The following is a 144,179-nucleotide window of genomic DNA, read 5'->3' as shown; positions in this document are numbered from 1 at the left end:
TTTCTCTTCGTTTTGGAATATGAATGTCCAAGAGTTGAGTAAAAATATGCATAAAATATTCAAATGACAAATTCACATCATTTGAGTCAAAAATAGACGACCAGTCTGTCCTGTCTAAACTAGCACCCAGACTGGCTACATTTTCATGTGTAATTCTTCGTCTAAATAAAGAACTAGATTTATTATCAATGATATCATTTAAAAAGAAACTAGTCGAAATGGGGAAGTGATCTGTAATATCTGAAAGTAATATAAGAGAATCAGGAGACGGCAGAATATTAGAAAAAATATTATCAATAAGGGAGGCGGATTCATTAACTATACGCGTGGGCTTAGATATCAAAGGTAAGAAAGAAGCAGATAGAAATATTTCCATAAAATCTTGTGAGATTGTATTTTGTTTCAGTAAATCTATATTAAAATCTCCCATTATGAAACATTTTTTATGAATAAAAACTGGATCCTTCATTAGATTCGCAAAATATTCCAAAAATGATTTCATATTCGCACTGGGTGGTCTATACATTACACCTATGATTATATTTCTACTGCCAGGGACTGTAATTTCAATGAAAAGAGATTCAATAACTTCAGTCATACAGTTGAGCTCTTCACGAACTATATAATCATACTTTTGTGAAACATATAAAGCAACGCCCCCACCCGCCCTAATTTGCCTGTTATTAACTACAAAATCATATCCGTCGAGGGCGAAAGGAAGACTTAAATCATTGGAAAGCCAGGTTTCGGTTAAACCTATTATCGAAAATTTTTTCCTGATGGGATCATCTAAAAGTAACCTCAGTTCTTCAAAATGTTTATTAATACTCCTAATATTAAGATGTATGAGTGAAAAAATGGTGTGATCATATTCCTTGACAACATTATTAAACTGGTTGAGAGTAAGATATTCCGAAGATGGGCTTTGCAATTGGTTTTCTATATCAAAGTCATAATGAAATTCTTTCGACGATGTATTAAAACTATCTGAAACACAATTATCGAAAAACATATTATTTTGATCAATATTTACTTCTCTTTCTGCCAAAGAAGGTCCTACCGTATCGAAAAAATCATCATCAGTAATTGAATTGAATGCAGTGTCTATTGGATTGTGTAGTACAGGGTGAGCGTGATTGCCATTGCTTGTGTCCACGAGGGCACCTGTCGAGTGCAGCACAGGGGATTTTGACATCTAGAATGTCTGTGATGTACGAGACTAAAAAGAAAGAAAATGCTACATCTTAGTTGGAAACAGAGTCAATGTAACATTAATCCCATACACGAGGTACCACATATATTACAGAATAACGTATTAACAATTATCAAAGAGCGTCTTCAGCCTTGCTCTACTATATAATAGGAATTAGAATACACCAGTTAAGAAATCAGGTTACAGAAGGAAAAAGAAAAAAAATAAACTAGGTAAAATGTCCCTTGACATTTATGAGTATTACATTAACCATTTTCAGAGAGTGATAGAAAAAAAAAGAGGAAAAAAATAAAACACCTCTCCTATACCAGATGCAGACATCTTGAATTGAATGATTTACATTCACAAATTTATGTACATGGGATGACATAGATACAACACTGGTTGAATGCGAATGGGTGAATGCCCACCATTGTATGGTCACAGCGCGAACGGTCAATAACCACCAGCATGGCGCCCCCTGCCACGCCCCGCCGATGAGGCAAGGGATCGCCAAGCAGTACCTCAATGAAGGCGCCAACAAACAACCACGTGACGGGGAGGCGCCATGCTTCGGACTGCAATATACAATGAAACAATAGAACGCAATCATCACCTGTGTATTACACTTGGGTGTCACAAATATAGCATATTCAGCTTTGTGTACACAGTATAAACGCGCAGATGAAGGAATGAGAAAAAGTGAGTTAATTGTATAGGGAAACGTAGGTCAGTAACCACCAGCATGGTGCCCTCTGCCACGCCCCGCCGATGAGGCAGGAGACCGCCAAGCAGTACCTCAATAAAGGCGCCAACAAACAACCACGTGACAGGGAGGCGCCACGCTTCGGACTGCATTAATGAAACAATAGAACACAATCATTACCTATGTATTACACCTAGGTGTCACAAGTACCATAATATGCAGCTCTGTGTACACCGTATAAACACGTATGTTTTAAATCATCCTACTATCCTGTTATAAAACGTCATGTTACGAAATTTTGACTCCCGCTTACCTCTAGTGATAAGGACAGACAATGTCCAATTTACCATGAGCGTCTGTGAAATTTCATACTGAGTTAAAGAAATGCACTGGTATGTATGATATTTACAGTCATCACCTGTGAATTACACTTTGGTGTCACTATAGAAGCGTAAACAGCTTTGTGTACAGTAAAACGCGGTCATGGGTGATACAATTCAAGAAGAAATTTCAGACTGGCATTATAAAGAATTGACCCAATATAACACAGACATTAAGGCATGTGTTTTTCAATCCAAAGGGAAGTTACAGACTGTAAATCATAAAGAATGTACATTATTCCTGCATAAACATAACAAATGAGTAAAACAATGACCCTTTAATATCGCCCATTGAGAACGACAAGGGCGCTAAGCTGTCACAAAACTCATAGTGTTCAAGACAACCCAACGCCCCACCCACTCCCAACAGACGATAAATCAATTAAACACTTTTATATTATTTATAGTTTGTGTTTAAATTCATTACTCAACTCTCTACCATCATACTATTTCACATACAGATGAAGGAATAAAAAAAAAATAAAAACATTAAAGGGCTTCATAACTTGTGGTATTAAGGGTGGTTCGCTCAGTTGAGTGAAGAACAACAACGCAAATGTATTAATCAAATGAGGTTCATCTTAGCAAGTGAGCGTGGTTTGAGCTCGAGTCTAAGCACACACCTAAAAATGATATTCTAACAGGGAGAATGGGAAAAAAGAATTACCTACTAAGTCTTATTTTCCGTGGACAAACTCTGTGTGCAGCTGACCTGCCCGTTTTCGTAGGCAAACTCTTTATCATATGCTGACAACTGCTTTGTGTTTGGAATGTATTAGCGCTGACTTTGCCCATGAAAAGTAGGCAAAATCTGCGCCAACACACATACAAGTTACAACGTAACATAATACTGATTGAATGTTTTATATATCCTACTTTCCTATCAATAACATCATATTACAAATTTTAAATACCGGTTATTTCTTGTATTAAAGGAAAAACAATGTCCAATGTCCAATCTACTATCAGCATCCATAAAATTTCGTACTGAGGTGAGGGCATGCATTGGTATGTATGACATACACAGTCATCATGCCTATTACACCTGGGTGTCACAAGTAGCATAAACATCAGCTTGGTGCACAATTCAATCCATGGAGAAATTACAGACTGACATCATGAAGAATTCACAGACAATTTACAGACTGTTAATCGTAGGGAATTTACACAGTATAACACAGCATTGAGCATTTTGGTCCATGTGTCAATTTCAAAACTGAAAATCTCTGTTCAACCATTTTATGTTTCAAATAAGTTGAAAGGATGAGAAAAAAAAACAACAATTGAGTACGGGAAAATATGGGCTTCCAAATCTTTGGCAGACTATCATAATAAATCATTGATAAGTCAACCTTAATACAGAGCGGTCGTACATTCATAACACGTCTGAGAAGAAATTAGTCTCAACGTGAGAAAATCAAATGAAAAGGAAAAAAATATATATTCTTCGTAACTTTGCAATATTGAGAGTGGCTCGTTCAGTTTGAATGAACAGCAACACAGGAATATTAATCAAAATAAGCTTTATCTTAGCATAATAGCATCATATTACAATTCTTTTTTTTTTTTTTTTTTTCAAGTACCGGTTATCTCTTGTAATCAGTAGAAACAATAACCAATCTACCATTAACATCCATGAAATTACGTACTGAGGTGATGAAGCGTTCCACCAGTATGTGTGACGTGCACAGTCACCACATGTGTATTACACTACCTTGGGTGTCACAATGTAGCATAAACAGTTTTGTGTACACAGTGCAAACACAGTCATGAGCAATTCAATCCATGGAGAAAGGCTGACTGACATCACGAGGAATTTACACAGTATAACACCATAATGTTTCACATACAGGTGAAGGTATGAAAAAAAGGAGGAGAACTTAATTGAGTATGGGGAAATAACTTGCGATATTGAGAGCGGCTCGGTCAGAGCGTAGTTTGAACTCGAGTCTAAGCACACACCTGAAAATGATATCCAAACAGGAAAAGAAAAAAAAAAGGAGTTACATACTTGTTTTCCGTGGGCAAACTCTGTGTGCAGCTGCCTTGCCCGTTTTCATGGGCAAACTCTGTGTATATGCAGGTAATTGCTTTTTGTTGTGAATGTTTAAGCGCTGACTTTGATCATGAACAGTAGGCAAAAATCTGTGCCAAAACACACACCAGTTACAACGTAACATGATACTGATTGAATGTTTTAAAATATCCTACTATCATGACTATCCTGATGATAGGATCATGTTACAAATTTAGAATACCGGTTATCTCTTGTAAGTACACATCAGAAAAGGAAATTAATCTCGACGTGAGTTAATCAAATGAAAAGAAAAAAAAAACTAGAGACTTCATAACTTGCAATATTGAGAGAGGCTCGTTCAGTTTGACAGAACAACAACACATGTATATCAATCAAATGAGCTTCATCTTTAATAGCAAATGAGCGTGGATTGAAGTCTAATCTAAGCACACGTTTGTAAATGATATTCTAGCAGGAAAGAGAAAGAAAAAAGTTATATACTTATTTCCCGTGGGCAAACTCTGTGTGCAGCTACTTTGCCCGTTTACATGGGCAAGCCCATTATCATAATGTTGATACAACATAGTACTGATTGAATGTTTTAAAATATCCTACTATCCTATTAACAACATTATGTTGAATATTTTTTAAAATACCGGTTATCTCTTGTAGTCAGTCGAAACGATATCCAATCTACCATTAGCATCCATGAAATTTCGTACTGAGTTGATGAAGCCTTCCACTGGTATGTGTGACGTACCCAGTCACCACATGTGTATATTACACTTGGGTGTCACAATGTAGCATAAACAGTTTTGTGTACACAGTGCAAACACGGTCATGGGCAATTCAATCCATGGATAAAGGCTGACTGACATCACGAGGAATTTACACAGTATAACACCATAATGTTTCACATACAGGTGAAGGTATGAAAAAAAAGAAAAGAACTTAATTGAGTATGGGAAAATAACTTGCGATATTGAGAGCGGCTCGGTCAGAGCGTAGTTTGAACTCGAGTCTAAGCACACACCTGAATATGATATCCAAACAGGAAAAGAAAAAAGGAGTTACATACTTGTTTTCTGTGGGCAAATTCTGTGTGCAGCTGCTTTGCCCGTTTTCATGGGCAATTTCTTTATCATATGCAGGTAACTGCTTTTGTTGTGAATGTTTAAGCGCTGACTTTGATCATGAAAAGTAGGCAAAAATCTGTGCCAAAACACACACCAGTTACAACGTAACATGATACTGATTGAATGTTTTAAAATATCCTACTTTGTTTATCCTAGTAATAGGATCATGTTACACAAATTTTGAATACCGATTATCTCTTGTAAATACACATCTAGAAAGGAAATTAATCTCGACGTGTGTTAATCAATGAAAAGAAAAAAAATAGAGACTTCATAACTTGCAATATTGAGAGTGGCTCGTTCAGTTTGACAGAGCAACAACACAGGTATATTAATCCAATGAGCTTCTTCTTAGCAACTATATGTAAGCGTAGTTTGAAGTCTAATCTGAGCACACGTTTGTAAATGATGTTTTAGCAGGAAGGGGAAAGAAAAGAGTTATATACTTATTTCCCATGGGCAAACTCTGTGTGCAGCTGCTTTGCCCGTCTTCATGGGCAAGCCCATTATCATAATATTGATAAATGCTTTACTTTAATGTATGTATTAGCGCCGGGTTTATGCCCATGAAAAGTGGGCAAACCATTCGCCAACACACACACGGTCACAACGTGGTACTGATTGAATGTTTTAAAATATCCTACTACAGTCCTTCCACTGGTATGTGTGACGTACCCAGTCACCACATGTGTATATTACACTTGGGTGTCACAATGTAGCATTGTAAACAGATTTGTGTACACAGTGCAAACACGGTCATGGGTGATTAAATCCATGGAGAAAGGCTGACTGACTTCACGAGGGATTTACACAGTGTAACACCATAATGTTTTACATACAGGTGAAGGGATGAAGAAAGAAAAAAAGGAATAAAAGAGACTCAATTGAGTACGGGAAAATATCTTGCGGCTCGGTCAGTTTGAATGAAAAACAACACGGGTATATCAATCAGATGAGCTGTATAGCAAGTGAGCGTATAGATTGAACTCGAGTCTAAGCTCACACTTGAAAATGATAATTCTAACAGGAAAAAGAAAAAAAAAAGAAAAAAGAAGTTACCTATTTATTTTCTGTGGGCAAATTTTGTGTGCAGTTTCTTTGTGTGATTTTCATAGGCAAACTCTCAGTCAACTGCTTTATGCTAGGTATGAATTAAGGCTGAATTTGCCCTTGAAAACGGGCAAACTCTACACCAACACATTCACACACAAGTTACATCGTAACATGATACTGATGAATGTTTTAAAACATCCTACTGTCCTATTATTAAACATCATATTACAAAATTTAAACACCGGTTATCTCTTATGATAAGGACAAATAATGTCCAATCTACTATCGCCATCTTATGAAATTTCGTACTGAGGTGGAGATATATACTGGTATGTATGAAAATAACATGCATAATTGAAAACGTACCATTTCTGTTACCTTACTGAATTCTAAACAATAATTATTAACTTGCCTAAAGCTCGTCTAGTGTTGATGAATGAGTTTCCTATTCTGAATCTGTCCAGGTGGTCCATGGCGCACGCTGATTTCCATCTCTGCTGAATTCTCTGGTTTGGAGTGTCATCTTTGCCCCGACTAATCGGAGTCTTGTAGCAACTTTTTGATCCCGGCGTAGTTTATAAGCAATGGATGCCAGATGACCCCTCTCCCTCTTAAGAGCCGGCGGAAGATCGGTCCGAATGGTGACTCGGGCGAAGTCGCGTACCGCGAGGTTGGTCATGACAACGGTCCGCCAGGATGGCTGAGAGGCTCCAGGAACATCGTTTTGGGCACCTAGGGTCGTCGATTCGTCGGTGGAGTCCATGGCCTCGTTGGATTGAGCGCCGGTATCAGCACTGGGTGCGGTGGAAGTCGTGGGTGTAGGGATTGACAGTTCAGCTGGTATACGGCCTTCACTATGAGTTATGTTGGCTTGTCGGGGACGGCTTTCGAAGGCATTGAGGAGGCGGTCACGGTCGGTCATTTTGACGAAACGAATGATGATTGGATCGAGCACGTTTTCGCGTGCACCAGCCGACTGTGGTCCTCGTCGTTTGAATGACGCCGGTAGCCTGTGAGCGTTTGCTATCTGAATTTTTGCTGCCTCCTCTTGTGGAAAATTCAGAAAATGACAGAGCAGATCCTGAACTACAGCGAAAATGTTTTCATTCCTATTTTCGGGTACTCCATATACAAGAAGGTTTTGTTTTCTTTCATGAATCTCCAGGAGAGTTAATTTGGTGTCCAGTTCCTCCTTTTCTTTCTTAATTTTCTCGTAGATTTCAGGAATGGCCTTGTTTTCAACCTCCGCTATCTTATCAGTTGCGAACGTTACACTGGTCTCCAAATCTGTTACAGTTTTCTTAGTTGCGGCTAGCTCTTTCTTGATGGTGTTCAGTTCTGTAATAACGTAATCAAGCTTGGTTGTTGTCCCCGCCGAACGAGTTCGAGCAGGGGACTATGAAACGGGCTCCGTACGTGTGTGTGTCCGTGTGTCCGTCCGTCCGTCCGTCCGTGTGTCCGTGTGTCCGTCCGTGTGTCCGTGTGTGCGTCCGTGTGTGATCAAAATCTTCAATTTGCTACTTCTCTGTCATTTATGAGCCAATTTTGATTCTGTTTGCTTTATATGATAGCACTACATGGGAGCTTTGAAACTTCTACACAGAATTTCAGTCGTGACCTTTGACCTTGACCTTTGACCTATATTGTACATTTTGCTACAAAATGCTACTCCTTCGCCATTTCTAACCCGATTTCGATTCCGTTTGCTTTATGTGATGGCACTAGGTGAGGGCTTCAAAACTTCTACACAGAATTTTGACCTTTGACTTCTTTGACCTTTGACCTTGATTTTTTGACCTATATTGTACATTTTGCTACAAAATGCTACTCCTTCGCCATTTCTAACCCGATTTCGATTCCGTTTGCTTTATGTGATGGCACTAGGTGAGGGCTTCAAAACTTCTACACAGAATTTTGACCTTTGACTTCTTTGACCTTTGACCTTGATTTTTGACCTATATTGTACATTTTGCTACGAAATGCTACTCCTTCGCCATTTTTAACCCGATTTCGATTCCGTTTGCTTTATATGATGGCACTAGTTGAGGGCTTCAAAACTTCTACACAGAATTTTGACCTTTGACTTCTTTGACCTTTGACCTTGATTTTTGACCTATATTGTGCATTTTGCTACAGAATGCTACTCCTTCGCCATTTCTAACCCGATTTCGATTCCGTTTGCTTTATGTGATAGCACTAGGTGAGGGCTTCAAAACTTCTACACAGAATTTTGACCTTTGTCTTCTTTGACCTTTGACCTTGATTTTTGACCTATATTGTACATTGGCTACAAAATGCTACTCCTTCGCCATTTCTAACCCAATTTCGATTCCATTTGCTTTATGTGATGGCACTAGGTGAGGGCTTCAAAACTTCTACACAGAATTTTGACCTTTGACTTCTTTGACCTTTGACCTTGATTTTTTACCTATATTGCACATTTTGTTACAAAATGCTACTTCCGGTGGGGACATATGTTACGCACCGCGTAATTTCTACTTTTCCTTGTTACCTGAGTTGAAAGTCCGGTGAACATGTCTTTTAGCTCCGCAATACCCGCCATGTAGGTAGACGTAGATCGGTCAGCATTTGGCGGGGTCAATTGTCCGGGGCTTATCACATGCTCGGATTCCCGGGAAGTGGTGGAGGAAGATGGGTGCCGCGGAGGCTTTCCACTTGAAGTCGATGCAGAATTCAGTGACATTGTACTCGAGTTTGAAGGTTTCCTGTTGAGTTTTCTGGTGTCAGGTTGATATCGGAGGTTGTAGCCACTTTTTCCAAAACTCATGACTTGAAATTTCACTTAGGGTCAAGTGTGTATTCCACGCATAACTGTGTAGTCCAAGAGCTGGCTAAGACATACGTCTTTACTCTACGAGAGCATCGAACCGAAATTTATGCAAGTGTGTGCAGGCTAAGGTGTCATGTGTGATTGTACAGCTCTTGTATCTGGGTGCGTGACGTGTAATATGATGGATGACCTAACGTCTGACAAGTTTTCATGTGGATTGTCCTGGCAGAGATCTAAACCTGCCACTCATCCTGAGCAAAGAGAGGCGACTTACTCTCGAAGTTTTCCCACAATGACGTCAAGAAATCCAAAGGCACAAGAAATTCTGCCTACGTTGAAATAGGACAGTAATATGAAAATGAGTCGAGTGGCATTCCAAATTTAGTAACATGCAAACTTATTAGCTCTGACCTTGACATGAATGTAATGTGCACACTTACATCTCCTTTCATTAGTGACCTGTACTCTATAGTCATGAATCTGCATGTAAACACTGGGAAAAATCCTTATGAAGTATTGATGCATGAAAATTAGACATTCAAAAGTTTACTATGGTGTATACAGTATTCTATGTGTGATATGAATTATTTCAACCCATTCAGACATTTGGGGATTTGACGACGCAGCAGTGAATGCACTACGTGACATGAAACCCTCCAACAATGTGGACCTCCTCAAGAAGTACCGCATCCTGCTCAACAACTTCTCCGAGTCCAGCTCTGACAACTCATCGGAATTTGAGGAGACGATATCATTGGATGATGAGGTGAGTTCAAAAGAGATTTTTCATTTCAAAGATTTTTTCTCCTACTCTCAAATGCACAAGTCTGAAGGGTCACTGAACTATCCACTGACTTTAACCCTAATCAGGCTGGGGGGGCGGAATCCGCCCCCCCTCGATGTTTCGCGCAATATCTTCGCAGCGCGATAAGCTCCCGCCGCGATGTTTCATGACTTTTTTCTTTCAAGTATCGCGCAACTTTTGAGACCAAAATTGTTGCGCCCGCGCGTACCGTTTTGACGCGACGCCCGTTCGAAAAAAATTTGTCAACCCCAAAATTGCTCCAAAACGTGATTTTGTGTACAAATCCAATGCAAATTGTGTTTTTTCAATTAATTCACATAAAAATTCATATCTTGACTTAGAATGGACGAAATTAATTTATTTCAGCATGATAAAGCTTCGAAAAATGTCTGTGACAAATTTTGGCCAAAAAACAAACAAAAACAAAAGGTCGAAAAACAATGAAATACATAAGAAATTCAAAAAAACAAGGAAATACATAAGAAATTTATTTCGATACAGATTTTTTTTTATCCTATGTCTCAGGAGAATGATACAAGAAACATTTTTAAAAAGAAATTAGCTTAATTAGAGCATTAATAAGTGATTTAGTGCCCAAAACTGATTTTATGCACAAATTACAATAATTAATTGATATAAAATATAAGAAAAATTTTTCGGAGAACGCAACCATACATTTTGATAGTATACGTCGCGAGCGTCGCGTGTGCTGATTTTCGGCGCGATCACGCGTTCCATAGGCGAGATCTGAAGGGGGGGGGGGCGGAATCCTGGTACTTGACTCGTAGTGATTTATTTTTATGCCTCCGCCACGAAGTGGTGCCGGAGGCATTATGTTTTCGGGTTGTTCGTCCGTCCGTCCGTCCGTCCTTCCGTCCGTCGTAGCGTCCGTCCGTAATGAATTTTGTAGACAAGGTAACTATCAAAACCTCTTGAGGTATCCTAGTGAAACTTGGCATGTATATGTATTAGGGGGTGAAGTTGTGCCTATCAACTTTTGGGTGCACATGCTCAAGGTCAAAGGTCAAAAGGTCAAGGTCAAATACCTAAAATGTCACTATTTCCACCATATCTATTGAATGCCAGGAGAGATTTTCTTGAAACTTAGTGTATACATGTATTACCCAATTAAGATTCTCTGGTGAAAGTTTGGGTTATGAGGTCAAAGGTCAAAGGTCAAAAGGTCAGGGTCAAATACATAAAATTTCACTATTTCCACCATATCTATTGAATGCCTGAAGATATTTTCTTGAAACTTAGTGTATACATGTATTACCCAATTAAGATTCTCTGGTGAAAGTTTGGGTTATGAGGTCAAAGGTCAAAGGTCAAAAGGTCAGGGTCAAATACATAAAATTTCACTATTTCCACCATATCTATTCAATGCCTGAAGATATTTTCTTGAAACTTAGTGTATACATGTATTACCCAATTAAGATTCTCTGGTGAAAGTTTGGGTCATGAGGTCAAAGGTCAAAGGTCAAAAGGTCAAGTAAAAATATTAAAACTTCTTTGTTTTCTCCGTACCTTGGAAAATTGTTCCAGGTATCTTCATGGAACATAGTATATACATGTACTGACTGGAAGTGATTATCTAGAGAATGTAGGGTTCATGGGGTCAAAGGTCAGGGGTCAAAGGTCAAGTGCAACACTTCAAAATTTTGCTATTTCCCTCATATTTATGCAATGCCAGAAGGGGTATTTTTTTTTACACTTGGTGTATGCATGTGTAACCTAATAGAAATTCTCTGGAAAGTTTTTTATGCCTCCGCCACGTAGTGGTGCCGGAGGCATTATGTTTTCGGGTTGTCCGTCCGTCCGTCCGTACGTCCGTACGTACGTCCGTACGTCCGTACGTCCGTACGTCCGTCCGCTTTCGTTTACGCGATAACTTGAGTAATATTTACTGGAATTTTACCAAACTAGGTCCAAGTATGAAGTATGATGGGGCAATGATTTGATTAGATTTTAGGTGAAATCGGCAAAAGGTCAAAGGTCAAAGGTCAAGGTCATATCATGAAATTTATCCGTTTACGCGATAACTCTAGACTGTATGGAGCAAATTTCACCAAACTTTGTTGGAGGATGATGTATGATGGGACAATTACTTGATTAGTTTTTCAGTGAAATCGGACAGAGGTCAAAGGTCAAAGATCAAGGTCAAATCCTAAAATTTATCTGTTTACGTGATAACTCAAAACTGGATGAAGCACCTTTCACCAAACTTGGTCCAAGGATGATGTATGATGGGACAATTAGTTGAGTAGATTTTAGTGACATTGACAAGAGGTCAAAGGTCAAAAGGTCAAGGTCAAATGCTAAAAATGTTGCTATTTCCCCCATATCTATGCAATGCCCGCAGTTATTTTCTTGAAACTTAGTGTAGACATGTACTACTGCATAAAGATTCTCCAGAGAGAGTTTCATGTCATAAGGTCAAAGGTCAAAAGGTCAAAGGTTAGGTGAAAATGTTGCAATATCACATTTCTCACAAATGGTTCAATGTATCTTCATGGAACTTGGTACATATGCATGTACTGACTGGCAGGGATTATCTAGGGAATTTAGGGGTCATGGGTCAATAGTCGGGGGTCAAAGGTCAAGGTCAACTCCTCAAAATGTTACTATTTCCCTCATTTACTAGTATATGCAATAATTGCAGTATTAGTTTTAAAATTTAATATATTTACATGTATTACTTAATGGAGATTCTCTTGGAAGTTTCCAGCCAGAAGGTTAAAGGTCAAAGGTTAAGGGTCAAAGGTTAGGTTTGAATGAAAAAAAAGATATATTTTGTACTGTACACTCTTTCTTCATACCTTGAAAATTATACTCAATGCATAAACTTATAATAAGGTCGGTCAGAAGTCAAGTAAAAGTTTTCAATTCCCCAAATATGTGTACCTGTACTCTTTAATAGACAATTATAGCAAACCCAGTTCATGGAAAGTGAACATTCAAGATATTTCTGATAAACCTGTTATTTCGATATTTTGCCAGTTATGTGAAACTGTCATCACACATTGTGAAGACATTGTACTATACACCTATTGGGAGAATCATGCATTATGGCGGAGGCATCAGTCGCCGTAGCGACATTTCTAGTTTTTTCTTCTTTTTTCTTGCCTCAAAGGTCAAAAGGTCAAAGATCAAGTGAAAGTGCTGAACTAACTTTTTCCTCCATATCTCGGAAGTGGCTCATGTTTTGAAACTAAGTACATATTATGCATGTTCTACCTGAAAGTGATTATCTTATGAATTTTAGGGTCAAAGGCCAGATGATAATGGTAACAATTTACATTCAATTCAGAAATTGCACTTTTTCTCCATACCGGTACCTTGAAAATTACTCAATGCATAAATGTATGAATGGGTCAAAGTCAAGTTAAAGTCCTTAAATCCCCAAATACATGCTCTCCTATTCATCCAATTAAACCTCGGTCAAGGAAGGTGAACATCGAACACATTTGTGACAAACTTGTCATTTCAATATTTTGCCAATTTTGTGAAAATGTAATCACACATTGTCCACATGTACTATCTAGACCTATTGGGAAAATCATGCATTATGGCGGAGGCATACCAGTCGCCAAAGCGACATTTCTAGTTCTATGCATAGTGTACAAACAGCCTGCACAATGTCCTTGGCACCCATGCATGTAACCTCTATTCTATTTCTTCAGTCAGTCAAATAGTGTTTCCAAATTGTGCAGGCATTCTTTCCTGTGCAAGCTGTGCAATGACCATTGCATATCAATGTGCAGTTCAGTACTCAGCATTTAACATATTTATACTGGTTTATATGTTCATTACTGACAATTGTGGTATGTTGCATAACAGAGTATTTAGTGAAACTTACCAAAGGGAACTGGACAATGCGTACTCTGAATCCACAAATTTCCTGTCTTGCATGCATAAATCGGTGAATGCTCTCCACATTGTGTGATAGGAATACTGCTAGCTGCTAGAGATCAGTTTCCTTGACACAGGAAAAAGACTTTGATCACCAAGAATGTACAGTCGTGGTGCATTAAGCATTGTATTAGAGTTATGAGGGTTGTGGTTTCTGTGACAGGCAATGTATATTGTGTCAGTGTCACATGCAGGATAGTCAAGCTGTGAGGTAAATCCAGAGATAGGGAAAACTGCAGAGTTCAGGCTATTATTTCTTTGGATTCATCTCTCTCTCTCTCTCTCTCTCTCTCTCTCCCCCCCCCCCCCCCCCCCTGGTGCTTTCTTTTTGTGACATGCATATTTCACTATTAACCACAAGACCGCTCTGCTTCACAATTTACTGCATTATACTTTCTCCTTCAAACTTGACAGCTAGTTTCGGTACATTCCCTGTCCTTTGCCAAAATTTTAAAATCCCCCTTATAAACCATCAGAAGAGTCGTTAAGATGCCGGGTTGGTTTGAGGTAACAGCATCCCCACACGATGCATCCTGCTTAAGCTTAAGTTTTGCGCTTTTATACTAGCTTGCACTTCCTCCTATGTGCACTGGGCCGTAACAAAATAAACTTTCATGCCTTGTTGATGATGAAAGAGAAGAGATGGGATTGAATTTTGCTTCTTTTTGGCTTGAATATTTATGACATACAGTGTATGTAATGTGGAGAGATTTCCTATTCATTACATATTTTGATTTGATATGTTTGTTTGTTGGTTGGTTTTCATCTTTTTTTCTTCCTTTATTTTCTTGTTCAAAGAGAGAATACCACCTGTGGGTCTGATTCATGAAGTTTTGAAACTCTTAAATTAGGATTGAAATCAGCCATAACATTGGATAGTGTGATTGAATGCTGGACCAAAGCAATGAGTGTAACCATGGAGGGGGGGAGGGGGGGGGGGGGGTGGATAAGGGATGACATGTTAGTGTTAGGTTTTCTATTATTTGTTTGCTAGTTTGTTTCTGAAGCTACAACTGTCATTGAATGTTTGAGATATTGCTCTCATATCAAAGTTAGTCATCAAATTGAATATTCTAAGGGCAAAACACACATGTTGACACTGCAGCAGTGCTAGCATAATTTTTGTTTTTGATGCTATATTTGGTTTGTACCATTACAGAGTGGTAAATTGATTATTAATAATAATTATTATTTTTTTTAATTCACAACTCAGGATTCATTAGAACTCAGGTAGGTTTGTCTTATCTTAGTCCTTGGCCCTAGGTGAAGTAGGACACTTTTCTCTGGCTAATTGATAACTATAGTACGAGCAGTCAAGTGCTTTTAAATGGTCTCATTTTAACTTCCTTTAACCCTATTCTAACTGGGCTATTTGAGACCAAGTTTTTACTGGGGGGGTTCAATTTGACCCCCCCCCTCCCCCTTCAGATCTCGGCCGCTGATCGCGCGATCGCTGCGAAATTTTGCCTGAAGATAGAGCTGGATGTCATCTACAAGATTACATGGTCATACAATAGAAAAATATTGCCTTTCTATTTTTAATAAATTAATTATGCAAATCTGTGCATGAAATCATATTTTCACCTATAACTCCATTAAAAAGACTGGAGGATTGCTAAGTTGTTGTGTCAGAATTCCTCAAAGCACATCAATCAAATTTCGTGTAAAAAAATAGCACAATCAAAATCAATTTCTTTTGTTTTCTATTGTTTTGTTAATTTCTTATATATTTTACTGTTTCTTCGACCTTTTGTTTTCTATTGTTTTTTAGCCAAAATTTGTTGCAGGCACTTTTTCAGGCTTATCTACACTAGAATTGATTGATTTCAATGGTTAAAAGTTGAAATAATCCTATTTATATCAATTTAATCAAAAAACCCAATTTGCATTGGATTTGCACACGATATCATGAATTTGAGCTGTTTTGGGGTTCACATGCATATGCAAAACATTATGTAACATCAGAACGGTGTACCCGGACGTCGCAAATTTGGTCTCAAAATATGCGGGAGACTTCAATGAAAAAAGTTGTTGGGCAAAATCTTTGCGCGTTGCGAAATCGTGGCGCGAAACGTCAAGGGGGGAGGTCAATCTGACCCCCCCCCCCCCCCCCCCCCCCCCCAGTTAGAATAGGGTTAAAGAGTGCATGATACATATTGCATACAGTGACAGTTGATGAGGAAAAGGTGCTCATTTTTTCCTTGTCTCTCTCCAAACAGACTGACTCAGTGACCAACCGGGTAGCCGGCTTCATCTGCAAGAATGTCCTCTCAGGACACAGCAGCTGCGTCACGAGCATGTTCCTTGTCGGACGGGAGCATGGATTCCGTACCACCTTCCTGGTGAGGGCGATAGTCATCTAGACCTCATCACAGTTTGGGGCAACCAAACATATCATTTTAAATATGGCAGATGTGGGGAGAGCAAATATACATGGCAGCCACATTCTCATGACAAATAGAATAGCCTTTCCTTTGGCGTGCCATGGGGGCTTTGTTTCGGGGATAAGACGGTTTGGATTTGGACAGGACACCACTTGACTGATTTCCTGACAATCAATGCAAAGAATGTGATTTTCACCCAAATTTAAGTTGCAAGATCTTGTCACACCAGCGGTATTATGTCAACTTTTTTGAAGGGATGAGGAAGTGTAGTAGTACTTATTTAGAAAAAAAAAAATGCATAAAAGACGATTAAAGGGATTTTCACATTCTGTTTTACGATTTAAATTCTTTGAAATGCATCAAAAGAGAATTGCTCTTTCAGAAAATATAACCCCCCCCCCTCCCCTTTTTCCTCACTTTTAAAAATTGTTTAGCCCTCACAAAATCAGGTCATGCGACTGTTGGTTTTGTGATACAAGGTCACGTGAAGAGTGAAGTGACAATGAATTAAAGCTATTTGCATAATTCAAATGATGCCGATTCAAAAGCAATATTCACAAAAGTGACTTGCTGATACATTTCTTAGCTTGTCTTGGCAACCATGGTGCATTTAAAGGGAATGTCTAAAGCAAGGACACTTGAATTCGTGATTTGTTTCTTTCCAACCTGGAGGCATGTTTATTTGTTTTTGTCTTCCCTTTTCTCTCACTTTTGTGAGATTAAATTCAGCACATTATAAAGAATAACAAAAACAGAAATATGAAACAGGCTAATAAGTGTCTGCGTTGTGTGATGTAAAATCTTGGCAAAAATGAGAGGTTTATTGATAAATTAATTCTTATTGTGTTTTTTCTGTGTATTAGGTAACCTCAGGCTGGGACAGAAGAATATGCATCTGGGATTTGGAATCAGGAAAGTAAGTATTGTCAATAACTTGTGAAGAAAGCCATGGAACAAGAACAAAATAATCATTACCAACCAAACTTTGCCACAGAATGGACAATAGAAAGTCAAAATGGACCAAAAAAAGTAAAGCAAAATGCAGAAGAAGAAGCAGAAGAAGAGAGAGAGAGAGAGAGAGAGAGAAGAAGGATATTGAGGGAACACTCTTGTAGTACCAGGAGGGGGAAAATATCAGGAAGTGAAGTACAGTTGTAGTGAGATAGAGAGAGAGAAAAAAAAAATGTCAACTACATTATTCTGAGTTTTCAAGAATGTGTCTTGCAAGCTTTGGTACTGAGCAACTCTGCACACTAGCACTGGTTCCGACGGTCCCTGACCATAAAAATCATTGCTGAACCAGTAACTTTTTCTTGAATGGACCAGTTAATAAAGGAAAAACTGGGCACCTTAAATGGTCCGACGGACAGGTCTGACCAGTAGAAAAATGGGTTAGTGTGCAGCCTCATTCTAAGGATGTTTGTTGCCATTATTTCCTTATTGCAGATGGTCCTACTCAAGAAATGCATGACAAACAGCAATGATGAAATTAATTAACATATTTCATATGAATAATGATCTGCAGCTGAACATTGCTTTTTTTTGTGTGTGTTACACGCATAATAAGTTTCTTTGTAATATATCTTTCCCCATGAGGAATATAATTTTGGTAGATTATAAGGGATGTAGTCATGATACACAAAACATTGGCTATAATCATATGATTATGATGATGAAGAAGATAGTGGTAAAGATATTTGATGATGATAGTAATATGACAGTAATATGACGATGAAAGCTGTTATTATGGTTTTTGATAATGTTGTATGCACAGTAAAAGCTCAACGGTTCCAACAGTCATAGGAATCCATATGGTGCAATGCTGCCAAGTCTTCCTGACTCTTTGAGGGCTTCCTGAAAACAGCATCATCTCTTCTTGCCTCATAAAGAGAAATTCATTTAGAAATCTCCCTTATTCAGGAATCATTTTGCCCATTGAGATGCATGCATGACACAAGTATCTCCCTGATTGCTGTTTAGATCTCCCTGCTTTTAATGGGTGAATGTTGGCAGTACTTTTTTATCATACGTCTTCTGTACTCTTGCCCTCTCATCGCAGACTGGTGGATCGCTTCAGGAATGTGTCTGAGGATGGCTTCGACATTGAGGAGCTGGCGTGTGATGGGATCATTATTGACATGGATTATAGCCACAGACGGTAAGGAACGTAATCATCTTTAATGTGAGAGCTATACCTTTAACATGTGTATTAAAGCTGATTATATTTTATGTTTTGTTGTTGTTTGTTGTTCATAATTTTGTAATGCTGTAAAGGTTGGGATTTTTTTTTCTTTGGAAGTTTTTATTATTATAGGGTGAATTCAGGAAAGATGATATTTGATCTTTCCTAAAAATGTGTGGAATTTGTGCATTGGCGAGCTTGTTGAGCATTTGAAGCAGAGAAATACATTGTACATCATCCAAAATCAGACACCATCAGAAACATTTGAAACAATGAAATAATGAGTCCAACATGGATAATCTATCTTTATGTGCATGCCCACTATTTTTTTTTCCCTCATCGCTGGTACTGAAACGATGAAAAATGTATATGCATATTCATGCTGAAAAGGGCAATTTTTCAATCAATTTCAGCAGTTTCCTGTTTTTTCGGATATTTGGTCACAGAGAGACGATTACATTTCCATTCTTATCACGTGTTGTCTTCATCAGTGATGTAATCACTACCAATGCAACCTTCGCGCATGTCATGTGCTTAACTTCATTTTGCATTTGGTTCCAGCACTTTGTATCACCAGTCAAAATATTCTGATGTTTGTAACCTCCTTCTCCACACCAAGGAATGAGTTTGCCTGTGCCTCTGGAGACAAGATGGCGTATATTCGTCACTTCAGCGAGAAGGGTCACGAGATGACCCTGAGGAACACGCTGCAAGGTCACGAGGGTGAAGTCACGCAGGTCAAGTGGAGCAACTTTGGCGACAATTGGATCACAGCGTCAGAAGACGGAACTATCAGACTGTGGGTGAGTTGTCACACTGCGTCTCCCATGCCCTTTTAGCATATCAGGGCAATTACCCTCCCTCCCCCCCCCCCCCCCTCCTCCCGGCGAAATACTGGTAAAGTTTAGGATTAGAGTAAAGATTAGGTTTAGGGTTGGGTTTAGGGTTAAAGTTTGGTAGAGTTTGGGTTAGGGTGAGGTTTGCGTTCAGGATTTAGAATTAGGGTTAGGGTCAGGGGATTGGTCCGGGGTAATTGCCCAGGGGGTATTTGCCCTAGACCCCCTTGTAGTTTTTAACAAACTTTTCTTATACAAGTCATCTCTACTAGTTAGTGTGTAACACAGTTTACTGCTCAGATAGTACAGAAACCATGTGTGGCGTCACATGTTCAGGTGCAGGAAAACTTCATGTGACTTTACTGACTTTAATCAAGATATCATTACAAATTCATCATCATGGCAATTGCCTACCCCACCCCCCCCCCCTAAAAAAAAAGAAAAATAATGACGATAATGAAATTAAAACACTGTACTGTAAAAGTGGATATTTTCGCGCCACTAATTTTTTGCGCTCAGCCTGGTAAGAAAAGTTTTGCGTGCTTTTAATTCCATGGAATCAAGGCAGTAGGTACTGGAACATATGGCGCGCAAAAACGTTTGCATGCTTTTATTTTCACCCTAGTTTCTGCTTGTGCAAAATGCGGGAAAATATCAACACACACGAAAATTTCCACTTTTACAGTAATTTGCAAAAACAAAATTCCACAATCTATGAAATACAGATCTTGCACACAGCATTTCCATTTCTTGCTTCCTTTCCTCTTTGTCTTACCTCAGAGTGGAGATGGGATGTCCTGTGAACAGGTCATCAACGCCCACGGCCCGGTGTCAGCCATCTGTCTGGACAATGTCTCAGAGTGTATCGTGGCAGGAGTCCACAGCGTCATCAAGTGAGTCTCAAGCTTGTTCTCTTTTACCTTCACTTGTCTTATGTTGTTTCTTCTTCTGCTGCGTTGTCTTCTGTTCTGTCAATGTTACTGTATGTAGTTCAAAGTCTGCTTTAACCCGCCGAAAATGGTTTGATTTTGCTACAACATGCATTTCCCATAGACACCTGCCTGAGTATACTCGGGACTCGTCCTCAACAAGCATTCAAACTTGTCCATAGCAACACCCAGAAACATCTCCTCCAACTCTCATGAAGGATTTTTCTTTGTTTGGTTGTTATTACTCTTGTTGGTGTGTATGTGTGTTCCCCCTTTTCACAGAAATCAAGTGCAATTTTAACCCGTTACGGACGGGCTGATTTTCATAAAACACGCCTTTCCCATAGACACCTGCCTGAGTATTATCATTAATCGGTTTCAACGAGTTAATAGTCTTAATATGCCAAAGTCCAGTTGCATGAAAATGGATATTTGTGTTATTACAGTTTTTGCATAATGATTTTTGTAAAGATTACAAGTGATATGTTTGTGAGTATAATAAAAATGATGATGTTCATTGAGGGTAGCCTTTTACTTGTCCCTTTAGGTGATGACGATACAATGAGCTTTTTCATGGCTAACAACTAAAGGCCACCGCATATTTTACAACTTTCAGTCACATGACTGGCCGACTTTGGATCTGAAATAGATTATAATATCATCAGAATAATCACACTTGTTTATTTCAGATCCAAAGTCAGTCTTGCTACTGAAAGTCATAAAGTGTGCAGTAGCCTTTACAAGAAATTTCAATTTCATTGCTGCTGGTAACTGAGAATGTCATCGTCATCTCATGTTTTATCATTTTAATTTGAGTTTTCATACATAGAGAGAATGACATGCAGCTCTTAACCTGTTGAAGACGGCTTGATTTTGCTACAACACGCATTTCCCATAGACACCTGCCCGAGTATACTCGGGACTCATCCTCAACGGGTTGAAAACAAATCATACAATACCACATAATTGCAACCATTATCATTATGGCACAACTGTGTTAATTGAGCTACAACTTAAACACCAATCCCCCCCCCCCCCCCTAATTTGCTTTAATGTCATCACTCTTATCACATTTATCCATGCACGAATGACAGAGTGTACAATCCGAAGAAGAACAAATTGTTGCAGACCAACTACGGGCACACTGACTCCATCAGATGCATTATACATGTACCAGAGAGGAACCAGGTGAGGCCTACCTCTTATCACTGTTCTAGCGCTAGTGTCATTTGTATGTCATTGCAGACAATATTTGTGTACATTAGTAGATCCGATATAAGATTACTAAATGTATGTGATAATTTCTTGCTTGCTTGTACAGTGTACATGCAAAGATGTACTATGCACATTTTGTAGTCAAATAGGTGATGAAGAATCTAAGTGAGTCATGAGAATTTTTCAAATTTGTGTGTACAATGTATTACATAATCCATACAAAATTAGCTTATTCCTGGTTAGTTTAGTGGTAGAAATCGCCATCTGACATGGTAAATTTTTAAAGATCTTGATAGGTTAAACATAAAACACATTTACATATATCTCCTTTCACTAATAAAAAAATATTTTAATATGAAGGGGGGATGGAAAATTAACAAAAAAGGAATGTAATTTTAACACATTTCTTTCGAGACGAAAGGAAAGGAGACATTGCACCATCTTTGCAGTAATGTGTATAAAATAAGAGAAGCTGTGTTCAGTCAGTGTTCTGTTTAATTACTGAAATGCCATTTTATGTCTGTACATACAGGTACATATGTATGTGTTTGTGTGTGTGTTGGGGGAGTGGATGGCTTGGATGTATTGATAATTCTGAGGTTTCTTGATAACAGTCAAGTATCCTTGTAAAGCAACAAGCTAAATTTTTTGCTCCATTTGTTCACTTTTCTCCACAGTACATCTCAGGCTCGTGGGACGGGACGCTGCGGGTGTGGAATGCCTACCGGGTGGCTACTCGGAGGAAGCGACTGGCTCGTATGGAGGAAAAGAGAGAGAGTGTGGCCAACCTCCACGACACCAACCAGCCAAACTATCTGGTGGATGAGGAAGACAGCTAGGGAAGGGATGCAAGATTCACACGATGCTGCACAGCCGTGACTCTCTGCAACATCCCCTTTCCCAAAGACGAGAAGAAACCATCTCTCTCTGTGTAGCCAAAAAACTGATTCCTGTGTTGCATTTGCCCCATGAAAAGAGTTCTTCTGCACACAATATGTGCTATAAGAATTTCCACAGAGTCACTGTCTGGGTACAGACTAGTCTGAAATGTGGTGTATAGTCAATACAGTACAACAAACTTTCAGGGGGGGGGGGGTGCAAAGATACACCCCACAAGGCTATAACTAACCCCTGCTACCCCTGTACTGTGTATAGGTCCCCACAGGTACTTCTGATTATACCTGATCACTATCATTCGTTGTGTTGGACCAAAACCCAACCAAACCAAGCAGACTTACCACGGGTAAACACGTGAAGGAAAACTGTGAGAAGGAAGGAGACGAACTGCATAGACCAAAGCAACCAGAAGTGTACTTGAAAATTTGACATTTTTTGTGTGCATTTTCATGGACTGTTGCATATCACACTATATGCACCCTTGTATTAGCCCTCTTTTTCTGGACAACAGAGAACATTTTCATAACTGACTCCAAAAACCTTGAGAAAATGATTTTTATGCCGTCCTACTGCTTTTGAGTATAGTATGATAAAGGAATCACACTGTGATTTTCTGTGTACATTTTGCACTTGGTAGTTTCTTGCAAACCTTGTATGTGCATTTTCTTGGATGTTTCTTTTTTTTTCTGTTTAACCTGTTTTTTTTTTGTCTGCAATTTGTTGCTTAACACAAACTTTCATCCTATTTTATAGAAATGATGCTATTTTTGCTTTCTATGTGCCATTTCTGATGCTTGCTGATATCAAAAAAGAAACAATTTCTTTCTAGGTTGTTGTTCATAAAACTGTAAATGCTGTCCATTTTTCAGGATTCTTTCTTTTGGACCAGCAAGGCTAGGACATAATGAAATGGCAATGAAAAAGAAAAGAGAAGAAAAGAGAAGAAAAGAAAAGAAAAAACAAAACAAAACAAAACAGCTGCAAGCTTACTGACACAACAACTGATGAATAACCTTGTAAGGATCTGAAGACACTGTTTTCAGATACTGTTTGAACAAAAGTAAATCTTCTAGTTGTTGTTTTGTTTTAAATTGTTTGGTCTTTTGCTTTTGATATTTTATTCTTTTCCTTTGAAATGTGATATATCAAGATTATTTTAGTACACCATTTGCTCCTTTCTTTGCGTGGATCATATAGATGTCCACAGAGCCATTTTACTCAGTTTCATAAAGCTTGTGTCTGCATAAATGTAAGCTTAACCAACCACAGAATTGATGAATTTCATATCATAAACCAGGGGTGGGAGAGCACTTGCATAAATAAAGTCTGGGAAAATAAAAATGAAACTAATGAAAAAAGAAAAAGGAAGAAAAAATATCCGTCTGAAGAGTAATTGTGGACTAGTTTACGAATTTGAATTGAGAATTCAGCAATTGAAAAGAAAACAAAAGTCTGAAAATTGGGTTCTGGGCAGAGTAAAAAAGTCTGAAATCAGACTAGACTCTAAACTCTCACATCCCTGATTAGCTGTCATGACATTGCAATGCTGCCACATTGATCCTGTGTTCTGTCTGATCTGTGAATTGCTAACCATTTATACCATAATCAGCTTATTTCATTATACATTTGTATACATCAGTATTGCTTGTACAGTGAAAATGATTCAACTCAAAATATTTGAACATGAATAGAGCTTCCAGTTACTGGTACTCAGATTCATACACTATGTATGTTCATATATACATACGTACCTCTGTATGTGCTGTGCACATACATTGATTATTTTGTATGTGTATGTGTACAATGGTTGTATTATTCTGGAGCAAAGAATGGTATAGCTGCAGCTACTTGTACATGCATGCTCCTAATGAAACTTGTATTACAAAGACACTGTTTATATTTTTCTAATTCCAATTTATATCAAACCATTTTTTTTTAGCCTCAAGCTAAATTGTAACCATCGCCTGTATGACCAGGGATATCTTCTACACGTATTTGAAACATTAATTTCACTGCACATAATTCTTTCCTTCTTTTTCATCAAGAATAGACACCACCTGCTCATGAGCAAACCCACTTTCATTATTTCTTTCCCATCATTTTCCTCACACTACATAGATGTGAATGTATTATCATAGAGAACACACTGTATCTTACTGCTGCATGCAATTCTAAAGAAATGGTAACTTGAATGGAGATGTTTTATGCACAGATTTTTTTTTTTTTTTTTTGTCTTGTGTTTTTTTTGAAGCAAGTATAATCTGTACCTCATACCTCATAGGGACAAGAAACACCGCCTAGGCCTATTTCACCGCACATTTTTTTTTTCCACTTCTGCTGAAAAAGTAGATTTGAGTACGGTGTACATAGATACGTTAGCTCATTTCAGTATGAATGAACATGAAGTGTTTGCATTATCTGTATTCCCTGTATAGCAACTCTTTTATCACCTTGCCAAAGTATCTCATTTATGGCACTCAAGTGTTCTGGTGGAGGGATTCTTCATCTGTTATCTGTGTGTGACTGTCTCTTTAATCTGTAGGTTTCAAATAAAATTGAAATGAATTATAAGGTGTCTTGCTGAAAGTATATTTTATGATATATCATATCCCAGGATACAATGTACAATATATTAAATGTTTAGGACATGTATGGATTGTATTTATAGTGTGACAGTATTGAATTTGAGTACTACCTGAAACTTATGAACTATATTTGTAAAATGTTTTACTCAGAGTAATTGTCTATGAAAGATGTTGTATTATGGTCCCTTGCATTCCTACTATCTAATGCAAACATGCAAAATAAATTCTGTTTGATATACAATTGCATTCATCAGTACATCTGTTGATGGTGTGTTATTTCAACTCCACATATAGACAAAGAAACAAACATACAAGCATCTATTAGAGCCCTCTATAGAGATTAGTATTGAATGACATAAGCAAATCAAAAATGTTATCAAGAATGTACATTTCCTTGATTCTGCTCAGTGTAGATATTCATTGTTTATATCTACACTTGTACATCTGCCTCTAAATGTGACCGTGCACCTCAAAACGAACATAAAGTCGCACACACTGATTTTGCGTGAGGACTGAAAATAAGTGAAATGGGTCAACCTAGCCGAACTTGACTTTTTCATATTTTCTGAAAGAGCGGGTCTTCTTTTACATTATGCTAAAATTTGGTATCATAAAACGGGCAGGAAAGTGTGTTTTTTCATCAGTTTATCTCGAATATTTTTGGTAGAATAGTGTGATTAGGTGTGTCTTTAGAATCCCTTTTTCATTTCTGAAAAACCTTGTCCACAGTCTTCACTTTCAGCTCTAATAACTTTCGAAAGGATAGTGCTACTGCTTTGAAAGTTAGCATTAATTATGGACAGAATGTGTTAATGAGGCATGCTTAATTTCAGTTAAATCTGATAATCCCTTCTTTGTTTTAACTCTGGTGGCTTCCTGTTTTTTTTTGTCCCATTCATCGCACAGCCAGCACAGTTTGGTAAAGATTAAGCGCTTGAATAGACACTGTACTTTAGAGCCTCTTTTCTCAGTTCACACTTTTTCCTGAATTTGTGCTTTCTTTCCAATATTTAGATAGGTTAGGAGAGTTCATTTGATTTGAGTTATACATCATTTTAAAGCTTAAAGTCTGCTCTTTCAGAATATGGTCTTAACTAAAAATTCATGTCTGGCGACTTTTTGTTTGTTTTGAGGTGCAGGGTCACAAATGCTGGTAGAAACTAATCCTCCAAACAAAGTCAAGAAGACATAAATACTATGGGCACCTTCCATTTTAGTCTACAGCCAATTTATCCATGAATAATAATGTGCGAGTGGTGTTGGTGTAATCATTATGAGACCAAGTTTTATGATTACCCTCTTTTCATCCATGCATTTTAAAAGAGGCCATATCGGGACTCTGGCAATTACAGCTTTGGTTTTCTTTCGAAAACCTTCATTTCACACAGAAATACTGGTGTAAGGAATGACCTACATGTACTTTATATGCCATATATTTTGCGAGGTTTTCATTTTTGTACATTTCAGAAGTCGGATGCTATTCGAGGATTTAACTACAGAGGAAAAATGTTAACTCTGATCCCATCATGAATGTGACATGCAAGCAGATATTTGTCTGTAGATTACTTGTGCTCCACTAGTGCAAATTTAACCACTCACTAATTTGTGGAAAAGTCCTGTTTTGAGAAAAAATATATACTCGCTAAATATAATATATATTATGGCGTAAACAGTATTGTTCAATGATTTCGTAAAACATTCAGACAAAATCATGATGAAACCAATGTGAAACGTTCTTTGTTCTTGTCACAAAACCAGTGAACATTTATTCAGCATTGCAAGCATGGCCCATGTTCCAACTCATTCACAGCAAAGTAAATGGTACAAAGGTGACATGAATAGTTGAATTTCCTCAGGAATGATCCCCCTCATAACAATCATTTCAACGTGTACATTTTATTTCCAAGCATGCTAAAAGATGACTATGATGCAAGGGAAATCCCCCCCACCCCAAGTTTGGGTTTCACTCTCCTCAACAATTATTGGTTGAAACTTTTTGTAGTCTGAGCAGCTGCCATTGCATAGACAGTAAACATACTGTCATCTGATGACATGGGAACAGCATTAATCTTACTGGAACACACCACTTTCAAGATGACGCAAAACATCCATCCAGCTTTGCGTACATGTTGGAAATTGGGTGCACTACTACACTGGAGATAACTGATCCATGCACTTTTGGTTGTATAGGCTATATTTTTTTCCAGCATACTAAACAGTTGTGAAGATTTGCCACTTTGCAGAATGAAGAACATCGTCAGAAGAGGTAGCTTGCTACACATTTGGTTAACAAATTTCAATTAAATGCTGTGTCTTTTATCAACACTGGACGGCTCATACATGTACAACGTGTATAAATTGACATCTCCAAAATATGGTGGCAGATATTGTATGAATCAACACACTCCCCTGCATGTTGAAATTGTTCAATCTTCCACTGCACTATAAAAAAAGCACTGTGCTCAAAGGTAAGGTAGTTCACACTTCTGTTATGGACGGAAACCAAGTACTTTACATTTATAGTAAACTTATAGGTATGTACAGCCAAGTAATAACACATTTGAATTCAATATTACACTGCATAAGTCAAATTTATTCTGATTTCCTTTGGGTTTATGTTTGTCCTGTGTTCAACAATTGCATATTTCTCAAGTTGGAATGCTCTCACAGATACATTCATACACAAATTTACATACATTGTATGCTGTATGTACACAAAAATTGACATACACTTGTTACATTGAAAGATGATAATGATCCATATTTACAATATGTCTCCCCATTTTATGCATGCACACAAGATTACTATACAATTCAATGAATAATATACACATGTACAGTATACTGTACATTGGAAGTTTGACAGTCAGTTTATCACGTATACGGTGTGTACATGTAGTGTATCTCTGAAGTGGAATATAAAAGAAAGGTTTATTTATATCTAAGAGGTGTGTAAAATGCAATGAAACACCAAGCAATACCGACATGATGCACGCTTGTATTATGATTCAGTTGACAAAACATACATTGTATGCTTTTATGGAGGGAACCAAGTGTAGGTTACCAGAAAAAGAAAAAAAAAAGCAGGGGAAGTCATTAACAGAAAAGGTCACTGTCATGGTCACCCTTTTTCTATTTTCTAGAGGAAAACTCTGCAGTCTGTTATCCTCATTGCAATTATTGTACCTATTAAGCATACGTTTTAAAGCACTGACTTCACACATTTCTAAAATGGATGGTAAAAATGTTACATGCATTATATTGAGCTTCACATCAAGTCATGCAAAGTTGGGAAGATTCCAGACCATTTCAAAAACAAAGCAAATAATGACAAACCCTACAATGCATATCAAAATTCACTCAAGCTCAGAGCTGGCACACATTTTTACGATGACATTTTTAATTAGTTTAACTTGTATTGAACAAAATAATTACAGACGCTGAGGATTTCTAATTAAGAAACTGCACAGGATTCTTGTCCACTTCAGAAATAGTAATGAAACCATAAATTCTCATATACAATCTGACGAAAATATATACATATTCATTGAGAAATTGGATTAAAATACAAAAAATTACCTCTGTCAATGCATTTGATTTAGTAGGCAGGGTCGTCCTTGTTGAAGATGCTTCCAGAGGCTTGGCTGATCGTCAGTTGTCCGCTCCTTCTCCCCTGCCGACTCTCCCTTTCTTGGCCACTCTCCTGTCCCTGGCTGCTCTGTCTGCCGTGGCTAGCAGCTGACTTGGCCTCCTCCGCTCGCTTCTTGCTGCTCTCGTCATCGCTGTCCTGCCCCGTAATCGTGGCGATGGCTTGCTCAAAGAAGTTCAAGGATTCTTTGGAGCCATGGTGATCCTTCTTGTCCCCCTTGGGGGAGCCTGGTGACCCACTCCGATGTTCAGAATCATCAGAGGACGTCCTCTCCTTCCCCTTATCATCATCACTTTCCTTCTTGGATTTAACAGATGATGCGGACCTGATGGATCTCCTGCTGCCACTGCTGCCTGGTCTTCCAGATTTCCTGGAGCCTGCATCACTGGGCGGCCTTGGCACGAGGTCTTTGGATTCTTCACCGCCAGGGGAAACTTTCCCATTGGACCTGTTTGATTCTGCGGAGGATGCACGGTCCTTATCTGGTTCTGGCTTGGGGCGGGATCTTGTTGAGGCACCACTCCCACCTCTCTTTGAGCCTTTGTCGGATCCATAGATCCCTTCAGCTACCTTGAAGCTCTTCTTTGATGCAGTGTCTTCATCCTTCGACTTTTGTGATAATCTCTTAGACTGAAGACTTGTTCTTGACCCCATGGGGCTCTTCCCTTCCTTGATATTGTCAGTGGCTTTACTCCCAGTGGCATATGGAGAGTTCTTGTCGGACTCAGTAGGGCTGGCCTTGCCATTTACATGGCTCTGCCTTGATTGAGCACTGCCATGTGACTCGGCACTGTGATGTGACTTCACACTGTGATGTGACTTCACACTGTGATGTGACTTCACACTGTGATGTGACTTCGCACTATGGCGAGACTGGACACTCTGCCTTGACTGTGCACTCTTGCGAGATTCTTTATCATAGTCATCATCGCCTTCGTCGTCCGCCTCTTTCTCCTTCTCCTGGACATCTTCATCCTCGTCCACATCTTTTTGTTCATCCCCATTCTGCAAAGAAGCGCTGGATGCCCTTGAGTCTGAGTGGTGTGAGCTCCTGGTGGAAGAACGTTCTGAGGCAGCCTCAAACCCATCGTCATAGTCACCTTCATCCCCTGCATCATTGTTTGCATTTTCATTGTCGGCTTCCTCCTCATCCTCCTCGTCTGGATAAGCATTCTGATTGTCGTTGAGAGCACCAGCCAGGTTGCGGTAGTCAAAAGTCGACTTCAGGTGCCGTTTCCTCTCAATCTCCATGGACCTTGCTGTCAGGAGCAGCTCAGCCGCTTCCTCCTCTTCCTCCTCTTTTATCTTCCCCGTTCCGTCTCCTCCAGCACCATCCTCCATCTCCTCAGCAACCGGCTCCTGCTTCAGAGGTTGCTTCGGCTTCTCCTCCTCCTCTTCCACTTCCTCGATGGTGACCCTCTTTTCTGAACGGACAGACTGCCTGCTGTTGGTTGGACGACTCACCGCCGAGTGACGGGAACCCGAGCTTATCCTCAAGCCTGTCGCACTGCCCGGTTTGCTACCAAGGGAACGTCTGGATGCCTGGGAGGGTGGTCCTCTCTCGCTACCGCCTTCCTCGTTGGCGATGCTGGCCTTAGTTTCCTCCAGTGTTCGGGTAGAGGGCGGCATTGATGGCTGAGGCCACTTCCTCGTTTCATTCTCTGGTGCCTCTGCAAAATCCATGACAACCAAAGATTATTAGAAATATGCCACATTCTATATCAAGACACAGCATGCAGAACATATCAACGTTGGCACAAAATATATCCTAAAAAGTGTCGGTTGAGAAGCAATCAAGCAAAATACTGAAAAGCCAGCATCCCTCAGAAAACAGCAAAAAAAAGCAAACCAATGACTAAACAACAACATAGCATACTGAAATAAAATCATCTGATCAACCATGGGTACATTCTTTTGTGTTGGCTGAAATTACAGTGTACATACCAGAACACCACTGATATTGGAGCTGTACAAAAAGAAGAATCCCTTGACATTTTACTTTTCTAAAGTTAGCGACATGGCAATCATACTGTGCCTTAAACTCACCTGGATCCAGAATGAGGGCAGCTCCAGACATGGTCCACTGCTCAACAGGAAGGGGGCAGGCTAGGTCCAGGGTGAATGCACACACCTGTTTTTGGAAAAGAGAGGAGAGCGTATGTCATGGAATGTTACATTCTCCAACAATTCACAGCACACATGTACTCCTAGTCTACTATTAGAAATCCATCCATGAGGGTAAATTGTAATTTTACAGGTAAAGAAACGTCAGCTGCTATAAAAATATTATCTTATTTTAGAAAGCAGCTACATTTTTCACGTTTTGATCCTGCCAAATCTGTGAGGCACTTGATCATGCGGACTAGCAAGATTACATGACTTCTAGCCACATCATTTCTTCTCTTCATTGTATACTCGTGTAATCCTTGCACAAATATGATTAATAATAGTTACTCAACTTTTCCTTTACGCAATGAAACAGCAACCAAGCTTTAGTTGCTGTTTTGGGGGGTATTTTCTTTTTCTTTTCTTTTTTACTGCTAGGTCTCTATGATAAAACTCATACAGTAACATTACACTAACATTTAGAATCAAAAGGTAGCATGCTTCTTCAAAAACAATTATACAAAATCCCTTGAACCCTAACCATCACTAGATCACATCCAAAGTATTGGTAAGTGGAGTCTGGATTGAAGCCCCTCACTTCCAACCTTTGTGACATCATTTCTGTTTTCTGAACTTTTCATTGTGATCAAGCGGCATATAATCAATATTCAAGACTGTGCTCCGTTTGTCATCTGAGAAGCAGATTTTACTTGGCAGAATGACCTGCCTGGAGGCAGGAAATGGCCACTTTAGAAGGAAATCATCACTTGAGGAAATGGAAAAGACATAAAAGAGAGAATAAATGTTCTCCATTATCGGAGAAATACAATGTATTCTCGAGGTCCGACATCTGGGTATTTAGCAGCTACTGGAGTGAAAACAAACGCATGATCGGCATATTTTCGAGACAGTTACAGAAACTAAGAATTTACATGCAAATCCAGTAGGAAACACTGCTTGCTAGTCAGTCACCACATAAAATGCAAGCTAAGCATGTGGGGAACCGAAGAGCTATAAATGTTTTCATTGTACTGTCAGTAGCATTTGGCAATCTATCAATCAGTTTGGGTGGGTTTGTACATTTGAACAAAATATGCAAAGTTGGTACGCCGTCCACCAAGTCGGGCGTGCAAAAATGCACATAAAGAGTTACAACGCTCGGTTGAGAATACAGGCTGCAGCTGTACAATAGGATGAGAACTAAAAAGTTGCCTCCCACCTGTCTAGACTGGTTGAGGAAGACAGGGCATCGGTAAACACCAAGCTTGGGTTGTTCGGTGTCCGTGTCCTCGCCATCAACCTTGACAGGCTCTGCAGCGGGCGGTTCTTGCTGGTCATTTTCGTTGACCACTTCTGCCTCGTCTTTCATGGCTTCCTCATCGGGTAGGAGCGGCCTAATGTAGATGCTGGGCATTACTGACAGCGTTGGCCTGAGTAGGAAAGAAGATGTAGTTATTTATAGTGTTACAGACTGTGTGGTCTGACAGGGGGACTATAGTTCAAACTACTGCTGAAGTACTTTTCATAACAATTTAACAAATTGAATTTCAGACTAAAGGCATGTAAACACATTTGGCAAGATGACAAGCTGAAGACATACAAATCCTGTTAGGAATCTCTATATTCCAGAATGCTTACATTCTCCGAGAAATGTCACTAAGGTTGTAATATGTATCGTCTTAACCATTTGTCAATATGTATGAATCTATACATCTGCAGACTCCATACAAGCAAGAACTTATTGCATATACACCTGTATATCTAAATCCATTGCACATATTGCTTTTATACATGCACCTTGGGTATCTTATATCACAATCCTGTACTCCACTAACATAGTAACATGGTACAATTCTTTAACCAACGACTACATTTCTCTATGTGAGTGCCAATCAAGAAAACATTCTTCCATCACAAGGGAACATACTTGGCTGCTGCCAGACAGCATTTCTCCACATCCCAAGAGGCTCCATCCAGGTAGACATCTCTGAGGTACATACCGCCATGGTGGACGATATCAAAGCTATCCTCCTCCATTGACTTGGACACACTGCTGGTGATGTCCACCTACAATCACAGGATTTAATTGTAGTCTCAATCTTCAATTCAATCTTTGAATAGACCCACGATGTACATACAGTGTAGAGAACTTTCAAGGGAAGTTAATGTTACAGATCACTAGAGAAATATACACTTACATTAGATGGAAACCAAAATGTAACAGACCTGTCTATTACACAAACAATTTTATCAGGTATGTATGTAACATATCACATGTTAGTCTGTACGTGTGGTGACATCTTACAGACTGGCTTTCTCATCTCGACTATCAACTTGAAGGTGTGCTTACATCAATGACAGCTTGGTACTCTCTGGCCTGAAGGGAGATTCCAAAATAACTTCAATCCACATTGAATTTAATTCTCATTATGCCATAACACTTTTATCTGCACAATATAATCCACTGTTCATGAAGGAAGGGAAATATAAAAAGCTGGAAAGGCATTTTGCATCCAAATTTCACACCCACAGCTGAATAACTACTTTACATGCCACTGTGAACACTGTGACAACAACATGATCATTCTGCTGCAGGTATCATGCATCGTTGCAATGTATTCAGCTGTACTAATGCATTGGCGGAAAGGGGGAACTTACGTCTGTCAGGAGACAACCAGCGAGGGCAGCCTTCTCCTGCCGGAGGGACGTGATGATTGCCGTAGGGTTCACCAGACCTCCCATCCAGATTGTCATGAGGTGGCCCCGGGGCTCGTCTGGGATTGGCGTGTCGTTGGGTTGGGGGGCAGAGCGGGGCACTTTCCTCTCCTTGATCCATTTCTGCATCTGCGTGTGACGTCTCTTCAGATCTATAGTCACATTCAAACAAAATTTCCCTCACAGTAAGGCTAGTAATGAACACTTCTAAGGAAATATGAACATTCTAGAAATGACTCATCCTACTAGTTAAAACAAACGAACAAACTAAAAAAATGAATAAACAAATAAATCTATTCATGTGTGTACATTGTAGGTATGCATGTCAGCTTCAATGTATGCACATTCAGTTTGCATTAGATAAGTGTAAATGAGCGAGGAGACGGGAGATATATGAAAATACACATGGATGCTGCATTAGGACGACACCACTGTACGACAGCTGTGTATATGCATTACACAGGGCACCAAATCGCCCGTTGAAAATGAGAAGAACGTTAAATGGTATCGAACACTGATGGCTTTAGCGGCAACTGAATGCCCTTCTTATTCTCACCAGACGAAATGATAATTTGGCATATAGGCTTAGAAAGGAAAAGGGAGCAATGGATGAAATAGCAACAATGCTAACAACAATAAGAAACTTACGAGTGACCCATGAGATGATGGTATGCCCACAGGGCTGCCTGTTTGGATGCACCCAGGTGGCAGGGACCATACCCTGCTGTAAGGCCATGGCCAGACTCCTGAGGGCAGGCTCCATGGCATACTGGCCTTGGAGGAGGCAGCACTCCAGGGCATAGAGGGACTGACGCACGTGGCACAGCAGGGAGTTGAACCAGTGACACTCCTGTGGAAGACAAAACACCAGTAAATACACTGCTACGAAAGTCATGTAAACTCTGCATGTTGGCAAGCTTTTGACATCTTACACCAAACACTGCAATATGCTTTAGACTTTTGAGAGTAGTGCTTGAAATTAAGGTTTGAAGATGTGATAAAGATTACAGTACAGGATTGAAGAAAACACTTTAGTAACACACTGTAAGTTGGACACTGAACCTTACTGCAACTTTGTCTTGAACTTTAAAAAGGGTCAGCAGTATCCATGGCGTAGTGGCTGATACTCTGACAGACAGCAAATCCTGCCAACAGATTACACTGCGAAGCAAAATGCTTTAACCGTCATGCCCCTCATAAACCATGTGCATGAGAAAAATGAGTTCAGTACTCACATTCTCAGACCTCATAATGAACAATAAGGATGATTTGGCAAAAGAGAGGGGAAGAAAGAGCAATGCCCATAGGAGTGTGTAGCAAAGTTATCATGAAAAATAGGAAACTCTTTATATTGAAACAATAGCTGGGAAAGGTCAAATTTTGATTCTGTCCTCTCAATTCAAAATGGTTTGGAGGTCTTCATTCTGTGTAGAACATAAAGGCACAAATTGCTACAACCTAACATCAAAGTCTTGCATATAATGTACCTGCATCAGCACAAAGCCAATGCTCTGGGGCATCTCCACACTAGCAGCACTTAGCAGACTCATGAGGGATTGTGTGTGGTAGGGGAAGGTGTACTTGGGGGCATCGTTGACGATGTGGACGGGGAGTTCACCGAGGTCGACGATGGAGGGAAGCCTCTCCGTGATGGAGTCGACAGCATTGGCGATCTTGGTGGAGTCGAACGGCGGGTGAATCTCAACAGAGGGAGCCTTTGGTCCAGAGTGCTGGAGCTCGTACAGATTGTCCAAGTAGGACAGGAAGTCCAGACCACTGTAATGGAAAGAGAAGTATGATCAAGATATTTATGTGTTTACCAACTCATCATAACACTACTGCAGATGAACTATTTTGACAGTGCTCTCATTTTCACAAATCAACAATTGCGCGTGCGTGTAAGTGCGTGTGTGTTTGTGAGAGAGAGGGAGGAGGAAGACGTGAATAGAATGTGAGGAAAAGAAGTAACTGCATGGGTCCCTGTTATTCAGTTTATGTTTGTTCGTCACCTGCAGTGTGTTGAATGTAGTGAATGTAAAAGATTTTATAATGAATAATGTTGTAAATGATGTGAACTGTTATCTTTATAATAGTGATGAATAATTTTACAATTGTATGCATTTTCTTATTTAATGAAATTTGTATTGTAGTATTATGTCTTTGTGAACAAATGTTGCAATTCAGCCTTTTGGTTGCGAGAACATGTTATTCAATAAACCATATTAACCAACCAACCAACAAACCAATCAACAGAAACTTGTGAAATTACACATTCGGCAAAGAATGATACCAAAGTCTATGAAATTAATGCTTTAAAAATTGTCTTCAAAAGGGAAAGTCACTGCATTTTTCATCCCAAAAGAAAATAATATTTATAATTACTTTCATTTATATTCATTTTGCACGCTGTCAGTGTCCTTTTGGATCACAAAATCCAATCATGTCTTATAAGTCTCACATTGCAAAAACTACAAGCAGTTGCTCACACACCTTGCTTTGTTAACCAGCTTCTTCACTCCATCATCCATGCCCATGGCCTCGGTGGTATTCGCTGCCTCTCCCCACTTCTCCCCCAGCCAGGTGGCATAGTCACTAGGGTCTACATTGGCAGGAGGGGTCGGCACGGCGACGGAGCCAAGGACCAGCTGACCTCCACTGCGGCTGGTAGCGGCCAAGATGTGGCTGACCACAGTGGAGAGGTAGAAGTGGTCCCAGTGGTCGGTCAGCATGTTTCCATACACGACCTACAAAGAGCACAAAGCACAAAGCCTGCTATCAAAATGGCTCCTCTCAAAGTATGTTATCAAATTGCTTTCTTCGCTTTTCAAACTAGTAACAAGTAGGGTGAGATGCATCATCAGTTAATCTACATACAGTCATGTAGTGTAAACATACTACACATTGTCGCTGGGGTGACAAGACCTTGTATCTGCAATTTCGGTGAAAATGAATCTTTATTTTTTTTTTATCAATGGTCAAATAATGGGTTAAGTGATGTCATGTTCAAATCCCTACTGTCTTACTCCAAAAATGAAGCCACCACGGCATGTCAAAGGCCGCCATGTTTTTTACTCTCCTGAACATTTGACATTTTGTAGATATGAGGTCTTGTCGCCCCAGCAACGATACTGCTTCCCATTCAATCCAGTCAAACTCTGGATAGCTTACGACGATCTACACATTAATGTTTACGACGTATTCAATGAACAAACTATTTATACGTTTGTGTTTAATGCATGTTTGCGCATTTCATCAGTAAATAGAAAAATAAAAATCATAAACATTCTAAAAACTTGCAAGCCTTTGCCATGATAGTTGGCCCTAGACTGATTTCTCACCTCAGTAATGAGAAGACAAAGCTCTTCCAGGGCCCCACTTGGGGCTTGACCCCCTGCTTCCATGAACTTTGACCCCAGAATGACCTCCATAGAGTGGTTGACCTGTACACTGCTGAAGGCCTGGTACTGGGAGAGTCCCCTGGCGCCGTAGGTCTGCCGAGTCAAAAGCACCGCGTGGACGACGCACGCCCCGTAGGCCACGCCTCTCACTGAGGTGCTCTGTTCAGACACAGTCTGCCAGTGTGATGAGTTCACTGACTGGAGAGCAGCTATGGTGGCTGTAAAGGTAAGAATAGAGAAGAGAAATTGAAGCGGAATACGGAAGTATGGGAGGACACAGGGGCTTTGTCTTTTTTTTCCCTTTTCCCAATGTGTAGCTTATCTACAACATCTAATTTCAGAGATAAAATCAACATAAAGAACTTCTTATCACAGTTGTGGTTCAGCTACAATGTACATTTTGTATTACAATAATGATATCACAACAAGATGATTCTATGACAGTAATGTTTGTATTATTCATGGCAGGATATTTCCGGGCTGTGCACAACTGTAAAATGCCCTATGGTGCAAGAACTAGGGGTCCTTTTGTTATTATTTGATATTAGTAGATGCACAAGACTGTAGGCTCAAAATTTATGAAAGGCCAAGGCAGCTTTTTTTGTCTCTCTTTTTGGTTCGGAAATAGTCACTGAAAAAAAAAAAAAACAACAACAACAAAAAAAAACACTGTGGCAGGGGGAATCCGTCCCAGCTATTTTATGGTGAAGTTACTTACCTGTTTTCAGCATGTCATCCTTGCTCTGGGTGACAACGGGAATGCTTGCCGTCCCGTTGGTCCCGCTGAGGACACTGCCAGCCGCCTGGCCCTCCTCTCCCTCCAGGAGATGGGAGCCTACCATGTCCCAGGAGACGATGCGGACACACTGGAGGAGCTCCTCAGGGAGATTGGACGAGGGCTCAGTGGTCAGCCAGATACAGGCCCGGGACTGACCATCGCTGGAGATCGGACTGAGGCCGAGTGGACCTGGAATAATGTGGGGGTGGATAGCATGAAGTATTGACATCAAGGCTAAGTGAGGTATACTTTGGTTTCAGGGGTCGGCAGTTTTCAAAGTCTAATTCCATTCTTCTCTCTGTTTGAATGCCTTTGTCTAATTTCTTTGCTATTCAACTAAATATACACCAAGCACAGGTAAATGTTACAAAAAGTAAATCTTCCTGTGTTCTTCTTGTGCAGAACAAAGTTTGTTTTGTTCTATTTGCTGGTTGTTGTTTTTTTTTCTCTAGGTTATCTAGCACAGTATTAACAAAACAATATTCAATCTGCATGATGCAAAGAGTAGGATCTGAAGCCTAAATCACAAAGTCTCTTGGTGTACCATGTTTTTACCTCCCTTCCAGCTCTCATGACATATACATTGTAGCATACCACAGCTATAAACAAAATTACAGTGAAGAAAAGTAACCATTAATGCCAACAGAAAATCAAAGTGCTACCCATTAGTACAGCCAGCCAATGCATAAAGATGGTACCAAGTACACTTCATTTAAACAGCTCTAAACAGGCCATAGTTTGGAATGGCAACTTAGTGGAGTTTCACAGTGACTTCACAAAAACATGTCTATACTGGTATTGGCAATCATATGCTGTATTCTAATTTGAATTTTGTTGTTTTTTTTCCTTTTAATGTGTTTAAAACACCGGTATTAAATGTTATCACATCATTGTCATTATCATTTTTTATTGGTAAGGGTACAGTACTTAAAGCATGAGATGTACATGTAGTTTTATGTATCAAGCACCCAGCTATGTTGCAGACTGATGTTAAAGTGCTGTTTGAACAGCCAGCTTTCTGTCTGTCTCTAATCCCTACAAGTCTCACCTCCAGTGTTTCCAACCCGTATCAGCTGGCCCCTCAGGTTGGCAAGGAAGAGTTTGGAGGCCAGATGGAGGTCTTCAATGACCAGCCAGCCATCCCTGTCAATGGTGCCATCAATGGCTACCTCCACCTGCTGCTCTGTACCCTCATTGATGGCTATCCTCTCAAAGGGGATGCTCTTCTTCTACAGGGTTACAAGAAAATCAAAGAGATAAAATCAAACATGAATATACTACTACTACTACAATTAGTAACATTCTACTACTATTTTGACAGACACACCCGGGATCCACTGCACAGTGTCTTGTGAAATACATCTTTCTATCAGCAGTGTTGCATTTCATTTCTCCTTCCAGAAAGAAACTTGTACATCTGTCCAGATAGAGGAAGAAAACCTTTATACTAAGTTGCTTGCATTGCACAAGAACCAGGAATGTACATCAGGAAAATTTAATGCCATGAGGAACTTGTGATCATCCTTTTCCTATCTCACTTGATTTACTGCTATGCAAACACGGGTTATCCCTTTCAGTTGTACTGTAAATTCAAGTGCAAATGTCATTATAATCATTTCCATTACAATCTACAATGATAACATTTCTTCTATTGCCTTGTGAAGGTGAAGAGAGTACAAAGCTACAGAAAATCAATAGCTTAAAAATCACAGAGATATTTCTGCATAGATTCTAACAAAATTCTAGCATGTTGAATGAGATTTTTAAATTGTAATCAACACTTACCCCAGCGTATGTCTCTAAGATCTCCACAGGTCTGTCAGTAGACTTGAGCTCGCTGGGGAGACGCTTGTTGCCAGCAGCCGGGGACGGCGGCATGAGGACCACGATGCCAAGGCAACGGGAGGCGGAGCCTATGATGCTGCCTAGAGACGAGGGGAGGGGCTTGACGCAGGTCAGATGCCGCTGGACGTAGCGGGAGGCAGCTGCAGGGAAGCGGTCTGGCCGCAGCAGGCGGAGGAGGATGAGCTGGTGGAACTCGTTGAGACCCCCGAGGTCTGGAGAGCTCTGGACCGACGTCTGACCTCTTTCATCAACTGGACGCTCCTCACCTAGGTTGAACAGAGGAACATAACACATTATTCATCATGCATCTCATGAAAATTCTTAGTATAAGTGCCTACTTCATCATCCATCATCACTTCATCAATGAAGTGACAAAAAGGCAGCACAAATGGTTCGGCCATGTTGTTCGGATGCCAGAGAACCGATTGCCTCCGAGGGCATACAGGAACAACTTTGACACTCCCAGACCATCTGGACAACCCCATTGCGTTGGAGTGACCAGATTAGAAGTAGGATGATACAGGACGCTGAGGAACTGGCCAGGGATAGAGGCATATGGAGGAGGGTTACCCGAGGGAGCGCAAGGGGACACCACGTCCTGTGCCATTAAGTCAAGTAAGTCAATAAGTGCCTAAATTGAAGAGTCATTACAAAATTCAATTACTTGATGTGCAATCCTGTCCTGAAGTAGAACCAAAGTCCAACCTGAATTATCCATACAAAAGAATTCAAATTGTCGCTTTATTTTCTCCTTGAAGATGAAAACAAAGTTTAGATCACCTGTTGCATTTTCACTTGCTGAAGCCTATGTACATTCTCAAGATGCAGTCAAGCCTGTTTATAACAGCCACCCAAGGGAGAGAGAGAGAGAGAAAAAAATGCTGTTATAGACAGGTGGTTGTTAAAGACACATTTCATAGAATGCTTTTTCTCTCGAAGGGTATTATTTTTAATGGTCGTATATGGCAGGTGACCACTTTAGACAGCTGGCTGCTATGACAGGTGTGACTGTCTTTTGTAATGGACTGTTTGTTGTTGTTGTTCATTTTCTGTGTTTCATATGATGATATCCCCTTGCCATCTTTGGCTCTAGCATTGATTCTTATCTCACCTGCTGAAGTGACCGGTCTGAGGGGCAGTGAGAGTCGCTCCGGCTCGGATGAGTTGTACCACACCTCCCATTCTTCTGGCATCTCGGCCACCTGGACACAGAGAGAGTCCAGGGCCCCAGGCAAGACCGAGATGGCCAAGACGTCCTCCCACTTGTCAGCAGGAAGGAAGGGAGGGGGCGGGGCATCACAGCCAAAGTCTAGTAGGCTCAGCTCCATGTTGCCGAGCCCTGGGTTGCCTAGGTAACAGAGGAGAGGACACCGATGCACAGTGTTAAGCATCATCTTTATTGATTCATAATTTTTCTTCTGCTCCCATGAGAAGCAAGTACATGTACATCAAGGTATTACTGAAGTCGTGTAGTACTTCATGTGTATATGAACATGTTAGTGTACAAGCAGCACAATGAGAATATTATACTCTGTTTAGCAAAAAAAAAAATACTTCTGTCAAATGATAGTACACAATGAAGCCAAAATTCATGAGTATTACAACATGTCATACTGAATTACACCGTAATCTGACTTGCTACTCAAACACACTCACATCTGCAAACAAGGACATGGTATGCAATTGAATGTTTTTTACATTATCAGGCAAAATCAATAGGATTTATTGTTTCTGCATGTTCCAATGATGAGAGCTACGATTTTGTAGCTAACAGTTAAATGCAAATTCACACAAATGTAGTAAAGAAACCTTGTAACATACTCTACCAAAATGTTGATGCCTACGAAATGGTTCGATATCAACTTGTACATGTATATGACAAGAAGTGGATAGCATAATTATGTTTGACTCAATCGAATATGTTGTATTTACAGAATTAAGGTCTTGTGGGAGACACACAGACAAACAGACTATAGTAACCAGACACTGCAGACTGTGAGACAGACAGAACAAAGACAGACAGGTGTCAGATAGACAGCTGATAGACAGACAGACAGACAAGACAGACAGAGAGACAGGTGGGACAACAGACAGACATAATTACAATTATAGTATATTATATCTATGTAGTGAGAGTTACAATTTCTTGTCAAAAGTAAAGTAAATCCTGCAAGTATGCAACAGATACACAAGTCATGCATTATTCACCTTTTTCTAATGAAATGTTATGATATGATTGTGCTGTGACATTTTGAGCAGCTGTTGTAGCTTAGCAGGTAAGAATATTGAGGATCCCAGCTCAAATCCCCAAAAGCAACCATTGTTCCCCTGGGGGAGGTAAATTTTCCTCAATACCTAGTCCTTGGAATAGAGGGGGCTTTCAGCCATCACTCCTGGGGTTGCTCACAAGTGTTCATTGCGTTCATAATTAAACAAATCATAATTTCAAATTCTTATGATATGGAAATACAATGAACCTCATTGGACCCGACCAAAAAGCAAACTGAATGACTGCAATTAAAAACTGACATAAACATTGTCAAACAGTTTTTATCAATGAAAGGATGAAAACCAGGTTGTGTTGAGTATGGTTTTTAATAATAAAATGGTACTGTAGCTAAAAGATTTCTAAATAAATTCATGTGTTATCTTGCAAATGTGGCTACTACATGAGGAATACATATAACATAGATAACATTGATAGGACTGGAAATGAGTTCTGTGGTCCCACCTGTTCTGTTTATTGGTAGAGAAGTCCTACTACCAATAAGACACCGTAGCGCTACACCCCTACTATAGGGCAGGGAACCTTGGGAATCGAGGCGGAGTGCAGAGTAGAAGAACACAGCAAGAAAACAGGGAAATTAGGAATGCAAACATGAAAACAGGAAGAGAGAAGGATAACCAACAAAGTTAGAAAAAGACAGTTGTGTTAAAGGTGCTAAACATGTCCTCAATTCTCTCGAAGTTCAAGGGTGAGAATAAAGTCAACAAACAGTGTTCAAGTAAAAAGAATTACAAGGGAAAAAGTGATTTCATGCAATCTTCAAAATCATGACACTGTGAGGCAAGTAAAGTGAACAAGTGTGTCAAAAGAGAATTAGGCTGACATGCACACTTCAAACAGGACACTGGTTTAAAAGCACTCAAGTCAACAGGTCAAAATCATGATTTCTGATTAATATTTTCATGATCTCATTTAGCCATGACGAAAAGAAAAACACTAAAACACTCCACGGGACTTTGTGCAAAACACTCAAAACATTATTCAAACAAACTACAGTATGCAAACAAAAAAGTAATAAAGAAGACTACAGAATGTTCACACTCAAAGAAGAGAACTACACATTCATTGTACTAGTAGTGTACTTTCAGACACTTCTACGCATGTGAACAGACTGCACTCAAAGTAAGGGGTGCTTCAGGTAAGGTGCAATGGTTACTCACGAGTCTCTCAAGAGATTTCTTACCTTGGAGCAGGAGGGCCAGTTCCTCCTCAGAGAAGATGTTTGTAGTCTCATACTGGATGTTGATGCAGAGGAGTGTGGCGAAGAGGAGACGATGTTCATCATACAGACTCCTGAATGATGAGAGAGAAAGATAGACAAGATAGAGAGAAAGATAGAGAAGCACACATTAAGGGCAAAGAGAGAGAAGTGGAAACAAGTGATTAATTTTTAATCTGTCAACAAAAATTCAGCATCAAAATCAAATCAATAACACCTGCATATATGGTATAGCCCTCCCCCCTCGAAAAAAAAAAAAAAGAACACATACAATTCACATACATTCACTTTTTCAGCTTTATATGAAGGTGAGTAATCCTCAATTGTGAACTATAAAGGGGCTATTCAGCAGCAATTAGGTCACAAGAAACACCTTAGATGAAATGGAACAACAAAAATATGTGGAAGAAGTATACTCTTGCCCTTCTCATCCACCCGCCTATACAATTAACACAAGCCCCCCCCCCCCCCCCCCCCCCCCCCAATAAAAAAGACAAAAACATAAAAATAAAAACATCCAACAAAATGGTGCACAATGAAATGCAAACAGAAACTTACTGTCTAGTGTTCTGGAAGACTGTCTGTGTGAGGCAGTCTACCAGCTGCTTGACCTGATTAGCTGACAGGTTGTTGTACTCCATGCCATTTGTGGGGAAGGTGGGGACATCAGGTACAACAATGTCTGGTGCTGTGGTCCGGGGTGTACCCTCCTCTTCTTCCTCATCTTGTTCAGTACCATCTGAGATTATATACATTATAAAAAAGAAACATAAACAAGTAAAAACAGTGAATTCATATTGAAGACATTCTTGCTTATTTTCATTGCAACTGTTTGACAGAGTGCCCTGCATCAATGTAGATAATCATGTTGACGTAGGCAATTTGTTATTAATCAGTTGCAGTGAATTCATACATCATACAGAGAAACTAATGATGAACATCAGTGACATCCTGGTATGCAACTATGTTATGATAAATATGAAACTACAAACACAGTATATTGTACACTATGGTGCAATCATGTACCTCCATAGTTTAATCCTACTAGTAACTAATAACCTGTTGAGGACGAGCTGATTTTGCTTTAACTCACAGTTCCCATAGACACCTGCTACAGTATACTCAGGATTAGTCTTCAATAGGTTAACCTGCCAAGCTTTTTAATCACCACTCACTATAATCCATCCCAACATAACCTACAATGTAGTTGTATACAGTATTTAGTAAGCCCACTCAGGTGTAACAATGTACCCTGGATAGTCAAACAGGGAGGCCACTGTGCCACAATAGGGGTTAGGGGGATTACAGTGTAGGTAATCTCTATTCATTGGCAAAAAGTTTCTAGTCATTTGTGCTAATAAGTAAAGAAAGCACCCCAGCATGTGTGCCAATCAGAGAACAAAGCAGTCAGGGTTGAGGATTAATCACACTCAAGTGAAGTACACAGTAGCTTGAAACAGTTTAAAATCTAGTTGTCCTGGGTTGACCTTGCAAACTTTAGACATGACAATATGCCCATCTCAGAGGAAACAGTATGCATTTAATATGAAGTTGTATGCACACAAGATTAAAGTAACTGGTATAGTGTGGCATAACTGAACTGAATTTGCAACCTGTTATTGGTGCTGCTACCAGTTACATATCAGGCTAATACATCTGGTGAATTTGCCCATGCTCAGTAATCTGACTCTGACATGACGACAATGCATTTAAAACTGCATACAGCTCTGTAAGTAAAATCATGAATCATTATGGCAGCATCAGTTTGCATAAACAGGCAAAGTTATTCTTACACACATGTACCCCTTATCTGTATATTCCTTTTCATTCCTTTATAATCAAAGTGGTTGTTTCAAAGAACAAGAATCACACAGTGTCAGCATTCAAACACAAAACAAATATCACTCACCTTCTTTTCCTGAGCTGCCCTCTTGTGGCTGGTCTGAGGAAGGTTCCTCGGTGACTGTCACCTTGCGCTCTGACATGCGAGTGGAGGCACTCCCCAGTCTGGGTGGAGGAACGACCTTCCCGTGGTGTGGATCATCTTCATCATCACTTCCATTTCCAGTCTGTGGAGAGAAAAGATGTTAATTAGTTATCTTAAAAAATATGAATCTGAATCATAATCACAACCAAATAAAACTTCACATTGCAGAGTATTGTCCAATTCATAAACTTGCAAGGACAAAATACTCTTAGATTCCATGCTGTTTGGTAACCAGACATACCATGAAGACTGTCCCTACATCATTCCGAGATATGGAATCTCACAAGCGTTTCTTTTGATACACTGTACCTTTATTTCTTTATTTATCATACAATCGCTATTTTTATTTCCTGTTCTTTTCTTGCTACAGATTCAACCATATAAAGGGCCTAGCAAGTACGTACGAAATATGTTTGGCTAGTTTGGCAGACTGGTTGTAAAAGTTCTGCTCAAGTGCTCAAGTCTGTTGCCTGGATACTGCCCTAGTTCAGTGCATATACATATAACTGGAACTTAGAGTAAATGCAAATCTATTTCTGAAATATGGCTCAGGATTTAAATGGAATGGGAACAATTCAAATAGAACTAGAGAATATCAAAGCAGTGAATACAGTGTAAGAGGAGATAGAGAAAGAAATGTTGCCATGGCAACTGCTTCCTCCCCTACTCACATCATCCCAGCCCTCCTCTACCGCCACTTCCTGGGGCAGGTCCTCCCCGACGGCCTGGTCAAACATCCAGAGGAAGAGTGGTAGGGCCAGGCGGTACTCCCGCTGCACCCCCTGCAAGCTCTGCACCACGGAGTAGAGCATGGCGCCCCGCTTGGACACCGGCCGCAGCTGGTCCCGGATGTTCTCCAGCCGGTCCAGGACAGCCTCGGCCTCCTGGAGACGGGCGAAGACAGCCTCCTTGTGGTCCACGATGGAGTTGACGTACTCGGTGTGGGAGGTGATCTCCTGGGAGGATACTTCCCCCTCCAACACCTGAAGGAGTTTGTCCTCCAGGGCCTAGAACAAGGTTGATGCAGAAGATAAATTTCCTCCATACTTCAGTTTCTCACTTTCTTTTCTGTGTTGAGACTTTCATTAATTCAACCATTGAACTTTACTCTAATCATGCTTCATTCTTTTGAACTAAAAGACCATGCCTGATAATCAATACCTTTCACTCTAGATTTGCAACTTTCAAAATCAGGATGTTTCAAAAAGTACATTTTATGTAATACACTGGGACTCTGAGGTATAATATATATTTTAATGACCCTATGTACAAAATCATCAAAGAGTGCAAATATTACTAGATCTACCAAAAATATCAAACATAGTTTTCCTCCAGCAAGATTTATGTCATGTTGCTTACTCTAGGAAAATAACAGAGAGCAGCTAACAGCCCTCTTATTGAATTCAACATGCCATGAAAATAACCATAAAGGCAAAAGGCATGAATGATTAATAAACAACAAACCTATAACTCTAAGAAATGGAATGCAAAATAAAGTGTGAAATTAAGCTGTCATCATAGCAGCAGGCATTACATTCAAACTATCAAAAAATTGGCAATCTTATAAATTGCAACCAAATGGCCCGCCCATTAGAAATTAGACAAAGAAGCTGCACCAACCTTGAGGGTCTGTTTGTGTTGCTGGATGGCCCGCAGGACCCTCTTCTTCTCCAGATAGAGGTGTGGCATGACACGCCCAAAGGCGCGGTCCAGGAGGTCCTCTCTCAGCATCTCGGGGGAGGCGTTGTAGTTGACCAGCGTGGTGGCCGAGGCGGTCCGGGCGCTCAGGTCAGGAAACATGCAGGTGGTGGCCAGGGTCACACGGAAGTTCTCGTGACCCAGCAGACGGCGGCCGCAGTACTTGATGAGGCGGGCGTCTGTCAGGTTTTTAATGGGAGGAGAGAGGCTTTGCTGATTATTTCAAAAATTAAATTTCTGAAAATAAAGTGCTCATGATGACACATACAATGTACATAACGTAGCTCTTCACAAGTTTACACATATGCCTTTCTCAGCTCCGAAAAGGGTTTTCCATAAGAGATACATGTACAAGTTGTATAAGTAAAAACTAGTCATAGTCACATTGTTATTTCTTTTCTTTATTTTCTTTTTGCTTTTGTTCTTCATAAGTATTCGTTTTTTCCTTATCAATTTCACAATTTGAAGAAGAATGAACTCTATATTGAAAAGTCAGAGCAGCACAAATGTGAAAACATACAGGGCTGTTTAGTTTCGTACCTGTCTACAACAGCCAAAAGAAATCTTACAGCTACAGGTACATCAAGAGAGCCAAAGACACATCAAGAAGGTGAGAGGAGAGAAGTCTTCAAGGTACTCTGACATGGAGCAAGGAGCAATATCTTTTAATAGATATTTGAGAGGGGGATGGGCCGGGAGGGGAACTTTTTACACTCTTTTGTCAAATCATAACACAATAAGTTCAGAAAAGATTGCTGACTTATAATGTACCTCCACTGCCACCTTCCTCCGTTCCATGGTTAGCATGGTGAATGAGTGGTGCTGACATAGAGTCTACACACTCCTCGCTATTCATCATCAACAGAGGGCGTCCTCCAAGAATGGCCTTCTCAATGCGCACCACAATGGATGGGTCAAACCTTGAAACATAAATCATAAGGATACATTGTTTTATTATGGTGGAAAAATCATTAGTAAGACTGCTGTGCCCCAAGATATATTGCAGAGTTTAAAGACAGTGGAATATTACAAAAATAACATTTTAGTTTCTGTATCTTTTTTGGCTCATCTTTTTTTTTTTTTTTTACGTAATGAAAAAAAAAAACCAAGGATTTATGCAAAGAGAGATGAATGGATAGCAACATGAAATGACTATGAAATGCCATGTTAACCTCACACAAAACTTCAAAAACACTAATCTTGAAGTATTTTTTCCCCTTTTTTGATACCTTGTCAGGTGATTGATTTCTTGGACAAATTATTCATTAATCCGTTGAGGGCGTCCGGATATTTTTTCGAATGAGGTGGTCACAGACTTTTTCGCAAGATGTTGTTTTTGCGAATTGACACCTACGCCAATTTTAATGTACTATTACTCTAACGTCTGGCGACATTTTCGTGTGTTGTTAAATTCGCGATCCAACTGTGATTCGAGATATTTGCGAAAATTAAACCCTCACAAAAATAACAGCTTACACAGTATAAAGCCATCAATGATAGTCTTTTGTCTACCTGACACTAAAGACACAAGCATACAACATGTATACCGTTTAATACAGCGTACACTGGAAAGAGACATGCAGATACAGGTGAAATAAAACACACAACAAAAGTCTCACTGGTGAACAGCAAACTGTATCATAAAACATGCATCGCAGAATGCTGAAGCGAATAACGCTAACATGAAATACAACAGTCACAGCAATAATGAATGCAATCAAATCCCCACCCATCCCCTTTTAAAATGAAAAAAAAAATATCTTATCACAAATGTAATTTACTTTTCTTAATGACATATCATGCATAAATATAGCCTAGGAGAAAAGGAGAAGGAACGGAAAAAATTATTTTCTGAAGATTTGGGCCAAACTGCATTTCAGGTACGATCTACAGAACAGTACAAACCACATAAGACTTTTACTCCAAACATGTAAAGACCTACCCAAGTTTATTTTCCACATGACTATGTGTGCATGGATAGTAATGAAAACAATGGGGATAAGGGAGAATGATCAGTTCAGCAACAATAAAATAAAAAGTCAGGTTAGCAGAAACAAGAAAATGATATACAAGCTGTAATGAAGTTCCATCAAGTACAAAACAAAGCGACATTTCATAAATGTTTTGAACTGTATGAGAAAAGAAAAAAATGCATGCATTATATATAACATGTCAATACAGAGGCAGTACATAATGTGAAAATGATGCACAATGCGTAATGTACATTACTGACTTATATTAGGTTTTATAGTAGCTATAATTAGTATCAGCTTAGACAGGAAGAAAGGCAATTGCTGGTAAATATAGGCCTACTTATTGCAAAATGGATGTCAACTATGTTAATTTAAGTTAATTAATTCCTCTCATTTGTTCCAATCATATTCATTCTCCTGTCTTTCCCAGGTCATCAACTTTGTAGTACAAAACTTTCATTCACAAAATAGCTTTGAGAATGTCAATAGAGTATTCATGTACTACTACAAGTTTCTTCTCCCCAAACTGCCATTTAAGATATTTAAGGACTTAAGTCTTTTACATTGTATAAACCAATGTAAAAGGGAGACTTCCCTTCAAAATCATACCAACACTAAATTGACATGAAGTTACATTTCAAAAGAGGGGAGGGGATTGATCCATTACAAATAAATAGCCAACATGTCTATGAAAACATAAGACAAGAAAGTGTAACTTGTAAAACAGATACAAACCTGGGACAAGACACAGCATTTCAAATACAAATGTACTGTGGTGATCATACAACAGCACTTTGTGTGTTCATATCTAATGGTGATGGCTATAAAGTGTGTGTGCTGCAGTACAAAGCAGTCAAAATATTCAAGTGTCAATGGTGATGGGGGGGGGGGGGAGAATAGAAATTTAAGCAGTGCCAAGTGCCTAACATGGAACCGAATATACATTAGCATAATGTGTATGCACACAACTACAACGCCAAGTGTAGAGAATGGATTAAGTTAATCATGAAGTGTAAAAGTTAAAAGTTACAAAACAAATGAAAGTGCATTTGTTTGTTTAGGTGAAGAGTAAGATGAACTTGAAAAGTTTTGTTTGTTGTTTATTTTTTCCTCATCGTCCCTTTTGTTCTTACAATATATCTTATCATCTAGTAAGTAATTAATGCATCTGCCAGTAGAAATCACAGATATTCAACATACTGGCAGTGTAAGAGTACATGCAAAAATGAAATGAAGAAAAAAAGAAACAGGCGAAGAGATGATCATTTTGGAGTGGTAAAACAAAGTACAAGTATGCCTAACATTTCTGGGCACTGTTATAAAGTGTATTCATTACACACTAATGTATGCTTGACACCATGTCACAATAATATTGCCTACATTTTCTGCACAGAGTTCAACCATGAAATCAACCAGGCAATCAATATCATGCAGCAAACAATTAAATCATCATGCAACGCTTACTTCTTTTTTTAATTGAGTCTGACAGTATCAAACTTTCAAACTGCTAACAGAGAGCGAAAGTGATATAGTGTTTCAAAAAGGTGTTCAGTGCAGCTGTGTACTGTGCATGTTTGCCTACAATTCAGTCAGTGTAGTAATCACAGAATGATGTGTCAAACAGAACTACAGGAGCTGTTCACAGTGAATGTGGGTGCAGAAATCCTGTCCACACTTAAGTTTCCACAGCAGCTAATGCAGGTGAGCTCCTCAATATTGCAGTGATATAATATATGGCATGGAATTAGGAAGGGCTGGTTTATGGACTAGCCTAAAATCATGATAAAACCATAAACTGATGGTGACTGTTTGGCGTAACATTTGGATTAGACATCTACTCAAAGATATCAGTTGATTTGTTCAGTTTGCCTATATGTAACCTGAGAAATAAATAATGATGATGACAATTGCTACATGTACTTGAGTCTGTCAGAACATGTTATGGACTAGCCTTGCAAAGGTGTCTGAAGATAGCAGAGATGTGTTTGATACATGCATATAACTGTGCTATGTGCATTTCACAATGTGAATGGCATGATCATAATTAGCATACATGCTTGCTAATGAAATCCCAGTACAGTTCATGCCAAGTTACTGTGCTGCTACACTGTGGGATAGCCTAACAGCTGCTCATAAAGGCCCAAGATATCACAATATCACCAATACCTACTGTACTTTCAGTGCACAATTTGCATGCAAGTTGTAAAAACAGTATCACAGAATCACTATCAATAGCCATAATATGCCAGCTTTCATTTCATTTTCAAAGCACAGAGCAACAAATATATGTTTTGATTTGACGCTGATGAAGTCCACATCACTTTGTTTCTTGATGAATGGTTTTATGAGAGTTTCTGTGAAGGTGGTTTTGGATGGCTTTCCATGTAATTTTTAACAAACTGTAAATGGTATGAATCACATAAAGAAATTTCTCACTAGGGACGATTTGCAAAAAATAATATATTAATTCTCTTCTGTTTTTTCACAATTCAGGGCTTATAGGAGTCATAGTGTCTATGTTTAATCTGGAGCTTACCATACTTTTGCATGGACACAAATGTATGTGGTTCAAGCAGTATGCATTTAAAATGAAGGTGTCATTAAACTGAGTCTTCAAGACACATGAGTGACATGAAACGGAGGTGTAGTGAGTGATTCCTGACTTGAATGTGGCAATATGAAATGTATGTTTTACCATCATTATCGGTTTGTAAATCCTCCAACTCACTACATCAATTCATTACCTACAAGAATTCTTCAGTAACAGTGCAACAGTCTGAGGGAGAAAAATACTGCGTGGAGGCTGTCATGCAATGCAGAGCTCTAGATATCTTGTAACATGCCACGCAGTGTGACTAGGTGAGTGCAAAGCTAGGGGGAAAGTGTAACTGCAGTCTATTGTAATGGGGTGTGTATATGTGCTTCAAAGAGAACATGCAAGTCCATGCAGGGAAGAATCTTACAATTCAAACGTGTCTTTTGAATAGACATGAATTTGCTGGTGACGCCTACAAAACAAAATAGGGGGAAAGATGACATAATCACATGTGAATGTGAGGATAATATCAGAGAGTTAACACATAACAGCTAAAACAATTTCCAAATTAATGCATGCATTACAGAAATCAGGACAAAGTAATGGCCAGTCAAAATACCACATCTCCTAAATATCAAATTCTCCAACACAGCCCACAACATACAGTTTCACATCCAAATTAACTGACAAAAAAAAAAAAATAGATAAACAAATGTATGAATTACAATCACAAGTCAAAATTAAAATACAAACAGACATATTTTAGTTTCCCCAAGACAGTCAAAACAAAAGAAATGACAACATCTGTTAGATTCTAACATAAAAATGAATAAATGGAAAATATAATTAAAGTTCAATCTGAGTTAAATAGCACAAAAGTTTCAATTTTTCATTGAATTTGCATGTATTTCGTATACTAAAAACTCTGTTTAAGTCTTAGCTTTGAATCATAGTGTTAAGTTTCATTAAAGTACATCCAGCATCTAAATATGAAAATGTAAAAAAAAAAAAATAATTAATTAAAAAAAATATTCTTAAAACGAAGGCATAATACTAAAAAGTCTAGTATGCAGGTACAAAAACCTCTCTAGCATATTAACAAACATTTTCAGAGTTAAAGGAATGCAGTCTTTACTTACCATCTGCAGTATGAATTAATCCATATGAGGTGAAAACGATGAGAGAACAGTTGATATGGTGGGTGAACCAGATAAGATGGAGAATGAGAAAAAAGAAACATCACATGATTAAAGGACAAGTTCACCTTCATATACATAAGGATTGAGAGAATGCAACAATATTAATAGAACACATCAGTGAAAGTTTGAGGAAAATTGGACGATCCGTTCAAAAGTTATGAATATTTTAAGTATCTGCGCAGTCACTGCTGGAAGAGAAGACTACTACAGTGTATGATGTCACATGCGTACAACTATATAAGGAAAATAAAAAGAGAATTTCACAAAACTTTACTTTTTGAATAAAGTGCACATTTCTTCCACTTGCTACTGACGTATGTTAAGGGTAATATTATTTCCCCTGCCTTCTGAAAGAGAGAAGTCAAGTGTTCTTTTGTTATGCGAGAAAAATGGAAATTTGTTGAATTTCCTTTTTTCTTTCTTTATATCGTTGTACTCATGTAACATCACAAGCTATAGTAGTCTTTTCATCCAGCCTTGACTGAGCAGAAACTTCAAAATTTCATAACTTTTGAATGGATTGTCCGATTTTGCTCAAACTCTCACTGATGTGTTCTACTATTAATATTGCTGCATTCACTCAACCCACATGTCTATGAAGGTGAACTTGTCCTTTAAGGCAATGCCCATACACCAAAATGACTTGGTATGCATGTATTGAAAAAAAAAAATACATCTGATCATAGGAATGACATTCAGGCACTCAATACACATGTGTACATGTATATCAATGGGACCATACTTTCAGGTAAGGGCATAATTTCTTTTCTTTGCTCAACAGTATTGTGTATTTCTATGAAAGTACAATGTTTCAAGCTTCCTCCTGATAAATATTATGACCTGTAATAAAAAAACAACAACAAACACTTCGACAGTACACTGTCAACTGTCCTAGAGATGGAACATCTTCAATGGTCATGTGATGTTTTATCTTTAAATGGGTGTCAGTGAGGTAAGACATACCGTTTCGAATTGTGATGCAGCACCTGTTCATCTTGACCATGGTTCACCATTTTGACTACACTTTTATTAAGGATATTCTATGATTCATATCAATGGGAATGAAGGCTCTAAGAAGGGACTAGCATCTTTCTAACCTGGAGTGCATGTCAATGTTGACCAGTCTGTGTTGGTAGATCATCCTCCTGAGCCAACGCACACCCTCCATGTCAGGGTCAATCAGGTACGGAGGTCGCTGCCATGACGACTTCTGGATGGCAAGATTCTCCATCTGCCGCAGACTCAGACCTGCAGGGAATGAGGAGGACGAAAGTGGTGAATAAGAAAGAATCTTCTAACTGGGTATAATTCCCTGACTGGCATCAGAGCAATCAGTAACTAGATTTCTTCCTGATAAGCTCAGATGACATGAAGTTGTCAATAAATATTATAGAACAGCTAGAGAGAATCCTGCAAACTCATTGGTTGAAAGCCACGTATCAATGTTTACTGGCAGTACACTTAATCACTGCATCAATAATTACTGACGCCTCGTTTCAGTATGAAGCGCCATATAAATGCAATTATAATTATTATTATTATAATTATCTATGGCAAGCCAAAAGGAGAGACTTGCAAATTGTCACTTGGGCAAAATTTGCCACCATGCTGTAAAACAAATGATGTACATTGTATGTGTCTTGTCATACATCAGAAGGAATTGTGTGCATACGGTAACTATGGAATTTAGCCTAAACCAACTTGGCTTTGTCTCTTGGGTCAAGCATTCCATAGCTACCTTATGCACACAATTCAGACTGACACACTCAGACGCGTGCATCAATTGTACATTGTTCAGAGGCATGAGAACAAAAAAAAAAATGTACCTTTCATCCACCAGTCATGCACACAGTCCTCTCCGACAAGTAACTTGATCAGTGACTGGACGTAGCGCTGATACTCAGACGCTCCAATCTGGGGGAAGGCGTCCACAGAGTAGGCGTGTTGACTCTCAGCAATCCCACTCATTGCTGTGAACCCTCTCTGGGGTACGTCATCACCCGCTGCTGGTTGGTCATTTTGTGGAGGGTCCTGGGCTTCTGTAGGTCACACAAAGAATATCAGAGAAGTGATTATCAGAATTTCATGCAGCGACAATGCATCTCCATGTTCAGGGTAAATATCATTTGCTGTTAAAAATGTATGTATTTTTTATTTTTTGTTCTCAATTTGAAACAGTATCTTATAAATGCAATAAAAAGAAACAAACAGGCTACTTAGTGTACACATGTATCTATGACTCTTTCCAGCAATCACTCATTATTTTACGGTCATCACAAACTGCCACTTTGGATAGGACAATAATTCATATGGTTTTCCCACTCTAAGAGGGTGAAAGGTGAATTTGAATACAATTTTCAAAGAGCAACAAGACAGCTTGAACATTAATTAATGCTTAAAAGGATAGAAAGCATTTAACACCTACTTCATAGATGTGAATTATCTAAAATGAGCCATCTTAGGGTTAAAGGTACACCTTACAAGGTACAACACGTCTAGTGACTAAGCTCGGATGGCTGTAAACACTTAAACTCTTGAAATTTCATGACACATTGGTTCAAACGAACACAAAAACAAAGGGCGATATTGGCCTTAAGTTGACCTGTTGAAGACTAGTCCCAAGTATTGACCGATTCTGTGACGCGCTATGTGTATTTTTAGCATAGGCGCAGCCATAGTGGGTGTATCAGCAGACCCCCCCTCCACACTCCCCCACCCCTCTCCCTACATTAGCACGCGCGCAGAATGAAAAACTGCTTTAGCCAATGGGCGTCTCGTACTGAGTGCGCGAATGCTTGCTTAGTGCGCGAACCTTTGTTACAAGTGCGTGATAAACATGTTGCCCCGGGGTGGGGGAGAGCAGGGGGGGTCGCTGATATACCCACTATGGCTGCGCCCTGTGCCGTAAAATGTCTGCTGCCCTCAACGAACCCGAATCGGTCAGTACTAGGGCAGGTGTCTGTGAGAAATGTGTGGTGTAGCAAAATCAGCCCATCATTAATGGTTAATGTAGCAACACACACATATACTATCTAGTAAATGACCATGCACTGAGTTGAGAGAGAAATGAACAAACCTTGAGTTTGGGCAAGTAGGGCATCCATCTCCTCTTCTTTCTCCTTCATTTCCTGGCTCTTCTCTTCTGTCAATCCCACACCTTCCTCTCCTTCTTCTTGTCCTTCACCTTCTCCTTCTATCTCTCCCTTTTCCTGCCCTCCCTCGCCCTCCTCACGTTCTGTCTGTCCCTCCATCCCGCTCCCTTCTCTATTCGTCTCCTCCATTTCTCCCTTCTCTCCATCCCCCTCTTCCTGGTTCTCTTCATCCTCGTCTTGGCCGAGGTCCAGTGGTGGTACGGCACTCTCAAACATCTCGGTGTTGGCCCTGGTCTTAGGTGAGGTGTGTATGGCCCACTCAACTATCCAACCTATGGACAGTGCACAAAGCAGGAGCAGATTGCTTTTTTACTCAGACTGAACTATTCTCAGTCGATCACCTGAATTAAGACTGTCACATAGATCATTATGAGTGCAATTAACAGTTTGAAATCTCAAGTAATTTCACAAAATATTACCCATATCAAGCAACACAATATGAATATACATGCACAAATGTTGCATCTTCAAACCTCATTTTATGATTTATACACCCAAATGTACACATCTATAGATACCTACATGTAGGTGTATGCTACATTGTATTTTATATCAGCTGTGTGCATCATACAGTACAGTACAGTCCCCAACATGTTAGATTGTCATTGTTTTTTTCTTTTCTTCCTGTTTTCGAGGGGGGGGGGGGGATGCACAGCAATCACTTTTAGAAATCTACAAACTTCACAAGAATTTATTCCTCACGTGGGGGTTACGAGTTACTTTGGAGGTAATCAAATTCTAATATCTGATTAGGGCAAAAACATGTAAGCGGGGTAACTTTCTACATCTTACTACTGTGCTCATGATTTGCAAGTCATGCCTCATTTGCCTTATTTCTGTATGACACCAATTCTGGAGTGCTACCCTTGGTTCTGCTTTTACCTTTCATGGGATCTATGGCATCTATCACCAGGGGGACTCCCCTCTCCTGGAGGCACAGTGGCCAGTGGACGGTCAGCACTGACCGGCGGAACTTGGGGTCGTACGGCCCCAGGTAGGTAGCGAAGGCGGCTGCCATGGCCACGGCGCCCGAGATGGCAAACTCCCGCTGGGGCAGGGACTGGCAGATCTGGATGCAGTGCTGGTGCTCCATGGCCAGGATCTGATGAAAATGAATGTGGAGAGACAGTATCATGGAGATGACACTAATGATGTTTACAATAAGCTCTGTATGCGCCATATTTGCACAATCGATGCAGTCATCAGCATGCCAAGTTAACACATTCTGCTGAAACACACAAACCCGTCCAAACAGATTCTTGATAAATTGCCAAATGTCTAGTGCAGTTGCAGCATTTTTTCACGATTCCATTCCTGTCACATGTAGCATAAATTTTATGTGATGATTGAAAATTAGAGTGTGTTCCCGACTGAATTTGCAAGTAGCTTCTACCAGGTTTCTGCCACCGTTTTGTGTGCAAAAGTCATGCCTCTACAATAAGTAGCTACTGAACATTTGAAAGAAAAATAATGTCATATAATTTACATTAAAGCAAAGCTTGACCTTTTCTCTACAACTTTGCTCATTGTATGTCCACAGTAACAAAAACCCATTCAAAGATTTGACCACGTTGCCATCCCACAACAATATGGCACAGAGGGGTTTTCACCATGACACATACGTAAAAATAAGTTGACCCTTACTTGTGCTTTGTTAGCTGGAGTGTATACTTTCTGCATCAATACATACAGTCAGGTGTATGGAAATTAATTGTTGATGAACAGAGATTATAGAGTGCACACTATAGAGTGTATACTTTCTTCTCGAGTACAGACAGGTGTCTGTAAACTGAATGTCAGTGACCAGAGGTCACCTAATCCTTTAATCCCTATTGTGTCAACATGGCCATGCTGGTAACCTGAGGCACACAATTGCTACACCTGAGTGGGCTTTATACTAACTATACAACTAGGTTTAAGGTTTGGAGGGATTACTGAAAGATGACCAAAAGGCTGGGCGGGTCAAGCTTAGTGCCTGGATACATACAGGGTAAATGGTTGTTCAATGGCTTCTGAGTGCATCATTATGATAGCAATGAATTTTGTGCATTGAGACCCTTAACTGCTTAACTCATCTTGTCAAGACTAAATCATATGAGTGCTGGATGTCCAGTAACAATTAGCACACAGTAGTTCTGACTTGTTTGTCTTGGAATTTGTATAAATATGTTCTGAGCATAATTGTTGAGCACATGCAGTGATATACATTTCATGATTATATTTCACATTTATATTTATATTTTCAGTTTTCAGTTTCTTTAGTCTTTGATATGTGGATTGCCAGTGTCAATCTGGTGGAAAGTATGAAATGTCAAAAACAAAAACACATGAACAGTTTGGCTTGTGGCATTTCTAATCATCAGTAGATAAAAAGACATTCAAAAAAGGATGTGCTATCTCACATGTCTGAATTTGTTGGCCGTGTCCAGCTGCTTGGTCATCTTTCTGGACAGATCCTCCTGGTCATTCTTATCCACAGTGGCACTCTCAAAGCTTAGGGCCAGGTCCAGTAGTCTTTCTTCAAGCGCCTGTATCAGAATAGAAAATTGAATCAAATGGTCATCAGGGTAGAAGCTCATGCACATACAATGGTATACAATGTATGTTGAATACAGATGTAACTGCTGGAATAGCAGAATCCAATTACACCTTCAATGGAAATACTTCAAGTTATATGGTAAATTAGCAGTTTAACATAGTTAGAATACCATCCTACTTTCCGCCTTTCCTCATCATTGTTAGAACTGTTTTTGAGGGCCTTGCCTTAAGTGATATTTAGGCATTGCCAGGTATCAAATTAGCAACACACAAATTATACACAGGTATTAATTCATTCAGCAACATAATTCACTTCAATGTTCTGATCAAAAAGTGCCTTGTCTGTGGCAATTCCAGTGCTTGCTCGAGGTTACACATATGCCTGCATGACTTTAGCAAGCAAGCAACTAGATACAAATTGTAGCTGAACTGTACCTTCTTCTTGTTCTCCAGCATGGAGAGCTTGTGTTCGGCCTCCTCAATGGCTGCCCTCGTCTCCTCCACCTTACTGTGCAGCGGCTTCACCTTGGAGATCATCAGGCGGTGATACCTGTCACCATTACAAGGCAAAGACCAAATAAAAACACTTCAAATACAAGTCTACTTTCTTTGACGGAGACCTACAAGGACACACTAACAGCAGCACAATGAAAGGGGAATCATGTACATTTTAGCATCGTAGTATACATTTTATACATGCAGGTACTCTTATTCCAAAGATACATATTTAGTATTTTGGCATCCATCTAACAAAGTTGTTTTCTGTATGTATCAAAACAGTGAAGAAGAAACCCTCTCCAGCTTTTGATAAAATCCCATCATATCACTGGCTGTCAATGTATCTGAGTATACCTGAATGAAGGGTTGGCAATATTCAGATACATGTAAGATCGGACTGGTACATGATGTGCATTTGGAATATGGACAGAAAACAAAAAGATATTGTTTGTAATGAAAAGGTTGATGATCACAACAAAACGGAAGGGAGATAAGATAGTATGGAGAAAGATTGTAGTCTGCTCTGCTCACCTGCACACACCCCTGACCCAGTTACAGAGGGAGGCAGCGGCTGCATTGTTGTTCTTCCTCATCATGTTCTTGGCCTGGAAGGAGGACTTCTTGAGGTAGGGCTCCACCAGGTTGAGGGTGGACTCAGGCAGCTCTGAGTCATCAAAGGCACTCAGCTCCTCTATAAATCTGAGCAGGAGATTGAGAAACATACATTCAGTCTATCCTCAACAAAGTTTCAAGACATCAGAGAACAGCTTCTCCATAATTTTTTGGAAGATTAAAGTATCAAAAATAGCATCACTGGCTTCCATTTGAAGTTAAGTTTCATCCATGATACATATTTATTTGTTGATAAACATAAGTATTGTAGGTATGACTAATTACCACCAGACCTGAAATCAATATACAGTGTATTCATGGATCAATATGTGAGAGTTATTATCATGGGACACGATCCTGTTATACCTTGATATCTGCACACTGTATACATTGTAGTTCAGAATGTCTGAATTGCAGTTACTATAGAGTCTTGCTTTCTATTACTTCAAACACTATTTTAAGCATTTCTACATCCATATTTGAATAATTTTGCACAAATTTTCATTCTCACCTCTCGATGTTTGCCATCTGCCGCTTGGCTCCTTTACTCCATGTCAGGTCAGATGATGGTGATTTTACTGAAATGAAATAACACAGATAAAACCAGTCGGAGATCATACAGGCTATGTACAATCATCTTTCTCTGACGAACAAGAATTTGCACATTTTGTCATTTCTGAGCAATTTCAGTACAGTAATCCCTCTCCATATTTGAATATGCAAATCAAAGGGACATACATGTATGAGTATACACTCTACATGTACCAACATGTAAGATTACAGACATGCAATACATTTGTACCATACAGCCTTTCTGAATAAAACACATTTCAAAACAGCATTATCCTGGCTGACGAATCTTGAAGGCACCTGATGAGAAATACATTTTGTAGTATTGGTATTTAGATATGCTGTTAAGAATACTCTGAAAAGGAGTAGAAAACTTACAGATCATGATGATGGCTGCCATGAGGTCTTCGATGTCGACATCTGGTTTCTGCATGGCTCTCAGCTCACCCAGGCTGGTCACGTCCAGCGTCTGCACCACTTTCTTGGTGTCTGCTACCACGGCAACCGTCTTGTACACTGCCCTCTCGTGGGCAAGGGTGTATCTAGGTAGAGCCTGATTGGGGGATGGATGGGAGATACACTATCAAGTATTGAAAGAGTCTTATGTAAAACAGATTATCATGTGGGCTTGATGGACATGTTCCCCTTTGGTAAGGGCTGGGATATGCGACAGTTTGCAGCACACCATATTATACTTGTATGAACTCTTTCCAGTCTCTCTGCATGGTATTTACACAATGGATAGAATTTCAAACAAGGGGATGTGAGAAGATCAATACAGTGAAGGAAAATGGCATAGAGAGCATCAAATGACTTACAACAATGTCACTACAATTGCAATCATGACTTAGAAATAGACTATGTTGTCTAATTGAAGGTGATGACTGATCAGGTGTTTTTTTCTCAGCCATAGATGCACCACAAACAATTACAGATTACCCCTTCTTCTTGTCCATTCAGACAAGCAATGATGATGACTCACTAGGAGTTGATATGAACAGATATGCTGTCAGTGTCATTTACTGCGGTCATCTTGCTAAGATCACATGTCCTACGCACCTGTTTCAGTTTCAGGATGCTGTCCATCTGCTTCTGGACAATCTTGACCTGCTGACCGGCGATGGCCTTGTCTTGACCAATCTGGGACAGCAGCTTGATGGTTCCCTGTCAAGAAAATAAAACAGAGATATAAAATCATTTTCTGAACCTCAATCATATAATTTGTTAACCCTTTGAGGACGAGTCCCGAGTGTTCTCAGGCAAGTGTCTACAGGAAATGCGTATTGTAGCAAAATCAGCCTGTCCTCAGCGGGTAAAGATTAAATAACATGGATGTAAAATACATAGGGCTCTCAAACAATTCAAGACGTTCACATCAATGGCAGTTTCATGACCACAAGAGGTAAGGATTATGGAGTGATATTCATTGACGTATGTGACTTACAAGACCAATATAAAGGTGATACTACCCGGGTAATACAACCGTCAAATGTGATTTCATTTGAAGATGGCAATGACAACAAATATCTATAGGAGGCTGAAATGTTGTGATCCAGCACTAGTGTGCACGTTACACCATTAGTACTTTTGCAGCAGCACAACAAAAGGCAAACTAATACAATTTCGATGTCTTGACTATTCACTCACATGTTGGTTGGAGTATCTTCTCGTCCCTGCCCATAATCATTCTTTACATTATGTACATCTCCCCATCAGTTTGTACGAAGATAGAAGCTGCAATGCATATCCCAACATAACAGTGTCTCATATAATTGTACGGTGGGAGTTTACTCACGTCTTTTCTCTCTTCAAGAACAACCAGTTCATGTTCCAGTTGTTTCTGCAGCCGACTAGCCAGTTTGTTTTCCCTGTTGATGTGCTGGAGAGCCTTGGTGACTGTCAGGTGCTCCTCATGGATCCTGGACTGGCGCAGCTTGTACATAGACAGAAACCTTGGAGGTGGGAGATAGTGAGGAGGGTAAGAGTCAGTGAGAATGATTGACTGATATTCTGACCATCAAAAATGATATTGCACTTACAACCCGTGTAAGACATAATAACTGGAAAAAAAAAATCAATATCTGGATTTCCACAGAACAACAGAGAATGTGATGTCCCACACACCCAATACACAAAATTTGACCAATGTTATAATAAAATTGCGTAGATTAAACGTGTCTACAGTTATGGTTTATTGAGAAAAATAGCGATATCTCCTTATATTTCAGGCTTGATTCGTGTGTAGTACAATGTACTTTAAATAGTTTTGATTTACAAACTTTTGGTGAGATGGATCTTTATAGTTCCAGACTTTTGAAAGGGATAGCATACTAATCAAATAAATTAACACAAAACTTTCGACATCCCAATTTTTACAGGACAAGTACATGTACAGTATCATGAGGAAAAACAAAAAAGTGATATCTCCGATACTCACATGAGCCTTGATGGAAAATAATTACTATAAATGTACATATATGTCCTCATGTAATAAACAAAATAAAGTGAAGGACAAAACTTACCTTTCCACAAACTTTTCGTAGGTGGTGTTGGTGAGGTGCTTGTACCTCCCTGGTCCCTTCTCCTCCCCATCCAGCTGCCTGATAGAGAGGTGCATTGTGGCTAGCAGGTGGGCTAGGTTCTCCTGCTGGATGTGGTTCATCCCCTCTGTACCTGTAATGTGAAATGGCAGAGGATCAGATTAATGTTTGAGCCTTCAATATTGACTTTAAAAGCATTGCCACCAAATTTGACTTAGAACATGGCACGTTCATGTGTATACTCAGCCTTGAGTCACTCACAGTGTTAACTTCATCACTATTTTTTTTTTTTTTTTTTTGGTTTCCATTTTAATTCTGTCATCAATGGTAAAAGCTGCACAAAAGCACAAGAGATACGATCGATTGTGATTTATTTTATTTAAGATAATCAGACACAGAAAGTGCAAATATTGTCATATTTTCACATCTGGTGAAGAGCCAATTTCTCCTAAATCATGTTTCTTATTTGCACAATATGCATTCATATAGGGCAGTTGCTGAATACTGTACAAAAGCTATTAATAGAACAAAAGAATTAGAAAACATAAATGTGCACAGCATTGGCTTTGCACAGATAATTCAGTACATTACAGGTGGGTTTGGGTGCTTAGCAAGTACAAACCTTCCAAGTATGCCAAGGCATGATCCACAAGTTTTTCCCTGGTCCAGTGCTGATACCAGTGACAGTTAAGGTGCTCTGTCAGGGCGGGGTACTCTCTGCACCGCCGCTGGAACCTGTGTCCAGTGTCTGCTGAGATGAGCACCACCCTGAAGTTGTTGCGCACAGTTCTGCAGTGAAAATATAATATTGCATAAATTTAGACCGTTCATGGACAAGATTATATTTCAATTTCTACTTTTTAGAGAGCTTCAGGCTACGTTATTTACTGTAAAGTGTGATATTGCAGGATCTCGCTCGGCTTTAAATAACAACATTTTACTTTGTCTAATTCTGTGCCTTTCTCACGATACAAAATTTATACTTCAAAATATTTACACTTCAATGTTGTTATCATTTCACAAAGTACCAATTTTATCTCTATATCTACATGAAATATTTTGATGTGAAATTTAAAACAGAGTTTAGGGTTCTTCTTATTATATTGACTTTAGTGCCTTCATCTCCCTGGTCACAAAATGGTTGCACTTCAGCACAACAATCACCTAACACAAAGAAAAAGATTCCTCAACCCTTTTTGTGTAAGGCACAACTTGTCCAGGTGCCCAGCTTTTTTCATCAGCATTTAATGATCCATTCAAATTTGACCTACATGTAAAGCAAGCAAATCCACTCAGGTGTAGCAATGCACCTCAGTCCACTATAGGGGGATTAGGAAATTTCTATTCATTGGCAAATGTTTTCCACATATCTGCACTCATCTGTGAAGTGTTAAAGCTCTCATTAAGGTGTGCCAGTCAGTGAATAAAGCACACTAAAGCTTTATCCAGATGCTGCCGCATTAACTCCAGATTCAAAGGCTCTGTTAAAATGACGCTTAAGGCACATCTCACTTCACAAACATATTGAGACCTCCCAAATTCTCTGAGTGAAAAAATAGGGATGATTTGGCTCAAAAGTAGGAAAGAAAGAGCAGTTCCCAAAGAAGTGTGTCACTGACTTATCAAAAAAGATAGGAAACTCACATTGAAACAAATGCTGGGTAAGATCAAAATTCAGATTCTTTCCTCCAAATTCAGAATGGTTGGGAAGTCTGCATATTCTTTGATCTTCGTTTGCTGGTACAACTTGCATGAAAACAAAAATGACAACTCAATGCTCAAAAATACAACTTTGCTTACCTTTTTAGTACAACTTACTTTAAAAATATATTCTTCGATCCATGTTATACAGAAAGCAAAATATATTGGCACAACTCACTTGAGGAAGAAGTTCCAAGCTGTCTCCCTGGTGTAGGTGAGACCGGCTGCTGTGACCTCAGTGCGGATGGAGTTGATGATGGTAGTCTGCTCCTCACTGGAGAAGAGATGAGTGATGGCTCCAGTCACTACAAACTCTTCAACGTAGACCAGGAAGTCCTCCTCCAACAGGTCTTCTTCTGTTAGTAGCAGCAGGAGCTTCTCTCCCTGTACAAAAGACAAATAACACATTTCATACACAAATGGTCACTATACCTGCATGGTAATAATGCATTGCTATTTGATCCCCTTACACCAGTTTGCATATACCACACTAGATAATTGCAAATCTGCCTAAGTCATATTACATTATTACAGAAAGAAAACAAAATAACACAGCGCATAACCATGGCTTAAAGACACATTATGCCACAGTTTCTCTCATAAAGAAAACATAATAAGGAACTTAAACAATATATTTACTACTTTTGTATTCATGCAAAACTCTTTAAGACTTCTGGTATCAATCTGGTACACTTGTATCTGATATAATTCAACATCATTGCTGTTGACAGACAATCTTTCAGTAAATTGTTATTATCCACTAACAGGGCAATCACCCATTCAATGTAAATATTTTTGCATTGATAAGCAAGCAGAGGACTCATTTAATGAAGCCTGAATAATAATTACATGATATTCGAAAGAGAGCAAAATGTGTTTAGGGCACCTATTCAGGGTCACAATTTCAAAACGGCACACATATACATTGTATGAACAAACAGAAAATTTAATCATGGCAACAACATATTTGTTGCTGACCTTAACACCAGCCTTAGAGTAGGCCGTGACGAGGTCTGCCTTGAACTGGTCCACCTTGTAGCTCCTGGATGAGGCGGCTGGAGCAGAGCTGATCTCAAAGACGTTGAAGCCGCACAGGCTGGCTGCTAGTCGGGCAAAGAGGTTGCTGAGGCCCGGGTTGCCATCGGCAACAAGCAGGGCGTGGCCCACCTCGTGGGGCGACATGATGGTACGGGCCAGACGACACACCCTCTGGATGGTTTCCTGACAGAGGCAAATTTGAAGGGACAAGTTTGGATATGAACTCCAACTCTTTTTAATAAGAAAGTGCATGATGGTGGTTGCATTTGGTGAGGCACTGAGAAACTCTCACATTGTAACAAGATCAAGTTTCTGTCTTTCATGGATATCATCTTAATTTGTACATTAAAGCAAAATTAACATTTTAAGTACTTTAATTAAACACTGAGAAGTGATCAAAAATGCATGAAATACCCAGAGTCATCACAGTATAACTTGATAATTTCTAACCAAAGTCAGGTGACTTTATTTGGCATGACAGTATCTTTTCCTAAAAGTTAAAACAGAAGTAGAGTGTGTTTCCAACCACAAACAATCCTCCATTCAAAAGAACACTTTATAATGACTACCCTTCATAAGAGGACATGAAGTGTGCGGCTGAAAACAATTCCTTGACCTACAGTATACTGACAACAGGTGCACTGCTGATCAAGACTGGCAGAGCAAGGGAGAAAAGCAGCAGTTAGCAGGACCGGTTTTAGGGCAACTGCCCCCTGGACAATTACCCAGGACTCTTTCCCTGACCCCAACTCTAATCCTAATCCTGAAACTGAACCTAATCCTGACTTTAGCTCTTACCCTAAACCTAACCCTTATCTCTACTCTTAGGTTATCACATACTAGTATTTAGTCAGAGGGTAATTGTCCTCAGGAGGTAATTGCCCTGATACGAGCCAGAACCTTAGCCTCGGTCCTGTTGCTTAAAACTACATTTATGGTTAACTTGCAATTAATAGTAACTCTGCAAATCAGTGGTAACCATCAGTGATATCTTGGCTTTGAATGGGCATGAAATAGTGTTACCATGGTAGTTATCATTGGTTTCTGAAAGTTGATGACAGGTAGTTTTATGTAACAGGGACAGGTGGTCTTTCCTACCTTGTACAGGGTGAGTTTGATCTTTGGGTGTCCCTTGTTGTACTCCTCCACTGCATCTTGCAGGAGGCGCTGGACCCGTCCAACCTCCGAGCATGGCTGGTACTGGTCCGTATTCTCATAGTCCCCTGCCCCGCCCGCTGTGCTGCTGGTGGCCTGAGATGACCGGTAGCCGCCGGCCGTCACGATGCCGGAATCCTGCTGGACCAGGTTGCTGAAGAGGGGCTGCTCTGGGGAGATGGTCAGCTGCAGCTGTGGGAAAGGAGGATTCCACAAAGAGTGTCAGCACATACCTCATTTGCAATGGGACTTTTTACTTTCTTTTACGGGTATTATAGGAAACATTAGCAGCAGCTATGTCAGGATAATATGAGATGATTCATAGGCCAAAGCAAAAATTGGTAAAGTGTATCTCATCATTTACTTTCAAGTACATAAGTGAACTGACTTTGCTGTCATGAATGCACTGCTTCTATTACTGCTAAGTGATAACGTGGGAATGGAATGCTAAAAGAACACATATTGTTTCTATATTTGTGACACATAAGCAAGTGAAGAAATTTTATGAAAAGATATGTCTAATCCACTTCTGCATACCTCATTTGATTCCTACACTCTATGATAGACACAAGTACTAATAGAACCATTTCACGGATATTTCAGACATATTTGCATGACTGGATTCACAGTCTATTCAATTAAAAATACTAAAAGTGATTCATCATCAAAGTCTACATCAATTTTGCATCTTAACCAGTGCATACTTGCTTTAACAGGCGAGCAATACAAAGTAAAATGCACATTATGTATGCAGAACTCTACACATTTCATCTACATAATATTATGTTTGACCTTTAGCACCCAATCTCTCACTGAAGGACTAAAATGTCAAGTCACAAACTCAGCTCAGAGAATGAATATCACAACAAATCAAGTCATCCCACCACCATGAAAACTTTGCTCACTAATCTCAGAAGAAAAATGCAATGGCATCTTCACCAACTGGTTATGTCACACAATCATTTTGCTGACACTGAATAGAACAAAATAGTATACTCTCTATATGGCTATATATGTACGCGTTGAAGATTAGGCATAAACAGGTATGTTGCATTTTCCAACAAATAGATATGTTTCCATCGAGTACAAAATAACAAGTTAAATCATGCTATAGTCTACCACAAACAAAGCCAATGCACACAAATTTCCATATGGTATGTTGAGGATGTACACACTGTAGCTGTGTTATAATACACCAAAGTCACAATACCATGTCATGGAATTGACCAAGAAAGCTACTGTTCAAGATATGCACCTAGAGATGAGAGTGCACCATTCTGTTCAAATGAACTAATACATATCATCCATCATCAAAGAAACATATCGTCGCTGGGATGACTAGACCTTGTATCTGCAATTTTGGTGAAAATGACTTTTTTGACTAATGGTCAAATAATGGGTTAATGTGATGTCCTGTCCAAATCCCAACTGTCTTACTCCAAAAATGAAGCCACCACTGCATGTCAAAAGAAAGGCTATCCCATTCGCCACAGTGCTTTGGCTGCCATGTTTTTTGGCTCTCCTGAACATTTGACATTTGGTAGATATGAGGTCTTGTCGCCCCAGGGACGATATAATTTACATTTAGGGTGAATACTTTGGTTCAGATGCCTGCATGAGTAAGGAAAGAAGTCCTTTGCTCAAAATGTAATCTTTGTACACAGAAAGGGCAGGACAAACATGGCTATAATTATTCAAAAAGAGGACTGGATTGAAACATAAAATCAGTTACAAACAATAAAAACATAACACCAATTGAAATACAAAAAAAAAATGAGGATAGTTCTTCAGCTTGCTCCACAGACACTATTTTTTTTAAATATTAGCCCAAGAAATAGTTTCCACATGATCACAGCACATCAAACAATAAATTGCAGTCATGACTGCACACAGCACACAGCTTCCTACCACTTTGTCTCCTTTCATGAATGCTCTGGCATTTCGACCGGGGCTGTACGCCTCAGACTAGCAGGATGCAAGGTTAGGGCAATGGTGGTTAGTGAGAGATAAATGAGATTTAACAAGAAACTAGAAATGTCGCTATGGCGACTGGTATGCCTCCGCCATAATGCATGATTCTCCTAATGGGTCTATAGTACATGTGGACAATGTGTGATTACATTTTAACAAAATTGGCAAAATATCAAAATGACATGTTTGTCACAAATGTATTGAATGTTTACCTTCCTTGACCTACACGTGTATGTTTAATTGGATGAATTGGAGGAGAGCATGTATTTGGGGATTTAAGAACTTTAACTTGACTTTGACCCTTTCATAAGTTTATGCACCGAGTAATTTTCAAGGTACCATGTATGGAGAAAAAGTGCAATTTCTGTATTGAACAGTAAATTGTTATCATTTTCATCTGGCCTTTGATTTATAAGAGAATCACTGTCAGGCAGAACATACATAAATATGTACTAAGTTTCAAGATAACTTGAGCCACTTCCGAGATATGGAGAAAGAAGTAAGTTCAGCACTTTCACTTTGACCTTTTGACCTTTGACCTTCTTGGCAAAAAAAAAAAAAATCCCAGATAATTTCTATTGGGTTATACATGCATACATCAAGTTAAACAAAATAATCCTGCTGGCATTGCATAAATATAAGGAAAATAGTAAAATTTTGAAGTATTGCCTTGACCTTTGACCCCTGACCTTTGACCCAATGAACCCTGAATTCCCTAGATAACCACTGCCAGTCAGTACATGCATATATACTATGTTTCATGAAGATACCTTGAACAATTTCCAAGATACAGAGAAAAAAGTAAAATTTTAACACTTTACTTGACCTTTTGACCTTTGACCTTTTGACCTCATGACCCCAAACTTTCACCAGAGAATCTTAATTGGGTAATACATGTATACACTAAGTTTCAAGAAAATATCTTTAGGCATTGCATAGATATGGGGGAAATAGTGAAATTTTAATCATTTGAACTTGACCTTTTGACCTTTGACCTTGAGCATGTGCACCCAAAAGTTGATAGGCACAACTTCACCCCCTAATACACATACATGCCAAGTTTCATTAGGATACCTCAAAAGGTTTTGGTAGTTACCCTGTCCACAAAATTCATTACGGACGGACGGAAGGACGGACGGACGGACGGACGGACAACCCGAAAACATAATGCCTCCGGCACCACTTCGTGGCGGAGGCATAAAAACTGTGCATGCAAAATATAACACGACGTTTACACTTCACAAATTGGGTATTTGTGTATATAGTACCTACATGTAGTACTGACAGCTACAATGTACCTATCAATAATGAACTGGTACTATGTTCAGAATACTCTAGTGCATTTTGAAATGATAGACACGCCACGTAAGCTTGCTCCTGAATATCGGTGGGTGGTTTGGACATTTTGATTTCACAAACATGCAGTGGATGAGTCAGTGTATAGATAATGCAATAAAAACAGTGGGCAAATGATGTACAGTAGACATGTCATTAGAGGAAAAAACAGAATTGAAGTTGTGATGTGAATGTAATAATGCCATAAACAAACTGTGGTGGTGATGTGTTCACGCATGGTTACATGCTATATATACTGGGGTGCTTGATGAATTTATGAAGTGTATTGTAGACATGGGATGAATAGTGTGCAATTTATATGAAGTCTGTGAATTCTATGATAAATCATGCATTGCTACAGAAACTGAGGAGATGTAACTCATCATTTGACCTTGACTAAAGTGTGTGAAACTAAGACTGATTATGATGAAAGTGAAGATACATGTATCATGCAAGTGGAAATATCAAATGTATGAACAGCTGGAGGCGGTGGGGGACTGGATGATTATTGATCAGCTACTGAGTTTAATTTCACCATGTGCTGTCAGCTTGCTCCATTGAGGGACATGCATATTACAGCAGTAATTGTGAATTGCTACATATGCAGTTATGCTTTTCATGGCTATTTGATTGTTTGCTTGTTATGTTTGTTTAATTTTTTCCCCTTTTTTTACAGCTTTTTAGATTACAAGAGCTGCATTATGTGTAACTGCAACTTGCAATAACAAGCATTGAAAATCTCTTTAGCAAATGATGCTGACATAAGTGCAAAGCTTGCCACATTCTTTTAAGTCCCCCCCCCTCACAAAACCTAAATCAACCAATTAAACATGCAACCAAAAACATAATAATGATAATAATAATAAGATAGAGCATGATCATTTCAAATGATGGCAACAGAGTATACGTGTGTACACACTTAGCCTTGATTACACTTCACTGTCAACTGAAACTCTTGTATAGGCACATTTTGATTTGAACTCAATCACATAAATTTGTTTGATAGGTGAAATTACATGCATGGAATTTACAAGGGGATTGCATGCAAACTATGCTATTACAGCAGGAATACACCAGAGTGAGAATTCCAGAGTCACAGCAAAGAGGAATTGGGACTCCTTACCGGTTCCTCAGCAGTGAACTCTTTGCGGGCAGCCGTGTAGAAGGCCAGGCTGTATCGGTCAAAGTCCACAGGACTGACCAGCCGCTGACCATAGACCCACTCACACTCATGCCGCCAGAGCAACAGAAGGTTGTCGGTATTGGTGCCTGGTCTCAGGGAGAGACAAGTGTTCCTGTTTGAAAAGAATAATGAATTAGAGGATTTCTCATGAACTAAATCCAATTAAAAAGAAAAGATACATCCGTCCAATGTTTGAACATCAAGTATTGTCCTGGTCAAGTAGTACTATCTTATAAAACAGAACATTTTTAGTCTCTTCCTGTTCAAAAACCTCTGCTTTGAGCATGGTTCTTTTATCAGGTAGAATAAAAAAACAAACAAACAAACAAACAAACAAACAAACAAACAAACAAACTGAATTACTTTCTACTATCAGGATTTTAAGCACAATACAAAAAATATACAAAAAGAGATCGACAAATGAATACAGTAAGGCGGTCCTTTTGATATAAAGATGTGAGAAAGGAGGAATGGAGTAATAAAGTGCCAGACAAACTGACCAGTGAGTTGTATTTCAGCTAAGAAAGGATCTACAAGGGAGTAAGGAGACTTACTGGAAGAGCCTCCTCATATCTCGGAGAGAAAAGATGTAGTGGCAGCGTTCAGCCGTTGCTAGGAACATGGACCGCATCCTCTCTTGGACCTCGATGGTGACGTTGACTACCATGGAGATGAGGGCTCGCATCTTTTCCTCCTCCTTGTCAATCAAGTGCTGCTTCTGGTTATAAAAACAATCAACATTATCAGGTTAAATAACCAAATTACTCCAGGGAGTATAAACATATGGAACAGATTATACTCTAAATAATTTATCAATTGAGGTATAAACCTAAGTTAATCTATGCCAGTAAAAAGAGATACCAAGAAAAATTCATAAAGTCCAGCATTGGGTCTGAAGGATAACAATTTCTCTGACTAAATAACAATTTAATCGTCTACTTTGGTCACAACACAATGATGTGCGTACATGAGTAGTACACTGCAGAAAATTAATTCAGTACATTGACATAAATAAAGACTGTTCTATAATCAATATGCCTAGGTACTGTATATATTTATAATGCAAAAGTCCATGGCAGATCTTGAGCTTTGATAAATATATCTCTAATATGTTTTTCTCTACTTTTGCAGTTCGTAGATACATAAACACAGTGACATACATTGTAGCTGCTTGAATGGGTTACCTTTAAGTGAGAACGAAGGCAAGATACATGTAAATGGATACTGGTACAACACATGTTTTATGGGGTTAATCGAGCTTTGATGAATATACTGGCATCTATTTGTTTTTTCTTTACTTCACTTTTGCAGTTACTTGTAGTGGATACATAGAGAGACTCCACAAAATATAGAGACATACAGTCAGATGTAAGTGACATATTACTGCTTGCGGCACCTGTTAGTAAGGAGCTATTTTCAATGGCAACTGGTGAAAGAAGGGTTAACCTACCTTGTGGTCCTTGCCAGCACTGGAGGAGGTTGTGGCTGGGGTTAGGAAGTGGGTGTGGAGGAGGGTGGTGAAGATGTAGTGGACCTGAGAATTCCTGGAGGGACACAGAACAAATGACGTGAAGGTGAGTATACAGGCGACAGATCTCATTAATTCATACATTGTCATCTGGATCATGTAAACCACATTCAATCAGCTTTATATCAGTTATGAAAAGGGTAAGTTGACAATTTATTGCCTTGTACCCCATCATATCTCACAAGCAGAAAAAAAGAGTGAAAGCTACTAAGTGTGTACATAACAGAGAATCACTTGATATCTTTTGGATATTGTTTCAAGAAAATATATGTGCACTTGGGGTAGGAAAGGTTGACTTTGACTTGACTCGATCCTGATTTTTAGCTCTTTGCTGTAGGTGTGCTAGGTTTTGGGGTAGGCATTGGGCAGCTGATATGTTTAGATGCCATACTTGAACAGAACAAATTAAATAAAAAAGCAGACTAACAAAAAACAAGAAATATGACAGACAAACGATCTCTATTAGACTTGATATAACAAATGCAGGCATATCTGCAGTTTAGAAATATGTTGAAGCCCCACTTACTTGGGATAAGGCATGCCAAGAACAGCAAAATGTCTGACAAGACGAGGATTTAGGCTGGGCACACTGGCAGGGGTCATGGGGTTAACCGTGGTGACATAAGTCACATTCTTCACCTCCCGCATGCGGTGGGTATCAGGCTCATAGAAGCCTCCGGAGTCCAGGTGCTGGCGGACCATGGCTGGGGCTGACTGGTGGTGGAACTGGTCAACCTAGGATGGAGGTCAAATGGAAATTAAGAAGGTGAGACATTTGCCAAACAGAGAACATTATTTTTCCAACAAAATTCAAAATAATTCAAGACATTCTGTGATGGCAAGCGAGCTACAATTGAGGTGCCATCATGTGCTTGGTATGCGTTGCCAATATCGTTGTTATTTTTCAACACATTTTGATTGATAATTGTGAGGTGTTTTATTGATTGCGTTGATGGGACATAAAATTGTATAAACTTTGTAGCACGCACTATAACACTGTTCATTCAGACTGCAGATTTGTTCATAGTTTTTTGCCTCAAGGAGTAAACTGAATGAAATAATACATGTAACTGGCCTGAATTACCTAGCAGACTGAATTGAATGCTCAAACTTCTCATAACAGCAAACCTGTGAACATTCCACTGTTTGTATACTAGTGTTGAAAAGGCCTTTAGGAGTTTCGCCTAAAGAAGAAAAATAATAAAGACTTACAAAGGAGAGGTTGAGGTCGTCCACGAGACACATGAGTTTCTTGTTGCCCTTGGGTACATAGGTACGGCCATGGCGCCACTCTAGCCTCTCTTCAAGCCGCTGCCACAGCACACGACTGGTGGTGAACCTGCATGAGGAATCAATTGATGGTCACTTATATGAAGATATCAGAGAGATAAGCTATTGATACATGGTAGTCGACCTACCTTGATTCAATGTCAGCCCAGTACAGATGCTACACATATTTATTGCTGTTTCCTTCAAAACACTCCTAAAATAAAGAGTAATGATAAAGAAGTAACAAGACAATTATGATAGCAAATACCTCATAAAAAAAAACATAATATATAAATAGATAAACACCTCTTTGAGGGGTATTGTTATCATCATCAACAATATGTCCATCATACTTTGATATCTGTACTTACAATATCTCAAAAGCAGAATTGCAATACATAGTTGCAGTGGCAGTAGAAAAAATAGTGTAAGTGTGAGTGTGGATTACAAATTATATATTTTGGTCACAGCATAGAAGTTACTTCTTTTCTCAAAAAGTCATATCAAGCCACAGAGATGAAATCAGACGAGAATTTAGGATAGGAAGGGATACCTGTTGGCTGTGATGGTGAGAGAGAGAACCTCAGCCACTTCTCCCGAGCACACTGTGCGGATGCGATCATTGATGATGGAAGTCTTCCCACACCCAGCCTCACCCACCAGCATCACTGGTTTGCCAGCATCGGACAACAGGCCCAGCAGGTAGGAGATTTGCTGTATACAAAAGAAAAACGCAGAAATACATAAATAAGCCAATCCTGCATTATCATTGACAGCAATTATAAAAATCAATGGACTTGCATTCAATATCCATCTTCACAACACAATAAGGTTGATACTGTAGATTTACAAGGCAGTAATGGTGCTCATGACGGAATGGTACCAGTCGATGGCACCTAAAGGGCATGGCTGGTCTTGAACAGGTTCAATAACAAGGGCATCTAGCCAGACCACTTTACATACCTGACATAAAATTAGAGAAACAAAACTTCTTCTTTTTTTTTTATATAGATTGGCACAAGAATAACAAAGTGAAAAAAAAAAGAGAAACAGAAACATTGAAAACAAAACATATCTTACAAGATTAAAATGTTAAATAAAAATGGTTGCATTAATTCATTACTGTTGCACCAAGAGAGAGTTTAGATGGAGGATTTGACTTGTCTTAGAGGTAAACCTTCTTACCTCAGTTGTAACAGTGTGCACGAAAGCATCCAGTGGGATGCCCTCGTGTGGTGGCATGCTGTAAGGAGGGACGGCTTCTCCCCAGCTCACCATCTCCTGGCTCTCACCATCCACAAAGTAGTCAAACACCTTGAGGTAAAAATGCAAATGGAACAGAGTTGGTTATAATAAAAGGCAGGTGCTGCTTTGAAAAGTTCATATTCATACCATTTAGAATATGAAAATTATAGTTAAGCTTTACAGGGAAATGTACTGTACTGTATTCCATAATTCCCAAAGTGTATTAGGTAAATGTAAGAAAAAAACGCCTAGCACGTATTACAATACTTGAAGGTTAAATGTAATTTGTACACTGTATATATGTTTTGTATACTAGATGAGGTACCCGTATGGTATCTAAATCAAATGGTCAGTGTGAAGTGACCTCTCAATATAAGTTCTACACCCACACTGGAACAAATCAACTGAATATTATATGATCTGTTATTTTCACATACAGATATGAATATGTAGGTCACAGACATTTTTGTGAGATGTTCTCGCGGATTGACGCCGAGAATGTAGTACACTGTAAGTGCGTGGTGACACTTTTGCAAGTTGCAAAATTCTCTATCAAACATTGGTTCACAAAATTCGTGAAAATTAAACCCTTGAACACATGTCAGCTGACAAAGTAGTTTCAGTGTCTTATTCTCACCTCTCCTTCTTCGGGGTAAACAGCGCGATCCTCAAATGTAGAGCGCCACCAGTGGCTGAAGGTGGAGCGGTGCTTCTCCTCCAGTGTCCCACCAAATGCCCAGACAGCAGCGAAGCTGATGTAGCGTTCATACTGCTCGTCAGTCAGGTCTGCATTGTGGGCAATGATGGCCTGGGAAGCAAGACAATATTATATATTTTATTACAACCCACATTACCTATACAGAGCTTAATTACTGATTGGCACATCTGCTGCACTTTACTGATTGGCACAGATATCTGAAAACTAACTGCTAACAGACAGAGGAATTATAACTAATCCCCTGATCCCAATTTTTCAAATATGGTATTCTTGTGGACTGAGGAACATTGGGGAACATTGTCAGGGCTGAGTGGGCCAGCTAACTTTATACAATCAGCTAACCCTTTGAGCATGGCTGATTTTGCTACAGCACGCATTTCCCACACACACTTGCCCAGTTTATACTCGGGACCCGTCCTCAATGAGTTAAAGGTTTGGAGGATTGACTGTATGCTGGAGTAAAAGACAAAGGTACGGCAACTTCTAATCCAAGTTCCTGGCAACAAAAGAACATTATCATATTGTAATTGCAGAAAGAGAACAATCTCCTTCACACCCTAACCCAACTGTAGTGTACAACGAACATAATGTCAGCTGGTCTTACATCAAGGATGCTGCAGAAGGTGAGGACCATATTGCTCTCACTGGTGTCCAGGATGCGTTTCATCTTTGGTCTCGTCCGCTGCTTGCTGGTCGTCATGACAGCCGGTCTGGTGCAGAGGTCCAGGTACTCCATGGTGGGACCCAGGTACCGGTCAGTCAGTGCCTTCAGGATGTCCTGCTCCTTCTCGGGACGGCCGTCGATCCAGGCGGTCAGGAGGAGGGGCCAGTCGACATCGGATCGGTCCATGGAGAGGACACCGACGCGGGAGATTAGGCCTGGATTCAGCTCTGTGATGCTCTCAATCTGTGACAAACAGACACATTAAAACATTAAGCAATACAAGGACAAGTAGAATAATATCACAATATTCTTTCATTGAACCTTCATTTGTCATTGGCATACATTCATCCGCAGCATAGACTAGAGAAGGTGGAATCAGATTGGTCTGTGCCTCCTTGAAAAGTGATGTCTATAGGATAAATTGAACAGAAAAACTTGTTACACTTCCAGAATGCTATGAATGTACTGTATTCAGGTAACTTCTCAAAAATACACTGTACCATCATAAATGTAAATGGCAAGGTTGATGATTGGCTTGAAAAATATATGACTATTCTGGTATAGTGTATGTCAGAATGACATTTCTGATGTTCTATCTTTCTGTTTTGTTTTATTTTTTCCTAAGATACCAGTAATATCTAAAGCCCGCCGCACACTACACAATTTTGCCCCGATTCACCGGTCTTAAGACCTTAAGACTAGAAGTGTGACGTCACAGTCTTGCCAGTTTCCAGTCGTACGACTGGGTCTTAGCGCCAGTCGTAGAGATTTGGCATGTTGAATTTCTACGACTGGTCGTAGGCTTTCAGCCATTCACAATGCAGTAAAATGCAAGCGCATGCAGTGCGCACTGCGCGCTTTACAGTCGGGTCTTATAGTGTGCGGTGTCCGGTCGTACGACTGGTCTTTAGACCCAGCTTGGCTTAAGACTTTAAGACCAGTCTGATCGTGTAGTGTGCGGTGGCCTTTACACAGTTCCTCAAAGACGTTTTGAACTATACTACTATTTCAACAAGTATTGCACTGATAAATGAAAGAAAGATATTATTCAAACAAATTTTCATTTATAGAGGGAGACAAACTGAAGAAACTCAAACCTATTGCACTGATGTTCAACTTTTATTTCCTAGCTTCTGACACGCACATTAATGTTACATACTAAACCCTCATATTCTTATACATACATACAACTGTACATACCTCCCAGAAAATGGACAGATTCTCTGGAATGTGCACTCGCTCATTGTTGGCGAGAACCAACATCCCCTGATGGTCAAACAAGGAACCAAAGATCTCCATCTGGACAGAATTGATCTGTAGACAGGAAACACAAGACAGTGGACAAAGAAGTTGGTATAACTCATAAATGGTATGGTTTGATTTGAATAGACTAGATTTGATTTGTATTTGATTTTTAATATACAATGTACAATTCTGAAAGAAAAATCGAATGAACACTCATGAATATCTACAGACCACTGTGACATGAAAGACATTATGAAGCACATACGATTCCTAAAAAAAAAAAAAAAAAAATCAGAAACATTCGCCAAAAAAACAAAAACATTCATGAAAATTTTTAGGAATTGGAGCCAATGGGCTTTTTTGCTGCATGAAACTTTCACGAATTGTCGACCATAAAAAAATTACATGTACACTACTTGTACTAAAATACATAGAGTTGTTGACCTTTTCGCATACTTTGGTTTATTTTCATGAATCGCGGCTCTTTGCAAAATGCAGGAAAGTCTCATACATGCAAAATTTGTTGGTTTTACAGTAGTTGATTGTTGCCTACCTCTCCATCAAGATGTAGTGCCTTCATGAGAGGTTTGCTCTGATTAGGGTCAGCCATGGGAACCAGGCACAGCTTACGGAGGAGGGCTATGAAGAGCCCATCACGCCACTCCCTGTAAGGTGTCGACAAAGAGTAGAACAAAATTTGAACTGAAATAGCCAAGGATATACTCATGTGTCTCTTCTATTAATTTGTGACCTTGTTATAGCAATATTTGACCTTATTATAGCGAAAGAATGATACGTACTGTGTATGAAAAGTACTGCCAAACGACTGCATTTGAAATAATGTGCAGCATATCCTCACTGTAAATATTTCAGTCACCAAGATGAGTGGATTTGCAATTGGTATAACAAGAACAGGATTTTAAGAAGTCAAAAGTCAAAAGTCATTAAAGCTGTGATAACCCTAAAAGAAACAGAAAATAATGTGTCATCTTTGCAGAAGGAAACCACAGTAAAATTCTGCAAACATGAAGATTTGATGTTTATTGAAAGTTTGTTGAAGTGCTGATTTTGAAACAATGTTCCTGATGTGATTATAACGGATTAAACAATGGTGTGTATTTAAGCTGTTCATTTACTTTATTCAAGGGTGAGGAGGAGGATAGGAAGGAGTTTGTGTTGGCTCAGTGAGTAGAGCGGCTGCCCTCACAATCGGGAGGTCGTGGGTTCAAACCCCGGCCGCGTCATACCAAAAGACGTTAAAAGATGGGAGTTGCTGCTACCTTGTTTGCCGTTCAACAGTTGAAAAGGTTAGAGCAACGTCGATCTGGCGCTGCTCAGTGGCTGCCGGGCCCACGATCAATTGGGCAAAATGAATTTCCAGTCTTGGACAATAAAATTTGGAGTTTATTATTATTATTATTATTGAATGGTTTGCTTGTTTTCAATGACATTCACTCACTTGGTGTCTGGGTCAGCGCTGCCGAGTAGCTCCACTGATTCCACAGCCTGGAGGAAGATCCTGTGAGCGATGACAGTCTTGCCTATCTCTCTCTGAGCTGCCATCAATGTCTTTATGACTTCACTCTTACCACAGCCTGGTGGACCAGTTACAATCACCTACAGAGAGATATTATATATAGGCAGGTATTGAGGGTCAACCATGGCTAGAAAACCAAAATGTCCTCCATGGTGAAAAACACAATGTAAAAGCATAACTACAATTTGTAACATAACACTCAGTGTGGACTATAAGTACTTAATGCAGGGGAAATCAACGTCATACTATTCATAAACTATTAAACAAATAGTACAATTGTTATTCAACATGCCACATTCATGAGCACTGCACACATTGAAACAAACCTGCACTTGGGCATGATATACATTTGTTAAGCATATAAACTAGTAGAGTGTATTTGAAAGCATGCAACATATACATGTATATAACATTGTCTCTAAAGACACACACATATCTACACATCTTGGACTCACTGTTTGATGTGTCTGCATCAGCTGTGCCAGCTGAGCCACGCGTGCTTGGAAGGAAGTGCCTGGGAGCAAGCCTAGCTCGTGTGTTGCCACGGCGATGGCAGAGTGGATGTCATCCAGGGGTTGTCTCTCTCCTCCACCCATAGGAAGGAAATTCTGGGTGGCCTTACCGATGGGATGGGTGGTCACCACGGGTGTGTTCAAACTTACTAGCTCTGTGGATGGAGTATGACAAATGAAAAACCATGTTACATTGAGAAACCTATACAGATTAGGTGACAAGATTTGCTATGAAAGCAGTTATGAGATGTCAGTCAGTGTACCTGCAGTTCATGTTGCACGGTGTGTTCACTTATCTCGTTTAGGACGGGCTGATATTGCTACAAAATGTATTTCCAATAGACACTTGACCGACTATACTCGGGACTCGTCTTCAACGGGTTAACAAAGTTTACCTAATGTTGATTAAGTTGTTAACATCATGAGCAATTGTACATGTATGAAGAAGGCAAGCATGAGAAATGCAGGGTTTGGTAAGTATTTGTCAAAGATGGCTTGGAAAGGCTGTTGTAAAGTACTATAATGGTTCTTTTATGCAAATTGATTATGAAACATGAACCTACCAGATCTCTTTCCTCCAGACGTTCCATCATGTCCACCAAAGCCCATGTCAACCGAGGTGTTGGGAAAGACATCCGTTACCATGGTGACAAACATTTCCGCATCACTGCCATGGAGGCGTGGCATGAAGGTGTTACGCAGTGCTGTGACAATGGCTTCAGCCTCGTACTTGGACAGGCTCTCAGGCAACTCGAACATTCCTATAACATACAAAAATATATGATAATAATAAAAATGTATGATAACAATGATAATAATAACAATTACAATAATATTAATAATACATTAATTAATAAATATGATTGAAAAAGGGGCCGGTGAAATATCAATATGAAAATGAAACAGATATTCAGTAGTGGAGGACAAAATGGAGTAAAAAGTACTGCAGCAGTTAAGTTCAAATGCTAATGAAGGACTTCCATCTGCCAGAATAAGACATTTATCATGAGATGAAGGCACAATGACAAACCTCTTGCACACATACCATTATATACACATACAGGTATCTACTACTATATATTTGGCACATTTGTTTTTCAATAAGGTATACAGTGTACCAGTAGTTGTGTAAGCACTATAAGCTTTATAAAGGTCATGGAGTCATGAAATATACAACAGAGCATAAGAATGCAAACCTTTCTCAACAATCTGCTCCTCATTGTCATCTTCTCCCTCGATGTCTGGTTTCCTGAAGGCTTGGTTCTCTCCATTCTCAATACTGATCATCTCAGCCAAGGCTAGAAAAGGAGGAAAGAAAAGCAACAATGGAAGGATGATTCAGAGATCAACTTTCAAAAACATGCTATGTGGTCAGTGCTTTGACTTTTAAATCTTTTTCAGCCATTAGGTTTTGTGAGGGGGATGCAGTAAAAGCTAAAGTCAACTGTGGTAGAGAAGTGGGTCACCATGATAGAGCACATAGGGTAGGTCTAACTGTGCATATCAGTTCTGGCACTGACACAAAGTGATACATGTGTAAAACAAAGTAGACTGAGCTGTCACATGTATGCACTTAAGTTTGTAATAGTGAAAAATCTGTACTGCTGGAAAGGTTTGTTTGAATGAAGACAGTTAAAATCAATGCAACAAATTACCCAAATTTTGCAGGATATTGGACCAATGTACATTTTGTATAGGAAATTGAGAATGAGTGTCTGGAAGTTACTACACTTGATATCTGACAGGGACCTAAAATTACTATCTAGGTCTTATGACTAAAAGTTGACTTGCTTATGAATTTCCCTTGGCTCTTTATACACACAAATTCATCATCTGCCCTTGCAAATGCTTAGTAAGATTGCATATTTGATATTAAAATGGATCATTGAAGCACCATAAATCACTTTCAAAGAAATGTATCCTAATCTTGTCGAGTGGAGGCATTCTCGTAATGACAAATGTGTAACTGAACATTCATCAAAAAGCACTGATAAGATCAAGCACCCAACAGTCCTGACCAACTCACCCATCTGGTATTCTTCTTCCACAAAGCTTGCCTGGAAGTCATCCAGCACATTGCCTGCTTCCACAATGACGTTGTACATGTTTCGCAGGGTCCATCCATGGGGTCCTTCATAGGAAGAGTTCCCTAGACAGAAAATGGAATGGTCTGACATTTAATGCAGTGCCCTATAACTTCATGGAGTCTCCTAATCATGCATCAGGTGCAACTGTAAATACTATTTGGTCTTTTCACAAAATGCACGCCAAGTATCTAATGTACCCTTTGCCTGAGGTAAAGTTTGTTTGTTTGTTTGTTTGTTCATTTTCAGCTGAGAGATGGCTGGATAGCCCATATTCAGCTACGTTAAGCTGGTCTTCAATAGGATCCAGTTGGATGTGAGGTGGGACCACTTCACCGGGTTAAACACCCTGCTCTTTGCGATGAATGAATGAAGCGGGATATTTTACGTGCATGAGTTGTTACTCTCTCATACACGGGTCCTCCATTTTATGTCCTATTCGAGGGACAGAGTGTTTTGCCTCTTGCTAGAGGGGACGGTATGCTTACACACAACATTGCTCAGTCCAGACTCGGGTTTGAACCCAGGCCGCATGATCGTGAGGCAGACGCGCTACCGACTGAGCCAACTCACCGCCCTGAAAGAAAGTGACTTTCTTATGTGTGGATTGTATGTCATGAATGCACCATGCCAGAGAATAGCTGAGTAAAGGATCAGAGTGATATGAGCTATGATTTCAAAAATAGAGACAGAATAGGAAAAACGTTGTATCCTCACTCAGTTTGTTGTCGCAGGAGACAGCCAGGCCAGCTGGGATGATCTTAGTGTACATCTCTTTCAGGGAAGACAGTCTGGTGGAGTGATCGTAAGCCTGGGTGAAGCCTACACAGAAAGAAAGACACACAGAAAACGAAATAAGAACCAATCATGTACTAAAGGTAGCCATAGTTTGCCAGTTTGTTCTGTGCTGACATCATTACAACATCAAGAGTTTAAATCTAATATCACATACATTGTACACTGTAGCTCTATTGCTTGGTCCTTGACATGAGAAATATATTTTGTAAGTTTGGTCAAAATTCTTGGCCGTGATGCTTATTACATGTAGTAAAATGCAACCGTAGCAAACACAGCAGCATAAAATGAGGCTTTGAGGATTTCTCACTGTTGATATGGTGATTGCATACACCGTGAGACGTCATCACAATAAGTCTTTAGCTGTAGGATTATGGACATTCAGTACTTTGCCATTGTGCTTTACAAGAAGAAGATAATATGTGACTCTGCACCTCAAAACAAACAAAAAGTCGCCAGACATGAATTTTTAGTTAAGACCATATTCTGAAAGAACAGACTTTAAGCTTTAAAATGATGTATAACTCAAATCAAATGGACTCTCCTAACCTATCTAAATATTGGAAAGAAAGCACAAACTCAGGAAAAGTGTGAACTGAGAAAAGAGGCTCTGAAGTACAATGTCTATTCAAGCGCTTAATCTTTACCAAACCGTGCTGGTTGTGCGATGAATGGGACAAAAAAAGGAAGTAAACCACAAGAGTAACAACAATGAAGGGATTATCAAATTAAACTGAAATTAAGCACGCCTCATTAACACATTCTGTCCACAATTAATGCCAACTTTCAAAGCAGTAGCATTATTCTTTCAAAAGTTATTAGAGTTGAAAGTGAAGAGTGTGGACAAGGTTTTTCAGAAATGAAAAAGGGATTCTAAAGACACACCTAATCACACTATTCTACCAAAAATGTTCGAGATAAACTGCTAAAAAACACACTTTCCTGCCCGTTTTATGATACCACATTTTAGCATAATGTAAAAGAAGACCCGCTCTTTCAGAAAATATGAAAAAGTCAAGTTCAGCTAGGTTGACCCATTTCACTTATTTTCAGTCCTCACGCAAAATCAGTGTGTGCGACTTTATGTTCGTTTTGAGGTGCACGGTCACATATGCCCTTGAGAGTTGACAAATGCAAAGTAATAATCTTTAGATCTACAAGTGCACACTGGCTGAAGCAATATACATGAATTGTAAGTCTCTATACAGATTTACAACAATAGGCCTCCAATCAGAAAGCTCTGTTGTACAATGTACCTTGAGATAGTAGCATGATCTCCATGGCAACACGGAATTCTGGGTTGGTAACGGAGACGGTGCGGAAGAGCCCAGTGAGGTGTGACGGCAGCATGGAGACAGGTGAATTCAGCACCAGGTGGCGGTCCACGTTGGACATGGGTGGAGCCTCCAGGGTGCCGTCCAGGGTGGCAAAGCACGCCCCTGAGGGATTCAGCGAGATCTCTTCCCCCAGGGCGGGGTAGAGGATGTGAGGCCTCTTGGCCCTCAGTGCCTCAAGAAAGGTCTGTAGGAGCTGAGAGAGGACGCTGAGGGCTGCTGGTACGATGTTAGCCAGGTTGTTGAAGCACACCCACGCACCTGAAGGAGGAAAAACAATACATTTCAATAGTTTATGAGCTGAATGATACATGCCTTCAAACATGATAGTAAAGTGGGTCTACTGTGACATACCAGGTACACTTGTACATTATTTCCTTGTGCACCTTTCCCTGCTAACTGTAAAAAGTAACTTTACACAGTATGTATTGTATACGCTGTTATTTTCGCATACAGATATTTTCGCGAATGAGGAGGTTACAGACATTTTCGCGAGTTGTTGTTTTCGCGAATTGACATGGAGGCCTACATAAGCACACTACTACCTTAGCGTATGGTGACATTTTTGCGTGTTGTTAAATTTGCGGTCCAACTATGATTCGCGAATTCATGAAAATTAAACCCTCGCAAAAATAACAGCTTAAGTAGTTGCATATAAAGGAAAGTTGCACAGCTTACACTACATGTAATACAAAGCACTAATGATAACCTGCAAATGAATAAATACATGTCCCTATCTGAACAATGCATTTTTAACCACGCTCCCATAGAATAACTAACTGCATATCAATATGAGACACAATTTAATGTCCAACTGCAGCTGTCCAATAAGATCCTATACACTTTGAACAGATATGAATGGGAACATACTTTATTAGGTAAATTATTTTATAACTCATACATGTACATCTGCATAGTATGGACTATTCTTGCTGAATATCATAATGTATGTATTTCTTGTCATTACAATCTACAGTTTATGTTATCACTTATCGATGAATGCAATGATACACTGTAGATGGTACATTTTGTGTGATTGATGAGGATTAAAGCACTTTCATAAGACAAAATGTCACTACAAAATTACATCATACATACCAGTGGACGCCAACCCCCTAAAGATGTCCAGAAGCATGAGAACATCCATAGTCTTGGTGCAGTTGAAGACGTAGAGTGGTTGGCCAACAATGCGGCTCAGCTCCCTCACTGTTTCTACCCTTCCGCTCAACTGTACAAGGAGAGGGATAAAGACAAAGAAATATTGTAAACATTTGGGCCATCATTAACGACTCAGTAGCCTATGGAGAACTATACAACAAATGCAATATCCTGTATATGGATGCTAAAAATTCAATTAAAATATTTCTGTAAGGTAACAGAGAATCACACAGTTTTCTTATCAACAAATCAGATAGACAGCACAGGATAAGATTTGTTTGTTAAAGTTAAGAATGACTATTCCAAAGAAAACTAGGAGAAAAAAAAGGAAAAAAAGACAGCAACGACACTACATTTACAACTACAGGGGCAATTTCAGGTTCCATCTATACCTGAAACCTTAATTCATTGTCATTCTAATACCAAATTTGTATCATGGTATCATCCTGTTTCTATCATGCACAGCATCTGGATAGGCTCTGTATTTTTTAATATAACACAGGTACAGCTGCTGGAATGGATGACAGTTTGGTCAAATACTCATGCTCAATGAGAATTTTCATAAAACAAATAGCCCACTCACATTGGATCCCACACACATGGCAGCCATGTGGGACTTGACGGTGCTGGCCATGCTGTAGTACATCTTCTCAGTGCCAGGCAGGAGGGCCAGACGACAGGCAGAGCCCTGGTACTCATAGCCATACTCAAACTCAGCGTCTAGGATCTGGAAGGAACAAGTACAACACACACGGTAGTGAGAAGATGCCATCGATGATAACTAACAAAATACTGCTGTCTCAGCAGGACTCGACCGCTAAACCCCACGAAGGCAAGGAATAGACACACTGCTGTGAGAGGCAGCTAGCTGCCCCAGCAATGAACTGGTTCATCATGTTATGAACTTCAGGCGATGAGGAATGGGGGGACAATGATCTGGTGAAGGATTGTTGGTAAACAACTAGCTCTGTGATTGGCACCCTGAGTGCAGTGCTGCTTTACTCATTTCCATTCACTTGGCAATTCATAAGCCTTGCATGCAGAGATATTCACGACCATATATTTTTTTCAGACTCTAACAGAAAAGATCAGAATATACCTTGATATCATCATGCATTAATGTATCATAGAAAACAAACCAAATAAAACAAAAAAATGTTTAACTTTCTACATCTCCACCCTTTTGTTACAGTTGTAGAATGACATAGTGTGGTTACAAAGCATACTTCTGTGCTGACCTATAAAACATGTTATGCTTCATGGTATCATAAAGTCTATTGTTGATTACCTTGAGAGTGAGGGCGCTGTTTGACTCATCCCAGGCATATCTCAGTTGACTCTTCCAGTCAAAGCAATCAGCCAGCTTCCCCGACTCACCCTGCTTCTTCTCCAATCTGTCAACGAAAAGAGAGGGAAGGGGAGTAGAGGGAGTGCACTGTCAAAATTGGAAAGCTGTCAAGAAGGTCATGTGTTCAAATGTATTTCACACAAAAGAAGAGACACCTTTATGCATTGCTATGGAGGGAGAATGGGAGAGGAGAACTTTCATGTTTGAAGTACAATTTGACTGTCAAATGTCAAATCTGTTGCACATAAAAAACAACAATTGTCTCAAACTTGCAAAATCATATTTGAGTCTATTGTTGCTGTTAATTTTTTTTTAATGTTGTGTTTAAAAGAGGACATGATCTTTATTTTTTTTCACAATTATATTTGAACATTGCCTTGCAGGAACAATCAAAAGCATATTCCCTCAGAAATTGTTCTTCATAGTCACATCACAATACAATTTAAGAGCAGGAAGGTACGTGGAGAGGATTGGTTATTCTGGGAAGAGGTTGAGAGGTCACTGACCTTGTGACAATGTCCCGCTGGTGGGCCATGAGGGCCACCAGGTTGCTGATTTTCTGGATCTGGGCTGGAAAGAGCATCAGCTTCAGCTCGGTCTTGTCCACCTGTTCCTCCACCACTACTTTGACCTTTGGCCTCTCTGGAGGGAGTACGACCTTCATGGTGTCTACAGGCTGGGATGACTTCACTTCTCCAGCTGAAAATATAAAAGATTGACACCATTTTCAGTAGAGTGACACTTGACACAACTAGCATGCATGTATTGGGCAGAAATAAGAATGTTCAAAATGAAAGAAATTTGAGGGTACTGACATAAATACACAAGGCACACTCAGCAATGTCAGTTAAGTGTAACTTGACATTGATTATACACATTTATGGGAACAAACTTAACAGTATGAAAAGAGATTCCATATTTTTTGACAAGAGGGAGAGATATAATATCAAGTAATAATGATATTGTTTCACATGAATAAAAATCATACACACTAAAGATAATTCTTGTAATATACTACCGAAGAAAAATTAACAAGTCAATTATCAACATTTGTGTACCTAAAAATAAGGTACCTTATTATGGATAAAACCTTGTTGTGAACATTCAGTGAGATGCTGGAACAATTAGATGTATTGCACCTTATCATTACTTCCTTCATTCCCTCTAAAAGAAAACATTCCATGTAGCTCTACTCACCAGTCTCACTCCCTTGTTCCTCATTGATGACAGAATGAACACTGCCCTCCTCCTGAATGGGAGTGGCAGGCTGGGCAGCCGAGGGTAGCTGGGGCTCGTTGAGGCTCCACTGGGACCCCTTGTAGGAGTGTGAGCTCTGCCTTCCCGTCTGAGACACCACCACACTGTTGTTATCCACCACTGAGCCTTCATTCTGGCTGGCTGTTGGGGGCAGAGAGGATATGGCAGTAGACTGTTCTGCAACATGCAGTCATCACTGACACACTTTATTTTTTTGTTTGGTAATTTGTGGGGGGGGGGGTTCAATTCTCTCTTCTTCTTTTTTTAATATGGGTTTAGAGCTGCAATTACAGAAAGACAAAGGACAAAACCAAAGTTTGGGATAGATGTCTCAATCAAGTTGCACATCTAGTAAAATTATTAGTTTTTCACTTGTACTAGTGAGGTATCTGTGAGGAACCTCAATGCAGTAGATTCAAAAACACACACATGCAACATTTGGGTAGCTCTATGGTACATTGCTTTCTATCCTTCTCTTTGTGAAAGGCAATACTAACAATAGTCCCACTGTTTGCACAAGTCATACTAGCAGCAGTCTCACTGTTTACACATTTATACACCTAGAAAGCAAGGAGTATTCAGGCACAGTGCATCTTGCTCAACATGCAAGTAATATCACAGGGTTTGAACCCTGACCCTTTCCCGCTGACATGAGGGCAACACAAACCATTCCACCATGACAGCACAATTAGATGACAAGGATGAGGCTTACCTTCAGACTTTCTGAGCTCTTTGGTCAGCCTGGCTTTCTTCTCCTTCTCATCCTCAATTCCTTTCAGCATGACTACTGCTGCCTGGATGGACTGGTTCACCTTTTTCACCATGTCCTAAAAACAAAGACATGCATATATTAGAAAATATATCAACAATTAAAAGAAAGCTGACAAGAGAAAAATACACACTGACCTGACAGAAAAGAAACAAAAGACCAATAGGAAGGAAAACCTGTACTTGATGCAAAAGTACAATGTGATTACAATGCATAAACTGGCAAAAACTAAATCAGGTTAGGAGGTACTTACACTCTGCCCCACGACTCAAGTAACACCTTTTCTAATACAGACATGTGTACCATGTAATCAATTTCTCAGTCTCTTTCATCTCTGTACAAGATACATTGACAATTCCCAACATTTTAGTGTGATTCACATCCATATGGATTAACACAAGTGCAAACTTTTTGTCGCTGGGGCGAAAAGACCTCATATCTACAAAATGTCAAATGTTCAGGTGAGCAAAAACACATGGCAGCCAAAGCACTGTATCAAATGGGATAGCCCTTCATTTGACATGACGTATTGGCTTCACTTTTGGGTAAGACAGCTAGGATTTGGACAGGACATTACCAAACTGATTATCTGCCCATTGATCAAACAAAGCCATTTCCAACATTTCCATCGACGCTTTGATCCTAAGACATTCGGCATCTAATGTCAAAGGGTATGGTATATACAATGAAAGTATGAAATGCGATGACAGGTCAAAGTTCACCCTGTCCATTTTCTAACCTCGAGGGAGTCCTTGTCCCCTTCGTCAGCCGCCTTCAGTCCTCTCTCCACCTGGTCCCCCAGCTGGATCTGCATGGCGAGGTAGACCACCTCCGTGACATGGTCAAGCATCCAGGACCGAGTGGCCGGCTGGCGAGACTCCCTCAGGCCCTCCATGATGCCCTCCTGGGATTCCCTAGTGCTGGGCCGCTTGCCCGTGTTGACCCGCTGACCGGTGCGGCTGTTGGCCCTGCTGCCTGACCGGCTTCCACCGGCTGATTACAGAGGAAAACAATGACAAATGCATAATAATAAATGCCGAGAATAAATCTTCAAATATGGCTTCTTCTGCTTCGTTACAAGAATTATGTGTCTCTTGTTAAAGAAACAAGTTTACATTCAAATACACACATTAAATAAGGCCATCTTACAATGTAACTGTACAAGCTTGGTTTAAACAGACACTTGAAAGTAGGTGTCTATTGCTGTGCTGTACTTAGTCTCCATGTACAATTTGTAGAAAAAAGTTGTGGGTTTTCTGCATACATTATTTTCCCCCAACTTTTTATTTCATATTCAATATTTCAGTAATACAAAGTAAGGCTTTGAGTGTCTCATCAAATGTATATAAATATGCTCATCATATAACTAACAAATCCACTATTTCTCACTTCACACCTTTCTAGCAACGTCCATTATCTTTGATCACAGTTATTTCAACCCCTCCTCCAAGATCTGATACTCCAGACCTATAATACCTCTCTTCTCACCTTTTCTCTCATCCTTGTTGAGGGTGACCTTCCTGGCCCCAGCGCTGTGGATCTCTCTGTCTTTCTCCCTCCGTAGCCCGGCCCTCAGGCTGTCCGGGGCCACGGACCCCTGGTTGGGGGCCTGCAGGTCAAGGGTCTCGTGGGCCAGGGCAGAGGTCAGCTGGTGCTGCAGTGAGGTCTTGATCATGGGGATGAGGTTGGCTAACCAGGTTTCCACAGGGCCCTCACATGACACCATCTGGGTGGAATGTGGAATTAAAGCAAAAAGATATGTGAAGAGTATGACGGCTGAGAATGAATATCAGAAGGCCATTTAATAACTAAAATCTAATAAACCAAGTACTACAGATCATAATATATGCTTGTACTAGAGGATACTGCAGATAAAAAAACAACAACAACAACAAAAACTTTGTGTAACAAAACAAAACAAAACACAAAAAAAAAATAGCACAGCAAGACATGGTGGCATATTACAATTAAATTCAGATGCTGATACTCCCACATCGAACAAAATAACTGATACCAGGTTTTGGCACAGCCATTAGAAAATTAAAAGGCAAATATACAGACACTACAACTGTGCCTGATATGTGCCCTATATAATGCACCATGCTCAAAATGAAGTTGATCATGTATAGAGATACACACATACCTGTTTTAGTGGCAGCTTCTCTCCCAGGGAGCTGAGGAGTCCCGTCACCTGGAAGTTGCACTCTGCCGCCTCCGACTGGCTGTTCTCAAACTCCAGCTGGCCCAGGTTCTCAAACAGCTTGGGCAGGTAGAGGTTAACCTGAGTAATGTCATAGCCTGTGAAGGAGATGATTGTTAGTAGCTATCAGTCACATATCAATTCCTTGAAGTTGACACAAAATACGCTGCACCTCTCCAGAACGTTATTCACTGCAATAAAATCATTTTCATAAATACATCATAAATGTATTTCTTGAGCCTTCAACAGTGTTTCCTCAGTCATCTAAGTTATGGATGAATAGATTATGTAGTACGAGGATATATATATATATATATATATGATTTTGTTGATGATGATGATGATGATCACTCCTTAACCCTAACTAGGCCGGGGGGGGGGGGGGGGGGGGGGGCCTCCGAGGCCCCCCCCCCCCTCGACGTTCCGCGCGATGTATCGCAATCGCAAAAAGCTATCGCCGCGACGTTTCATGACTTTTTTCTTTCAAGTCTCCCGCATCTTTTGACACCAAATTTGCAACGCCTGGGCGCGCGGTTCCGAAGTTACGCATAAATACGTACATGCATGTCAGACCAAAAATTGCTCAGAAACGTTAATTCGTGTACAATTTCAATGCAAACTGTGCTTACTGGCAAATTTCATAAAAGTATGATTATTTTGGTGTTTTATTGATTAAAATCAATGAATAACATATTTTCTTGTTCGGAGCGATGTCGCGGACAAATTTCATCGAAAAAACAATGAAAAACATAAAGTCGAAAAAACAGAGAAATACATAAGAAATTCAAAAAACCAATAAAATACTTAAGATTTTTTTGTGATATCACAATTTTTTTTTATTACATTTGCTAAGGACACTAAAAAGAATATTTACACAAAAGATGTGACTGTTTTTAGCTTTTTGTGTGATTTACACCAAATAGTCTGATTTTATGCATCATCTTGCATAAATTAGCATAGTTTGGCATAAATGATCATTTTTTGAAAAATTAACTTCATGGTATTTTAGATTACATCATAGGCAATGTGTGTGCCAATTTTCGTCGCGATCGCGCAGTCGACGGCCGAGATCTGGAACCCCCCCCCCCGGCTCTATCAACTACCTAATAGCCCGGCCTAGTTAGGGTTAAGCAGCATTTCCAAGTGACATGCACATGAAATCACAAAGGACAGACCCTGAAATAGAAATACGGATTGTGGGATTCTGCTGTAGGAGTTAGTGCTGCAAATATCCCTTTGAAGTTCATCAATAACACTTAGGCTACTACACATTAGCTGACGATGAAAATACACATTAACTGAATTCCTAATGAAAACTACCTCACAAACGTGCTTGGTAGTCAAAAATTCTGCAAACTTTGTTGAAGAGTTTATTATTTTAAATTTCATCACCAATCTGACAAAAGAGAAATAACTGCATTTCATATGGAGTGCATGATGAAAACCAAACAGACTGCAAATTCAAATAAACATTTCTTATCGCACATTCCACGTTAGAACTATTTATATCAGCAAACATAGAAAACTTTGAAAAGAATAGGACAACAGAGGTCAAAGGTCAGAAAGTGCAACTCACCATTGCAGACAATGTGTAATACATCCTCCATGGACAGGAAATAGAATCGTGGGAACCGCTGCCTCCTCCTCTCAAGGTGTTGGAGCAAGGAACGACGGCAAACCTCAAGATTATTGTTCATCTTCTCCAGCAGCACCAGGATTCCTGGAAAATGGACATACAATAGACATTATATAGCAGAATAGACCATACTTATAATGTTTAAAGTTCTATGCATACTTTGATCACAAATGACTGTCTCAACAACCACATAGCTTTCCCTACCTTACAATATCTGATGAACGCTAAAAATTTAGTGCATCCCTGCCTTTTAAACTTTAAGTGGAGGTAGCAGATGCATAAAATGTTTTCTTACTAGGCTGTAGGAATAGAAACATTGTGGAATTTTAATACACTACAGAAATGTACACTGTATATTGGAGTGTAGAATCATGAAATTTAGCACCCAATGATGAAAAACATATTCTCTTTCGATTCTTTAGCATGCATAATTTCTTAGCTCAATTCCAGCCACAACATTTCAACCTTTTTTTGAGTTCATTTAAACTCAACACACAGAAATATAGTCTTCCTGTCTATAAAAAATTTCTTCCTACTGCAGCAGTTCTGATTAATGAAGTTGTTTCCCACAATAATCTTAGATATTCAGACTTTGTATTGGAACCCATCAGATTGGCATAGGTTATCTGTATGGCTTCTATTGCAGCTGAGATTACCCTGTCCAGCCCTACATATATGAAATTGGTAAATTGCTCATTGTTTTAACTGTTTATATGTTTTCTCAAGCTTACAACTGCTTAACATTTAAATATCACTTGATCAATTTTATTCTATTTCTATTTTCTCCCTTGTTGCTAACCTTTCCTCTGACAGCACTGGAGGACATTAGGGTTCTTTTCTGTAGCTCTCATCAGCAGCCTGAAGTCCCTGTTGGCTGAGGTGAACAGACTGGCTTCATGGGACAGGGAGGCCCTGACATCTGCACCACTAAACACCTGGAGAGGGAGAGATGCATTGAGATTTGGGAGGATGACATTCATAAACTCTTGGCGTACATCGTTCGATGATCAGAGCACACACTGGAGATCTTTCTTCACTGACTAGGTAGGGATATCCTGATTCTAATTATCAATTAACCTGTTGAGGACAAGTCCCCAGTACAACTTGGAAAATGTCTAAAGGAAATGTGTGTTGTAACAAAATCAGATATTCCTCAACTACTACAATAGAGCTTATCTCATCAGCCTAACAGGTAATCACAATTGCGCCAACCTACAGTGTAGGTCTTCCCATTGGACTGATGCACAAAGATACACATGATTGGAATTGGTAATGTACAACTAAATCAATTTTAGATGGGTTACTGAATGCTTGTAAATAGTCAAGCAAGATAAGTTAGGTGTATGGACACAATAGAGGGTTAAAACAGTTAATACCACATATACTAATTCATAATGAGAATGAGTTCAACTCAATCTATTTTGTACATAGACACTCTCTAACTCTATCCAAACAGTACCTCACATCACTTCCCATTGCTACCACTTGTCAATGAGAGGAAATAACAGACTCCACCCACTCCATGCCTCTTACCTCTTCCAGCTCTACCCACTTCTCCTGGACCTCCAGCCAGACGGTCAGCACGGCCTCGATGGTCTGCAGCCGCTTCTGCCACTTAGTGACCTCGTCCAGGAATGATCCGGCTGCACTGCTGCTCTGCATGCCCTGAAGGGCCACCTGGTGGGACTCCAGCTCGGTGAAGATTGGGTCAGTGTCCTTCAGGAGGAACAGCTGACCAGTGTCCTGGAGAAGAGAGAAGTCAAGACAGCATTATCATATGTAGCTACCTCAAAGGACGGACAATATGACTGCAGGAAGATTACATCTTTGTGTGCCACAGTGTAAACCTCTTGTATACCACATTACTCTGTTACTGCCAAGCATGGATCCTTTTGGAAAATATTGTTCTTTTTTTTCAAAGCCATGTAGCTTTTTACAGAAGCATTTATGCTGAAAATGCAGTACAGAAAATGTGTAGAGAAAATTGCTGGCTTTGCTGAGATGTAAATTTCATGACAAAGCTTTGGCAACTTTTCTTGTGAATGACCAGTGCTCAAAACAAATTGGTACATGCTGTTTGGAGGGGGGGGGGGGGTAGCAAAACATGTGAAATGGTAAGCCTTCAAACAAGTTGGGCAAGTGAACTTTGCACATAGTCTAGACCTTCAAAAAGAAAATTATTCAAGACAAACAGACAGACAGACAAGGGGAGTAAAGAAGACACCCACCTCTCCAAGGTTGAGAAGAGAGTTGGGGAGGGAGGACACGCTTGCCCTCTTCTGCCTCCCCGCCCCCAGGGTGAGGGCCGACATGCGACTCATGGTGCGGCGGCGAGATCGCACCTCTGTGATGGCCGTCCCCAGGTCACTCTGGCTCTGAGACATCTCACTCTTGGTGTCTGAGTGTTGCTGTTGGCAAAGAAAATAAAAGACCATTCAATTCAATTCAATGTATACGGCACAAGAAAAAAGTACATTATGTAAATAATAAGAAACAAAAGCAAAACCTATACGTGCACACGTTTAACAAATCAATGCCGGGACCCCTTTACAGCCATTAGAGCTTGTCAGTAGGGTCCAGAACAATACTCAGAACATAGCATATTAAACCTTTTAATTTGCAGCTATGTCCATCCACACAAGGTTGGTTTACCATGAGATATAGGTAACAGATAAGAAGAACAAAATCTAGATCAAATATTCTTGGGTGTAAGGCTCTCTCTCTCTCCTTGCTCAGATTGTAATGCACACACAAAACACAAAGTGCTTTGAATCAAGTCTTAGCCTATAGCAAACTGGTAGGTTCTGTACACAGTCAATAGGGTTTCACCACATCTACATTTGTATCAAATGGTCACAGTTGGTCCTTCCTGCATTCTGTGCAAAGAATTATAATGACCTTTGTTGTTATCATTTTCACATACTTGCATCAACCAAAGGTGTAAAAGCACCTCCTGACAGATTAAGACAGTGGGTGTGAATGAAGGGAAAATCTTCATGACAAACTCACATCTTTGTCAGTCTTCTCATTGCCTCCCATGGTAATGGTGCGAACATGGGGTCGGATGTCAAAGAGCTTGCTCAGCCAGATCTCCTCATATGTCTTGAGGGCACTCTCTATTGTCACATCTTTCACAGCTCGCTGCACAATGGCACGGACCTCGTCCACGTGGTCTGTAGAATTGTCAGATTTGGTGTGTTTACGGCAAAACGATTTTGAAAATACACAAACAAAACTTCCTCTGCTCCATTTCAAATTCGAAGGCAATGAAAATTGCAATTAACACAAACACAAAACAAGTGTCCAAGATAATAGCCTATAATGTATCTCTGTCCACTGATTTTATGTAATACAATTCACAAAATACCAATAATCATCCTGTAAAGTATATGACATAATATAATCATACTGGCACACATATATTGATCACAAACAAAAGGTTCCATGTAGCTGTTTACTGACTTCAATTTTAAAGACTTACAACTTACAAGGCATCTTATCACAGTATCGCCTGATATCACAGTATCGCCTGATATCACAGTATCGCCTCACCACATTCGACAACGGAAAGCTGCACTTTATCAAACACCTGCATTCCTCCCAATAGACACATGGTATGACAAATATATAAAATATTGCTTTAGTAATGCAAATTAAAGTAGGAGCATTTCCTGTATTGAAAAGTGAGTCTGGCATGCAATTTACAGAACAACATAGCCACAGATCTCAGCTCATTAACTCACTCTGTAGTCCCAGCTGCAGCAGTTGTCCCAGGGTCATGTGCGTCAGACTCTCATTGTCAATGACAAGGGCGCCACCAGTGACCCGCACCAGCTGCTTCCAATGCCGCGTCCTCATGGCTGGATTGCTCAGGTCCTCAATAAGTGGGAGGCAGGCCTGTTGTGAGATAATGTGATGTTGTCATCATATTCATAACAATGTTGTTACACTTTACAACAATCAGATAGTCAGAGGAAGGCTACCATTTCAATGACTGATGATACTTTACTATCAGATTTAATTCATCATGCCGCATAATACCTACAATAGTTGGCATATGAGAGTTGATAGTCAAAAGTTGAGAAGTGTTAGAATAGTAACTCCACAGATGTTTTGATTTACAGTCTTGCAGCTCCTATATTTCTTCCCTGCATGGCTGGCATTAAGATAAAATGGCAGTATAACACTCTCAAAAAAAAAAAAGCTAACCACACCATTATAGGAATAGGACAAACAGACAGAAAATCAAGTATGATGGAAGCACATTAAAAAACTAGATATATCGCTACGGCTACTGATATGCCTCCGCCATAATGCATGGTTCTCCTAATAGGTCTATAGTACAATGTCTTGACAATGTGTGATGACAGTTTCACACAATTGGCAAAATATTAAAATGACAGGTTTGCCACAAATGTGCTGAATGTTCACTTTCCTAGAACTAGGTTCAATTGGATGAATGATTAAAATGTCAGAGTGCAGGTATTTGGGGGAACTTATGATTTTTACTTGACTTTTGACCCTTTTATAAGTTTATGTATTGAGTAATTTTCAAGGTATTGAGAAAAAGTATAATTTCAGTATCAAATGGGAAAATAGCATTATCTAAACCTGGCCTTTGACCTTTGACCTCACAGTTTCAAAGAGAATCACTGTTAGGTTGAACATGCATAAATATGTAAGTTTCATGATGATACCTTGAGTTACTTTCGAGATATGGAGGAAAAAGTGCAATTTAGCACTTTCACTTGACCTTTTACCTTTTGACCTTTGACCTTTTGGCAAGAAACTTCCCCCAAAATATATATTGGGTATTACATGCCATACACCAAGTTTTAAAAAAAAACCTTCAGACATATTGCATTTTAAGGAAAGTAGTGATATTTTTAGGAGTTGACCTTGACCTTTGACCCCCCTGACCTTTGACCCATGACCCCCAACTTCCCTAGATAATCACTGCCCATCGGTACAAGCATATATACTAAGTTCAATGAAGATACCTTGAACCATTTGCGAGATATGGAGAAAAACATGAAATTTCACTTTTTTTTTTCACAAAATAACCTGTGACCTTTGACCTTTGACCCTGTGACCCTAAAATCCACACAAAGTATTATCCCCCAAGGATATACCCTCATACCAAGTTTGATGTAAAACCACCACACGGTTCTTGAGATATCGACAAAAACAAAACGGGACGGACGGACGTACGGACGGACGTACGGACGTACGGACGTACGGACGTACGGACGTACGGACGGACGGACGGACGGACGGACGGACGGACGGACGACCCGAAAACATAATGCCTCCGGCCACTTCGTGCGGAGGCATAAAAAAATGAAAAAAGAACATGTGAGACAGGTAGATGGACAAACAGAGATGATTTATCAACAACAATCACATCAACAAATCCCACTGCTGAGGCTGCTAAGATTCTATAACAATACAAAGAGAAGCTCCAGAAGGAATTCTTCAACACATGGACAGACAAAGACTTCACTTTCATTGATAAACATCCTCAACAAAGGGCTTCTGGAAAAAACATTCTGCTTCATGTGTGTAGAGACAAACACAATAAAGTGGTGTTCCTAAACAAAAGAAAATAAGACAAAGCATACGAAAAAGAACATCAGGATGATCAGATGAACAGACAAAGACAGCGATTTATGAAGTCAGAATATGTCATCATTTGGAGCCTACCTGGATGACCAGGATGGATTCTTCCAGGCCCTTGGTGACTTCCCAGCCGTGGGTCTCCTCCGGTAGCCCCTTGACTATAGCCAGCTGGGTGTTGGTGGCCTCCCTCAGGTACTTGGTGTTCATGCTCTGCCAGCGCTCCTGTTTCCACTCCTGCTGCTGTTCCTGCAGGGTGCGCACCGTGTCCCACACCTCGTTCAGGTTGCGCAGCTCATGCCGGCATCTTCAGCGGAATGGTAAGGGGGGAAAGGTCAGTTAGGAAAAGATCCTCCACCTACTTCTTTGGGTAAGTACAACTCAACTCTTCTGAAGAAATACAAGTTTCTACATTTGGTTTCATATTTACAGAAGGTTTTAAACTTTATTCATTCTTACGGTATCTAGTGTTTGTACAGTACATCTAGATGCCGTGTATCACTTTGTGGTACTCGTATAGTCGTATATATTTTACAACACCAAATGCTTGAAAAGAATAGCCCATACACACCAAATTTCCTAATAATTATCTCACTTGAGCAAATTTTGTTGAACTGGAAGACTAGAGGTGATGTCTGCACCACTGTAGTTTGACATAGCACTTGACACTTGACTTGACAAACAGATGTTTCAATATAAAGAGGGGATGATACATTTGCAGTGTCCTACATAACCAAGGTTTCTCAATTCTAAAAAGCTGTCCAAAATCAGACATGGACGCTAGTATCAACAAAATGCAAGAAAAGGCAGATAAAGCTCATTACTCACTCTGGAAGAATGGTAAAGTTGACAACAGCTGTTTCAAGCAGGTCCTGCAACTCAATCAGATCCTGCAGAGATTAGGGGCAAAAAAACGCAGCTTTAGTACATAAAAACATACACCATTAACTGTATCATGTATCAAGTATAATGCAAAAAGACAAACAAATCATGCAAGATTTACGTTGTTCCAACATGAATGATTTGTAGCCATGTTTTAGGTACATTGTATTTATGAAAAAATAAAAAAAATAAAAAAAAACAATTCAATACATATACAAAATGCAGAGGAGGCCATTTTTCAAATCTTCTCTTTATTTGACGCAATGTCAGTCATTGAATAAGTACAGATGAATAATCATGCAAACAAAAGAAATTGAGCAGTACGTAAGGAAAGTTTGCAAAATATGAAATAAAAAAGGTACCGTAAGTGAAAATGAATACACATATGTGTACAACCAATGATTACACTGTAAAAGGATATATTGTAAATTGATCACAGATAAGTCTCCATCTCTTGACAACAACAAAAAAGGTACTAGAAAAGCATTTAACTCATAATTAAGCAAAGTGATTGCAGCGTGGCCACTGTTGAGCTTACTGTTGGTATTGAGTGCACACAAGAAAAGAAAACGTTAACACAGGCTTTACAAGGCTTTAAAGCTACTGCAACACATATACTGTACAAGCACATTGAACTGTCCATGAAAGATGAACTTTATTGCAGCAAATAAAACAGGACAAGCGTCATTCTTCTAATCTTAGCATATTGCATATTAGCCTTCGGAAGGCCATTTTTTATATAATTGTAAATCCGACAAAGTTGTTGTTCTTTGTAATTACACACAATAGTCATGTCTATCAATTATTGCACATATAGCTCACCCTGTTTGTAAAATTTTAATTCTCAAGATTATGTCCTACCACTAAAGCAAACAAAAATGCTCTAAGGTGCAGGTGAAATATAAAGTGTTGTACAAGTGTCAAAGATGCATACTAACTTCAGTGTATTGGCAAATTGCCATGTGAAACATAGTATGAAGCTGTAAACACTGGCATACCACATATTTTGATGAAGGTTGCACATGTAAAAATACAGACACCTCTTTACCTCTTTCACCTACGCAAATGTTGCTGCTGCTGTCTGGTACCCCGTTCAAGAAAACATTCACACCAAGTTACTTCATATTTCATTTTGTTTCAAAAACAATATGATACCGTAAATTATATGATTCTAATTGAAATGTATTCAAAAAAATCACTTTTAATGTGGTTGAACACGTAAACTTGAATCCACTCACATAATCATGAATGCAATTCTAAAGATCAATGATTTAATACACTTATCACGACATTCATAACGGTGGATTGATTAATGTCTGCCAACAGAAAAGCCTGACCATCAAGATTTTGTGAATACTTATGAAAATCTATTTTTCTCATCTCTAAATTTTCTCAGTAACAAGTACTAATATTCATACTGAGTGTTGTCAAAGTTTGACCATGCACAATGTTATAGAGAAGTAATTCATTATCTTTATACCTGCTCTGCAATCAGTTATCTTAGTGTGAATGACTGGGTATTTAAGACTTGTTGTTAGTCAAGGGATACAAATAAAAAAAAAAAAATAATAATAATAACTGACAGATGAAATTGAATAACACAAATTTAGGTCCATACACTCCAGTTTCTTCATTCAGTTCATTTCATTCTCTCTGTCTTTCTTTATCTGTGTCTCTTCTTCTCTCAGACTATCTGTTTGTCGATCTCCCCATCTCACCTTCCATTTCTTTCCATAACCATCTATGGCAGATCTCTGTAACACTCACCTGTGCCTCGTTGTCCAGTTCTTCCAGCTTCCTCTGGAACTTGTCAATCTCAGAGAAGGCGTCATCCAGGAAGCAATCCCAGGTGTACACCTCGGAGGCAGAGAGGGCGCTGTTCAGTGCTTCCACCCTCTCTCCAAACTCGGCAAGGTCCTGTGGCATTGGTAAGGGTCAAACAAAGTATTGTGTTTAGACAATGTACACCACAGCAATCAAATATGTACAAAATGAATTTGTTTAAGACATGTATGATGACCTTTGTGAATTACAGTGAGCCGTTTACTACTTGCTCCATACAAGTTACTTATCTTTATATGTTTCATCCACACCTCTGAAGAAATACATTCTTTTGGTTTTTACAGTACACCTGAATTTCATTGTTCTTTATTAGGTTACTCCCTCTATTGGCAGATATTTGGAAAATAGAGTGTTCAGATTATTACATCTTATGTAGCACTTGAAAACTTTTGTTTCAATATTCATATTCTCACACAAGTAAATACAGAATTGTGAAATAATGAGAAATGTGATCATAACGTGATTAACATGTTACATTTTATAAGCAGTCAGATGTAGTACCTTGGTGATACTGGCTGATTCTTCCTGGATCCGTGGGCCCAGCCGCTGCTTGGCCAGGGACACCTTGGTCTTGAGGTTATTCCACCGGCCCGGAGCCGCATCATACAGGGCCTTGGTCCTTTCTGGCAGGGCCTGGCCGTATTTCTTGAGGAGGAGCACGGTGCGGTTCATGGCAGTGAACTGACCGTCCATTTCTTGCTGCTTGGCAGACACCTGTGTGAACAACCAAAAAATATGGATGACTGATTCTGTACAGCACGAGTGAACGACAAGATATTACTTGTAGGATGGGCAATTATCATTAACACTTATTTCTATGCGTCCACATTCTTGAGATATCACTGCCAGCTCAAAAGGTACAGACTGAGGCAATTGCAAAATAGAAGTGAATTTTCAAACGTCACTGAGATCGGATTCGAGATGAGAACAGAAAATTACTGGATTGATAACTGCATACATAAAGTGACAAATGCTAGGCTGCAAGGACACCAAGAAGTACAAAAAAATGCAAAACAAAACAAAACAAAAAATCACAGGTTAGAATGCATTGTGGAGTAGCGTTGCCTTTCAATTTGATAATACAGACGCAGGTTCATACCCTCAACTGCACCAATGATGAGCCTTCATTCACCTTCATTGACAGTTGGCAGTGCAAAACTTTACACTAAATTCACATAAGAAGCTCGCTAGTTGCCTTCTAATTGTGCATGAGATCTCTGTTGATGCTTACTCAATATGCAAATTAACATGAGAACTGATCGATCTCTTTATGACTGCCACGCATAGCATAAATCTTCCCTTTCTGCTGCTATGAAAGATATATTATCATAAAATGCTGCCTTAATAGCAAGATCATCTAAACCTGATCTTCTATGAATTCTACATTATGACTTCAAGATGGTTGTGAAAGCATGGCAAATACTGAATATTCATGAATATGCAAATAAGTTTTTTGACCTCTTCTTACTGACCTCATTAAAGATGCGCATCATCTTCATGAAGGAAGCTGTGTCCCTCTCCTCCCCTGTGATGCTCTCAATCTCTGGCTCGATTCGCTTCAGGAAGAAGTCTAGATCCAGCAGGAGGGCAGTGACCTTTGAGGCAGGAAAAATTTATCATCAATAATTGCAAACATCTGTAAAATGATAACAATAATATCATTACAGATCTCATATAAAGGGCAACAGTATCTTATATTACAAGTGGTCACATTGCCAACAAACTTGAGCAGTATATGTACGGAAAGAACGGGGAATGGAAGTGACATGATCCTTACCTGGTCTGACAGGTACTTGGTGAAAGTCCACATCCAGCGGCTGGCGTAGGTGGTCAGGACCTGCTTGATTGGTTCCAGGTCAACACGAATCCAGCCTACATCACGTTTGTCTACCACACCCACGATCTCATCTCGAGCAGTCTGTAATTGCAGAATGTAAGACACATTTCTTTAACTTATGGACTCTTCGATAAACTTTAGTACATATCTGAGTTTATGTTTTCTAGGTGAGAACAAGAATAGCAACGATGTTCCTATCACACGATTGTAGATGTTAGCCATATACATGTACATGTGCATGAAAGAATAATATAAAGTATTCCCTCAGTTTATATGTCAAAAGTCTTTGCTCAGAAATTTGATATCTAATATCAACAGTTCAACATGTGCCCTGTTACAGCTATGACACGAATGTATGCCTGTAAACCTCATGACCCCAAACTGTGACACATTGCACAGCTGCTGCTGCTGGTAGCTCTGTAGAGTCAGCTTGGATAAACCTCCACAATGACATTGAAAGGATATGGTCAGCAGCAGTTTCAACCAGATCCTGATGAACAGCAAAGTTAAGAATTAAATCATGTAATCAAGCATGCTCTTCTGTGCCATTAGGTTGATTGCAAACCATACAGCAAAAGGCTTTACGCATTTCAATTGAGATTGAATCCCAATGCAATGGTCATTTACTGCCTACACCACTTGACATGACCTATAGCTGTCACTCACCCTGTAGATGTCAATCTCGCTGTCAAACATGTCAAGTGACGGGACATCCACCTCCTCATCCTCATCCTTAGGAGTCAGGAAAGACTTCTCCGCCGTTCCCATGGCACCCGTGTGGCTCATGCTGTAATTGGAGGCGGAGCTTGCCCTGTGCACAAAAAATAAATAAATAAAATAATTTGATAATAATAATTGTCAAATCAGGTACAAGATATACACTGTCCTATCCCAATCTCTCCTGCGAGGCAGTGTTCATCACAACAACACAACAACAACAGCAACATTAAAAAGAATGAAGAGGATTTCTCTTTCTGTCTGATTTGGTGGCATAAGTCCCTGCATTGTTCTTAATAGTGCTATACCTGATGACCCTTGTGCATTGTAGCTTCTCTAATTGGGTAACCACTGTCTATAATTCCTTTCCAGGTGAGTGAAGAAGAAATATCAATATTTTCCAAACAATACTGAAAACAACACTAATTGCTTTACATTTTTAATCATTATGAGATCATCCAAACTAGGGTAATTTTGATATTACTTGATTGGATATGTACCCTATAATTAAATATCTGCATCATTCAAAATCTGAATTCTGCATCATACTATATTGAATTTTGTTTTCAAAAAAAAGAAAGAAAGAAAAAAAAAACCACAAAATTCAGTCCACAGAAATAAACTGACTTACCTGCTCTGTGCAGACTTCAAGGACCTTTCCGAGGCGGCAGACCTGAGGCGGGCAGAGGGGCTGAGCTTGTCTGGGTCCCGGAGTGGATTAGGGGTCAGGCGGCCATGGAGGAATTCATCAAATGTTTCATTGATGTCATGCATCCAGAGAAAGGTGTAACCCTTGAAGAGCTCAAGAAGTTTCTGGAATGAAAACACAGACACAGACAGATGTGTGTTTTTTTGTTGGTTTTTTTTGTTGTTTTTTTTTTTAAACAAATATCAAAGTAACAAAGTCATATAAACTGATTCAATGCCTCAATTTAACCTGAGCGTTTAGACTTTTGTCCACAAGGTATTGCAAAATATGCAATCTCAGCCAGCAAAAGAAGGACAAGCCAAGGAATAATTTCATTTGCATTACTTATCATTGCAAAAGCATATTTCCGCAATTTTATTTGGGACAATAGAATGTTAAAGTTCAATTAAATTCAAGATGCAAAAGACTATGCTTTAAGCAAAACTAGATATATCGCTACGGCTACTGATATGCCTCCGCCATAATGCATGGTTCTGGCCTATAGTACAATGTCTTGACAATGTGTGATGACAGTTTCACACAATTGGCAAAATATTAAAATGACAAGTTTGACACAAATGTGCTGAATGTTCACTTTCCTAGAACTAGGTTCAATTGGATGAATGATTAAAATGTCAGAGTGCAGGTATTTGGGGAACTGATGATTTTTACTTGACTTTTGACCCTTTTATAAGTTTATGCATTGAGTAATTTTCAAGGTATTGAGAAAAAGTATAATTTCAGTATCAAATGGGAAAATAGCATTATCTAAACCTGGCCTTTGACCTTTGACCTCACAGTTCCAAAGAGAATCACTGTTAGGTTGAACATGCATAAATATGTAAGTTTCATGATGATACCTCGAGTTACTTTCGAGATATGGAGGAAAAAGTGCAATTTAGCACTTTCACTTGACCTTTGACCTTTTGACCTTTGACCTTTTGGCAAGAAACTTCCCCAAAAATATACATTGGGTAATACATGCCATACATCAAGTTTTTAAAAAAAAAACCTTCAGGCATATTGCATTTTAAGGAAAGTAGTGATATTTTGAGGAGTTGACCTTGACCTTTGACCCCCCCCTGACCTTTGACCCATGACCCCCAACTTCCCTAGATAATCACTGCCCATCGGTACAAGCATATATACTAAGTTCCATGAAGATACCTTGAACCATTTGCGAAATATGGAGAAAAACATGAAATTTCAATTTTTTTTTCACAAAATAACCTGTGACCTTTGACCTTTGACCCTGTGACCCTAAAATCCACACAAAGTATTATCCCCCAAGGATATACCCTCATACCAAGTTTGATGTAAAACCACCACACGGTTCTTGAGATATTGACAAAAACAAAACGGGACGGACGGACGTACGGACGGACGGACGGACGGACGGACGACCCGAAAACATAATGCCTCCGGCCACTTCGTTGCGGAGGCATAAAAACAAAAACAAAAACAAAACAAAACATGGAAATATTGTTAAATGTGTGCAACATGGAATCTGCCCTCCATCACTTTTCTCATTCGAAGTGTAGCGATGACACAGATATCTTTGAAAAACTTACCATGCATTCCTCACTGTTCTCCCTCACAAGGCCGATGACCTTCTCACATAGTTCAATGACCTCATCATCGACACTGATGTAGTCTTTGTAGCCACCCTGGGACAAAAATAAAACAGAGGAAAGGGTTTACTTGCAGAAAATTACACTTTCACTTTGATACTGATGACATGAATTGCTGTTTTCTTCTTTCCATTGCAGCTCCTTTTCAACACTCCCCAATGCTGAAGCAATGTGTTACACTACATGTATATTAAACCATCACTAGACTCAAGCCTGCATTAGTGTGTACAGCAGTGCACATATTCTACCACTTATTTACTCATAAATACCTTCATTTACAGATATACATGCATTATAATACAACACGCCAAACATCTAGGTATCACACAAAAGAAAATTGTGACAATGTATAAAGTTTGAGAGGTATTCTCAATTGTTATCTCTCAGATTCCAGATCATGTAAGAACACTGTGACTTAATTGTGAAAAAGTCCAACAGAAAGAAGCCATATTTGGGGAGAGTAAAAGCTTTGGTATAGTCTCAAGAATCTCACCTCAGCAAGCGGACTAAGCATCTTGACCAGTGCCCCTCTGCTTCTGAACTGCTCCAGCCATCGGTTGACATTCTCCAAGACACTGGTGACCGCTGTGCTCTGGTCAAGGGGTGGGGTGAAGGTCACCGTGTTCTCTACAAGCTCCATGTGGATGGTTAGGATGGGAGTATTGGCCACCTCCGGCTGGAAGGGGAAATAATGGACAGAGAGAAAAAAGAAATGAGAAAAGAAGAAAAGAGATAGAAAGAGGAGAGAGAAAGACAATTAGGCACAACAGGATTGAAAAACAAAATAAAAGGAAACACAATAAACATGATAGCTGGTAGAAGGACAGGAACTGCATGCAGTTCAAATGAGTACAAGTACATAATTGTAGTTACTCCAATATTTCTCTTGATCATCCTACTACATTCTATATGATGGAAAGTTTCTTTCTTTCTTTTTAATCAAACAGATTGAACATTACAATATCAGAGCATGGGTAGTTCAAGCACAGCTTGACTAAGGTTCACCTTCATGCAAGCCCATTATCTATCCCCACATTTTGGCAATTGATAATTGAACCCTTTCTTCGTAAGCGGCTGTGGACAGTGTGTACAAGACTACAGGGTTTTTAGCACCAATCAGCACTCAAAGCACACGAAGGGATACGGGATGCATGTTCATCAGACTCTGTCTGGAAGCATTAAATCCTCTTCATCCGATGAGCTTTGAGATCTACATCCCAGGCAGATTTCTATGCAACATTCCACTTGCATTAACCTTTGGCCTTTAGAGCACACATCCTTGACCTTTACCTCAGACACGTTGGCCAGGACCAGAGTGTTGAGCATGGACCGGAGACTCTTCAGACAGGTTTGTTTGAGTCCGTCCAGGACCAGGGCGTCCATATGGTCCACGTACTCCTCCCAGGCTGGGGAGGCCCGACTGATCTGGACCACCTCGAAGCTGTTCTGGAGCAGGGCGTGGATGCGCAGGCCAGATGGCTTGATCAATCGCTCTATCTCATCGTCAAGCTCTCTGTGTGTGGAGTCAGAATGAAGAAATGTACATGAATGATACAAAAACATACACAATCATGATAACAAAAGTTATGATGAACAGAAAGGTAATAATCACATATCACAAGCAGCAGCAGCAGCATCATCATCATCATCATCATCATCATCAGAAACACAAAATGCAATCAAATAGAATAATTATTTTTAGGGGCTTTTGAACTATCACACATGGCAAATTTGATTAACTGTGATGATTTCCAGGGGTAAAAGTTGATTGCTCAACCCCCCCCCCTTTTTTCCCCTTTTTAATGAAAAGGGATAATGTTACTCTGGTAAAGATCATAAGGGTTACATTGATATGTAGCAGTAACATTCATTCAGTCTTTGTGAAGACATGTGGGGGCTTCAAGTTTAATGACATACATGTACAGGGAATGAAGTACAGTTAAGCAAAATGCACTACTCCTAAAGTTTTGTCCTCTGACCTTTGCCAATCAAGAAGTCTGTTCATGGAGTAGCTCAGCGAGGGCAACCTGCACTCAAAGACGTCCAGTGCACCGCTTGACCACTTCTGGGTGACCTCCACCATCTCCTGGCAGTTAGACTGGACGATGGCCAGTGTCCGGTGGAGGTCAGCACCGACCAGGGCTGAAGCCAGCTCGATGAAGTCGGCACTCTCTGTCGTCTTCCATGTGTAGTGGCTCAGGCCTTGCTCCAACAACTGAATGTAATAATTTGAAAGACATGTTAAGGTTGATGTAACAGATTGCAACATGTAACAGATTATATACAATGTAGCATTTCTACATTACAGTAAGACATAGCATTTTGCCAATTTGAGTTTATGCCTATTCTCTAGCAACATCACTGGTGATTTTGAACTGAGTTTACAATTGTGTGAGGAGCATATTAATGATGATGCATTAAAAAGTAAAAAAAAAAAAAGATAACCCACAAGAAATACCCTTCACAGGAATAGCATAATTATGCAAGAGCTACACTCTGGCATTTGCAGTAAGGATAAACTTCACTTAACAATGATGAAAGATTGAGTGATCTTGCCAGTTGATATATCAAATGATATTTTCTCAATGAAGACAAGGCTAAATGAACATGCATTTCATATCATATGAGAGTTTTTATTCCTGCATTCATACCTATCCTTATAATTTTTTTTTTTGTAAATATCTTAATATCAAATGTGAATTTCTTATTACTACCTTTGTAATTACATTATTCCAAATATCTTTCCACAGGAAGAACATTTTATGAAGAATCTTGAAAAAAAAGAAGATGTTGCTATATATAATTGTATTCTGTCGATACACACAATTGTATGCCCTTTCATGTTCACTAGAAACTTGCAAAATGGGAGAACAGGTAGCAAAACAAGATCTGCAAACAAGTAATTTTACTCACATGGTCAATCTTGCCCAGCTTGCGCTCAAACAGCGGCCTCTCAAAGTCCACAATGGAGCGCATAGCCTGGTTGTACTTGGAGACGATGGTCTCCAGACGGGCAGCCGTGGTGCGTAGCGTGGCCCCATCGGTGTGTCGCAGCAGCTCCCTGACGCCGTCTGGCAGCTTGACGTTGAAGGGTGCCTGGGCCAGGTAATGGACCTCACGGAGCAAGAGCAGGAGCTCCGGGTCCAGGTTGACGTGTAGCACCTGGGGCCTGAGCTCGGTCTCTTCGTCGTAGTCCTCAGCAGTCTGTAACAGCACAAAGATTAACACATGACACATATACATACCACCATACTTGTAAGCATCAATGCACAGTTGAACACCTTTTAATGTTTTACAAAAAGTTCACTAAGTGCAAAAATTATCATTTCCTTTTCTACACATTGAGATAAAATTATGCCCTGTCCAAAAATATTCTTCAAATTGCACTTTCTGTATTAAAAACTTGGTTTGTCCAAGTAAATGTGTTCAAAAAAGTAAGAATTCATCCAAAAGAGAAAAAATAGAAGACACTTGACTGTGATAATGCAGTATTCACACTAATCCAGCCACCCACCAAATTGTACAAGCTTATAATGTACTTAGAAGCAGAGTGAATGCACAAAAACTAATCAAACTAAAGATTGCTAATAAGGAGAGCTTATTAACTGTTTTTTCCCAGTGGTATAATAAAATGCACTAACCAGTAAGGGCTGTTTCAGTCTGTCCCTCAGTTCAGCGTGTAACATACGCTGCCAGTCACTGACACTCTTTGCCTCGTACTTATCCAGGTCACTCATGGTGTCATTGAAGACGTCCCTCAGATGCCAGCCAGCATCCCCGTCCAGGGAGTGTGGACTGATCCTCCTCAGTTTCTCCATAGGTTCCTGAAGGAAAAACAAGATATTCCACTTCAGTTGAGGAGGAGGAACGTATTGAGGGTGAGTATATTTCTACTGACAGTGTCTACATCACTTGCGTGATTTATACTGAGCTTCACAGAAAAATATAAATGTGATCTTGCTGGAATAATGAAACATTCAATTCCTCCTACTAAGACAGCACTAAAAAACCAACTTCAACGAAGTATTAACACTGTGGGAACTTAGATAAGTTAATGTTAATCATGAAAGCCAGCTTTAGAAGAGAAGTAAAGAAAGGATTGATCCTTAATAACATCAACAAAGTGTTTGTTTTTCCCCTTTTCTTGTACACCAATTGGACAACAAATTAATAGTCAGGCTTGAATCTACACTTCTGCCTGAAAATTGGCATCCCTGATAAGATAATCTCACCTTTATCCTCTTCTTCAGGGCTCCGACCCAGGTCAGCTTACAGACGATGGGAGGAAGGTTGGCATGGAGTGGAGGTTCCTGGGACTTGGCGATGAACATGGTGCGCACGGCGATCAGCTCATTGGTGAAGGAGCTGATCAGGGCCTGGTCCTTGTCCTTGAGGTATTCCTGGACCATCTCCCGACCGCTCACCCCCTCAAAGACCTCCAGGAGGCGTAGCTGGGAGCCGATGGTGGGGCACTGGCAAAAGCTCTGCCGCAGCACACTGGCAAGCCGCCTCTCCAGGTCCTGTGGCAGTCAATTATCAAGAATTATTGCAACAACTCCAGAAGATTACAGCAAAGTAATGGTACAACAAACATTAGCGTTCCTTCTAGTTTGTTTTTTCTTTCTTTTTTGCTCAAACAGTAGTACTATAGGTGACATTATGGTAGTAATGCTGTTATGTGTACACTGTACGTCAGCAATCAAGTGTTATCATCGCACTGCAATTTTTTTTTTCTCTCTCGCTCTCTCTTTCATTTTTTTTATATTGTTTTATTTTTGTTTTCATGGGGCAAAGTCAAATCCCACCTACAGAGCTCATTTGCTTCACGCCTGCTATTGAGGGTTTTCTTCAGATAGATAATTACAGTTTTCTTTGCAGTCTTTACTTTCAAATATTCATAACACCACTGACTATACGAAAAGACTTTGTGCAAAGCACAACTACACTCATGATATTTCTTCTGGTTTATTTTGCCACATATGTCCATGAAATTACTTCACAAATTTTGGCAAACATGAAAAAGTCTAATCAACCACACCCAAGTATGAATTATGACTTATTACCAAATCCCACTATGGTTCCATTATCTCGTTACACAAAGAAACTGCTCCATCAATTGCAAACCAAAGAGGTAAAGCTTAACATCATGCTTCACAACAAATTCAAGGAGATGTCCTTGAAACCCCATCCCAGCATCTCTCTCACCTTGACCACAGAACGGAACATGAAGAATGACTTCTCAAAGGCCTGGCTCTCCGTGATGTCCAGAATGTCGTTGACCTCTGACCCAAAGTGCTCCATGGAGGCAGTGAACTCTTGGTGGATCTCCCTGACGAGGGCGTCGAGGCTCTTGGTCCCGGCCCCGCCCACCTCCGCAGCCTTCTGCAGCAGGTTGAAATGACGTGTAGTCTGCACCAGCTCTAGGAGGTCATTGCACCTGTGAGTGGCAACACAAACAGGATATCTCTCATACAGATCTGGAAGATTTGTTAGAGGTTTACTGCACTGGATATGGAAAGAATTTCCATAATGATGGCAAGTTGATGATACCAATATCAGAGGGATATGACACAACAAACAAACAAAATTAGACATTTTGATATGTTTTTCTTAAAATTTATGAACAATATTCCAAACAGTCTTGAAAAGTTAGAAAGAATCTACATGTCAATTTGTGCATTGTCAAATGACAACCATGCATAGCTAACTTACCTCATAGTCAATGTGTTATAGTATCACCACAGTAAATGCATCAGGTTCATGAAAGTGAAGACAGCAAAAGTTGTTGATGAGATGTCTACTCAAAATGGCTTTTAGCCTTATTGAGGCACAAACTTAATCTAAATCCTCCGTACACACATTTAACAGCTTTATCAGAAAAGTTGTATGAGAGTGAAAATGACCAAATTGCACGTTATTACATGCAATTTGGATACTACACCCCAACTCCTTAGGCCTATATACATGTAGATAACCCTCTGTGTGCCATGTCTGTTTCCTGTCCATACAAAAGGTTTATGTGTGAAATTTGTGCACACTTGACTCATGGGCATAGAAACGGTTAAATCACATGAACAATGTCTGAGACATGGGTCAAACAGTGATAGTACAGCCTGCTCCTTCCTCACCTCTCCATGAAGCTGTTGAGGAGGTTGAAGCAAGGGGCATTGCGGGGTGGCCAGGGCGAGTCACTCCACTCCTCCTCGTTGATCACCACTGTGCTGTTGGCGCTGGCGTCCCGCCACACCTCGGCCGAGGAGCGGGCCTGGGGTCGCCGCTGGGTGGTGCTGTAGAGCCGGCTGCTGTACAGGACTCCCTTGGGTGGGTTCAGGTTCCTGGGAGATGAGACGGTTATCATCCAATGTTACAGAAAGTAATCCTGCAAAGTAGCTATCTAAGTCTTACAGTGTAGATCAAAAAACTGGGGTATGCCAAAAGCCACATTGAGTATAACACAAAATACATTCTTTTCACACTTGTTAAAAAAAAGTATAAAAATAAAACAAGATAAGAAAAGTACATTCAGATAAGGCCAAAAAAAAAAATTGTTGCATTGGCGTAACATGAGATTTTCAAATAGGGTCGGTCGGGCGGATTTTTTTTTTTTTTTTTTTTTTTTTGCTACCTGCATTTTACGTGTAAAACTCATGCTCAGCTCAGTAAACAGTTACAACTGCTGCACCGAATGTGCTGTGTTCATCTATTCTACAAATCATTTATGAGGCAGATATTCCTGGAATTATACACCTTCACAGAATTTAAAGATGTTGAAATCCCTATCCTGAATGTTTTCACTTCATATTTTACTATTTTGACTTAGATAAGATAGATGCAAATTGACCCATATGTACGATCTTTTCATCGCACACGGCGATCTCTATTACAGTCCCACATATACAGATTCGTGTAAGTTCTCCACACAAGAAACCTATGGCAAAACTGTGCACAATACATCGCAGTCTGAATGCTACGTATACACTGAATAAATCTTGTTAGAGTACGTGTCCGCGTTGGAAACAGATGACGTACTGATCAAGGAAGGCTTATGCGAGGCGCTAGATCTCTCCCTCGTACATCCGATATCCCCAGAGCCGTTTCCACTTCCGGGTTTGTGCGATCGCGATCGCAATCAACAAGATATTTGATATCGATAGCAAAAAAAAATAATAAAAAAACATGGGGTCGGCGGAATTTTTAGGGTCAGGTGGGTTACGCCAATGCAACAATTTTTTTTTTTGGCCTAATACTTATTCAAGCTAGCAAGATCACAAATAAAACTGTGTACTTTAGCCTGTATACACAGAAAACATTTTGTTTCTTAAATCAATCCCTCTAGAAGAACTGCTGAATACACCAGTGGCACTTTCAGGGTTATATCTCATGAACAAAGACATTGATTTCTTTGTCTCAGAGGTGCAGCAGTGAGCAATCTGGCCCCTCCCCCTCTGTTTGTGGGGGGGGGGGGGGGGGGGGGGGGGGGATAAAGACAAAAACAGCTAATTATTAAAGAGCCAACACAGGTCTACCATATTCCTACAGCATATTCAAGTAGGTTCTACAGAATAATCAGGGGTACTTGTGTGTAACATGCTCGTAAAAGTGTAGAATAAATATATTAAATCATATATTACATATTTAAAAGGATACTGAAACACGAAAGCTTCTCTGCTCCTTTGTTAGACTTATGAAGGAATATTTATTCAGTTTGTTTTGCTTCTTTTTCTTTCTGTTTCTCCAAGAGCTCCTGCTCAAACAAGATAAGTCAGAGGCTCTGGGTAACATGGACACTGGATACACTGATGTACTCACATGGCTTCTGCTGTCTCAGACACCCTCTCAGCATTAATATCATCTGCTCTGTCCTTGGTGTCCAGGTAAGTCCCCCTGTATGCTGCACAGACCTTGAGGGCCTCCTTCAGTCCAGCGTATGACTGTGTGTCAAAGACATTGCTTAGATATTTAGCTCATCGTCTCATGACATGGACATTTTTTAAACGAGAGTGAGCACCACTACCCATCGCAGAATTAACCCATTCCACACTGAATTCTGATATGCCCATAGACTTAATACGCAGGCTACCTGGTACCCGTAGGGAAAGGGTTAACCCTTGATGTCCCTGCAACAAGCCCTACATTTACAGGCGAATTTTGACTTGAAGAAACCCACTGGCATATCACAATTGAACAGTCCCACACAAACACCCTTATGCTGGTACTATAGCGATGTGAACAATTATGTACCTGTTGTGCAGTAATGTAGTTTTGGTTGGTTTCCCTTATGATACAATACACTGTACCTTGATGACTTTTTGGATTCAAGTTTATTTCTCTAATACGAAGACCACAAGCTTGAAATTGCAGATTACCCAACAGGCAACCATTCCACCACATGAGTAAATAATTCTTTTTCAAGATGACCTCAACCTCCTGCCTAATAAAGTTTCTTAATTGATCATACTTTTACTTTGTAAGACACTCAGATACCATAAAAAATAAAATATCAACTGATGCCTGAAATCGATGTAAGCAATAAAGAGAACACATTTCATACAAGCTAGAATGACAAGGTGACAGTAAAGGTTTGACTAGACAAGTTGTTGTACCTGTATGGTGTTTTTCAGGATGTTCTCTCCGACCAGTGACTTAGCTCTCGACACCACCTCATTGGACACTAGCTCCAGAAGGTTGTGGAACATGTCTGCATTGTGGTAATACCTATTGGTAATGAGAGTGGGAACAAAATGTAAAATCGTCATAGTTGAGTATCCACAAGCAATGCAGACTAATGGGGCTCAAGCACTGTTATTCCTTACTGAGCAGAGCTAACCTCTAGCCAATTACTGGGAGGTTACTGCATACACAGCTACATTTCATGCCTAAATATACAATGTACAACACAAAAATGTGTTAATGTACTGTATACATTGTACCTCACATGAGTAAGAACAATTAATTAAGGAAATCTACTACTCTTTAAATAAAAGGACCTGCAAATCAAATACCTACGTATGTATGACAAAGAAACTACTATTTTGACACCAGGCACAAGTTGCCAATCTGTCATCCATTGATAAAAGTTTGTCCTGCTCTGTAAGCCTTATGTCACAACATTGACAAAACAAAGTCCAATAATGCTTAAAAGAAAAAAAAAAAGATGAATGATACTGATGATATAGGTCTAAAGATCTATGATTGATGCAGTTCAAGCCACTTTAATCATCCATTAAATAAATACAGTTGTACCCCAAAAAAAGTACCTTGAATGAGACCAAACCAGTAGCATGGTGTGTACGAGCGGGGGAAAGACTGTCATCAGTTCTTTCGGTGTGCATGCCACGTGCAGACGGTCAAACCAGGGAAGAAGGGTTCCCAGGAACATCAAATTCTCATTAGTCTCAGCCAAAGCCTGAAACAAGCATTTAAAAACAAAATAAGGATCATGCAAACAACAATCACTAGTTGATATACTGTAATGTATGTGTATATCTTGATGTGTAGTTTGAAAAAGAAAGAAGTGGTAAACAGATTCTATAGATTCAAAAAGATATGTACAGTAGTTGAATAGAACAGAAAAAAAATTAAAGAAATTTACTTATGTTGAAAATCTACATGCCAAAGAAAACTTACAGGCAATGTTGCTCTTATTTTCTCACAATAAAATATATCAAACTAAAAACAGTTCAGAAAAAAAGTAAGAGGCAAGAATAGTCAGCAATTGCCTCCATTATAAGCTACAGGTTGTATTCCCCATCAACTGTCATTTGTGTCACTGTTAATTTTTTTTCTTCTAATTTTGACTTCTCCAGATCTGCCCAATAACTCACCATGCACTCCACTTTCCAAATATCTGAATGTAAGTCTAATGGATTTAATGCCATTTTTGTTTTAACTGATATCAGAGTTTGAAAGTTAGTAACCAAGTCTCGAGTCAGTAGTGGTCCCCCTTCCCATCCACACAAGAAAATGGGCGAATGACGCCAACCCCTCGTGGTTTGCCCCAGGTGACTAGCAACAGTCAGCAAACGATATCGACCGGGCACATAGTGCCATGCCATACCGTTGAAGCGAAGTACAGACTGTAAACTGCAATATGTTACTCTTTTCTGTATATGTCTAATTTCAGCCCCAGTTGACTACTTTCTTCAATCGTTTCACAAAGACTCCAACCCCAAGCACCTTATAATCTGGAGATTCTCCCGCCTGGAATCCCTAGTAAACGGGAGAGTCCAACTTGATGTGCGCTTTGCACACATCATGAACGCGAAGCGCGAAATTCCTTGCGGCCTGGGTCCAGCAACCGCTTCGGCCCTGGAAGCTCTAGGGTCCTAGATGCTCTCTCGTGCTATCTAAGGCTTAGTTTTCAACATAGACGGTTCTACAATGAAATCAAGTAAGAAATCATTTCAAGCGGGAGACACAGAGCCAGGGCAGAAGAATTAAACCTCAAGCGGGAGAACGGGAGATTTTGCAAATCTGGGCTTTCGGCGGGAGATCTCCCGTCGAAAGCGGGAGAGTTGGAGTCTCTGATTTCAGTTACAATGGATGCCCACCTGACTGATCTCCCGCCTGACGTTGTGGAAGGAGTGGGAGTAGGTGCTGTTGGCATCATCCAGGTTCAGGAGGATGTTACTGGCGATGGCCGAGTCCAGCTGCCTGTTGATGGAGATGAGCTTGGCCTGACGCTGCCTCCAAAGCTCTACCTCATCCAGTGGGAAGGGACGCACGCCAAACTTGTCCCGCAGGTCGTAGAGGGGGTCGTGCCTCAGAACAAGCTACACCGGATTCAAAGGCCAAGATAAAAGTAGGAGAGAAAGTGAAGTGTGTTTCATTTAGGGTATACACCATAAATTCAACAAGTCTAATTTTTTACAAATTAGGCCTTCCGTCAATTTTGCCAGTGGTTAAATGCGCAATGATGTCGTACAGTTTTATTATGCACCTTGTTTGTAATGTGCTGCATATTTGTAAATTTAATCATTATATTTCCATCTCAATCATGTCAAAACGTCTGGCCTGGGTGAGAATTTACATGTTTTTTTTTAAATTTGCGAAAGTCTCTAGACTTTCCAAAATTGCAAAAATAAAAGACACAACGAAATATATGGCGTATACAGTAGATACAAACTTCAAGAGTCTGCAGACTGTGTTAGCTAGCAAAAGTTTGATAGTCCACAGCGCAAAAGCCATAAGAAATAAGGAAAGCTCAACACAGACAATACTATGTTAGAAAGTGTCTCATGCATTGTAGGTTTTATACTGACCTTAATCTGCTTGATCCAACCAACCACAGTGGACTCCAGAACATGAATGACCGCTGACCGCCGGTTCATGCTGGCCGCCGCCTCCGTCAGTACCTCAATGGATGGCAACGGCAGGCTGATTCGACCCTGTCGAGGAAATTCATAACATAAAGTTCATAGAGTAAAGCAGGAATTTGTTCCTTCCTTAATCATAAAAGATATTACAAGAAGAACATTTTTCCCGTAGCTGTTGTTGTGACATATTTGTCAACCTTCTTGGCAACCCACAGTAAATAATTCTCCTATGAAAGATATTTCAGTCCTATTTGAATTAGCCATAGTTCAATTCATTCAAATCTAAACTCAGATGTGTGTAATCAGAACTCGGGTAACGTAAGTGCAGCAGTAACGGTGATTAACAAGCGGAGATATATATCATAATATTCATCAAAGTGCTTTATCCCACAGTGAGTGACTGATTCTGATTTTATTACACTGTATTAGATGGGACCCACAGACCGGTACAGTGAAATTGAAGATGTCCATTACTCAAATGTGAGCTATCAGGGAACAGTTTCTGTATGAATGACAAAGATGGTGACTGACAATTCACTACACATCATTGTACTTTGTTTACATTAGCCCACAAAGAACTGCTGTTTTTGTCAATACATTGTACTGTGCAAAACCAAGACAAACACAGTAATACTGAAGAGATCAATTATAAATGAAAACTACATACAAAGACATGCAAATCTTGGGAATCTAAAGAGCTCACCTCAACATGTCCCTCAGTGACATTTGTGTTGGCCATGAGGCGATGGAGAATGTCCATGAGTTTATCAGAGCTGACTCCTCCATAGGTCTGCACACCATCGGTGCAAAGCAAGGGGAGGTATACCTGATCGAGACAAATAGAGAAAGGTAAAAGTGCAAAATGTAAGATATTGTCTGGTATATGCGGCAGGCTTTACTCACCATAATGCTTTCCTAGGAGACTGCATTTCCAAAATGCATGGCTGTTATCAATCATTACTTAATTGAAATACACCAAGCAACAAAGGAAACATTAAAAGATGTAACGACACAAAACAAATTCTTGTACCAGTATTATACTGTCAAGGACAAGATATTCAAAGAACTATCTGTGAAGCATATTATCTTAGTGATTAGTATTTTTTTTGACTGCTGATCAGCCATAGTTTTATCTCAAAGTAATCATGAAAGTACACACATAATCCTGAAAATTGGCTCAACCTAATTCTTGAGTTGTAATAATCTGCAAACATTATCAAACTGCCAAAAAAGAGGAGTCTGATAAAAATAAAAATAATTTGCATGCTTATTTTCAATATTTCTCAACATGCTATTTGTGATACTAGTTAGTTAAGCCTACCACCAACGCCATGAAGGAAAGGAAAGGTACTGGAATTTTTAGAAGTATGGATACCTCTTTTGCCAGGAGCTCCATTTGGTTGAGGACAACCAAGTCGCAGTCAGTGAAGACAACATCAGTGCGGATGTTATCCTTGGTGAGCTTCGTGGCTTGGTTTGTCTTGATGAAGAAGACGCCTTTCGTTCGGACACCAAGAGGGGGCGACAGAGAGGCCACCAGGGTGTTCCTCGGCTCACGGGTGTAGATGAAGAGACGACGAACATCTTCATTGTTACAGAATTCCAGGAATGAATGTCTGTAGGGTACATTGGGAAAAATCAGTCAAACAGACAAACATTGGTTAGATTCCCCTCAAAGGAAAATTAAATTTTCAGATCTGTCTTTGACATGCAGATAAGAATTCAATAAGCTCCATTGACCAAAGAAACATGGCAAGATTCACTTAATAGTAACATGGTATTTCATCCCATACTACAATAAAGTCATATGAAATCTAACCTAATTAGGTCTCTATCCCTCATTTTAAGAAAATAATTAACAATAGATCAACCATCACGGGGTATACGATATGTTTGATGCTCTATACAAAAATGATCAAAATGTTCACAACTCCAACATGTCTGTGCAGATCACCCTGCACTGTATTTCTTTCTTTATATAAATTTATCTTTCACTTCATTTTTGATGTTACAGGGCACCAGAATCTTGCAACAAATGTAACACAAACTAATAACAGCTTTTTAAAGACAAGGAAGAGAAGAAAGATTATGTAACATAAACCTACATGTGTATGTTGGCTTCGGGTACCAACACTCGCACAATATCTTTCAAACAAGCTCTCATTGGCTAGTCACATATTGTGCCCAAAAGAAAACAACTTTCAATATCGTTACCATCATTCAGGGGAGAAACACAAATAGGGCCTCTCTCCTTCATTACACACACACACACACACAAAAAGGCTACAAAAGGACTGTAAGTTCAAATACAGTGTACATGCAAGGCAAGACATCCCACAACATGTTTGTTTGTCTCTTTTTTTTCCCCATTTGAATTAAAGATAATTTATTACAGTTTTTCAGTTTAAGATCATTAGCCGCCTACAGCTGCACATCAATAAGGTGGTCTTCATTTACAATTAAAGGCAACTACACGTAATTGTATGATTATAAAAACGGAATGTGAGATGAAAAAAATGGGGAAAATGCACTAGTTACAGCTTGAGGGGGTGCACTTACCTGTTTTCATCCCCAGCAAAGAGTGCCTTCAAATCATCATTCCTTGGGCGAAGGCTAGACGTAATTCTGGTCTCCAGAAATCTCAGTCTCTCGTCTACTTCCATCTTTGTGCATCAGACTTTGTTGTACAGCACGACATGGGGCAACCAGACCTAGGTAAACTGAAATAATGCAAACACCATATTCATTCATATGACTAGATGAGCCGAAATCAACTTCTTTCACAATGTAGTGGAGTATAGCATGTGACATAGACCTAGAATATAATAAACATACTGCTCATAGATTTGATGATCTTTTAAATCTCTTGACTTTCTAAATCTTGTAAACAGACCTACTATGTGGAGAGTAGATTCTATGTTACAATCAAACATATGAAATAAATCTCTCCAAGTCTGATAAACAAGTTCAAGGACTACAGACAGTGACTTGTGGAGGGTGAATGACCTCATTAAGATCTCGAGTAGACAGATGTTGAAAGGGTCTACATTACATCTAACGTTAGATCTAATCTACACACACTTTTACTTTTACAGTAGGCCTACAACTCATTAGTTTATGATTACGTATGTAATGATTTAGAAGAACTGTTAGTGTTAGTGTTTACTGTTACTCTTTAGTCTTAACATTAAGGGGCCCAATAATAATTTTAAAAAAATCATACTTAGTGTGATATTGTGTAATCCCATAAACTCTCATCAAATCACATCACATCACATCACATCACATCACATCGCATCACATCGCATCACATCACATGCGACACAGTTCTGAGTAGGCTAGAGGACTATTCCGGTCTTGAAGGGATGGTACAGTATTGGTGGAGATGAAAATTGGGCTTTTAACTTTTTGGAAGATACCAAGAAAACACTTATGATATACATGTAGTACAGAGCATACTATTTTAAGTGGAATTCAAAGTTTATTTGAAGAAATTTGGGTTTGGAACATGTGTTGACTGAAACATCCAAAAAACAAAGTAATAAAAAGCGATCTTAAAATAGTGTGGGTCCCACACTTTCTTATCGCTCTTTTTTTGGATATATCTCAGCCATATCAAAACCAATTTTCATCAAATAAAAGTTGAATTTCTCATAGAATTACATGCTCTTTGATATTTCATAAGAGGTTTCTCATTATCTCACAAAAAACGTTCAAAGAAACTTAAAATTAGGTCTGAACCAAAACTATACGATCCCTTTAACATAATAGAATTAAATGTAACTCTGAACGTTGCTTATTACATGCGTTGATGAGCAGAGGTTTTGAATTTCACCCTCTGAAGAAGCTTCAACACTACACTAGGAGGCAATCTGTTCTAGCCAGTAACTAAATAGTAATCTCTCTGGCTGAAAAACATACTTTGCAGATCTAACCAATGGGCATGCATGAGCATCAGACTGGTGGAGAGTTTGAATTTATGACCTCTTGTTGATCACGTTGATGAGTGAATGCAGGGCTGCCAACATTGGAAACTAGTTGAGAGTGAGACTCCCATATAGGCCAATGCTAAATTTAGGAGTCAAAATGAGTGAGATCAATAGAAATGCATGCAAATGGAATAAAGTTTTTAATAGAGTGAGAGAAAGGACCAAAATGAATGAGTCTCACTCTCAATGAGTGAGAGTTGGCAGCCCCGGAATGGCTGGTTCGAAAAAACATGTCACCAGAAATCCCTAACTTTCCATTGAGCAACTCATTAACAGTAATCATGTCAACTCTTCATTTCTTGCATGTACGATGTAGATCTAGACACATTTCTCATATAAATCAAGTGCAGATTGAGTTTTTCTAAGTAGATACTAAGTGTTGTTCATATAAATCATAGGACAAACATTTGCGAGTTCAGGAATCATTCAAGCAATGTCACTGAGTCTATGTCAGCTCTTCTCTGCACTCTTCTAACTTCAGGACTTTGGGTTTGTCAGACCAGGGAGGTGGAAGAGATCCACCTCCCTGGTCAGACTGATCGAGTCCATATTTTTACTTTAGTTCTTTAGATAGAGCCGAGGTCTGGACATAGAACTAGGTCTATCTATAAATTGCTCGTTAAATGCCATGAAATGTTGCCATACATATCTAACACCATGAACACATTAGATAAAGATCTGAGTAAGGTTAGAACACTCTATCTGTTTAATAGATGTCTAACGTTAGACTTTATAATGAAATAGAGACAGGCTAACCAACCGTACTCAAAAAACAAAGGACCAAATGAGATGTGATGTGATTTTGATGTTTGTTTGACTAGAATCTAGTTCTATAGCGTCTAGACAATCTAGACACTAGTGTTCTATTTTCTATGTTTGTTTGTTGTTTTCTTTCCCTTGCTATTAGTTGTAAATAAAACGAATTGAATTGACCTGAATTGAAAAAAAAAAAAAACCAGTGACGATCGCTGTCATTCATTCTCAAAACTAATTTTGCCTGGTATGGCAAATTATAGTATAGAATATGGAATCGATTTTTATTTAGCCTGCACAACAACAGTCCTATTGCTAAGTAAGCTCTCATTGCTCTCCTAGTTAGGTATATGGTGCAGAATCTACCATCGTTATTATTATGGGTTTTGTTTTTTTTTTGTTTTGTTTTTTTGCTAATTGCTGTCCCAATACGACGATGACACGAACCGAGGACAAAATAGCAGCGGCTCTCAGTCTGCATTGCGACAAGCGATGCCACCGCGAAGATGGGCCAGCCCGGCCCTTAGCTTAGCGCCTTCGGTTTCGCTGCAGCTGCGTAGCCCTTCCAATCCTTTCGCCGCAAGACTGCGAGCGCTCTCCACCCGCTCGCTAAGTTGTGTCTTTGACGTGGACATGCACTCGAAAGATGGTCTTTAGGGTAAACGAAAGCTTCAAAACTTCACATATGAATAATACAATCAGTAAATTTTGAAAACTTACCATTTCGTTTACAAAAGAAGCTAAAATTTATAGCTTCCAGGGTAACATAAATAATGCTGTATCGGACTTTCGTGCAACATGTAGTCCGCCATATTGTTGATAGTCTGTTGCCAGGTCATTTGCATTACAATGAATATTCACGTTCTGTACACCCAGGGAGCGAAAAGCCCTCTATCGGTCGAGGATCTTTAGGCTTGAATCTGCAAAGGACTCAACCCTGCTACTGAGTACAAATACTATACTGGTATTACAATAACTATGTTCGCATGGCAAATTTGGCGAATTTCACCTAGAGCCGAGATTCGCGAAACTAATATGCATGCGAAAGTTCTTGTCCACACTTTTTTTCTTTAAAGCCAAAAGCAGTTCCTCGGAAATTTCCTCTCCGCGAAATTACAAAAACAAAAAACAAAAAAACGTCGGTTCCAATATGTACGAAAATTTCATGCCGCTAAATAGGGCTGGCCTATCTCTATCTTTCTTGGACCAGCCAAAATATATACTAGTATTTCTTTTTGCTTGGTTCTAATAGCCGAGTATACTTGTATGTTGTCGTTGCAGTTGCTGTTCGCAAAGTTGAGGACCATTCTCTTTTTTTTTTCTTTTAGTCAGAGATCATTTTTGTTGTTGTTGTTGCTGTTGTTGTTGTTGCGGAAAGACGGAAAAATGGAGTGTGATAAGTTACAGTCATATGGAAGTAATGTGTGGATCGTCACCTTAAAAAAAAAATGTATCCGTTGTTTAAGCCTTGGTGGCGTCAATATAAGTAAAATTAGATCTTATCATCAAAGTCCTATGATATCTCCCAAAGTTAAAAAAAGGGCAGTGAATATTAAACAAGGACAACTCCAAACAAACATAAACCTATTTTGTAGATATCATTTTTTTCTTGTTCCTTTTTTTTATAAATTCAAAATCAATTATGTTGTGTCAGAATATTTAAATTTTCATAATTAATCGCAACCTCTGAAATGAAATGCAGGAAGTACAACAGCACCATCATTTCAAATATTCACAAAAACTTGGTGTTCGCTGAATTTCGAGTAATGAAGGTAACAACTTACTTTACAACCAGGAAGGGTCTATAATACGCCTACGCATCGGGCTACTGTCACCTTCCCCTTCCTGTATGATAACATTATGGGATTGTCACATAGAACCTCTTTGGATTGTCATTACTTGCGCCGTTTTCATCGATCTGTGAAGGGCCTAGGTCTAATCTTGGGCCACTAACTTTGCTTTTCTGGTCACTAGTCCGGCAATAACACGATGGATCTGTGTGGCCAATGCATTGTTGCGAGCAGGCTATATTTAAGAAGTCTTAAATTTCATGAAGTGAAAACAACAACTATCCAATGCAGCTTATCATGGTTTCCGTCGTGGATTTTTTTTTTAATCTTCTTCTTATTCATTGTGGATTGTTGACAAACTCTTCCTGCTGCAGCTGTATGGGGATGGCAGGGTGTCGCGCGTCAGTGAGTCCAGTGGCATGGTGAACCACCTTCATATACAGTAGTAGGATTGAGAGAATGCAGCAATATTAGTAGAACACATCAGTGACAGTTTGAGGAAAATCAGACAATCCGTTCAAAAGTTATTAATATTTTAAGTATCTGCGCAGTCACTGCTGCATGAGAAGACTACTACAGTGTATGTCACATGCGTACAACTATATAGACCCCTCTAGAACTAAGGAAAATAAAAAGAAAATTTCACAAAACTTTACTTTTTGAATAAAGTGCACATTTCTTCGAATTGCTAATACTGACGTATGTTAAGGGTAATATTATTCCCCCTGCCTTCTGAAAGAGAGAAGTAGCGTGTTCTTTTGTTATGCGAGAAAAATGGAAATATGTTGAATTTTCTTTATTCTTTTTTTATATCGTTGTACTCATGTGACATCAGAAGCTTACTTAGTCTTTTCATCCAGCCGTGACTGAGCAGAAACTTCAAATATTCATAACTTTTGAATGGATTGTCCGAATTTCCCCAAACTCTCACTGATGTGTTCTACTAATATTGCTGCATTCACTCAACCCACATGTCTATGAAGGTGAACTCGTCCTTTAAATTTCACACATATTATTGAATGTACCGTAGTTATGGGTAGCCTCGGCCTAGCGGATAAACTCGGCCCCAGGGTGCGCGTTAGAGCTTGACGTAAACTATTCAATTGCCACATATTAACCCTATCAAGAACAAGGGGCACATAAGGGGGGGGGGCACATTGCGCCCCCTTTTCCAAATTTTCTTTGCAAATTTCTGATTTTTTTTTGAATTTTTGCTGATGTATCGATATATAAAAGAATTGTGGTTATGAATGGTCCTTAGTGGTTGTTTTTCTAATTATTTCCTTTGTTCTTCATGTGACATAGGCATCAAACAATATATCATATAGATAGTTGAACAAAATGGCAGTTTTCAAAGATTACCATCTTATTTTGTGTCATTTTGAATCTTTCACACAAGTTTTGCCTCTGGTATCAAAGTTCATCAAATATCATCATCATCTGCAAAGTCAAAATTCAGATATGGAAATACCACATTTTGATAACTATACGTGTAGGCCCTACCATCACAAACAATATATAATTTCCACACAAAAAAAAAAGAATACAACTGAAGAGCTTGTTTGCAAAAATTGATAAGTACATACTTGTCAAATGGAGATATTTGCGATTAAAGGTCAAGAAAACATAAAGAGAATAATAAGACAAATTTTGCTTCTTTTGACCATAACTTCAGAAATGTACCTTTATAATTATGTAGTGACCAATATATCATTCTAAAAAGGTATTATTTTGTACTTTATGACAGAGACCGTACTTCAAAATCTTCAAAAATGGACTTATTGGTTTTTGCGAACAAACTCTTCAACTGGACCCTCCGCAATGATATCTTTAAATAGTAATGTCGCTAAGGCGACTGGTATGCCTCCGCCATAATGCATGATTCTCCTAATAGGTCTATAGTACATGTAGACAATGTGTGATTACATTTTCACAAAATTGGCAAAATATTAAAATGACAAGTTTGTCACAAATGTGTTGAATATTCACCTTCCTTGACCTACATTTGTAGGTTTAATTGGATGAATAGGAGATTATGTATTTGGGGATTTAAGGACTTTAACTTGACTTTGACCCATTCATAAGTTTATAATGCATTGAGTAGTTTTCAAAGTATGGAGAAAAAGTACAATTTCTGTATTGAAAAGTTCATTGTTACCATTTTCATCTGGCCTTTGACCCTAAAATTCATAGGATAATCACTGTCAGGCAGAACATGCATATGTAAATGCGTTTCAAGATAACTTGAGCTACTTCTGAGATATGGAGAAAAAAGTTAGTTCAGCACTTTCCCTTGATCTTTGACCTTTTGACATATGAGGCAAAAAAAAAAAAGAAGAAGAAAAAAGAAAGTTTCCAGAGAATCTCTAGGTTATACATGCATATGCACAAGTGTTAAAAAAATAATAATCCTGCTGGCACTGCATAAATATGAGGGAAATAGTAAAATTTCGAAGTGTTGCCCTTGACCTTTGACCCCTGACCTTTGACCCATGAACCCTAAATTCCCTAGATAATCACTGCCAGTCAGTACATGTATATATACCATGTTCCATGAAGATACCTTGAACAATTTCCAAGATATGGAGAAAAAAGTGAAGTTTTAATATTTTACTTGACCTTTTGACCTTCGACCTCATGACCCCAAACTTTCACCAGAGAATCTTAATTGGGTAATACATGTATACATTAAGTTCCTAGAAAATATCTTCAAGCATTGCATAGTTATGGTGGAAATAGTGAAATTTTACATATTTGACCTTGACCTTTTGACCTTTGACCTTGAGCATGTGCACCCAAAAGTTGATAGGCACAACTTCACCCCCTAATACACATACATGCCAAGTTTCATTAGGATACCTCAAAAGGTGTACGCTGTCCACAAAATTCATTACGGACGGAAGGACGGACGGACGGACGGACGGACGGACGGACGGACGGACGGACGGACGGACAACCCGAAAACATAATGCCTCCGGCACCACTTCGTGGCGGAGGCATAAAAATAGTGAATCAATCTAAATACAAATTCATGGTATGAAACTATAGCTCATTGGCCACATCTTACAGAAAACCCCATTCGATTTGCTCCAGTCACGCCAGTGGTCAAAGAGAAATGAGGAATTTTGTAGAGGATGTCGGGAATCTCTTCCCTCTAAGTTCTGTCTATTGTATTCACACACAAGATCATCGAAGTGCTAAACTTGGAAGAATCAGACTCATGACATGCCTTACAACAATCCACATTATATTTTCTCTGTGACCGCTTAACCAGATCGAATGGAGATTTCTGCAAAATAGATAAGACCCTGCAGTATACGCATTCGGACAATTTAATCATTATATTGGGTGTAATCAATGCGAAAATCTGATTGTATTTTTTTTTTTTTTTTTGGGGGGGGGGGGGGCATACTGCAGTATGCCCCCAAAAACATTATAATCAGATTTTCGAATAATTATTGATAACACCCAATATGATCGACCTGTCTAAGTGCTACTTCAGGGTCTTAAAATGAAGAGTTTGTTCGCAAAAGGCGATAAGTCCATTTTTGCCAAATGTAAAATAATATTTGCGATTAAAGGTCAAGAAAAATAAAAATAATAAGAAATTTTTTGCTTCTTTTGACCATAACTTCAAAAATGTACCCTACTACGTAGTGACCAATATAATGAAGAGTTTGTTCGCAAAAACCAATGAGTCCATTTTTTGAAGATTTTGAAATACGGTCTCTGTCGTAAAGTTCAAAATAATTACCTTTTAAATGATAATATTGGTCACTACATTATAATGGTACATAGTATATATATTTGAAATTATGGTTAAAAAAAGCAAATTTTTTCTTTTATTCTCTTTATTTTTTTAACCTTTAATCGCAAATATCTCCATTTGGCAAATGATATGGACTTATCGGTTTTTGCGAACAAACTCTTCAAAATCATTTGATAGGTATTCGTACTTTATCGGACGGGTTTTGTGAACAAAGTCTTCAAATATCTTAGCTCTATTTTACAGAATACCCCATTCAATTGGTTAAGCGGGTCACAGAGAAAATTAATGTAGATTGTTGTAAAGCATGTCATGAGTCTAATTCTTTAAATCTTAGCAATTCAATGTTCTTGTGTCTGAATACAACAGACAGAATTTGGAGGGAAGACATTACCCTTATATTCCCCTATATTCTGGTAAATAGCGCTCTCGATGGGCGATGTTGAGAAATTTCTGATATGGCGTCATGTAGACTTTGTGTTGCTCCACCCATTGTGCCAAATATTGATAAGACGGTAATACATCAGAAAAGAAGTTATGAAAGTGGGGGTACGATGTGCCCCCCCCCCCCCCCCCGCCCCCTTGGGCCTTGGTATAGGGTCGAAATAGCTTGGGTTTATAGGGTTAAGGGAACCGGGAATACCATAAACTCTATTACGATCTACACAGTGTACCATATTTTGTAATTATAACAGAATGCTTAGTATGTATGGATGAGTTCTATCGCTCCACTCTGCGCTCGGTCTAAAGAACAGGACCGATTAGATTGTTTTAGTGTGCTTGCAAATTGTGACCCTTTAACGCACTTATCCTTCCGCGGCCAGCGACGGCGGCGCTACCTGCGCACTAAAGACAAAATAGCGTCTGCAGGACCCGAAGAACTCTAAACCAATGATGAGTGTCTCTGCCGCATTACTTTGCAGCTACCATCCATGGTCTTATCTGGGAAGCAAATTAGTACAAGCAGATGGTCTGAAAGTGAGACTACTTCATTCTTGTACCGTGTATTGTCGCATGAGGGCGAAATCCAAACAAAAGTTTACGGCACTGAAAACTTAGTGGGAAGGCATGCAAAGTGACTGCACGATCCATCATGAGACAATCATAAATATTCCGTAAAGTGGACCAGCGGCCCAGGCCCCGTCACCTGCTCGAAACTTTAGATATCAAAGTACACCTTGAAGTACAAAAACACAAGAAGAAGTCATATCATAGTGTCAAGAACACTGCACAGGTGTCTCTTTACAAAATGCACTTACACGTGGTAATTAAATTGCTTTTGGAGGTTGAATGCGCAGCAGTCTTGAAAAAAAAAACCAAACCCGAAATTAGCACAGGTTAAATTATTGTGTTGGAAACACTCTTTCTTTAACAACCTCTGAGCAGAGACCAAAGTATCAGCCGATTCCCGATCCCCCTTGAAATTTTAGGGCTGAATGTTAATAAGTTGGTCTTTTGAAACACGGCAGACCCTAGCTGTTTTTGTTTTTTGTGTATTACTCGGAATATTATTGCACTTTTTCAAGACAACATGTTTGACATGTTGTGTGTGTTCGTCGAGAATCAGTTGCAACAAGGGAGATCTGATCAGTAGCAGCAAAAAGAAGGCACAAAGTACGCCTATAATTTGTCGCAGTCGCTTCCTCGGTGGCACATAAACACACGAACACAGAATTGAAGGGAAAAATATCATGTTTTCATGCTTCGTCAAAGTCACTACGCTCAGATAACACTATTCCTTTCTTTCGGTGAAATAGGGCACGTCGAAATATGTGGGAAGGATAAAAAAGGGGAAAAACTCCTGTATTCAATAATTCTCTATCCCATGATTCTCAGGTTAAAACTCCCAGGTAAAAAACGAAGAGGCTGAAAAGACAGATTGTTGTCTAAATGAAATGAAGGGATGGGGATATTTATTTCTTATCCCCTAAAATGTGTCCCAACAATGGAACCGCACAAAATAGTTTGTACCGACCGTATAACCTACATGGATTAAGTAGCGAATTTTTGCGATACTCTGTGCACAACAATACCGTTATGAACGTCGGCTAGTCCACCACAATCATACTAGACACGCGGACGGCACAGGCGACTTGGATGCGACCATCGCGAATGTTTCAATAATCATATCCAAACACCGTGTCCCTGGTAAGTTTAGCGGAAAGCGATAGCGATATGAATATCTGGAATCTCCTTGAGCTCCTCAGATGGTCTTATAGGTGTTCACAACAAAGCAGCTTATTGTTATCATCATTATTATTTTATTCGACTAGATAAAGAGCATACAACATTGTATACGCATTTCAAACATTAACCCTATTAAGCCCAAGCTATTTTGACCCCTCGCAGGCCCAAGGGGGGCACATTGTGCCCTCCCCCCCCCCCCCCCCTATAACTTTTTTTTTGAATTTTCACAAGGTCACCCATGGAGGGCGCTATTTACCAAAATATAAAGAAATACATGGGAAATATGCTAAAAACATGATTTGTCTGTATAATTTCTTTATTCCCATTATATATGTCATATTATACACCAATCATTTTCATATTTGCCACAAATGATAAGCAAGGGGAATTTTATTACTAGTATTTGTTATGGTTGAAATTTCTCAAGGTCACCACATGGGGTGCTATTCATATCAGCATAGAGATACATTATGAGACCTGAGATGAAATGTTTGGGATGGGTACATGTATAGTTATGACATTTCATATTTGCATAATACTGGAATTTTGAGATTGCACATTGATAATATGATAAACTAATGATATTAGAGGTATAACTTGGGTGAAGGAATCAAAATAACTCAAAATATAAGGGCAATCTTTAGAAAATATCATTGTTTTCAATTATCTCTATTATATATATTGTTTTATGCCATTGTCACATTAAAACAAAGGAAATAATAAGAAAAACTTTCCAGGACCATAATTACTTCGAATTTTGCTCCTTCAACAAATTTCAGCCAAGAAACACCCATTTCATACACCTTAAAATGCTGTTAAATGAAATGGGAACAGAAAAAAGATGTAAAATCTGACTGACATGGTTGTCAGTTTATGGATTGCCATGGCAACCAGCAACATCAAATATAGCTAAATTATATATCAAAATGTTCGCAATAAGATTTTAGGAAAAGTCACCAAATTTGGTTGAAATCGAATTAAGGGCGAAGGAGTGGCAAACGAAGATCTGGTGGGGGGGGGGGGCACAATGTGCCCCCCTTGGGCTTTATAGGGTTAAACAAAAATTGTGAACAGTATACATAGAATTAAGATAAGACTTATCATCTATGGAACAAACACTCACACAGTGTGGTTTATGTGGTAATGTCTCAATTTTAAAATTGGGACATTACCACATAAACCACACTGTATGCCCATGTGTTTGTTCCATATAAGGAATATATTATGGTAGGGATAGGCCTATACAAAGATGCAATATGTGAGCACAAAAATCTATATGGTAGGGATAAAGATGGTGACAACGTGCATGGTGTGGATAAGGGCCAACATTAAAGTAAAGCCATCTAACGTTGCCAGGTAGGTATATGAACCCACACAATGTTGCTTCTAGAACATTGATGAAATAAAGCTTATACACCCAATGTGTCCTTTAATTTCGAATAGCGTGCGTCCGAAAAACACTGTAACGTATACTGCAAAGTCAGATTAATTAAAAAAGAACAGACAAAATCAGAGCCACAGTTGTAATTCTAAACAAGCAAACTCTTTAATGGAGTGTCTGTGGTGAAATCCGCGTATAAAAGATAATCTTAAACGAAAGTAAGATATTATCAGCAGTTGCGATCTTACAAAATTTCATAGAGGAGACAAATTATTGATGACACGAGCTCCTTAAAGATAATCTTATTGCACTATATAAAATAAATATAATCAAAATGACCTAATTCAGTTACATTAAAATCAATTTATAAAATAATCAGACATTTAGTTTATGAATACCAAGTCTCAAAAATAATGAGATAGTCTTGGTTACAAAAAACAAACCATTACGTAATGTATAATTTTTTGTTTTCGAGCAATTAAAATAAAACATCGTTGTGATTATGAGCAATCATTGTAATAATGGAAAAAAAATGGTATTTTTGTCTGTGGTGAAATGTAAAGAAAACAAGCAAATTATAATGACATCATCATTACACGGTGTTACCAAATGTTCTATTGGCAAGAGGTCACAATATTCTTATTAGTTCAGTCTGTTGTGCATAAGGGTCCATGTGGCAATTGATGAGCAAGATATATTAGAAAAAAATCTTCTGCTTCGAGGGGCATAAAACTATTCACACAAAGGTGATTTCTCAACAGTACTTTGCCAAAAACGAAGTTGAGGGACATACGGCATTGTTGAAATACCGCTGAGGGCAAACAGTTTCAAGAGTAACCCGAAAGGAAGCAGTTGATATTTGTTTTATGTACCCCATCACACTTACCCAAGACATTGAAATGAAATTGTTATGAAGATGCGGGTGATATAGGGCGACTTGAGCATCTTGGAAAGCCGTTATAGCTGACTGCCTGACAGCTATAGCGAAAACTACTAGTATTAACTGTACACTGGGATTGATCAATCAGAATCTATGATTTATTAACATAGGGTCTAGGACCTACACTATACAGAAGCGAAAACAAGAATCGACTAAAAGATTGTTTTTTAGTTGTCCTTTTCATTTAGAGCTGCATGCACCGTGTTTCACTTTAAGGACATTAACAGTTCGTTCCATCTAGGCCGTAGCTTCAGGGCAGATATTATAGATACAACAAAAGCACATTTCCACCCATCTACATGCACATACGCCCCTTAAGTTCAACTGTATCACCGTGATATGAAGTTTTGTCAAACTAAATTATCGCACTGGATTCAATAACGCTTCAGTTTGAACTGGATGGATGTCGACGACCAGGAAGAATGCATGGCTTTATCGTGTTTATCCTTTGTTCCGATCAACCAATCTATGTCTCATGAGCCATCCATCAACTCAAAATATTCAACTCTGAGCTAGAGGAACTGAGCTACCTTATTTTATTTGGGTGCTCCAGCGTGAAAGCATTCATCAAGATAGTACATGCTGTTCTAAAATCATACATTCTATCCTTCAGCCATCAGGATACACAGAGAGAAGAGGACTTGCTAACACGGAGACATTGATGTCTGATATGCAATCGTACGCATACCGTATTATCGAAAATGCGTTCTCTTACCGGCCATCTCTGAAATAATATTGAAAAAAATATTGTAATATTTGCCGTAAGGAAAAGTCGACACCTTTAGAGCTGTGCCCGTGAAATCCGTCGTCTGGTAAGTACTCCTCATATTCTAGTGACAGAGGTAAAATCTTGCATCTCTTCGGCAGCTCTTGCAGTCAAGTTACTCCATCAGTTTCACGACTCATTCTAGTCGCTTTTCTTCGTCAAACACTTTTGAAGACAGTGTTAGGCCTACTTTGAAAGCTGTTAGTTAATTTGCATGTAGCTCCAAGCTACAACACATACGTACATTTTTATCTGCTAGATGAACAAAAAAAGATTTAATGAAATCAAATCATATAATCTAATCTCTCTAATCCTCTTCTTTAAGATAAAACTGTCGAAATTTCGTAGAATCTGCATGCGTCTTAGGATAAATTCCTTGATTACTAAACTATTCTACCCGGTGGTTTCATATTCGCATTTCCCCCGACAGGAACAGGTGTTTTTGCGACTGCCTATCAGTGCAAAAAAAAAAGGCTTTAAAAGGTATAATTTCATCGAAAATGGTATCGTTAAAAAAACAATCAATGAACTTGTTTTCATTTTCTAAAATGTTGATGTGATGTGCACCACGGCCTGTATTAGAATAGGTCGTAATAGAGCATATTATTGAGTTATCTGAAGAGGAACATTGCTATATAGATACACTTTCTCCCGCCTTTTTTAAAAATCATCCATACATCGATAAGTCGCATGGAGACAAATGTATTATGTCATGGTTTATTGATTTTGTATCCAAACGTTTACCTTCTCATGTTCAAGATCTACTTTATAAGCGTCATTCGCTCTCTTCCTGCATGTACATTCATAATACCGTACATTAAAACTGTGGCTTAAAGTAAAAAGCTGTCTTTTACCCTATGAACATTATTGTGATGAATTACAAAAACTGCAAACTGAATAAGACATTGCTATATTACTAAGCCTCTGAAATGAGTCTTCTGCTGAAATTTAATCGGTTCATAGGGGAATTATAATATCAACGACTTATAGTGCTTTGATGTACACAAAATGCTTTCCAAAAATCGGAAATTCGGTAATAGGATCGATGGGATTCTTTTTGCTTTTGGTAACAAAAGATTCCAAGGAAGGGAAGCAGGGGCGAATGAAAGAGAGGAAGAAAGATTGAGGGGTGTTTAGGATTTCGTTTGCTTTCACTTCAGTATATTTCCCCAAAATTAATGAAAGGGACGAACAAACACGTAACACAATAAACTATATGGGTTTGGTGATCATTGTCACTAGTAATGATGCAGTAAGACTGTGTGACCCATTGCATCGTGAAATAAATTGCCGGGGTGGGGTATGAATCATACTGTTGTTATGCCATCGATTAATTGTAATGATAATTTGTTTACCTTTAAAAATACATAAAAAGGAATTACAATCTGGAGGAAACCGCAGGGAACAGGTGGAGCAAAGTTAAACAAGAGGCCTATTTTGTAGGGATTTTATTTCCTCGTGTCTCCTCTCCTCTCCGCATGTGTTCATTAGAACGTACTGAGACTCTGGACAAGACATGAATAAAAGCGATGATATAAGTCTTCCCGTCCATTAATGATGATATTGATAATGATAGTAATCATAATAATAATGACAATTATAATAAGTAATAATAATAATAATAATAATAATAACAACGATAATAACAATAATGATAATAATAATGATAATAATAAGAATAATAACAAATAATGTCTCAGCACTATTACCCCATTTTATTAAAGAATGTATTTCTTAGTATAATCATTTAAGCTTCTTTAAGTTCACATTACGATTTTCTGCTTTTTCTTCACTCTTTTGTTTGAAGGTCAACATTTGATTAAAAAAGGGGTCAGTAGTTTTTGACATGCTCCCGAGTATCTGCGAGTTGTTATTCATATTTACTGCACGTCTATAGCAAGTGCAACACACGTCATTATGATCCTATACGCTATACACTACAAAACCACTAAAAAGTTGCCAAACCTGCATTTTAGCTTGGAATAGGTTCTAGAATGTCAACGTTTACGCCTTAAGATGGCAAGTAATTAAAGGTACATGCACATTCTGGGACATTGTGCATTGAGAAAAGTCCTTTGAGGACTATAGTTTGACTTGCCTCATAAGCTGGAGGGGGAACAAGAGTATACTCTTTCCCAACGGTGCTTTGTCAATGTGATGGGTGCATAATATATCCCATCACTCCACACAGAAGCTACGATGGCGGGATTATCACACTAAACTGAAAGTTTGCATTGTAATTAAGTTCATTCTATTCATGTAGACCGATACTGATTTCCTGTGCAATGTATACCATCATCCTTACGAAAGCTATTTGAGTTGAAAATAAAGAATGCACAGGAAATCAGCATCAGTCAATGTCTATTTAGAGATAGACACTCAGATATTGAGATGCTTGTTTTGAGTTCGCTATCAGTACACTAAACATACGTGATATGAAGAGCTTATGCTCATTCAAGACTGGAAGACTTATTTAAGTTTTATAATATCCATGAAGTAGAAACAGATATTCCTTTACGGAGAACTCCAGCTGATTTTCAGATTTTTACACTTAACAACTATAAATTGGTTATACTGGGTACAAAGTTTCAAAATTTGTGCTCCGAATCCGGAAAGCTAAGCAAGCTTTATAGCTTTCCAATATTTTGGTATATGTTAGTGTTGTCTGGGGTAAATTATTTGTATATGACACCAATTTTTTTATCTCTTCTTTCTTCCTTTAAAATAACAACAACTAAGCAAGCCTGTACGCCAGACCGAAAAAGACCTGTCGTAGTAAAACGGAAAAAAAAAATCCATTCATTTTATGCTATGAAATGATTCATCTGCTGGTAGTATTACTCATATCAATATCATGATTGTGGACAAAAAAAAAAATACAAAGATGTAATTCAACTTCTGAAAAAAAAAATGTGCAGGTTGAGTTTGTAGACCTATAGCACAATCTGACTATATGATCTCTATTGTGAGATCCAGAGTACTCATGAGAGTATTTTGTAAAACAATCTCTGTAAGACTTGCCATGCTCTTAATTCCTAATTCTTCTCTGTCTGCTTCAGCAAACCTAAGGTACATATTGACATATATAGTAATGCTATGTTCATTTTGTTTCACTATGGGTGAAATAAATTAATGTAGGTATAAAAGATATTTGATAGTTAGTATCTTTTACCTGACGAATTCAGTTCTAAATTATTTACAAATTACGAACACTATCACTGTATTACATGGCGATGCTCGCAGTATTGTAAAGAAGCATTGACATGATTTATGAAATATTGTTGTCTACACGATATGAATCCGAATTTTTCAGCTGTTGGTGTCACAGAAACTTGACTTGACAATAAATCTACCCCACTGATAGATATTCTGTTGTTCGTTCTGATAGAAAATTTGGACAAGGAGGCGGAGTCGACTGTTCATAGTTATCACATTCCCTGTAGTGTTTACGTTAGGACCTGATTTGCTGTAGTTATACAGTAATCGGAACTATTTGATGGCACATGTGTTATAATCAATATGTGCAATAGAAAAAAATTATACAAGCCCCCTGATGATACACTGTATTAGTAATTTATTTTGGATAATTTTGATTCGTCATTACACTTGATTAATCAAGAAAACAAATAAACTGCATGAAACAGAACCTATCAGAGAATAGAACAAAACTAAAAGTTGACTAGGCTGACCTACTTTTTCATTGGTTTGCTCTGAACGGCGGAATCCATCATAATTATTATTGTCGGTATATCGTTAATCCTCTTTGATGCATGTTCACATAGAACAGTGGAACGTATAATGTTTATGATAAAATGAATAGGTTTTTGTCTACGTATTTAATGTATATGTGTACATTTTACATTAACATCATGTAAATTAACCACATATATATATATAAGAAGAAAGAGTCTCAAATACACCATGGATCCAACGAGAAGTTTTTTATTGCAAAATTTCCCGTCTGCCTCAGACCTTCGTCAGTATAAAGACAGTGTTAGACAGTGTAATTGTCTTCACACAGACGAAGGTCTGAGGCAGACCGAAAATTTTGTAATAGAAATCTTCTCGTTGGATCCATGGTGTTTTTTAGACTCTTTCGTCTTATAATCACAACATTATTGAGGTCGAACACGTGGAAAGTTTCAAGATGAACATTTTTGTATATAATTATACATGTATATAATGTCATGCTTTGACATAATTTGTGTTCATTATAATGTAATACTTTGTCTAATTGTATTGATATTTGCTGTGTACGAAATATGTTGCTTTAATGGTTAAACAAGTAGCGCGACTTTAAAAACGTGAGCTTGCATCAGCAGGACCAAATAAGGCGATTCTGTGGCGCACAATGAAAGTAAAAGACAGTGGTTGGAATTCAATGCTTGCGGCACGAAGAGACCCTACAAAAAAACAAAACAAAACAAAACAAAATTGGGTAAGAGCTGACCCGGAACTGGGCCCGTTAGGGTCACACTCCGTTCTGGGTCAGAAATGACAAGGAATTGGGTCAGATATGACCCCATCCTGAGTCATGACTTGGGTCAGGGTGACCCCATTCCGGGTCATCATGACCAAACTCCAAGTCAGTTTTGACCCAGAACGGTGTGTGACTCCAACGGACCCAGTTCCGGGTCAGTTCCGACCCGGATTTTTTTTTTTTAATTTTTTTTAGAGTGTATACGTGTGACGTCAAAATACAAGGAAAGGGTATCACTGATGGTAGGTCTCATACTGTCTGGAATGTGGACGTCATTAAGGACGTCACAGAACAAGTTTGGTCAAGGCAAGGTCATTTCAGTGAATCCATCTGGTTTCCGTGATTGACAGGTAAACAAAGGGAATGACGTCATGCGGAGCATTACCCATGCAAAACAAAATGATTAAGAAAATTTTGACAGGCAGAAAACGCCAGCCAAAAAGGAAATGGGGGCAGAACTTCTGCAAGAACTTTCCAAGAAGCCACCTCATCTGACTAATTTTACATGGAGGCCTATAGTCTCATAACCTTAGAGGGATGGCATAGTTTTGGTTGAAACCTGGCTTCAGCTTTTCAACGTTTTTTCGTGAGATAGTGAGAAACTGTTGCTAGATATGGAAGGGCATGTAATTCCACAAGGATTTCAACGTTTATGATATGACAATTTGATTTGTTAATGGCTGAGATATCCAAAACAAGTGTTACTCATGAAAGGTGGAACTCAACTTTTGTTAAGATATCCTTTTTATACCTTGTTTTTTGATATCTCAACCATTTAAAACTGATTTTCATCAAATAAGCTTTGAATCCCTGTTAGAATGGTATGCTCTGTAACATTTCATAAGTGGTTTCTCAGTATCTTGCAAAAAGTTACAAGCTCAATCCTAATCGCCACCAATACTATACCATCCCTTTAATATATGAATATTAAATGTTTAGGCCCAAATTTCAGGTGCCGCGTACTATTGCTGAACACTCAGGATCAGGATACGTCAATTCAAATCGGGAACTTCAGTGTAGTGTGGTGATTCGAGAATGTAATGCATTTCTGCTCATTTTGGCACACTAGTTGCACAAGTCGAATGAGTTCATTTCATTAATGGTCTATTAACAATCTGCTGCATTCGGGGATAGTCAACCATTGACTATAAAGATCCCAGTCTCAGGGAGGACTTTCATTCCCCATATCAAGAGAAAAGTCCCCAACTGTGACAACATAGACGAAAATAATGAATGAGTGGATAGGAACACGAGAAAGCTAAATACAAACAAGAAAAATAAACAAACACACATTTATAAAGAACACATTGACATGTCCTAAGCCAGGGCTGCACACGTGCTTACTAACCTTTTTTTTTCTATTATAATTGGTCTAACCTGTCTGTCGGACAAGTAAGTACCCAATTTTCGCACATTTTACTGATCCATACCTGAAAAAAGTTACTTGTCCGACAGTGATTTTTACTGGTCAGGGACCGTCGGACCTGTGCCATTGTGTAGCGTTGCCTAAGTATTATTCATAAATACCTATCACATACTTTTATTTCCTGGTTGCAATGCATGCGCACCCCGAGAAGAAGGAGCTTATATGACATTCTATATACACATCAGGGAACAAGATCATGCATGCAGAAAGCTATACTTTGCATGTTCTAAGCCAAGGTATACATAAGAAGATACAGTATGCATACCGCAGAGAAATGAGACCACGAAGTGGATGATGCAAGCCTCTTTGTACCAGCAAGTACAGACGATTGTATATCAATCTTTATTGGGGAAGGGTGGGGGATGCGTTTGTCGCGCAACAATAATTTATGTCTCGACAAAAGTCGACATGTTCATTGTCACATATACCGTTGGTGAACTTGTGCAGCCGCAGAAGCTTTCTAGACACTCTTTTGAAGCTCAGTCGATAAAAAAAAAAAAAAAAAATCAATCTGAATCTTGCACAATGACGACGTGCAAAACTAAATCCTCTGTATGGCGGCCGCTGTAGCTCAGTTCCATAGTATTACTGACATAATCTTCTTTGCGCTGCATTTATTGAAGTTGATGTGGAAGCAGCCATGCAGTCTATAGTTCACGTATGAACAATGCGATGTGATAGTGCATCTTGATAGCTTTACGGCAGATGGTCAAAATTTTTGGTCCCTCTTAATCTCTATGTTAAAGTGGTGCCAGGTAAAAAATGTCAGAGGTAAAAATGTAAGGAGTAAAAGAGTCAGAAGTAAAAATGTCAGAGGTAACAATGTCAAAGGTAAAAAGTGTCAGTGGTAAAAATGTTAGAGGTAAAAAATGTAAGAGGTAAAAATGTCAGAAGTAAATATGTCAGAGATTTTTACATCATTACAGTGACATTTTTACCTCTGACCTTTTAACTTCTGATATTTTTATCTCTGTCATTTTTACCTCTGTCATATTCACCTCTGTCATTTTGACCTCTGACATTTTGACCTCTGACATTATTATTCCTCATATTTTTACTTCTGACATTTTTCCTTCGGACATTTTTACCTTTTACATTTTTACCTCTGACATTTTTACTTCTGACATTTTTACCTCTGACATTTTTACTCCTGACATTTTTATCTCTGACATTATTACACCAACCGTTAAAGTGGGTACCTGACAACGCTTAGCATAACGAGCCTCTCGAAGAACAGTGCTTGCTAGCATTAGCATTTAAAGGGATGATATAGGCCTAGTTGTGGTTGAGATGGGATTAAGGTTTTAACGCTTTGCGAGAGTTTATTTGATGAAAATCTGTTCTGAAATGGCTGAAATATTATACAAAGATAGCGCAAACCAAATTAGTCCTAATAAAGTATGGGATCAACCTTTTATCAGCACACTGCCCCCCTTTTTTTAATATCTGAGTCATTCAAAACCGATTTTCAGCCAAGACATTTTAGATTTAAATTTGTATACTTTCCAATATTTGAAACAAGTAGTTTTAAATCATGTCGTAAAGTGTTAAACCCGAATCGCCATCTCACCCTCAATTATACCATTACTTTGAGAGGCTACCCTGGGTGAAGCGGGCCATGACCACCGATACCTGGGGGAGGAGGGAGGGGAGGGGTTCCCTTTCCTGATAAAAGAATCGAGTTGTATACGGTGAGCTGGGATCAAGGTACCCTCTTAACCCTATCATACAATGTATGTTATCTCCCTCCTGCTCCACTTCGATCGTTCCATTTCGTCGTGATAGTTTTTTTACAGAGTCTATTGTTGTCATGTCATCAATACGATGTCAACAGGCAACTCACATAACCACACAGGGTGATGGCTTACACCCACATATTGTGAAGTCCTTTTGCTTCCATATTCTATTCAGTGCTTCATGTTATAATTCTGGAATCAATGCCTGTTTACAACATTATTTGTGTGTGTGTGTGTGTGTGTGTGTGTTCTTTCTCCCTCCCCCTCTCACCCTCTTCCAATGTATCCCAACAATGGAGCCAGGTAAATCATTCAATCCATGCATGCATTTCTCAGTCTCTTTTTCCTTTATGTGTTTGTTTCCTTCATATCATATATATCATACATATCATATATATATCATATATATCATATATATCATTCATTCATATCATATCCTTCATATGAGGCCTCCATCCATTTCAAGCTTAATCGCTTATGATGGTGGTCTCCTGCATTCAATTATCTCTGTTGTTTACTGAAAAATACTGTATATTTTATTTTATGTTTCTGTGTATCTACATTGCTCAATGCAATCACCTATGTGAATCTATTTATGTACTGTTATCGATTTATTTCACTGCACTTGTTATTCTTTGTCTTTGTACTTTTTGAAGTTTGCATTCAAATTGCATCTGATTGAATGCAGAAATAAAAGCAAACAAACAAACAAACAAATATCTACGTTTCCTGCTGGAAAGAACACAGTGTCTCACCCTGTGAGAAAAACAGTGTTTGTTTTTTTTGTTCATTTTCCCATCTGAGAGATGGCTTGATAGCCCATATTCAGCTACGTTAAGCTGAACTTCCATGGGGTCCAGTTGCATGGAACACAACGTGAACACAACGTGAACACATTGTGAACACACTGTGAAATCTCTTCATACTCTTAAAGTCGAGCGTTTTAACAGTGTAAACACACGGTCAATCATCAACTCACAGCGTGACACAGAATATTACCATGTGAACACTTTGTGAAAACCACACCACAGTGTGAAATCAGCTCTATATATACTGTTATATATATCTACTATATATTCGAGCGTTTTCACATAGGCCTAGTCGACTATGTGACCACACTGTGACCACACTATGAGACACTGTGTTCTATCCAGTAGGGTTTTATGACGTTATTATCCAGTACTTCTGCATAGACTGCGAGGACTATAGGAGAACGAGATGGACGACCCTATAACATCTGATATTGTGGTGGTTAAAAGAAGAGTAAATTTGTGCATGGAAACATGAGGGATTTGTTTTTCCTGATAAAAATATATAAAGATAAGTATCCTTGCATTGGTATGGGCCGACTTGTATCATATTTTTGTGTTTTTGTTTTATTTGTCTTCTGGTGATCAGGGTAGGAGGCCTTGAGTACATGATCAGTTTAAATAAGGTATTCAAGTCTAATTTAAGCGCCTGATGATTTTATCGCGTGTAATATTATTCCTTTTCAGAAATACAAGTATTACTACAACTATCATCACTATAATAGTATCATCATTATCATTGTCGCATACATTTGGTACTTTAAATAAATGAACTAATCAAATCTTAGTACTGGGTGATAATCTGCTTGTTCTCCAGCCTTACCTACAAAAGTTCCAATTCTATACATACCCACACTTGAAGACACAACAATGCCATTATACAAAAGAAATTATTGGCATTCTTCAGTTGAAAGAACCCTTATCCTAACACGCTTCATTTCCTTTATTTAAAGGGTATTGGTGCCATTCTGTATCATGTTTTATATACGCCATAACTAATAGCTATCACATTATGCTCGAGAAGATACAAAATCACATGAGCAGCGTATCAAAATAACTGATTAGATAGCTTGTTATACGAAAGTATCAGACCAAGCGTTAATTGTTATAGCACACATGGTCATTTAATTTCATTAAAACAATGTTGACACTTATACTATTTTCTCTCTCTCCGAAATGACTGTCACGCAGTACGAATCTAATGAGTCATTGAAGTGCGTCCATCCTCTCCTGAATTCCATTTCCTTTCTCGTCTTGACTTCGACATTGGATATCCGACAAAATGGCACAAGAACTAACGGAAATGACATCAATTCAGGCTCTTGAGACGGTAATAATTGAAGTTCGAAAAGAGCTTTCATGTTCTTGATTTTTAAAGATTAAACATATACTGAAATTTGACCGCTGATACCTAAACAGAAATGCTGTTTCTGCTTTTCTGCTCATATTTTTTTTTTTAGTATGTTAGCTCTTTGTCTGTAATCCACAATGAAATTATGACAGATTCCAAAGTTATGTGCATGTTTATACTGTTGATGGGTGTGTAAGCACTAATGTATATGTGTACCCCAGTAGTGCAGTTTATACCTGTGTGTGCATGTGTGTGTGTGTGTGTGTGTGTGTGTGTGTGTGTGTGTGTTATGTGTTGTGTGTGTGGAGGACAGGGATACACGGATACACTTACTGAAATACCGTGTCTTTGCGTTAGTTCCATTCGGTAAAGGTGTCTTTACACTTCTCATGAATCAATGTGAGCTTCTGAATTCGTTTATATGAATTGTGTAATTCCTAGAACATGCAAACAAAAGAAAATGATGAAAAATAATCAAAATATAGAATGAAGGCTTATCAACTCACCGCATCCTTCTTATGTTATCAGAGAATAAATGATAAATGCAATAAAGAACATGTTTACTTTATTCTGCATGGAAAATAATGTTACCGTCAAATGATCACATCATGCGACCAAAATACGCTGCAGGCATGATGACATTATAGAAGATAAATTCTTCGACATGACAAAAAACTATACGAATGCATTAACGAGAGAGGTGTAGCATTGTTTGAAAACACGATTGGAGTCTGAAGTATTCAGATGATGAATAACGCTCATTTTACAAACTGATAGTGTCCATATTAAACTGTTCAACGTCAACGCTTCCTTCCATCACAGTCTTCGCTGCCGTTGGGCATCATACAACGCTTGGAAGATTTGGAGGACCGTCACCAGAAAATCATCCAGAATGCAAAATCTCAGCATCGTGTGTTCATAAGCAAGATAAGAAAGGAACATGCTGCCTTGATGAAGTATGACGTAGAGACATTGGTGGACGTCATCACCTCCAGCCTTCCGCACAGGGAATACAGCGATCTGCAGGTCTTACGGGACAAAATGCGGCAGGACGGTGAAAACCTGCACTGGATGCTGCATGAAATTAAATGGTCTACCACAGCAGGTCCTACTAGTCCGCCAAGTGAGGAAGTTTCGCGAATTATGGATAACCTCCTTCACCTCGAGCAAGAGACCATCGAGGCGCTGATAAATAATCATTACGAAGTCATGAAAACAGAGCTAGGAAACGGAAAAGCCATCAGACACAAAATCATCCAAGGAAAAAAATCAGAAGGAGTCGTTGAGACAGTGCCCACCATGTCGAGATGGCGTATTTATCAGTGGGAGCTGTCTGTTCTTACGCGGCTGCTTGACGATCATCTGAAGTACCAGAAGGCCGAAGAAGCATGTGTAAAAACAATGAACACATTTCTACACATGCAATACCACGCGCTCCAAAAGGACAGACGCCTTGCAGAAGTCGACTTAAAGCTGTACGATACATGCCTGAGAAACCATTACGAGGTCATGCTACAGGTAATGACTTCACTAAACGACGTGTTTCAAGATTGCACGAAAGGCCTCGACATGCCACCAATTTACTGGCGCCAGAAAGATTCTCCACTCAACGTCATGAGAGATATTCTTTGCTTAGGAAAGAGAGCACGAGAATACGTAATGAGGGCTGAGAGTGAGCATCGCGACGTCGTCATCAACTTCGATGCCAAGAACAAAGCTGTCGTGCAAGGTGAGCTGTTTCCGGAGAGCGCAAGTTACCGTAAAAAGTGGGACGACGTCCATTACGCTGAGCAGGAGGAGCAGTACCTGAAGGAGATGAAGAAACTCTCAAGAGACACGGAAAGGAATGTTCAGATGCTTTCCGAGAAGATTGCCGCAGAAAGGGCAAGTCCTCAAGGAGTACGTAATAGGCCTATGTGCAAAGTTCTTTAATCAGATAATAACATAAGGTTCGTTATCAGGAAAATTCGTTATGCTGAAACATACAAATTACATATACCTAAGTGTTTGTAGCCCCAAAATGAAAAAAGGGGTTCGTTAATCCAAGTATTTGTAGCGTTATTCCGGAGGTTTCTCAATCTGAAAATGATACAAAAAAAAAAGAAGAATCCGGAATTACAAACCCTATTAACGAACCTCTGGAATAACAATGATTATTCTTTCATTTTTGGGATTAACGAATATTCAGACTTACTAACTGACGTTATTTCTGTTTCGGATTTACGAACCTTCGGAATAACGAACTGTAACCTTCCTTACTTTATCATCATAATTA

General features: G+C 39.2%; 2 protein-coding genes across 2 annotated transcripts; one reads left to right on the top strand and one right to left on the bottom strand.

Moving 5' to 3' along the window:
- The first annotated feature begins 9,136 nt into the window (after positions 1-9,136).
- On the top strand, positions 9,137-22,377 carry LOC139727081 (uncharacterized). The gene is made up of 9 exons (XM_071638059.1): positions 9,137-9,197; positions 9,878-10,041; positions 16,212-16,334; positions 17,240-17,292; positions 18,436-18,534; positions 19,178-19,361; positions 20,175-20,287; positions 21,418-21,511; positions 22,216-22,377. Exons 1-9 carry the CDS (start codon positions 9,137-9,139, stop codon positions 22,375-22,377), a joined length of 1,053 nt encoding a protein of 350 aa, XP_071494160.1.
- A 6,241-nt stretch (positions 22,378-28,618) lies between these two features.
- On the bottom strand, positions 28,619-119,220 carry LOC139727080 (uncharacterized). The gene is made up of 94 exons (XM_071638058.1): positions 119,090-119,220; positions 117,906-118,146; positions 117,234-117,356; positions 116,477-116,602; positions 115,766-115,987; positions 114,473-114,621; positions 113,819-113,930; positions 113,025-113,146; positions 111,344-111,550; positions 110,421-110,652; positions 109,448-109,735; positions 108,857-109,039; positions 108,129-108,419; positions 107,195-107,430; positions 106,506-106,728; positions 105,709-105,891; positions 105,156-105,251; positions 103,528-103,709; positions 102,846-102,990; positions 102,120-102,260; positions 101,815-101,937; positions 100,844-101,056; positions 100,268-100,417; positions 98,447-98,508; positions 97,706-97,925; positions 95,746-95,899; positions 95,012-95,175; positions 94,231-94,410; positions 93,536-93,745; positions 92,802-92,937; positions 91,943-92,086; positions 90,310-90,464; positions 89,655-89,892; positions 88,906-89,159; positions 88,106-88,224; positions 87,338-87,534; positions 86,647-86,839; positions 86,081-86,186; positions 85,376-85,519; positions 84,733-84,862; positions 83,557-83,895; positions 82,223-82,327; positions 81,448-81,570; positions 80,618-80,719; positions 79,985-80,182; positions 79,365-79,576; positions 78,832-78,989; positions 77,926-78,037; positions 77,328-77,441; positions 76,068-76,370; positions 75,383-75,553; positions 74,686-74,814; positions 74,054-74,214; positions 73,444-73,570; positions 72,758-72,966; positions 72,154-72,247; positions 71,258-71,421; positions 70,644-70,815; positions 68,123-68,179; positions 66,158-66,406; positions 65,000-65,242; positions 64,200-64,405; positions 62,943-63,109; positions 62,303-62,453; positions 61,576-61,732; positions 60,840-60,944; positions 60,159-60,333; positions 59,722-59,788; positions 59,130-59,297; positions 58,536-58,650; positions 57,965-58,090; positions 56,445-56,664; positions 55,487-55,834; positions 54,237-54,449; positions 53,508-53,658; positions 47,474-47,622; positions 46,625-46,881; positions 45,676-46,011; positions 44,927-45,086; positions 43,576-43,756; positions 42,982-43,091; positions 40,623-40,859; positions 39,452-39,777; positions 38,715-38,895; positions 37,607-37,855; positions 36,829-37,106; positions 35,981-36,234; positions 34,978-35,266; positions 34,139-34,340; positions 33,434-33,642; positions 32,703-32,842; positions 31,995-32,205; positions 30,716-30,800; positions 28,619-30,339 (listed from the first exon to the last, which is right to left on the bottom strand). Exons 1-94 carry the CDS (start codon positions 119,191-119,193, stop codon positions 28,619-28,621), a joined length of 18,384 nt encoding a protein of 6,127 aa, XP_071494159.1. The 5' UTR covers positions 119,194-119,220.
- Positions 119,221-144,179: the final 24,959 nt, after the last annotated feature.

Source organism: Diadema antillarum, unplaced genomic scaffold, assembly GCF_040938485.1.
Source record: "Diadema antillarum isolate AM-2024a unplaced genomic scaffold, OU_Dant_1.0 seq00000118_RagTag, whole genome shotgun sequence".
NCBI classification, from domain to species: Eukaryota; Metazoa; Echinodermata; class Echinoidea; order Diadematoida; family Diadematidae; genus Diadema; species Diadema antillarum.
Note: the sequence above shows the minus strand (reverse complement) of the source record. Positions and strands in the feature narration are given on the sequence as shown.

Coding starts and splice junctions, on each gene's coding strand:
- LOC139727081 (XM_071638059.1), top strand. CDS start 9,137: ATGGGTGCCGCGGAGGCTTTCCACTTGAAGTCGATGCAGAATTCAGTG. Junction 19,362..20,174: donor ACGGAACTATCAGACTGTGG/GTGAGTTGTCAC, acceptor GTCTTACCTCAG/AGTGGAGATGGGATGTCCTG. Junction 20,288..21,417: donor GGAGTCCACAGCGTCATCAA/GTGAGTCTCAAG, acceptor CACGAATGACAG/AGTGTACAATCCGAAGAAGA.
- LOC139727080 (XM_071638058.1), bottom strand. CDS start 119,193: ATGGAAGTAGACGAGAGACTGAGATTTCTGGAGACCAGAATTACGTCT. Junction 109,736..110,420: donor TGTTCCGTTCTGTGGTCAAG/GTGAGAGAGATG, acceptor TGACTGCCACAG/GACCTGGAGAGGCGGCTTGC. Junction 77,442..77,925: donor CACTACATCTTGATGGAGAG/GTAGGCAACAAT, acceptor TCCTGTCTACAG/ATCAATTCTGTCCAGATGGA.